Source organism: Asterias rubens, chromosome 13, assembly GCF_902459465.1.
Source record: "Asterias rubens chromosome 13, eAstRub1.3, whole genome shotgun sequence".
NCBI classification, from domain to species: Eukaryota; Metazoa; Echinodermata; class Asteroidea; order Forcipulatida; family Asteriidae; genus Asterias; species Asterias rubens.
In genome coordinates this window covers 13,542,015-13,679,177 of record NC_047074.1, presented here as the reverse complement: position 1 = coordinate 13,679,177, position 137,163 = coordinate 13,542,015, and the positions used below count along the sequence as shown (strand labels likewise).

At 37.9% G+C, this 137,163-nt stretch overlaps 8 protein-coding genes across 14 annotated transcripts; 4 read left to right on the top strand and 4 right to left on the bottom strand.

Moving 5' to 3' along the window:
- Window positions 1–16,385: 16,385 nt before the first annotated feature.
- Window positions 16,386–39,349, bottom strand: LOC117298660 (cytoplasmic protein NCK2-like). Of its 3 annotated transcripts, none has more exons than XM_033781978.1 (3): window positions 39,318–39,349; window positions 21,240–22,192; window positions 16,386–17,154 (listed from the first exon to the last, which is right to left on the bottom strand). In XM_033781978.1, the coding sequence occupies exons 2-3, from the start codon at window positions 22,188–22,190 to the stop codon at window positions 16,921–16,923; spliced, it is 1,185 nt and encodes a 394-aa protein (XP_033637869.1). In that variant the 5' UTR covers window positions 22,191–22,192; window positions 39,318–39,349; the 3' UTR covers window positions 16,386–16,920. The 3 variants fall into 3 exon arrangements, with proteins under 3 accessions (XP_033637869.1, XP_033637868.1, XP_033637867.1); XM_033781977.1 differs by lacking the exon at window positions 39,318–39,349 and adding an exon at window positions 37,214–37,357; XM_033781976.1 differs by lacking the exon at window positions 39,318–39,349 and adding an exon at window positions 22,647–22,851.
- Window positions 39,350–42,860: 3,511 nt separating this feature from the next.
- LOC117298371 (glycerophosphodiester phosphodiesterase domain-containing protein 5-like) lies at window positions 42,861–63,965 on the bottom strand. 2 transcript variants are annotated; one of them, XM_033781597.1, is made up of 15 exons: window positions 63,719–63,963; window positions 57,947–58,487; window positions 56,427–56,530; window positions 55,797–55,890; window positions 54,246–54,404; window positions 53,570–53,663; window positions 53,174–53,319; window positions 51,664–51,746; window positions 51,119–51,269; window positions 50,516–50,740; window positions 50,193–50,350; window positions 49,192–49,339; window positions 48,332–48,414; window positions 47,427–47,592; window positions 42,861–44,659 (listed from the first exon to the last, which is right to left on the bottom strand). In XM_033781597.1, the coding sequence occupies exons 2-15, from the start codon at window positions 58,070–58,072 to the stop codon at window positions 44,552–44,554; spliced, it is 1,845 nt and encodes a 614-aa protein (XP_033637488.1). In that variant the 5' UTR covers window positions 58,073–58,487; window positions 63,719–63,963; the 3' UTR covers window positions 42,861–44,551. The 2 variants fall into 2 exon arrangements, with proteins under 2 accessions (XP_033637488.1, XP_033637489.1); XM_033781598.1 differs by lacking the exon at window positions 42,861–44,659 and adding an exon at window positions 45,340–46,284 and having other exon boundaries at window positions 63,719–63,965.
- Window positions 63,966–64,080: 115 nt separating this feature from the next.
- On the top strand, window positions 64,081–77,907 carry LOC117298370 (microtubule-associated protein 11-like). The gene is made up of 10 exons (XM_033781595.1): window positions 64,081–64,576; window positions 70,467–70,683; window positions 71,077–71,163; window positions 71,332–71,461; window positions 71,748–71,892; window positions 73,013–73,173; window positions 74,677–74,771; window positions 75,550–75,683; window positions 76,242–76,588; window positions 77,204–77,907. Exons 1-10 carry the CDS (start codon window positions 64,163–64,165, stop codon window positions 77,325–77,327), a joined length of 1,854 nt encoding a protein of 617 aa, XP_033637486.1. The 5' UTR covers window positions 64,081–64,162; the 3' UTR covers window positions 77,328–77,907.
- Window positions 77,908–80,650: 2,743 nt separating this feature from the next.
- LOC117298622 (ragulator complex protein LAMTOR4-like) lies at window positions 80,651–83,340 on the bottom strand. The gene is made up of 4 exons (XM_033781942.1): window positions 83,187–83,340; window positions 82,500–82,583; window positions 82,267–82,384; window positions 80,651–81,529 (listed from the first exon to the last, which is right to left on the bottom strand). The coding sequence occupies exons 1-4, from the start codon at window positions 83,187–83,189 to the stop codon at window positions 81,432–81,434; spliced, it is 303 nt and encodes a 100-aa protein (XP_033637833.1). The 5' UTR covers window positions 83,190–83,340; the 3' UTR covers window positions 80,651–81,431.
- Window positions 83,341–83,686: 346 nt separating this feature from the next.
- LOC117298965 (metabotropic glutamate receptor 3-like) lies at window positions 83,687–101,878 on the top strand. 2 transcript variants are annotated; one of them, XM_033782358.1, is made up of 17 exons: window positions 83,687–84,248; window positions 84,700–84,817; window positions 85,233–85,558; window positions 86,399–86,595; window positions 87,160–87,383; window positions 91,254–91,396; window positions 92,816–93,008; window positions 93,472–93,670; window positions 93,968–94,226; window positions 94,682–94,844; window positions 95,576–95,696; window positions 96,204–96,447; window positions 97,263–97,495; window positions 97,633–97,795; window positions 98,153–98,259; window positions 98,886–98,948; window positions 100,809–100,888. In XM_033782358.1, exons 1-16 carry the CDS (start codon window positions 83,727–83,729, stop codon window positions 98,920–98,922), a joined length of 3,249 nt encoding a protein of 1,082 aa, XP_033638249.1. In that variant the 5' UTR covers window positions 83,687–83,726; the 3' UTR covers window positions 98,923–98,948; window positions 100,809–100,888. The 2 variants fall into 2 exon arrangements, with proteins under 2 accessions (XP_033638249.1, XP_033638248.1); XM_033782357.1 differs by lacking the exon at window positions 98,886–98,948 and having other exon boundaries at window positions 100,809–101,878.
- Window positions 101,879–102,017: 139 nt separating this feature from the next.
- Window positions 102,018–116,997, top strand: LOC117298962. Of its 3 annotated transcripts, none has more exons than XM_033782354.1 (2): window positions 102,018–105,576; window positions 112,816–116,997. In XM_033782354.1, the coding sequence occupies exon 2, from the start codon at window positions 112,827–112,829 to the stop codon at window positions 114,414–114,416; it is 1,590 nt and encodes a 529-aa protein (XP_033638245.1). In that variant the 5' UTR covers window positions 102,018–105,576; window positions 112,816–112,826; the 3' UTR covers window positions 114,417–116,997. The 3 variants fall into 3 exon arrangements, with proteins under 3 accessions (XP_033638245.1, XP_033638246.1, XP_033638244.1); XM_033782355.1 differs by lacking the exon at window positions 102,018–105,576 and adding an exon at window positions 107,220–107,429; XM_033782353.1 differs by lacking the exon at window positions 102,018–105,576 and adding an exon at window positions 107,220–107,730.
- On the bottom strand, window positions 114,750–125,025 carry LOC117298964. The gene is made up of 11 exons (XM_033782356.1): window positions 124,961–125,025; window positions 123,645–123,909; window positions 122,307–122,462; window positions 121,103–121,194; window positions 120,638–120,685; window positions 120,054–120,194; window positions 119,508–119,656; window positions 118,810–118,923; window positions 117,919–118,066; window positions 117,244–117,469; window positions 114,750–116,982 (listed from the first exon to the last, which is right to left on the bottom strand). The coding sequence occupies exons 2-11, from the start codon at window positions 123,852–123,854 to the stop codon at window positions 116,968–116,970; spliced, it is 1,299 nt and encodes a 432-aa protein (XP_033638247.1). The 5' UTR covers window positions 123,855–123,909; window positions 124,961–125,025; the 3' UTR covers window positions 114,750–116,967.
- Window positions 125,026–125,148: 123 nt separating this feature from the next.
- Window positions 125,149–136,882, top strand: LOC117298439 (dnaJ homolog subfamily C member 3-like). Its single transcript, XM_033781701.1, has 11 exons — window positions 125,149–125,389; window positions 126,393–126,497; window positions 127,399–127,598; window positions 127,993–128,136; window positions 129,044–129,225; window positions 130,084–130,203; window positions 130,953–131,058; window positions 132,627–132,747; window positions 133,326–133,455; window positions 134,313–134,461; window positions 134,882–136,882. The coding sequence occupies exons 1-11, from the start codon at window positions 125,320–125,322 to the stop codon at window positions 135,022–135,024; spliced, it is 1,470 nt and encodes a 489-aa protein (XP_033637592.1). The 5' UTR covers window positions 125,149–125,319; the 3' UTR covers window positions 135,025–136,882.
- Window positions 136,883–137,163: the final 281 nt, after the last annotated feature.

Genomic DNA, 137,163 nt, shown 5'->3' with positions numbered 1-137,163 from the left:
CTGAAAAGAACTGTTCTGCTCTTAAACTCAGTTCTGAAAAGAACTGCAGTTCTGCTTTATATATCTAACTCGGTAGACTACTCAGCTCTGAAAAGAACCGTTCTGCTCTTAAACTCAGTTCTGAAAAGAACTGGCGTTCTGCTTTTAAACTAATTCGGTACCTACTCAGCTCTGAAAAGAACCGTTTTGCTCTTAAACTCAGTTCTGAAAAGAACTGCAGTTCTGCTTTATATCTAACTCCGTAGACTACTCAGCTCTGAAAAGAACCGTTCTGCTCCTAAACTCAGTTCTGAAAAGAACTGCAGTTCTACTTTATATCTAACTCGGTAGGCTACTCAGCTCTGAAAAGAACCGTTCTGCTCTTAAACTCAGTTCTGAAAAGAACTGCTGTTCTGCTCTTTAACTAATTCGGGAGACTACTCAGCTCTGAAAAGAACTGTTCTGCTCTTTTAACTCAGTTCTGAAAAGAACTGGGTGCTGCTTAGTATCTAACTCGGGAGACTACTCAGCTCTGAAAAGAACTATTCTGCTCTTAAACTCAGTTCTGAAAAGAACTGCAGTTCTACTTTATATCTAACTCGGTAGGCTACTCAGCTCTGAAAAGATCTGTTCTGCTCTTAAATTCAGTTCTGAAAAGAACTGCAGTTCTACTTTATATCTAACTCGGTAGGCTACTCAGCTCTGAAAAGAACTATTCTGCTCTTAAACTCAGTTCTACTTTATATCTAACTCGGTAGGCTACTCAGCTCTGAAAAGAACTGTTCTACTCTTAAACTCAGTTCTGAAAAGAACTGCAGTTCTGCTTTTTAACTAATTCGGGAGACTACTCGGCTCTGAAAAGAACTGTGCTCTTAAACTCAGTTCTGAATAGAACTGTCCTGCTTTTCAACTAATTTTGTAGACTACTAAGTTCTGAAAAGAACAACCTGCTTTTTAACTAATCCAGGAGACCTCTAAGTTATGAAAAGAACTGTCCTGCTTTGTAAATACTTGGGTGGAAGGTAAAACAATAGGCCGGGATGAAACTTTAGCCTAAGTGGATCAAAGGGACTTCGAATGGGAAACCGTGAGAGGGACATTTTAAAGTGGAGGTCGGATGTTGCCAAGTTTTCCTTACCTGAATCCGGCGATGACTCCGGCGAGGACTCCGGCGAGGACTCCTATGTTACGTCCACAAACCACATATCCATAGATCATGATGTCCGTCCACAAACCACATCCATAGATCTTCAACTCCCATCCCATATTGCAGCGATGAGGCTTGATAGATGATTCAATTTAAGTTCGGGCCTAAAAAGTTAGAAAATTCAAATTGTTAAAAATAATCTGTATAAAAAAAATTAAAAAATAATAATAATGTTTAGGCCTAAACCCCCGAAAACCGGCTGAAAACACCAAATATGTAATGGTCACACTGCATTGAACGCTAACACGTGAACAAAAACATAAAACAAGTGACATTTTGTTCTGTTGACAAAACAAAAGCACCGAAAATTACCTGGCAAAAAAAACGAATTAAGTTATAGCACACCCCCCCCCCCCCCCGATTAATACAAAATAACACCGGAGGAAGGTAACATCCATGCTTCTTGGAAAGACACCAGAATTTAACACCAACACGTCACCAATAATGAAAAAAATCCAACAACAAGTAAACATTTTGTTGACAATTTTTTTTTTTAAATCACCAGTTAAATGTTGACCCCCCGATTAACAACTATCACATGAGCGAGGTATTACCAATGGCTCTTGGAATGACATCAATTTTGGTATTAAACGAAGGCAAACCAATGACTTGCTTGATAACAAGTTACCACTTGAATTTAAATTCCTCAGACTATGGAGACAGTTAACTAGTTGCTTTGTCCCATGATTCTGGCCAAGATTTTGCGTAGTTACGTAAGAGATGACAAACGAATGCACAACTCTGAATAAATGTTTCCAAGACACAATGGTACAATGGTTTGCCAATCTGGAGGTTGCTATACAAAAGCTTGACCCGAACCATTTGCCCTAGTAACTCTCTCCATTGTCCGAGATGAGGGGTTCAACTCTTAATCGGTAACTTGTGCCACGCAAGTCATTGTATCAGATTCTATAAAATTCTAACGTGCAAATGATTATTTGAACAACAGTTTAGCTAACAATTCCACCGTGCAAAATGCTTTTGAATGTGGTGTGTGAAGCTTTGCATGGTGTGGAGAATAAGTTTTTTCTCTTGCCTTTGAATCATTTCTAAATGGCAGTTTTGTCCATGGTCTACTTTCTCTTTTGTCCAATTACGTAAGGGGAAATAACTGTTGCCATAATAGAATCCATTAAGCATTGAGGCCCCTGGTATTGGTGGTAACAATGGCATTGTCATCAAAAAGCCAGGGCCCACTTTCACTGAGCTTCTTAAGCACAAAAAAATAGCTAAGCACTACAAAATTATGCTAACCAGAACATGTTTAGGCCCTACCAACTAAACTTGTCACATGTACTGTGAGTGGCAGGTATCCTCCTCACTTCTGTTTAGCAGACATTTTGTTAAGCACCATTTTCTGTTTAAGCAGCTCTGTGAAATTTAATAAGTTTTTAACTTTGTTGGTTATACTGTAGCGATACAAAAGTATGCTACCACAAACGCGAAATTTGGGGATTTTTGCCCAAAGAAATGTTTTTCAAAGGATTGCTAAACCGAGTTAGAAAAAGACCTCAAAAAATCACAGCTGACCTCCGATAACAACAAATAGTTTTGAATACATGACCCTAGATACAAAAAATTGGGAAATCATTCACAAAATTTGACGACGATTGGATACAGCTTACAGGTAAAGATTTTCAAAACTTACTACTAAAGAGTAATTCTATCCATTATTTTGTCACACATGCGTAACGTCCCCATAAATTCCGGTTTTTATGTACAAAATGCAATACATCTTTGCAAACTTATTTATCTTGAAATAATCAATAATCGATTATTTGGTCAAGGGCTGATCGATGATTCTATAAAATTTCATGGCATGAAAAATTGGAAATTATCATGTTAAAAATACTTATAAATAAAGAATTAAGTTTTAACCTCTAAATGCGGGCTGAAAACACAAAATCTAAGATGGTCGCCGGGTATGGCGGTTATTTTGAACTCCCACAATGCACTTAACACCAACACGTGTGACACATGATTACTGTGAGAAGAAAATCCGAAAACAATTAGCGTATGATTTGGTTGGAAAAGACATTTTTTAAATATTATTATTAAACGTTAAAATCATCTGACCAAGGGTAACCATTAAAAGCCGATACAAGATACTAACTACTAATTTTAAAATAATTATTCATAATCAGATACAATGGTATTGGGAAAGTCTGACAATTTTGTGTTGTGGTCGGATATTTTATAATCATAAAATCGTAAAAGGGGCGCAGTTTTATGCCCAACTCCGGTCGTGACAGGGTTGAATCGAGTCCCCAACATGGGTAAGGTTAAGTCATAAGAGTGGTTAAACAATTATCCCACGTGGTTTATTATTTGACAAAACAATTCTTGGTATAATTATCTCGGTTTTTACCCAAACGCCGATGTGTGTTAGCACTGTATACTCAGTATACTTGCCCGAGTTCTGCGGGGGAAAAAAATCACAGGCATATTACTCGGGTCGGATTCGAATCCACGACATTTGCAATTCTAGAACAGTGTCATCAACAAAAACACCGGCCGGTAGAATTGCAAATGTCGTGGGTTCGAAACCCACCAGAGTAATATGCCCGTGATTTTTTTTCCACCGCAGGACTCGGGAAAGTGCTAACACACATCGGTGTATATGGGTAAAAACCAAAATTAATATTTGTTATCCCTGATGCAAATTTAACATCTATATATTTAAATGACTGTTCCCAAGTCTTACCTTATGCTATTGAAGAGATGTCTTCGGCTTTGGTCGTAAAGTTTTACACTCCAACTTTGTAGGCCTAGTTCAAATTGTTGGCAAAATATTTGGTTCTAAAGGTTCAACAGTTACCATCGAATTGTCTATGAATGCACATCATTATATAAAAATAATGGCAATTTTTGGCAAATAATACCACTAATATAGTTCATCAGAAAAAAGTTCATCCGAAAACGCAACTTCGAGATCCCACGTTGGGAGCGGAGCGGTCGGCCATGCTGCCATCCCAGTCGACGACGAGGTCCAGAATGAAAGGCAGGCTGGTTATTGGCTCGTTATGGTCACGAACTGGTATTCCAGAAACAGGTGCAAAATTCCTTGTTTGCATAACAACGAGCGCCTTCATTGGAAGAAAAAGGATGATGCAACGAGGCAACATTCCACAGTAAACCCCAATCACAGGAATGTACAGAAGAATGACTTTAAGACTCAATCACAGACGGCTTAATAATAACTTATTCCATGGTGAGGATAAAATGGCGGGAATAAGTATTGAAAAAGAGAAATATTTCCTGAAAGAATCAAAGTGTTCTTTTGGGTTCTAGACAGGGTTCATTTAGTCACTTTCCCATTGTTGTTATTGATTTTTTTTTTTAGTGTTTGTTGCTAATTGTTCCTGTTTTTGTAGTTGCTGTAAGTTTAGATGATCTTCCCAGCAAGGGGAACTCGGCAAACTCCCACAAGGGGATATAAACACCAAGCTGGCAACAATATTTCTCATACAAACATTGGTTTAACGTATTTGATTATGAATCGCACAAATCAAGAAATTGTGATTCAGTAACTAGACGACAATATTTATTTTAGTCATTGTGAAATCAGCGGTTAGCTGGGGGTTCGAACCCACAGCCTTGTTTTGTTCATCTACTGCTGATGTTGCGCACAATACTAAATAGGGAGAAAACAGAGAGCGTCGACCTCATAAATATTGTGTATTTCCCTCAAAATATTATAGACAGATTTGATCCAAAGACAATGGATATTATTATGCGTAAACATTGTTTACATTTTGTCCAGGTGGGGGTTGTTGACTTCCAGCTTGGAGTGCACAGGCCCTGAAATAAACGGTCCTATAGACCTTTCTTTTGCAACGTCACAGCCCGAGTTTTTGCCAACCCAGATTGGAAAACTATGGAAAGCCATATGTGCAAATCAAAATAAGATCGATATTTTTTTGTAACAATGAACCAAATTTGTTCATTTTGTTTAAAACAAAACAACTAATTATGAGAGGTATTTTATTTAATTGAAAGTTTGAAGAAAAAGTTGAATTTCGTTAAAACATCTGTTTTTACGATTTAATGATTAATTACTAACATTCGGCCGACCATGCCAACCAAGGCGGTTTGTTTATCAACAAAAGAAAGGTCTATTGGCCGAGAAGTGTAGTAGAGACTACTTTCAAGATGCTCGGCCATTAAAGAAAATTACACCGGTGGATGGGATGTTTCTACTTCTAGGGAGAATATCCTCAACAGGCACTGGGACTCCTCATATTTAATTGAGCAGAGAATGATTGCTACTATACTGTATAAAGCTTAAAGCTGCGAGACTTCCAAGTAGTTTTCGTAATGGAACTTTATTTAATGGGTGCGTTCGTTTAGCTTCCCTGGGTCGACCCGGTCCTGCCCCCGGTGCGTTCGATAAAACATTGTTCAATAACTATTTTCTAAGCAGAAATAGGCAGGATACAAGTCAGAGGTTGTAAATAACATAGTTTGGGTGGTAACCTTTTTCTGTTAAGCATAATTTTGTTGTGCTTATTATAGCTATCTTTTTGTACTTGTTTGGCCAAGTAGGCCCCTTAAGCCATAGTCACTTACTCTGTTTTTGTCAAAATATCTAGCTCTGCCGTCAAAAATGCTCAGTGATATTTGAATGTTGAAAAAATAGCAGGCCTACTGATAAGTAAATGTGATAAAAATGTAAACTATTAAAATAAAGGAAAAACAGTTGTGTCTATGCCTCGGTGGACAGCGCTTAACTTCAGAAGTCTGATGTGTGCTACCTGCCGGATGAGGGCGCTGTTTGGTTATCACAAGCCAGTATTTGTATTTTGGGGGGTGTACGTTTAGGCTAGGCCTTTACAAATTAGTAAACATACTGTTTAGAAAACCACGCCTTACTTTAAATTTGATCTTGATTGTTTCTACTATTTATCCATCAAAAGCCAAGATTTAAAGATTTTGAGAGTGAAACATTTTCCCTGTGCTACTTCAAAAGTTGAATGTCCTAGGGCCCATAAGGTTTATCGCGAGTCAGAAACGCAATGCATTGTGGGAATGAATATCTCGCGCGCGCAACGCCTATACCTTTGTGTGTGTTCAACAGCGCTCTCTCTTGATATTTTGCTAATCGCGATAAACCTTATGGCTTATACATGAGGCGCCAAAAAGCAGAGACAGAAAAAATAAAAAGGCCGACGAAAATCATACCCTTGTATTTCAACCTGCATGTAAACATACTTTTAGCAGATCAGGGGGTCAGGGGTCACAACAGTAGACCAGGTATACGCGAAACCCCACATGTTTTTAAGACCTCAGAAATTGCCGGAAACACAAAGGAACTAATTTATGTATCTCCTGAGCATTTCCTGAGTACCCCACCCAGACCTCTATGGTTGAGTCATGCCCTGGTCCAATTTCATAGAGCTGCTTATGCATACAAAATAGCTGAGTACAATAAAAATTATGCTTACCAAAAGAATACCATAGACTAAGGTATGGCCCAATTTCATAAACGGCTAAGCACAAAATACTGCTGAGTAAATTTCAAATAGTGGGACACCAGATGTAGCAATGTAAAGTTAATTGAATTTTGGCTGGTAATCTGTTTATACTTTTCTGTGCTTAGAAATTGTTTGTGCTTACAGGCTTAATGAAACTGGGTCTATGCCAAGTGCAATTTGTGACTGGTATCCTTCTCATTTTTCGCTTAGCAGCAAATTGTTTAAGCAAGCTGCTTTATCAAATTGTCCACTGACCCTAACATTGTTTGTTTCGTCTGCACTCCGTCCGTACATTTGATTTCCTCCCCTCCACACCCTCCCCTCCCAAAGGGACAACAAACACAGCTGTTTTGCTGAATTTATTCCCCCTTTATGTCCCCAATCGATGACGTCCCCACGAGTGGCCGAAACTTTCTCATGTGTGTTAGCGCGGCTGTCAGTACTCCAGTGATTCATTCAAAGGGGACGTTTCCTGGCCTTGACAACAGAATATGTCACCATGGCAACAGTGTCATTGTAACGATGCGTGTTTTCCGCCAAGTCAGTGGACTGTAATCAAGAGCGTGACTGGCATATGTCTTTCCTTTATAGTTTACCCTCAGGGCTTTAGAAAGTGATTCACAACATTTTTGTAATTGAAAATCAAAAAGAAGTCTTACCATGTCTATCATGACGCTCAGCGATTTGATGACGTGCACATTCGTATTTATTTTGTTATTTTATATTTTCGAGTCCATCATCTACTCTTCAAATGTTTGTGCCCAGGATTAAACACATCTCACTACCCTATCGTTTGCTGCCATCGGGTCTTCTTCAAGACAGCACTGCTCCACAAGGGCTGGGCATCGTAGAAGGTGGCATAGATTGGGGTGATGTGCCACAATCGCATTTGGTGTCATCATGGTCATCATGGTAAACCCCCATTTCTTCAGCACCAATCACATTCTCAAAAACGCATCCTGGTGGAGCAATCTTTTAATATTTCCTTTGTATACCCACACTTGACAATTTCACCGAGAATTTGTCTTAAATTTCCCCTATAGTCCTTTTGTTTTCCTTTTTTGTGTCATTGGTCCCTGTCAAAAATGGTACACACTTTTGTTCGTGTATATTTTATGAACAACAGTATGCAAATCATTGATGAAGCAGTTATCTCAGTTTTATTTATATATCAATATTAACACTCGCTGAGATGTCAACCACCGGCTCTTTTCGAAACCAGCATAGGCTATACTACTAGTAGGTTATAACTCATCAAACGAGATTTGCACCGATGGTGCTACCGCAAAAGAGATTTGCACCGATAAAACAAAATCGCTGAGTCAATGATGAATAAAAGGTCTTTGAGTTTGTCGAGTACAAGATCCGCAAAGGGTTAGTCAATAATTATCACGTGTTCATATTGGTGTCTTGTAATTTATAACACCTTTTTGTCTTATGTGGCGGTCCTATTAAGCCATTTTGAGGTACGGAGGACACTTTTTTTTTTTTTGGGGGGGGGCGGTTTCGGGGTAGAATATAGGTAAACGTTCATTATGATATTCAGCTCTGGAGTAAGCAAATCCACTTAGCTAAACTGGTAAAAGCTGAAACTTGTCATGCATTCTCAGAAAATTGAAAGATTACGAAATGCAGGTTTCCCCCGACCAATAATGGGTTGGCACATTCGCTTAGCACATCCGCATTTCTTCAAAACACCCCCAAAACAAAGCCAATTGTGTCAAACAACTTTTATTTCAAACATCGACTTTTTGAAATTAAACAACTTCTACTAATATTGTCCAGCAAATATATAATAATTTGAGAAACGATTACCTTCAAGGGAATTTGTTTGTTATCCCTTGCATGATGTCACAACCCCAAAACAGCGCCCCAAGGAATTCCTGAAGTCAACGAAGACCCATCATTGGCTGAGAGTGGTGCGCCGTTGTCGCATGCAATTATGTCCTCTATGCAATACTATCCGGAGGACATGATTGCATATGCAATCATGTGCACCGGACGGTTTTGCAAATGCAATCGTGTCCGCCCGGATGCTGCTGCATAATGCAATTGTGTCCGCCCGTCCTTACAGTAAATTAAACGCTCTTGGTCGACCGAACACGTTCGCCATGTTTTACAAGCTTAGAGTGCACTTCATGAATGACATGGGAAATGTTTGGCCGTTGGTTATTCGCTGCAATCATAAAATACGTGAACATTCATGCTGCAAATGTACGTAGGTTCAGTGCATGCATGCGTACAGTCATGTACATGTCCACGGACGTTTTTTTTGTGTAGCCCCGGACACGATTGCATATGCAAAAGTGTCCGGAGCGGACAGTATTTAATGGCGGACACAATTGCATCTGACACCGTGTGTACTCGCTTGCACTTTCCATTGTTTGACCCAAAAAACACTGCCAAATACTTGATCGTTTTTTAACTATGCTTGAAAACACTTGTCCCTGCTGTAGTAAGCATATATATTTGCTTACCCAATCTGTGCCCAAATTTCATAAAGCTGTTAAGCAGAAAATACTGCTCGACAAATTTCTTTGCTAAGCAAATGATGAGTGGGGCACCAGCCACAACAATGCAAACTTAATGTAATTTTGGCAGGTAACTGTTTCTTAAGCAATGATATTCTGTGCTTAGCAGACTTTATGAAATTGAGCCCATATCTTTCTGAAAGATGCAGTCTACAATGAAATATGCCCTTCAAGCCTCGATTTGGATATCTTCCAGCCTCGATTTAAACATCACCATTTGAAACGGGAATTCCTGTTTTCGCAATTCAGGAACAATGATATATTTATCACAAGCATTTCCTCAAACACAGAATTCCCTTTTGATTTCCTAATATCCAAGAACCCTAAAATGAAAGTAAAACAAACAAGTTGCTCGGGATCAAGAACAACAACATGATCAATTTATTGTGTGATTTTTTTATAGTTTTATTCATTTACAAACAATGCAGTTTTAAAATTTGAACATTGATTGCATGTCTAATATTTATAGCTTATTCATGATATTAACATTTTAAATAATGAGCAATAATAGGAGACTTTCCAACGCTAGGTGGCAGCAGACATACCGGGTAAATTTCCATTGTTTACGTAGTTCTGAACATGCGCATAATTCTGAGAACAATGGATTTACCCGGTAAGTCTGCTGCCCTCTATCGTCCCAGAAAGTCTCCCATTGTGAATAAAGAAAGAAAACAAAATACACTTAGGCGTTCACTTGTTCTCTAATTCACAAGGGGTGGACACATTTAATGCAGGCAATATATAAAGGTCACACTGGCCACTTTTATGTCCAATATTATATACGTCAAATGTCTTGTCTTCCTGGGTTGGTAAAAATATGGATTTTTGTTTCTATAAATGTGAGTTTACTAACAAAATGTCTACACGTTATATCACAATGACATAAACATGAGTATAATTGTGGTCTTACCATTGCACACATGTGTGTATAGCACTGTTTACTCAGTACTACTAACCCCAAGCAGCTCTGTGAACAAATCACAGGCATATTTCTCAGGTGGGATTCGAACCCATGACCTTTGCCATTCTAGAGCAGTGTCTTACCAACAAGACCAAATGTCTAGTTGGTATTAAAGACTGATTTTTTTCAAAGAACTCGGGAAAGTACCGAGTATACAGTGCTTACCCATGTCTTTGTATATGGGTTAAACCAAAATTAATATTATTTATCCCCGATGCAAATTCAATCTATGACATGAGTCACTCATAATTAAAATATTTCATTCAGATTCGAGATCATTTTTGTATTAATAATTGTTAAGTTTATCACATGTACACCACACACATTTTAAGAACATGTGGCAGAAATTAACATCAACTCAAGCATCAGTTTTATGTTCACCAGACATGATGCTTGGCCCTTGGAAAAAAAGTACGACTTCTTATCAAGTAATAGGGTTTGCCTACATGCACCTAATAGTGTACACAATAGACTTTTCAGGCTGTCCGATAACAATTTTGCCAACATGTGATGTCACAGCTCACATGGTCTATTACAAAGTTTCTTATAAATACTCAGGGTTTCGGTGTCTATAAACAAACGAAAAATGCGCTTCAAATGTTCAAAGGGAAACTAGCATGAAAATGAAATGTATTCATTTAAGAAACATAGTTACAACAGGAAACCATTTTTCATAATTGGACAAAACAAAATGTCAGTATTTGAGGGGAAATCTTTGACATTTTAAAGACAATCTCCACTCTATGTTTCATGCATCTAATGTGTATATATTTACCTCACTTAAAACATTTGTAAAAGACCCTTCACTAAGGGAAATGCACGTCGTTGATGATTGGGGAAAATAAAATCATTCCGATTCTCTACTTGCCAAGAAACTCATAAAGGGATGGTACAACATTGGTTTTCAGGAGGAAAATACATAATTTTAAGTCTTCAAGAATATTACCGTAACCTGAGAAAGTGTCATCACAATGAGAGAGAACGTTTATGAGAGACGATAAAAATAAAAAACATCTGGAATTACCGACTTATTAAATCATATTTCTCAGTGCATCTTTAAATGTAGACTTGTGGACAAGGCGTTAATGGTCCCACGCGTTGCGATAGTCGAGTTGTGGCGGTGCTCTCGCGAGACCACTGCTGTCGTGCGAACTGCTGGTTGTCCGACTTCTACTCCCTATTAACGGAACCGTAGTCTTGAGAGCAGAAGCCTTGGGGGCGTGAACATTGCGGTAATCGCGGGGAGAGTCGGAACACTTTCACCGCGACAGACATTTAACGACTTGTCCCTAAGTCTACCTTAACAGTGGTCCGCTGGCCAAATGCCACTTAAAACACCAGAGGACCATTCAAAAATCACTCCAGTAGTCCTGCTGGCTAGTTCCGTGTTGAAAAGCATCCCTAGTTCTTGAAATATCGACCAGTGAAAAAGAAAAAGCAGCTGGACCAGTGACAAGACAAGCCAACTGGTCCTGCTGACTAGTCACTGGAAAAGTTAAAGGGCATACCCTGCTTAAAGGCTGTGGACACTATTCATTGGTAAAAATTCAAAATAATTATCAGCATAAAACCTTGCTGTGGTAATGAGTTATTGGGAGAGGTTGGTAGTATAAAATATTTTGAGAAACGGCTCCCTCTGAAGTGGAGTAGTTTTCGAGAAAGAAGTAATTTTCAACGAATTTGATTTCGAGACCTCAGATTTAGAATTTGAGGTCTCGAAATCAAGCATCTGAAAGTACACAACTGCGTGTGACAAGAGAGTTTTTTCTTTCATAGTTATCTTAACTTCGACAACCAATTTAGCTCAAATTTTCACAGGTTTGTTATTTTATGCAAATGTTGAGATACAGCAAGTGAGAAGACTGGTCTTTGACAATTACCAATAGTGTCCAGTGTCTTTAATTCTCATACATCAACATGTATGCACTAAAAACTTTCTGATAAATACTTGCATCAACTTTACACTTCTTGAAAACCAATTTCTAGCATTAGAAGAAAAAAAAGTGTGTCTTCCAATGTTGTACCATATCTTTAAGGAAACTTCAAAGTGGAAACTGGACATCAGTGTTTTCTTAATACTGCCTTCGAATAAGGGGGATCCATCTTAATATATGTTACATGATAACCAAGTATCAATATACACAGAAACTGCGCCTGGTGTGCACACCAAATGTCCAACAGCTTTTTAAAACACAAATTAATTATAATGTGTAGATACACAAAAGCCATTGCAATACATGATCTTTATTGTAACAAGTTGTTTACTATTTTGGAAAGGGTGGGGTGTACCATGGGTCTACTAACCTAATCTGGTTAAGTTAACAAAGCTGCTAAGCAGTTTCACCAACTTGCTAACCACGAAGCAACAGGGTACCAGTTATAAATACTACATGTATTACTGACACAGCATCTTAACTGTAGTGTAAGTAGTAAACTGTCTCCACTATTTAGCACCTTCAAAAATTTGCTAAAGTGCCAAGCAAGAGGTAACCAGTTAGAAGTACTACATAATTACATAGCATCTTAGCTGTAGTAGTAAACTGTCTCTGCTAAGCAGTTTCAACAATCTGCTAAGCACAATGCAACAGGGTACTAAGAAGAATAACTATTCACTACACAGAATCTTGGCTGATAGCAGTAAACTATCGCTGCTTACATGTAGTTTAAAAGCTCTTTTTGTTTCCTACTGTGCAAATGTTACTTGCATTGTTCTATCCACTGGGTTTGTGTTACATACAAAAAACACTTTCTATATGAAAAAAAAAACTGTTTCTTTCCTTCCTAAGGAACAGTTTTATCATTGCATTGATGAATCTGGAAATGGTCAGAGTTGCGCATATTAAACAGGGAAAAACAATTCAAGGAGCTCAGGAACAAGACTAACAGCCCATTATGAAAAAAAAAATCTAGACCACGGTGAGCTTTCACATCATGCTTTAGCGCACCATTATGTTTCATGAAATTGGTTTTCTTTTGTTTTTTACTTCATGCTTTGGTGGGACTCTTTAAATTTCACACACTCTTCTAAATTATTGGTAACTTTACAAAATTATTAATAAAAGGTAGATTTCAGGGCAGGGAATTATGTTTTACTCTATGACGGATATAGGTGGACACAGTTTAAAGGTACTGTACACGATTGGTAATTACTCAAAATAATTATTAGCATAAAAACTTACTTGGTAAGGAGCAATGGAGAGCTGTTGGTGGTGCAAAATATTGTGAGAAATATTGTGTACTTAATAGAAGTAATTTAACCACAACTTTGTGTGACAAGGATGTCTTTTCTTTCATTATTGTCTCACAACTTCGACAACCAATTGAGCTCAAGGTTTGTTATTTTATGCATGTGTTTAGATACACCAAGTGAGAAGACTGGTCTTTGACAATTACCAAAAGGGTCCAGTGTCTTTAAAGGTAGGGTCACAGATTGGTAAGCACCCCAAAATAAAAGAGCATAATGATTTCCCCTATAAAACAGCTTTACTGTATATTAACAAAGTCACCACCCTTTAAATTTCACACTCTTGCAATTTGAAATAGACCATGACGTCACTCGTACATGACATGTTTAGTTTATCCTCCACATGTACATGTACATGTAATAATAAGTATGAGTAATGGTGGGATGTACATGTATTAAAAGTGAAAGTGTTTTTTTTGTTTTTTCTTAGCAGTTTGGGATTTCCGAACAAAACCCGAGGTCCAACAAAACTTCACGAATAACTTGATATTTTCCACATTAATCCTTTAAAAATTTCACACACATTTTACACATCCAGTCCCCAGAAATTAAAGTATTTTGCCATGGGAATCATTTAGTTAAGCCACTTAAAACACTTGCATTACACCGTTGATAGATTAAGGAGTTTTGGAAACTTCACCAGTAAAACCCATTTCTCACAATCGACTTGAGATAAGTAGAAAACCATCAACACGTAGGCAATCTTATGTCTATTTCCTCATGCAAAAATACCTTCGGGAATTACACAACACAAAAACACGAACTTGGGAATCCCATTGTTCGGTTGTATCGTTTGCATTCAGCATTCACCATTAAAGACACCTGATACTATTGGTAATTGTCAAAGACCAGTCTTACTTGGTGTATCCAAAACATGCATAAAATAACAAACCTGTTAAAATTTGAACTCAATCAGTCGTCGAAGTTGCGAGATAATAATGAAAGAAAAAAACACCCTTTCACACAAAGTTGTGTGCGTTTAGATGGCTGATTTCGAGACCGCAAACTCTAAATCTGAGGTCTCTGAATCAACTTCGTGGAAAATTACTTGTTTCTCACTTCAGAGGGTGCCGTTTCTCACAATGTTTTATACCATCAACCTCTCCCCATTCCTCGTCACCAAGTAAGGTTTTATGCTAATAATTATTTTGAGTAATTACCAATAGTGTCCACTGCCTTTAACAGTAGTCTGCCGGTTAAACGCTAGTTAAAAGCACCCAAGAGAACCAGTCGAGATTCTCTGCAGCTGGTCAAGCTGGCTAGTTCAGTGTTAAAGACTTGTAAAACATCCTCATTCAAAGGTATTATACAGGAGTGGTAGAGCTGACTAAATAGTCACAGACAGTGTTCATGTTTTGTTTGATGGGTCCTGGCTCTATGGTTTGATCAACCAAATACATGAAATAACAAAACTGTGAAAATTTTGGCTTAGTTCGTCGTGTGAGTCAGGAGAAACTGGTGAAAAACTATACACAATTTTCAGCATGTAAACACAGTGTCCTTAATTTTGGTTGTAATAGCCGAAATTGGCTGAGTTTTTAAAGGTTTTCAGATACGTTTTTTCCCAAATAAGACTTCGTTTGAGAAGGGAAATGTGTCGACGGAAAAAAAAGAAGCTTTAAGAACCTTATAATCAGTAAGCTTTCATAATTTTTTTTTTACATTTTTTAAATTGTCTTCTTCCTCACCAATTCTATATAATACCTTTAGTGTGAAATATGGACTAATGAAAAGCCTGGGGAACTATTGAAACAAGCTAACTGGTCCCTTCGGCCCCGGTTTCTGAACAGAAACCCCAACACCCCTTGAGAAATGGGTTTCGTAGACTGGTCAATATCTGATAAAGTGTTTCTTAGCCTTAAGAAAAGGAGCTTTGCATTCAGAGAAAATGAAAATGCATTAACGCTTTCCCTGCAAAATACAACAAAATGCGACAAAATGGTAAAAGTTGTTGTATTCTGATGCATTTAGCAGCATAAATCAAATCAAGGCCTGATACTTAGTGGAGTCAATGAAGGCGATTGCCTCCATGCCCCCTGGTATTGCCTTGGTACCCTTGAAATGCTCCACTTGAAATTTCCTGATAGAAATTTCCACATAGGGTGCTCTTTACCAAGGAGAAAAGGCCTTGGTGCCCTAACCCTTTCAAAAACAAATCATACAGGCCTGCAAATCCAATACTCTGTTGCACTGTGTTCCATTTAGCCAAGTTTCTACATGAACTGGAATTGCATTGTGAAGTATTCTGAGTTTGGGGGTAATTATCAAGATAAACAAATCAGAACCAAGGAAAAGAACAATAGGACTATGAAATCAGCGATTAACTATCTACAAGCGTACTTACTGAAGCAACGATTTATAAACGTCATAAATACCAGACCTTTCTATTTTTAGTTGATACGATTTTGTCTTCGGGAAGAAAATAAAAAACCGATCATAATGTGAATTTTGAAATAGTAACACAATTTCAAGTAATAATAAAAAATTTGAATAAATAAAAATATTAGATGTTGCAAACTGCTTGCCAGCATAAATGACCTGTGGTAGAAGTTATAAAAGTGGTAATGGCCTCTTTATCCCATTTGATATGGAAAAGTATTGCTGCAATTTCTCTATAAACCCTCACCCCTTCCAGAACTGCTAGTACTAAAAGCCAGTCACTTTATGCATGATGTCACAACGTTGCCAAATGTAGTAAATGACGCTCAGATAAGAATTAAATTCACTAAGTGCGCACAATTTGACAACTTTTATTTAAAGATGCCTGGTATAATTGGAATGTACCAGACACAAATTGTACACTTGACATGGTACATGTAGCTTGGCTGGTAACCTTATTCTGGTAAGCAAACTTTTGTTGCGCTGAGCAACTTCTTCTGCTTTACGCAGCTCTATAAAGTTAGGCCCAGTTAGTTCACAACCAATATTTTGTAAGTGGACATCTGTATGTAATTTATCCATAGGGATTCGTGCCTAATGGTTTTATGTGTGAGTAATAATGAGTACTCCCTTTAATTATATTGACCTTTCATGCCACCAGCTTGGTCATGCCCATTGTATCCAATACCAGCAATGAACAATAATATCCATTGCACAAAAAGGAGCCAGACTATTTCTCCTTCCAGCCTCAGTTTGATTACATTGATTTGAATTGGAGAATATCAAGAAGGCTGCCCCACAATAAAGGTATAATTATATTACACTGTGGAGGCTGTGTGAACCAAAAATAGACTGATCCACCTATGTTTACCAGCACCATTATCATACTGTTAACACAGGGCACTAAACAAAGATGGCCGTGTGATTAAAGTTCATTAAACTCTCTGGCACATGTTTGTTGTATAACCAACAATGACATCGGAAAAAGTTCAGGGGGAGGTGGTTCCAATATTGTATACACCTATTTCACTTTTCCACTACACTGTCTGTCAGTTGTGCGTCCTATAAATAAAAAACGGAAAAAATACCAGCAAGATTTGTACAAGGGTGAGACCGTCTCGCAACGGCTCGGTGTGATGTGACTCTTAAGGTGGGTAGTGAGCGCCTCCGTTATTGCAGACCTCCCTGAAAGGTTTGCTGAGGTACAGCTTAAAGTTACTGGTGGTACTGCTGAAGATTGGCGCCTTCTTGTAGTGTTCTATCAGGTCGTCTAAGCTGTCAAACTTCTTGGTGCCGATGCAATATTTTTTGTCTTCCCTCTGGACCTTGAAGTGCTTGATCTTGTCCGGGGCTTTGACTGAAACCGAGTAACCACCGGGCTGAAGGAAATTAAATGAAAGAGAGTTAGGAGACCGATAAGTATTTATCAACTGGTTTTTTTTATTAGTGAATAGAGATGAAGGAAAACAGGACAGACAAAAATAAAAGAGGAGTTAGAAACAAGGTTAAATCAAAACTCGAAGGGCCTTAAAGCCGACTAGCTTTTTGCAGTGAAAATTTAATTGTTTAATAATTAAATCACAATCCTAACTACCCCCTCATCTTACAACTCTGCCCCTTTGTTTTTCTGGGTTCAACCCTTGCCAAGTTTAACAATTATATAATATTTAGTGGAACTTTTGATGACGCACATAGAGTAAACCGTGTACATGTACTGTACGCTAGCCTGCAATATGTATGTATCACTTGCACTGGCCGCAATTGCCGAGTTCAAACACGAGAAACATGCAAACAGAATTAGTCCTCTCTATTTTACGTGTGTACGTCATACATGTCATGTACTGCAGGCATCTAAGCCCCAGGGCCCCCGAACGAACAAATCAATGAAAACTGATGGGGCTACCCTGGTTTAATAAAAAAATACATAAATAAACAAAGAGGCTGTTGAAATTTGATGGATGCTCATAGCTTTAGTTTCTGCAACTACCCTCGAGAATTTAATGTAACGTCATGGTAACCATGAAGCAGTCACCATAGAAATAAAATAATTATAACGTGACATTTAATGGATAGTTTATGAGCCACAGAATGCCTTATGTTCTGCAGTTACTGGTTATAAGCATGTGAACATATTTCCAACCCAATTTGTGACTTCAAGTTTATTTATCTCCGTGATCGCCGTATTATCCACAGACGTGTTGAAATTAGTTTCCGCGCCTTTGGAATGACAAGCTTGATATTTTGCAGTTTGCGTAAAAATAAATGATTACCAGATGGGCTCGACTGATGTTATGATGCATGTACTAGACTCGAATTTTGTAGGTAAATCTTTAAGACCACAGGACTTACAGCTCAAAATGTTTACTGTACCAGAATGTATTTTCCAAGACGCAGGCCTGATATTTCACCGAGAAAGTTGTAAATTTCTACTGGGGCGTTTCAAGAGCACCATTGCCTTGTGCCCTTGGCGCACTTGAAACCAGAACGCCCCAGCAGAAATTTACAACAATGTACGTAAGATGTAGGGTGCCCTTTACTAAGAAGAAACTGCCTTGGTGCCCTTGCTCCTTTAAAAACGAAACATACAGGCCTGACCTAAAAGCCAAAATCAAAATGATAATTTGTTTTACTTTCGGACATACATGTATGCAGCATGTAAAATAGTATTTTTTTTACAGATTGTATGACATGATTTATCTGATTAAGTTTACTTCATTCAACCGAACTGAAAGATATTTTAGCAGACTCAAAGTCAACATTTGAACCAATCATTTGTTCCTGTATCATACAGTTTTATTACACAGTGAGGTATTATTTTATTATTCACTTGCAAAACCACAAGACTGTTGGACTTTCGTCTAGTCATTGGCCTAACACTAAAATTTGATTCTGGGCTAGCCCTATATAGGACTCTTTCTCTGTACACAGGAACAGAGTCCTAACTAGTGAGGCCCGTTTCTGGGGCGGAAAAATTTCACAGCTTCATAACTTAAATCTAACCTGCAACAAGCCACTAATTTCAACAGATTCACATTCCATGGCGCCACACATTTTTCTGCGGTGGGTTTTAGTCCTCATATTTTCCTCACAAATCCGTCATTTTCGTGAAATAATGCAGCTTCCAACATAAAAAAATTCAGGTTTCGATCGTTTTCTCACAGTGTTGTCTGTTGTCGTGCGTACGCGTATACATTCGCATGCAAGACGCATGATGCAAGCTTAGACGCATGAATTATTGGTCACCGTATCTTGACTGCACAGCGTTACCAACACAATTCAAAATTTGCGCGTCGTGCGACTTGCGTACACACGGCAGACTGTGAGAGTACGAACAAAAATGGGAATTCCTTAACGTTGGGAGCTGCATTATTTCATGAAAATGACGGATTTGTGAAGAATATATGACGATCAAAACCCACCGCAGAAAAACATATGCTGCCATGGAATGTGAATCTGTTGAAATTGGTGCTTTCTTGCAGGTAATATTTGAGTTATGAAGCTGTGTAAATTTTCCGCCCCAGAAATGTACCCTGATGTCCAGGACGCCACTGTAGTACAAAACGAAAGTGTAAGGCCGCCAGGGCTAGTTCTGGGCCTGATCAGAGGCTGAACCCTGGTGTATGGGAAAAGAGTCAGGTAGTCCAAATTGTGATGAAGAATGAACGATTTGACCTACTCACTACTACAAACATAACAGCATGAGCTACATTGTAAAGATAATAATGTTTGTGTTTGGTACGTGCCTTATCTTTATTATTATACAATTCACCTTTTTAACCTTGACCATTTCCTTTATTTACAGTATTTATTAGCGGTTATAAAAAAGATGTAGTTGAATATATTTTAAGGACATTTTTTAGTGTTACAGGCCTGTATGCTTCGTTTTTGAAAGGGCAAGGGCACCAAGGCATTTTCTCCTTGGTAAAGGGCACCCTATGAGGAAACTGTTAACATCTACTGGAGCATTTCAAGGGCACCAAATCAATGACCAGAGGGCGTGGAGGCAATCACCTTCGTTACCTCCGTGAAGTATCAGGCCTGGCTCAGCTTGTGCAGAGAGAGAACTCTGAATTTGGTTCCAGCTACCGTGCATGTCATGAATTTCTCAATCTTAGCACCAACAATGAAGCAACAGAAGGTCTCCTATCGCTTCATTATCCAGTAGACCCTTAATTAGATCTTACAACGACGAAAGCGATAGTCTCAGTGCAGGAAATTTAGCTTTTAATAATTAATATGTATGTCTTAAGAATAGGCTGGCTGTGAGTTATTAAAGGCACTGGACACATTTGGTAGTTGTCAAAGACTGGTTCTCACTTGGTGTACGGTATCCCAACATTATATACATAAAGAAACATATCTGTGAACATTTTGACTCAGTTGGTCATTGAAGTTGCAAGAGAACAATGAAAGAAAAAACACCATTGTTGTACAAATTTGTGCGCTTTCAGATGCCTAATAAAAGGCTTCAGGTCTGAAGTGTTTAAATTTGAATGCGAAATTACCTCTTTATCAAAAACTATGTTACCTCTTTATAAAAAAACTATGTTACTTTGGAGGGAGCTGTTTCTCACAATGTGCAATTCTATCAACAGCTCTCCATGTTCTTCGCTACCAAGTAAGTTTTTATGAGCACTAACAATTATTTTGAGTAATTACCAAGCGCGTCCAGTGCCTTTAAGAATAGGCTGGCTGTGAGTTTTACACCTTGTATCGTGGAGGACACGTACCATGCAGGGCGGATTGATGGGTTGAATATTTACATTATGAGCTGTGCAGTGTATTAACCTATGTATACATCATCACAGCATTAGTCATTATCGTGTCCCAGTTAATAATGTGCTTTTTATCAGACGTCATCTTGTCTCGGCTTTTACAGCGGCCAAAGAAACTAAACCTCATTCATGACGGATGGCTCATACCTAATTGAGCTAGTGATTTATAAAACATTTTCCACAACATTATTGCCATGAAAACCTGGCGTGCTGCATAGTTAAGAATCTTTTGCAAGGAGCTGCATGGATGTTGATGCGACTGCTTTTTAATGTATGTCTTAAACCGACCTACATTCTAAAGTGATTTCCCTCCAAACAGAACTGGATTAAAATACCCTACATGTACAAGTAATTTGGAATGATGCAATCCATGTGGACAGTTTAATTTTAAGTTTCTTATACTCTGCTTTTAAAGTTAAAAGATACAAGAGATAGAAAATACATTAATTAAATGGAAACACGACATGCATTCTCAAAAAAGGGTTAAAAAAAAAGACCGCCACTACCCCCAAAAAATGTGAAAATAAAAAAATATAAAAAATAAAATTGAAGACATGGAGAACTTTAAAACAAACTAGTGTACTGGAAATAAAAAATGCATTCTCTCCAAAAAGGAATAAAGAACAAGCAAGTATAGGAGTAACAAATTAGTCAATATTTTTATTTTTTCAAAATTGAAAACAACTTACCATAGTTTCACTGTCTCGTATGAGGAAAGTCCCATCTTCGTAATTAAACTCCTTCAAAGTACTTTCTGATTCTTCCCTTTTCAACGTTCCACAGTACCAAACTTTATTCTTCAAAGAGTTATCGCTAAGCCCTCGCTCGGCCACCGGCTCCTGAATGCCGCTCGGTATATCAATCTTGGCAGCTGGGGGCGGGGGCGCCGAGGTTTCCTCAACCTGTACATAGTTCTTGGGCACCAGACCAACCTCACCGTTGGCATTTCTGGCCTTCCACCATTCTGGATCGTCCTCGGGTCTCTGCAGTATATCCAAACGCTCACCCTGCTCAAAGTTTAGTTCCTCGTCGTTACGTCCCTCAAATTTATAGAGCGCCACCACGCTGTGAATATAATCTTCCCCGAGGATGTTCTCGTCCCCCTTCGAGCTGACGCTAGATTTTTGGCTCGCTGGCGTACTGTCCACTTCTTCATTGACATAATTTGACGGGAACCAACCAGTTTCTCCGTTACACTCCCCTCTCCACCATCCGTCACCAGATTTTTCCAAAACAGTTAGCTTCTCTGATTTCTTAAGCGACAGCTCGTCCGGCCGTTGCGATTGGTAGTTATACATAACAGTTGCTGGAACACATATTTGATCAAACTCGGCCGATTCGGCCATATCCCTTGACCCGTGTCCAGATAGACCGTGCATCGGTGCTATTCCTGGTTGTTTAGGATCCCGTGACGACGGCACAATCTTGTCCCGCAACTTGTTCATAAAACTCTTTTTTTCCTTTTTGACAAAGTTTGATGGAACATAGCCGGCGTCTCCGGACGCTTTGCGTACTTTCCACCAGGATTTGGTGTCGTCAATGAGGGTGAGACGCTCATTCTTCCTGATGTTCAGCTCCTCTTGCTGATTAGCCGTATAGTCCCACTTGGCTATGACGTACACTATCTCCTCGTCACTCATGACTGTCAATAATAATCAAAAACAAATATTAATCAAGTGAGCATGGATCATGTTGATCTCTGTACATGTCTTAAGTAGCCAGTTCAGACCTGCAATGGTAGAGAGTCAGATAGGCCACGTAATGTACACCAAGTAGGCATCCATCTTGGCCTAGATGCTTTTTCACACTTAATTCCTATGTACATGTAGGCCTTCAATAACAAGGCGGCCAAGGAAGCCATTGCCTCTTGGTCTTGGCATTGGTGCCTCAACAAAACTTTCCCAAACTCTCCTATTTGCTATTTGCTTAGCAGTTAAGATTGACCAATAGTTAGAAACATCCTCCTTACCTCTTTGTAAAACCAGCCCTGGGGCTTTTATTACTCCTAATGAGGTAAGACACCTAATAACCAATCAGCAAAACAAAATCTTCTTACAAAACCACGCCATAGTGTTGTATATTTCATACAAACCTACCTTTCACCTGCATCTTGAAAAAACTTTGCATTGTATCGGCAACAACCAACACAAGACACAAGACAAGGAATAGTTACAAGATTCCAGACTTGTCTCTTACAATCCTTACATCAGGATCCTATCATTACAGTTTAGTATGTGAACATTCTACGTTCCATTTATTAATCAGTATCCTACATCACAGTGAAGACAAGTCAAGCTTGAATCTAAGTCGTCAACATGAATGAGGCTTTGGTTGATGCAATTCACTCACTGAAGCATACAAAAACAATACCAAGGAAATCAACTGTACAGTAGGTGTTGATTTTGGTCCTTAGATCTGTGCTGTAGTTCAACAAACGTTTCGACACATCCTGTGAATTCAGGGTTATTTTAACCAGGAATACATTTATGTCAAGTCCCAATAAATCAACATTGTATGATAGGGTGAACACAATGAAACATATACAGACATGTACACTATGAAATTTCAATCCACATGTAGGCAGTTCTTCCTCCATGGTCAGACCAAGTCATCATGTACTCTAATGCAGACCAACCACGTATATTGTAACTACAGTTCTGCTAATACATTGGCTTAAAAGAACTCCTACAAAGTAACACACACCTACATGAACATGGACAGGTGCCCAATTTTATCACAGTGCATCATAAACAACAAGGATCAGACTCATTTTTCGTTTTAATCACAGTAATACCAAAGACCTAAAGGTACCTAATCTAAACCAAGGTACATAATAGCACATACGCAAGAATTTCACTAGCTGTGAGTATATGAATACACCTGTACATGAGGGTGCCTCTTAAAAACACTTTGTATGTTCATGAGAACACCTGCTATTGCCCTGGTTAACTCCCACCCAAGGCCCTCAACACAGAGTCCATGGTGCATGAGAGAGTCGCAATCTGCATAAAGCGTTAGTTATTATTAGTAATCTACGACGACATACAACACTTCTCAGCAAGATCCTTGTTATTCCTGGAAGTAGATTGAGCTGATTAAATATATCACTGACATGAATCACGCGCTGAGTCTTAAAGTTCAACTAAAGTACAGTGCTATCATACAAATGGTAATATTAAAGACGTGTTTTCATTATAAACACTGGTGGTTTATTCTTCCTATTTACCTAGTATATGGAAACCCTTAGTGTTGTTACGTATATCAATGATGTGGTGTGTGGTTATTACTTTCTTTTTTATATCAGGCCTTGAACTTCAATCTTGAAGGGTAAGGGCTATTTTCCTGTAGTAAGGGCAGGGCTCAACTTTTGGGGGAGAATAACAAGATTAAATGACTTGTAGCTCAAATTGTTCACTAGACCAGAAATTATTGCCCTTGTGAACGAAACAGGTCTGCAAGTGCATGTTTAAAGGCAGTGGACACTATTGGTAATTGTCAAAGACTGGCCTTCACAGTTTGTGTATCTCAACATATGCATAAAATAACAAACCTGTGAAAATTTTAGCTCAATCGGTCATCGAACTTGCGAGATAATAATGAAAGAAAACAAAACACCATTGTCACACGAAGTTGCGTGCGTTTAGATGGCTGATTTCGAGACCTCAAGTTCTAAATCTGAGGTCTCGAAGTCAAATTCATGGAAAATTACTTCTTTCTCAAACACTATGGCACTTCAGAGGGAGCCATTTCTCACAATGTTTTATACTATCAACCTCTCCCCATTACTCGTTACCAAGTGAGGTTTTATGCTAAAAATTATTTTGAGTAATTACCAATGGTGTCCACTGCCTTTAAGACTAAGACTATACAATAAAGCCATAGTGTGACCATGGAGGTGCAGTATCAGGTGTGACCATACATGTATTGTAGTGTGACTGATGACCTTTATATCAAAATAGCTAAGTTATGACATCATCTGTTGCCAGTTCAAATACAACTCACTGTTGTCTCTACCCATTTTTGATGCATTGTGTAGTTTTTTCCCTAATTTGATTAGAATTTTATGGACAAAATGTAGGGCCTACATATTATACAATACAGTTTCCTTTATACAAAAGCAAACAGACTTTCAAAACATACACCATGTACTATCTGTTATTGTTAACCATGGCTTGAATTTGGGGGAAGACCACATGACTTGTACCGTAGTAGGTGTAGTTAAATTGTTTTACTAGAATACTGGGACTACATTTTTGACCACAAGACTAGAATCAGTATAAGAAGGGCACTTTGTACAAATATATCAGTACATGTTCGGTTATTACAAATGGATCAATTTGATTAAGCACACAAATGATGTACACCCCGTACAGTATGGGTACATTTCACGTACACTAAGACTGACTTGTACATATACATGGCACACTAGTGGCATTAGTTAGACTGTTCATACACAATAATTTGTCCGAAATATTCTTAAATTTGAAGTGGGGGTTTGACCGCAACCCACGACTGACATCATTTACAAAACCTATCTGCTACTAGATTACACAAGGCAATGTAGCTACCCATTCTTTAGTGTCATGTGTGCAACTTTTCCTTCCTTGATTTGATCACATGATGTATGTACATTGTAAATGTACATCATGAACAATACACTGTGACCATGCACTAAAATGTAAAATTATGGAGGAATATGCAGTTTGTATACAAAAACAAACCCTGTCTCTTGATTCAATCCTTTCCTCATTGTAATACGAATTAGAAAACCAGAATTTATACATTTTTTTTTTCATTTGAGGTTGAACAAAGAAACATAAATCTTTCTTAGTTCAATCCCCCAAATTTACCCAGTCTGTTTCCCTCATGGTTTATTACTTGATATTCCTAGCTCCATGATATTACGTATTTTTAAAGGGGTGCTTGGTTTATGACTATGACCACAGCAATGCACCTTGTAAAATTCCAAGCCTCTCACACTACAGTCATACCATATACAAATCAAAAATACATGTGTTCACGTTATGTACATCTAGGTACACACGTCTGTATCAGTACATGTGTACACATTTGTAATGTGCATGTTTTGTAAGTTCATGTGTACACACCCACTGGTGCACACATGAACTGCACGCAGCTTGAACCCAAGTACCTCGGTGAATGTAGACGGTGAATGTAGACGAATGTGTACATTTACAAAGACAATGACTTGCGTCAATAGAAGCTCAAGATTTCATATCCTGATAAGGTTTGTACTCAGCAGGCAGGTGTTTGGGTCTGCACGCACCGACTTCTGACGACGACAGCTAACGATGATGATGGCATGGTACAGCCAAAAACAACAAAAACATGTTTAGCGTCCCGTTTTGAGTTTTTTTTTTTTAGGAAAGAGGGTCCCTTTTTCCCCCCTTTTTTTTTAAAACGGCTGCCAACAGTTTTTTATAGTAAACTGTCTGGGCTTTTAAACTTGTTTTCGTCTGAGATTCTTCTAAAAAACAAAACAAAATAAATAAATAGGCTGCCTCTAACAGGGAAGAGACGCTAAACATGTTTTTATTTCTATTTAGCCTAATGATGTAATTACATACCATGGATGCCTCTCTACCACATGTAGATAGCTGTGCATAGAGCATGTGGGACTACAGCATTACATCATTATTATAAGGATCTTATGAAATCATCACCTCTAATAGGACTGGTGGATCCCTAAAAAAACAAGCTACACAGCAGGGAGGCAAGTGATTTCAGAGGCCAGTGATTTCAGAGACCTGTGATTTCAGAGGCCAGTGATTTCAGAGGCCTGTGATTTCAGCGGCCAGTGATTTCAGAGGCCAGTGGTTTCAGAGGCCAGTGGTTTCAGAGGCCAGTGATTTCAGAGGCCAGTGGTTTCAGAGGCCAGTCATTTCAGAGGCCAGTGATTTCAGAGGCCAGTGATTTCAGAGACCAGTGATTTCAGAGACCAGTGATTTCAGCGGCCAGTGGTTTCAGAGGCCAGTGGTTTCAGAGGCCAGTGGTTTCAGAGGCCAGTGATTTCAGAGGCCAGTGGTTTCAGAGGCCAGTCATTTCAGAGGCCAGTGATTTCAGAGGCCAGTGATTTCAGAGACCAGTGATTTCAGAGACCAGTGATTTCAGCGGCCAGTGGTTTCAGAGGCCAGTGATTTCAGAGGCCTGTGATTTCAGAGGCCAGTGATTTCAGAGGCCAGTGATTTCAGCGGCCAGTGGTTTCAGAGGCCTGTGATTTCAGAGGTCAGTGATTTCAGTGGCCAGTGGTTTCAGAGGCCAGTGGTTTCAGAGGCCTGTGATTTCAGAGGCCAGTGGTTTCAGAGGCCTGTGATTTCAGAGGCCAGTGATTTCAGAGGCCAGTGATTTCAGAGGCCAGTGATTTCGGTGTCGACGCAGTATACTCAAGCCATGATCAGTGGTGGTCATAAGTTTTTTTCAATCCAACCTCTTGTTTTAAAGAATTATGTTAATGTCAGCCATTCCATTGTGACTCGCGTGACAATCTCACTGGTTTTTCAACTTTTGAAAGATCTATACTCCAAAATATAACACATGGCTCTCATGTAACTCAATTTATATAAACTTAGTGAAGAGCCCTATAACAAAAAATAAAAAAGGAAAACAAATTGTGTAGGTATCATGTTTTTATAGGAATTCCAAAAATGTGACTCGCGTGACTGCCAAAAAATGAAAGGTGTTGCATCCCTGTATGCCATTGCCCAGTCGTGAGAACTCAGAGGAACTTTTTAGTTCCGGATCACTTTTTTTTTAAGTACAAGAGAAGCACTATATTATACAATAAAAAGTACAAAATAAAAAGTTTTACAAAAATTGAAAATTTGTTAAATGCAACGTGACTCGCGTGACAGAAGTTTGTGACTCGCGTGACAAGTGAGAAAATATACAATAACTAAACAGGATACTGCATAACAAGAACATTTTATTTCATTCAGAACACTCAGAACTTGAAATTGAATCTTTTCATCAAAGGAAGAAACACCTGAAGCAACATTTAAAGGAAAAATAATCTGAACAGGCTTTGACTTATGTCTGGTCGAAACGTTGAGTTGTTAAACCACCGGTTCGTTTCAGAACCACTCAAACCCATAGAGAGAACCCTTACTAGAAATTATTATATTGTTTTGTGATTGGGGAAAAGACTTTTTTCTCACTACGCTTGGCAGAGTAGGTTGATTAAGAAACCACAAATTTTGGTGTCAAGTTCTATGGCATTAGACTGTGTTAGGCTGAGTACATGTAAATCTGATAAGTAATTTCTTGATTGATACCCCCCTCCAAATCTAACTTAAGAATACTGTCTTAAAATACCCAGTTTCATCAAATATTTTTGTTTGTTTTTGTTTTAAGTTTATCATTCCTTGTATTATTTAAATAATGCAGGTAAATTATGCAGATGTGAGCACATTGTACAGTGCAGTATGCAGTGTACATATAGTTCAACATGATTTGCTGACAGTGTGCCAAGTTATAACTGTACACTGTAATAATTCCTTGGTCGAACAAAAATTTATTAATTTAGGGGCATAGTAGTATGTTCCAGTGGGCTGGGGGTGCTTTTGTAACATTCCATAGACATCATCCCCAGAATACTTTGGTAGCTTTCGCTAACCATGTGCATTAAGTGCATTTGCCGTGACTCGCGTGACAAATTCGAGGGTGTTTTTTTTTTTGAAGTAGAAGGCCTAGGTAAAAAAAACTAATTACTTCTTGAAAGACCCTTTAACAAGACCACTATTATGAGAGAGAAGAAAAAATATGTTGAGGGTCTATAATAGAAAAAATACTATAATCATTTTTTTTGTGACTCACGTGACAGTAAAACGAGGGTAAAAATTAAGTTAATAGTTCAAAAAGGCATATTTAATTTTGGCTGTCCTTACTAATGACTCTTTGTTGTTTATACACAATGATTAAATCTGAACACCTACTGCTTCATGATTTTTTTTTCAAAACCTGAATTTCAAGGATTTTTCAGACTTTTGTGTACACTTTTTACCCTTTACTCCCAAGGCTGTCGCAAAAACAATAAAGAATATTTTTATAAAGTCTTTTTAGGAGAAGAAGCACTAGGTGTTCTTGTTTCAAAATATATGTAAAAACTTCAACGATAACCATTTTAAATTTTTTACTATGAAGCGCAAATACCACGGAATGGCTGATGTGTTGATTTTGAGTGTCACAAGCCATCCATAAAACAGTTTATGAATCTTGTCTAGAAGTGTTTTGCTGAAAAGAAACAGTTTAGTTTAGATGATAAAACCAAGCTTTCATTTTGATTCAAGTCTCATTCATTTTTATTCTGGTCTTTTACATAAAATTCTGTTCCCGTAAAGATTCTGCGCTTCAAGTACTGCTGAAGTGTGGATTTTTGCCCAAGTTTCCAGCCCTGCATACAGTAGGAACTCTATTCATTTAACATGTAGGGGCAATTTCGTCAGCAGGATACCAGTGTTTCTCCGTAGGATTGTTATAAACACTTTGGGGCATTCTGGACCAAAACTTTGAAAAAAAAGCTCCTTAGAATATTTTTTACTGTTTTTTTTTCTCTTGAAACTGTGTAATCTGTAGGATTCTAAAATACTTTAATTGTGAAATTGAGCTTACAAGTGCACGGATGGGAAGACTCTATACTGTTTAAGAAAGTAAAACATAGTTAATGTGTAGGCCTAATACTTCAGTTACAAATAATTTCACCCAATATTTTTACCTTCAACTCTGACTCTCAGGGCTGACAATCACAGAAACTCACGTCCTCGCAAATTAAACTTCCACTGAGCAAGAAATGACATTGCAAACCAAACCATTCTTGGAAGATTAACCCTGGTGACATAACATGCATCGTTTAACACTCATACTGCATGCATACCTCAAAACATAACTCAGGTAATAAAAACATGTTTGTGAATGTAAATAATGCAACGTTGGCAAAGTTCCCCTGCCTTGGCTTTTCAAAGGTAGATCCTGGTAAACATAAAACAGTTTTTGAACAAAAGTGCTTTTAAGCACTTTTTGTTAAAAGCACACCCCTGGTTATTCAAGTCATAAAAACTCACAGTGCCTAACCAGTGAACTCGAATTATACCTAATCAATACGTTTAACCTTATAGGCCCTACCTGTGCAATGACCCTATATGCTGTATGATGATGCAGTGCACTACAGACGTTTTCAGCTTAAAAAAAAAAAAAAAAACCTACCAGAACAGAGCAACAAATCATCCAACTCACCTTGCTCGAAAACAAGTTTTCTAAAAGGAAACTCACCAAGTGCTAAATACACTATTAAAATACTGTATTATTGTACGTACATATCTGACTGACTTCCATGTCAGCCTCTTGGTCACTGAGATCCGCCATGACTTCCTGTCCGCGGTGGACTTCTCTTCTTTATCGACGATGGTTTTAGAAGGTTACCAGTAGTGGTACATATAAATGGTGGCTAGAATACAATTAGTTATCACACAACCAGCTGGTGCAGTGACCAGGTGTATTGTTAACGAAGGGATTCAGTGGGTACTGATGTGACACAGGTAGTGCTGAACCCAAAGACCACATTCATCACAGACACTGAGCATTGTATTATGAACACTCTCTTATGCGCTAAATCTTCCCTCGTATTCAAAGATGAGCAACACGACTCCAAAATGTGGAGCATAAATTGTTGCCAGAATTTTCTTGATTCTCTTGTTCACTAGACTTCCTCCCTAGCCTGCTTAATGTGCTTGGCCAAATGTTTTGTTGGGGCAGCCATTCGGAGGTCATACGACATAATGACTTTCAAGGTATTACAGTGCATAAATCCAGGTGAATTGTTATAGTTAGTAGTGATAACTTTTGTACACCAAAAGCACAGGCAGTGTACAGTTACTTCCTTATTTTGATCACCTCATGTTTCCCACCCACCTGATGTGTCGAGGGTACCTGTAGTGGTTGAATGAGTTTATTTAGAGCCTTATGTCATGAACCTGTACAGTACAGAGCTGCCAACATTTGCATCTTGCAAATGGGCGATTGCGGTTGATGCACAAGCAAAATCTTTTTTATTGGGGGAGGGGAGGGGGAGGGGGGAGGGAGTTTCAGATCAAATTCACCAAACAAAACTAAGATTTAAACCATACTAGAATGTCCCTTAATACACAGAAATCAAAGATAAATAGGCCCAACCAAGTTAAAAACATTCTGCGACATGTGCTGCAAAATTTCCACAATTTGGGCCCAGAATGCCCCCAGTTTTGGTTTAAAAAAACCTGTAGAGCTCTGTACACTTTAGGGGCGGGTGGTAGAACAAAAAGAAGGCAATACAGAGTGGCAATCCACCACGAACGCTCTGCTTTAAATTTAAGTAACTTCCTTGTGCTTCTACAAACTTTAAAGAATATAAATCAACATTTATTATACAATGGTAGACATGTTTCCTTGAAAAAAAAACACCCAGTAGCATCATGTTAAATGTCAACCAGATTTAATCAGGTTTTGTGTATAGCAGCCTGGTGATAAGTTTTACACCATTACAATTACGAGCTTGGAATTTCATCTTTGAGAAGACAATTTTTTTTAGTCCAAATAGTAAACTCTTAAAGAGGCACCACATCTTCATTCACATTGATTAGGGATTCATGCCATGGCCAAAAACATGATCTACAAAAGGTATCAAACCCCTTTAAGGGTTTTTATATATATAACGGGGCTGGAGGAAATTCTCAGAGTATTATAGATCTCCTAATCCGATGTATTACTTGAATAGGAAATTGATGACCAGATGAGGAAACGATTGGTGGAGAGTTATAGAGAGGGAGACAGATAGTGATACAGCATTAAAGGGAAGGATCGATCAGAGAGAGCCTCTCTATTGAAGAACTGCACCTGCGGATTAAACTAGCTTTTTCACCCTGATTATGGGCAGACGGTTTTGTTTTAGGGATGGGTGTACATTGTAGGTTGACTTCTGAATTTGTACAATGCACTCTGCCAAGTGTGAACCGGCCATTGGATCTCAAAGGTGGTGGGTGATTTGGAGGAGTTTGCTTGTGTCTAAGGTAGCTACATTTAAAGGGATCCATTTGATTGTATAAATCCTATGTATAAACTAATCTATGAATATTAATTTTTTTTAAAGGTGGTAGCTTTTTGTGATTAATCGCAAAAAATGGAGCGTTACATTGTTTGTGTATGCAATCTATTTTATTTAAAATATTGACTAGTGGGAAAGGTGTCTGACTGGTGAAATGGCCAGCTAAATGGTCACTGAATTTTGTTTTAGGGCAAACCCTTTAAAGGCTAGAATAATGTGTGCAATTTTTAACCAATAATGATAAAAGTGTCATTTTATATATATTTTTGTGAAATGTTGTGTTGACGACAAAAGCACATCTTGGAACGCACTATCAACAATTTAGAAATACTTTTTCTTTTTTAGTGGACATTAAATTAAAATTTGGTGTCAGAGATAACCTTGGCGCTAGCTTTGTGGGAAGTTAAGAAACAATATTAATTGAAATTGTTTGTTTATTAGATTTTTACTTTCACTTTCGGTACAAGGTGAATAAGCGAGGCAAGACATACCACTCGCACAATAAAACTGAGGTTTACATGACTGCCTTACTGACATCATAGAGCTAGGACCCAGCTCTAAGCTGACATTGACGCCATATTTCCAGGTAAATAGTTCAGAAACCTGTCACCTATTTAATTTCAACCACAATACTCTCCTGCAGAGAGGCAGACCAACACTTGTTTACAGTTTTAAGCTTGGTTGTCAATACCATAAATGTAGCAGATGACACTTGTTTACAGTTTTATATGTCAAAACCATAGCAGACATAGGCTAAATTGTAACAGTTTTATCTTGTTGATCAAAACAGCACTTGCTTACAGCTTGTTTATCAAAACAATATATTGCCAACAATATTGCTGCAACTTTTTGAGATGGCTAATATTTTCAGTAAAATCTCATGTCTTTTCAAAGTGTATGTTAAAAATATACAGACTTTAATATCCTTGCTCTAAAGGAACCAATAAAAACACTCATTGCCAAGGATGTGCAATAGGCATAATGGACAGTGTAATTTTGTCATTAATATAGTCCAGTTGCCCTAAGCCAAAAGAGAAAACTTGTCACAAAGCCATTTTCTCTGACTTATAATTATCCGATCACCAAGCTACAGTGTATGCAGTCCACATCATTAGTACATGTGCTTAGCAGCATGCAGCATAAGAGTCCAGCTTTCTCCCGAAGACAATCAGAGCATACTGGTCGAAATTTCAAGTCAAAACCAACGCTTCTTTTCAGAACCACCTCAACTCAATAACAAAATATTTATCATTACCTGGCATTACCACAAACCTTACTGTATCGTAATTCCACCATGTTAAGTTTCAAATCCTACATAAATATCAGCAAAGTTACTAGCAGAACTGTTTTCCTTACCCAAATCTTTGATATTCACCATCCACAAAGTGGTGTCACTATCCTCTAGATTCTCTTGCCCCACACAGGTGTACTTGCTAGTTGGATAATACTCCAATTATCCTACTGTTGGCAGATTCTTCACGGAATGACCAAGTCAAAAACTTTTTAATCCTTTTTCTATTTTCCAGTAGTCGTGGTTTACAAAACACACCCCACACCCAAGCACAAACTCAAAAATTTTGCTGTGATTTGTTTTGCCGAGTGACTCACTCTGCCAAACAAGGGACAAAAGTTAAGTGGGATTTCCTTTTGCTGATGCTGCAATGTGAGTCAGCACATGAATTTGACATTATTCACAGCGTACTGAACCTATTGTATGGGGGTCTGACTCCGGACTGTCCAGCCAAAGGACAATGGCCTTGGACAAGAAGAGCACCAGACCAAACTGACCATGGCCATTCTTGTACACCCCAGCCTACCATACAGAAGACAGTCAACCCTTCTACTGTCTGACCATTTAATATCTTCCAGACATCCAATTGTGGTTTTAATCAAAGATAAACTTTGCTATTCTGCATTATGATATAATGTGATGAACACAGTCCACACATGCTGTTGTAAACTTCTTTACCAACCCAAAGGGACCTACATGTACATGTAGGGTATAAGGTAAAAGAATGGTTAATGGCATGACGTTTCAACCCTAGCAGAGTCTTTCTCCAAGGCCAAAAACTCTCTTTAAGTCACAGGGTTCAGCTGTCGATTTCATCAAACTCTTCCTAACTTAGGATAAATCTTAGGACGGACTTAGGACAAGTTAAGTTTCAACTAAAGACGTACATGTAGGATGCATTGAACCCATCCTAAGTAAGGACGGGTTACTCGCGTTACTTGAGATCGCGTTTCGTGAAATCGGCTGCCGTTTCTGTAAAATTTGTTAATGATTGTCCTTGTCCGTGCTGATCTAAACACCCGATTACAACTTCATGGTGTTGTAACTTCACATGATTAATTATTTATTGAGTGGTTGTGGATGGTTTTTTTGAAACTCGACAAACTTTGGGATTTCCCTCAGCTTTAATCATGTAAAGGTAAAAGTAGTTTTTCTTAAAATCAATTCTGGTCGGTATCCCGAAATTTTTTATATGCCTATGAGCGATATTATTTTTGGAAACCATTTGGAGGTTCTGGAGTAATGATTTTCCTTTAAAAATGGTTTAGGTGTATCTCAACTAGTAACGAGGGCCATAAAACTTCTACTTGAACATCTCAAGGGACACCAAGGCAGCAATGAGGCCGGGTATGGAGACATTTGTTTCCAAGGGTAACATGTAGGGGCATGGGGACATTTTTCCCCAAGAGTAATACATACATCATGGGGACATTTGTTTCCGGGAGTAATGTAATATTCCCAAAACGTGTCCACGACATGTTTCAATTTTAATTGCCTTGTTTTGTCCATTTGAAGCGATTCTAGTCGAGTGGTTTTTTTTCCCCCGTTCATTCATGGGAACCATGGAGCTATGCAGTCAGTGCATAGAGTAAGGACCCTTACTCTATGGTCAGTGTAAGCTCCATGATGGAACCATTAGTGGTACAAGATTATAGCATTTCCTACCTACCCACACTAGCCCGACCATGGAAGGCTTAAAGTGTGCCCACACCAAACCCCATGAGTTTATTTGAGATCTGTTTCAACCTTCACCTCATTAAGGGTGGATGAACCATACAGACAATCTTGATTAGTAGTACAGGTCAGTAACCTTAACCCCCAGACACTCCCTAGGCTATGGAAGCAGCCCTGAGTGGAGTTTACAAAGAGTTACACACAAAACTAGTCTTATCTCAAGTAACTCGTCCTAACTTAGGCATCAGCCTCAAGTTTTTAACAAGCCCTAAAGAGTCACATGGTCCTACATTTGAGTAGGACTATCTTTGTTGAAACGACCATGGATCCTCCTAACAAACCAGTTTGGGTTTATGTAGGGTGCCTAATGCCTAAATCCTCCAAAACCCACCAGTATGGGTTTATCTGTAGAGTCCATAATGGCCTAATTACAATGGCCTAATTACAATGTACCTCAAAATCAACCAATATGAGCTCAATTTCTCAAAAATTAACCGAAGTGATCAGTGAAGGCAGACGTTATATCTACATGTATGTAGTTTTAGGTCATTAAACATCCTATTAAACATGATGTTGGTGAGTATCAGTTAATTTCCTTCCTCCATAGTTTCTCCTAACCCAGACCAGTGCTAGACACAACAACAATGACCACCGACATTTGGACCAAAAAAATCACCACAGCCAATTGGCATGGGGAATCGTTTGCTTTTGCAGTGGCTTATTGACATGACTGAAGACTTGCCCTTTCTCAAGTTCCACTACTATATTGTCCTTCTTAGATCAGAAGAGCCCCTGCACAGAGCAAATTCTAATTTCTCACTTAAAGGTAGGTACACCACCAAAACACAATCAGCCAAACCACAATTACCTACAAGGTATGATACGTACAATGTACTCAGCCATTTGTAAATAGTGAACAATACTCAAGCAGGATGTGACTGATTGGGAGTTATTCCCACACGGAGAAAAAAGAACAACAATGATTTGGTATTTTTACATCCTGTGGTACTGTCACCATGGTTGCAGATAGTAACAAGTTATTTCCAGCAATGTGTGTCACTAAACATACTGTGGTCAGTGGTGAGTTGAGAAACTATTCCTTTATGGTTTGGACGGGCCTGGCTACTCATGAGTTTACGTGGCTGTAACCAATAACTGTTTCGGTCAATTGCCAGTGATCAACCAATGGCAAGTTCAACCGAATCAACAGTTATTTGGTAACGACCGCAAAAAAATGCAGCCTTTGTTAACAGCTAGCTACATGTAATATCAGAACCTCAAATTTCAGCAGATGGGTCATAAAGTTGAAGGTCTCTTGAATTGTAATTCTTATGTCACCAAAACACTGAACTTACCTAGTGTTTTGCTAGATCGACTAGTCTACTCTCTTAATCATCCTATGGACCTCATGCACCGACGTCATCACGCCCCCATCTTAGAGGTAATATGATGATGACACAATGGAAACACGTCTCTGGTATGCACTAAGCTCAGTATGCACAGAGCACAGGATGAGCCAATGAATGACCTTCTTTTGACGTCAAGTTGAGGGTGCCTTACTAAAATAAGGTCTGTTTGTCTATTAATATGTAACTGTTGTGTAAATGTGACCTAGATGTACAAACCTCATTCCATCAACCATGATTTTTTCTCTCTAGGTAATCAAGGGGCAATTTCACACTTAATTAATTTGAACTGAAGCAAAAATTCACTTGTGGTAAAACCACGAACCATAGTGTCAGTCCAATTCTATTGTTTGGAGAATCAGGAATTATGAAACAACTTGTTTATCTGACTGTGTATTCTCGTCGCGGTACTTGTCTGGACAATTCTGAAAAGGATATCGAATTCAACTGCAACTGCAACTTTCACTTTCAAAAAATATTATATTAAAATCAAAGTCATGACTGAAAATGAGGCAGTCTTATTTTGCATCTTTTAACGCAATTTTTATTCAGACAAAATGTTCTGCGCTCCAGTGACCTTCAATCCTCACCAACATTGGAACTCGTAGAAGATGATCAATCCAAAAGTAATTTGCACAAAATGTACGCAGACTTTTAGTAATATTTCATCTGTCTGTCAGTATGGCTTCCTTGGCAGCTCTTTCTCAGTATAATTACTAAGAAACTAAGAGCTCAAAACAACAATTAACTATGGAGGTAGAATCAATTTTTTGTCCTTGGCATCATGATCATGGACATGATTGATTTGAAGAATAAAATTATCTTTCTGAAATTCTTAAGTGATTGTTTGTTCATTTGTTATTTTAAAATTGGAAAATTTAACTACGTTTTGAAAAGGAAGGTTACACTCATCATTGTTTTTTAAGCCTGGTTAACTTTACACCGAAATGCATAAATATGTGGTATTTGCTAATGAATTGGAACCCTCATTCTCAACAATGATAAGCGATATTTTCCATGCCCCATGCATACCGTACCGTCATGCATGTCAGTACATTGATGCTGTAGGGAGGTGTACGTGCTATGGGTAGCAGCAGTACACAATACGGGATTCCCATCGAAAAACCACAAAGAAAGAACAATTTTAAAACAATGTTTCAAAAACAATGACAGAATACACATTGAATTCCGGATACATACCATATCAATACTGTTCTCGACTACAGAAAATACACCCAGGCGGCAACACTTCGTTGTAAAAGGAAAATTGAAAGTAATGAAATCGTGTTTTCAGTCAAATTTGGACGATAATCTCCGTCTGTGTTCATCACTTGCAGACCTACAGTCATGCGCGTTTAGTAAAATGCACACGTAAAAATCTAGAACAAAATGGCAGACATGGACAATGTACACTCGTTCGACACAATATCAGTCCGCAAAATACAATAAAATAGCTTTAAAATCAATGAAAAAGCAACACATTTCCATTTGTACAAATCATTTAATATAATAAACCTGTAATAAATGGTTAAAAACATTAATGGTGTGTTTTAAAGCAATTGTTTTTGGCACTAGTTTTTGTATGAGGACTTAGCGAGGTGGGTGAGCTTCCGAGGTGGCCGGCTAAGATGACGTCATCGTTTCCGGTACAATGTTGTTCGGGAGGTCAGGGAAGCCTTTTTTGTGGACCGCGCGCGCCGTTGAACACGCAATGAAGCATGTACATGAAGAACCATTGCATTCCAGCAGCACTTGTCGCTCTCTCTATGGTCACACCAAAACAAGCAGCTAAAATGTCAGTTATTTATTAAATAAATAAACAATTATTTATATGAAAACTATAATAAATTATTATCTATGAAGGCAATCCCACGCACGCACTGCCTAAACTTAAAAAAAAAAACATTTTGTCATCACCGTACGAGCCGAACATGAAGTGGAAGTTTTTACAAGGGAATTTCCCTATTTTGTAAGCTTCAAGTTTGTTTAATGATTATACATGATTGGTAGATCGCTGACAAAATGAGTTGCAAATTCTGTTCATGTTTTGCGATCAACATTGGGATGAAAATCTGTGAAATTGTTGGCTTAATTGTTGTACTACATTGTGTGAGTAAGGAGAAACCAGTGGAATTTGCTTGCACTCAACCGATTTTTTAGTTGTTGCGTTATTGCTCAGGTTTTCAGATACAGTTTTATTAATAATTTTATGACTTTATTTCAGAGAAAGGGTAATAATTTTACCAGAACAACCCGTGAGCTTTTTTTTCTCAGTGTACACCAGTTAAATCAAGTTTTTTTTCTTTTTCTTTTTTTATCTGGCATTGTGCCTATTTAGACAAGTGCGGGAGCCGAGCTCCACTAGCCCCACCGTCTGTGAGGATCGACTGGGTCTGGGGTACAGTTAACGGAAACAAAAACATATGTGCTAATGGCTGAGTGTCCATGTTCTTTCTAATCATTGCAGTAAAGTGTCAAATAAGTGCTAAAACACGTAATCCAAACGAGGTGCAAACAGAACGGGGTATGTCATGACCACCAAACGGAGCACTGTGGTCACAATGCAACATCATTTTGCACTAAGCCGTCCAGCACTTTCCTGAAGACGATCAGAGCATACTGATCGAAACGTTGAGTTGTCAACCACCGATCATTTAAAAAAAAAAAACAAGCACTAGAGTGATTTATAATGATAATATCGTGCTACCGCAAACCTCACCTTATTTTAAATCTACGCCCATGGGAGATACAAATGCCCCGCCCACATCTCCACCATGTGTGTACTTGTAGAACTCTTTAGGTCGAGTTATCGCAAAGTACACTGACCTTGTAGATTAAGGCAACAAAAGAAATATCTTCCGCATTCACACAAAAACTCGGTCATTAAGGATGAGCTGAGTGTGAAATTCACATTATTATGTTTAGAAACTGAGTATTCTAGCTGTTAATACCCTTCTGAGAACCACGTGTGTTGGACCATGTTAATTCTACCTCCATGGTTGGCCAATTATTGGGGGACCCTTATCCCCGAACAAATACATGAACAAAATCGCAGAGTGTGTGTAAACAATGTGTGAAAGATCATAACGCGGAAAAGTCCATACAAGAATAGCTTCCTTGTCCACACTTCAATGCATGGGATTGTTTTACTGAACGATGTTCCTTTTGTCTTAAACCTTGACACAGTATCTCAATTCAATTTACAAAGATTTAGGCACAACTCTCTGAAAGAAACTGTCTCTTGTACACCTGACCAAAGACGCAGTTAGGAAAGAGTTCAAAGAAAGCAAAATAGTTCCCTTACCCTTTTCGGTCACCGCATATCTCCGATGTGTATTCCCCATGATTGTTTCATGAACAAATGAAATGAAAATGCGGAAACACTTCTCAATAAATAATAATCGAATTATAGTTTTAAAACAAAAGTATGACTCAAGTAAAACGCTGAGGGCGGAGTATGTGTAAAGTCTGATTAATGAAGTAATTAACGGGGAAATCCCAACAACAAATGAATAATGTTGTGTCTCTTTGTGGAAGTGGTTCAGCCACGTGGGAATGTGTGGCCATGAGGCCTAAAAAGAAAATTGATTTGCAAAAAAAAGTTTTATTTTACAGGAAGAGTGTTTTCTTGTTTGTTGGCCATGGGCCGTTTGCTTCCGCCAGTGAGTGACGGGATGTTTAGCCAACAATAGTCGCAAAGAGTGGCTGGTCTCAAACCAACAAAAAGGGTGAAAAAACGGAAGTTCCTAAGGAAGTGCAATAGAAAAATATAACTACCTGCTCATGGTTGAATTTGCCAGGCAAAGTTAAAGGGACTTACCGGGTTATATCTCCCCCCCCCCCCCAGTAGTTGTGAAAAAGGTAAACCCCCTATGAAGTTTGTTATTTGTTTCATGATATAATGACATGTCATCTTGCATTGGTTGCCACCTGGGCCCAATTTTATAAAGATGCTAAGCAAAAGAATTGCTTAGCGATTCTTCCTACATAAAAACAGGATACCGACCGAGTTTCCATTTGTTGCATATTGCTTGTTACTGGTATTCAGCTGTTGTTTGCTTATTCTGAAAATCACGTGGAAATTTGGTACTTGGTAATCCTGTTTTTATCAAGGAAGAAACTTCATGCTGAGCAAATTTGTTGCGCAAAGCAGGTTCTTGCCTATAGTTGCCATCACTGATGGCAAACACTAGATACGTACACTGACGCGGGCATGCTGGGAACTCTCAGCCAATGATAGGAGGGGAGTGTCTTGGGCTGTGACGTCATGCAATCATTTAACACTGATTTTCAATCCCGCGCAAACAGGTAGGCATACCTTTTTAATACGATGACGTGGGATTTTCGATTTCCAAAGGCGTTCAGTGCCTTTAAGCATGATGTGGAAGTTCACCATGGTCCAATTTTGTTCCAATTGTCAGTCTTTCTCCTCAGCCTTCTCTCAAGATCAACAACTTTAAAAATCTTTACAAATCATCTCCCGAAAGAGACTGTTTTATTATCATCACCGGATTACACCCAGATTAACACAATTCCCAAAGATTCACAATCTACACATCTGCGTTATTCCATTATCAATCTGTAATAAATTATAATTAAATTTACACAAAACCTAATATTATTTGGTTTTAAAGTATAATACATATTTATTTTGTGATGGAGAAAATATTAAGCACAATTAGTTTTGAAAATAAACTTTTCCCCAAAATCTAATTTAAAAAAAAATGAAGTGAAACTTTTCTTTTGTACATTAAGTGAAATAATTAATAGTTATTATTTTTTTTATCATAAAACGAGAATGGGTAACATCAAGCACCAAGGGTTCATACAATGAAAGTATGCAAATCAAACCTAGAAATATAATAGAGAACTGTGTCAACAGTACTAGAAAGGAAACAAATGACCCGACGTTTCGAACCTACATCAGAGTCTGTCTCGAAGACTAAATGCAACAATACAACATGTTGTAATATAGCATTCAAGGAAGACACTGTCAAGGTCGAAACGTCAGGCCATTAAAGGCCGTGGACACTATTGGTAAATACTCAAAATAATAATAACATAAAACATTTCTTGGGGAAAGATTGATAGTATAAAACATTGCAAAAAATATTTAACGGCCTGACGTTTAGACCCTATCTATTTTCACAATATAAAACATTGTGAGAAACAGCTCCCTCTAATTTTCCACGAATTAATTTGATTTCGAGACCCCAGATTTAGAATTTGAGGATCCGAAATCAAGCATCATCAGAAGTGCCATGGTTTTCGAGAAAGAAGTAATTTTCCACGAATTTGATTTCGAGACCTCAGATTTAGAACTTGAGGTCTCGAAATCAACCACCTAAATGCACACAATTTCGTGCGACAAGGGTGTTTTTTTCTTTCATTTTAATCTCGCAACTTCGACGACCGATTGAGCTCAAATTTTCACAGGTTTGTTATTTTATGCATATGTTGAGATACACCAAATGTGAAGACTAGTCTTTGACAATTACCAATAATGTTCAGTGTGTTTAATTAACAATCTTGCATTACCATAGGTTGTTTTAATTGGAAAGCAGTTTGCAACATCTAATTCTGTAAAGTTAATACATACATATACTAGAAAACTGAAATATAGGTATACGAACATGATCTCATATTTGTTGATACTAATTGAATAAATCACATGATTCAATATTGCATATATGATGTTGATTTGAAAAAGATGTGAAAGACACCATTTAAGATACCCTGTTTAATACTTCCAACATTGCATGGTGGAAAAACAAAATACCCATCCAATTGTTGCATCACTTGTGAAGTAATCAGCGATAACAGAGTGGAATGTTGTCACAACAAAATCATTTACCAATTCCATAAAGCTGTTAAGCAGAAAATTCTGCTTGGCAAATTTCTTTGCTTAGCAAAAACTTAACATTGTTGTGACTGGTGCTTCACTCAATTTTCGCTTAGCGAAGAAATTGTCAAGCAGTATTTTCTGCTTAACAGCTTTTTTAAACCAGCTGGGTCGGGTGTGAGGGTAGGAGTAGTGGGGTATGGGTGGGGTACGGTTGGGGTTAGCCAGAGGACCCGAGGAAGGTTATGGTTGCATATATTTTTGTGTCTCACGTTCAGTGTATAAACTCTCCTCCGCGACTATTATTCATTATTTTTTTCTTCAGCCAATAACTTTCCAAAAGTACAAACTATTTTACTCTCGAATTTGATGTTGGGTTTTTCTCTATTGTTTTGAAACAAACTTAAGAAATCCACTGCATAATATTTTGTTGTTTTGCTATAGATTCTGTGTTACACACGAAGCCTTTCTCATGCATCTGAAAGCACACAATTTTATACAACAAGTGTTTTTTTTTCTTTCATGAATTTTTTTGCAACTTCGATGACCAATTAAGCCCCAATTTTCACAGGTTTGTTATTTATGCTTGGGACACATCGAGTGATGGTAGTGGTCTTTGATAAATACCATACTAAGTATACTCAGCCTTTAAAACTAGTGTTGAATTCACAATAACGAGTGAAGTCAGTGACTACTATACACAGTTTGATTTTAAATGAACATTGTCAGGTTAATTCTAACATACTATAATGAAACTACTTTCCAATCAGTGGCCTTATTACACACAGCTACATATACACAAATGCAGCCAAGGAAAACAACATATTAAGGGAACCAGCCAACCAGCCTCCACAAATTTGAATTCGAGACCTCAGATTTAGAATTTGAGGTCCCGAAATCAAGCATCTGAAATCACACAACTTCGTGTGACAAGGTGTATTTTTTCTTTCATTTTTATCTCGCGACGACCAATTGAGCTCAACTTTTTACAGGTTTGTTATTTTATGCATATGTTGAGATACACCAAGTTAGAAGACTGGTCTTTGACAATTACCAATAGTTTCCAGTGTCTTTAAATTAATCAGATTTAGTGTACGAGAGTCCAGATACCCATCCCAAAAGAGATTGCCACGTATGACCCCGCAACAACTATAAATAATTGACTATCTTCTAATTAGAAGTACTTAAGTACTAAAATACATCACTACATTCTTGCCACAACAAAAAAGATAATGGAGAAAAGTAGAGACAAAAAATCTATGTTTAAAGTGTAAACAAAATAAAATGGAATCAGTGGTTGTAGAACAATTTGAAAAGCACTGGGAAGAAGTAAGACTACAATTATTAAGATTTATGTTGACGATGATTTGTTGAAAACAGGAGGAAATTTTGTGCAGTAATCAGCTATGTTGATAGTGCTTTGACTTTTTAAACAATTAATATTTTCTTTATTCACAATAATGTATCATTATTAGACTGTTAAAAAAAAAATGCAAGTTTTTAACTTTGTTAGTAGAATAAGTAATTTTATAAATTGAGTTTGTTAACATGGTTACAATGATTTAAGTGTTGCAATGGTTCTTAGACAAACATATATTCATCTTATTTAATAAACAATAAACTTGCCATACAAAACATGGGAAAACTGCATAACTTTTAGTCATTTTGCAAGTATGATCCGTTTTTGTTGAATTCGAGCCTGTAACCTTTGCATAAAAACGAAACTGGTTCATTCAATTTGTCCCAGGTTCACATCTAGAGAAGTAATTCAGTCTCCTTATTTGTCAATAACTATTGATTTAAAATCAATACTTGATACATTACATAGCGTTCAATGGAATACGTATTGCTGTGTATTAATCAAAAGTAGGGTCATACTCAAAGACTATCTTTTGACAATGTAATACTGGTTTATAAGCAATATTAAAAAGAAAGATACAAGAAAAGTCACATGTGAAAGTTTCAGGTGAATACAGTGTTTTACTTGCCGCGAAAACAGCAAGAAAACTGTAACAATATTTTTTGAAGGACCATCGAATCCATCATATTTAGCGAGGTCACAGCCGGTACCAACCGCATCTCTGGCCACATTGTTCATCCAAACAATATATTAATTTCGTAAAAATAATTTCTCCAAATATCTCAAACTATCAAAGTGCCTCTTACCAATTTAGTCTGGTAATAAACTTTTGGGGTATTTCCCATTCTATGACCCGAAATGAATCTTCAGAATAGAATGATTTATTATTTGACATCTAAGATCAAGATTACATGTGCATGATTTAAGTATATTTACTTTTACCAAAGAAGTAAAATCGTTGCATTAAAAAGCGTTGCAACCTCTTAGCTAGGTCAAGTGTGCATGTGCACAAGCCAAAAATAGACAACAAAGTCTAAGAATACAATAAGATTTCTCGACATTCTTCATCAATTTAAATAAGTACAGAGCAAAGTCTTGACAGCTGATACCCATGAAATACCTCTTCTCCGAGGTACAAAACCAAGAACTTCCACATCTTTAAGGAAATGGTTTTCAATATGAAGTCTGTATTGGTCAAGAAATGTATTTTTTGTAAACTGTATACCTTAATAAAGCACGTACTTCCTCAGACCAGACATACCACAAATGACGCTGTACACTGACCTCCAACCACAGTTGGAGTAAGACTCCTGACTGGAAGAGCTCATCTGGCCCTTCATTCTAACTGCATTTTGACCTCTTGATGAAGATTGGCTACTCCACTTGTTGAACTCACTCCCATTGCATCAAGATCGTCTTGATAAACAGGTGGTTCTTCTTCCATCTTTGATGAGGGGAAAACATTTGATGCCAAATATGGAGATGGCGTTAAAAGTCAGCAATACAAATACAACAGTTTTAGTGATTATTTAACCACAGCAATTTTTTAAGAGGTGGACATGTGAGTTCCCTGAAGAAATTTTTTAAAGTTTAAATTCCCTGCAAATGTTTTTAAAAATGTTGTAATATGCAGCACTTTTTTTTCATTAAAATCATAGTTCTCAACACTTTGATACTTTTGGACCAGGTTCACAAAATAAATATTTGTGCGATCGCACAAAAAATCTTTAGTGATAAACAAATCCTGACTTCTGTTCCAAAATGGAGGTCTCACATGCCCAGAGACTACATTATTTTTGTAACATTAAAGCCATTGGACACTTTCGGTGCAGAAAGAAAAAGTTCACAGATTTATAAAATAACTTACAGGGTTTACAGAAGGTAATGGTGAAAGACTTCTCTTGAAATATTATGCCATGAAATACTTTACTTTTTGAGAAAACATTAAAACAATTATCAATTCTCGATATCGAGAATAACGGATTTATTTTAAACACATGTCATGACACGCGAAACGTGCGGAAACAAGGGTGGGTTTTCCCGTTATTTTCTCCTGACTCCGATGACCCTAAATTTTCACAGGTTGGTTATTTTATGTATAAGTTGTGATACACGAACTGTGGGCCTTGGACAATACTGTTTACCGAAAGTGTCCAATGGCTTTAACAGGAAAATATAAATAGGAAAATTGATAAACTTTGGATCAACTAATACAAAATTTCATACAAATGCACCATGAAGTTTTGGCGGGATTTTTTAGAGACACAAAATGCACATTCATTGCAACCAGCTTGCATAGGTTAATATAAATATGAAATATAATGAAAAGAAATTTGAAATAGGAAAAATAAACTGGGATTACAAGAGAAAATGGTTTTAGATAGAAAAGTTGGTGAAATAAACTCGTAAATAATATCATAACATAAGACAAGTTTGTAAAACAGAAAAGGAAATTATTTGTGAGCAGAAATAGGAATAAAATCATACAACGGAAAATTAGTAAGCTATGCAAGCTTCCCGGTTATGTAAAACAGCTATAAGGTTATAAAGAATATATCTTTTAAGTTTATGTAGAACTGCTTTGAGAGTATGAAGAGCTGCAAAAAGTAGCTGCAAGTAAGAGCAAAGAATTGGTAGGAAGAATTCATCCATCGTCCCAAACTTTAATTTGGAACCTTTCCAGGTCTCAGACCATGGATTAATTATATTTGTGTGATGCAATTTTGCCTCTCCATAAACAAAAAATATATAAGAGAAAATATTCCTCTTTTTCTATAACTATAACTATAATGGAAGATTTATTGTTGTTATTTTGGTGTTAATAAATGACAAAACAAGTCGGTGTACCCAAGTGTTTTGCATTAATCTTGTCTCTGCATAAACAAAAAAATATATGAGAGAAAATATTCCTCTCGTTTATCATGTATAATGCCATATTTATTCTTGTTATTTGGTGTTAATAAAATGAATTAAATATGTCTAGTGTACCCAAGTATTTGTTTAGATTTTGCAGGGTGCGTTTCCAGCTTTCAGTAAGTCATCCATCTCGACGGCATGCAAAACCTTTACCTTTACAAGAAAAAAAAAAGCAGACACAGTTTCAGAGAGAGAGTTACACAGAGAGTGAAGGCAGGCAGGGGATGGGATGGTCTTGGTTCAAGATGCTCCCGTTGTTTATTATTTTACTACTCCTGCCAATAGAAGGCACTATCAAATACTTGGTACGCGAGTGTAGGCATGGAGTGATGTGCATGCTGGTCTATGGTGACAGCACGCCCTCTTGTGGCGATATATCATGGGTAGATAATTGTAACAGGAAAACCTTGAACCAAAACTAGGGATGGGACTGTGGTGGAGGGGAGGGGGGGGGGGTGTAATAGCCCATAGAAGCAGCTGGCGACCGACACTGTAAAGGCCTGGGATGTGATTTGTGTGGGGTTACAATGCTGTTACTTTGAAAAAGAGAAAAAATTACATGAAAACAAAATTATTGTCTCAATTTTTGCCACCCCCCTCCCCAAGAAAAAAAAATATATTAGTATTATATAAATAATAAATAAAGAACACAAAGATTCAAGTGCTATTTATAATTGCTGAGGTGCAGGCAAAGGAAAGCGCAGTGGAAATAAAAGAAGAAAAATATGAGGCAAGCAAACTTAAAAAACCAAAAAAACAATGATGGAAAATAATATATACTGTATTTATCTGCAAGAAATCCACATTGTCAATCAGATATAACATCTTTGATTCTAACAAACTGGTTCGCAAAAAACCATTTCCGATACTCAACAGTGTTAATTGAAATTATCCCCAAGTAAATTTATCTTGGAGTTTTTGCCTCGTCAGGTTTGTCTGAAGATGGTCCAACTATAACTAAACCTAGGCTGTCCACAAATTGATATCAAATTGAGCCTAGGGCCCAATTTTAGGGCTCTGCTTACCGTAAAGAAACTGCACTTGCGGAAGTAGAGAATTATATGCTTACGTCAAGCTTAATTCAGGGGTTAGCGGGGAATATTGGCCCGTACGTGCGTACCCCATGTTACTAGGTATTCATCGCTTACACAGCTAGCGCAGATATTCGGCGCTTGCCATGCACAGGGAGAAAGGTGATCATTGTGCAGAATTTGGCGGTAAGCAGAGCCATGAAATTGGTCCATGATGTCACAGAGACTCGACTCTTCTGCTGCCGGTCATTGACCTCAACTTACCTGGACATCTTTACCCGGTGTATGCGCAGGATTAAACATCGTGTCTTCATTTGTACGATAGAGTAATTCGCGGTCGCTTTTCTTGGTGGTGCTTCCTCCTGTGAAATGCCGCGGAGAATGCAGGGATATGGATTCTGGATTGTCGTCTCTTACGGGATTACGACATCTGAGGATTATAAACAGATTGGATTTATATCATTCACTCGAAGTGAAACAAGGCTTTATTTTATGGCTTTGCGTATGTGGCTTTCAGTCAACATTCTCCACTCATTAAAAGGTTAGTGGCAAGTTCTTTTTCTTTTTAAAAATATTTTGTTTGCGAGATATCACCTAATATCACAAGTCTGGAGGACTACTTCAAGGCGAGGGCTGCACTTAAATGATTTGGGCTGTCAAATCAAACGTCACCAGGGGGCACAGTTCCACCTTACTCCTGAGGCTGAAATAGGGTCACCCCCTTCGCAGTCCGTAAGGATGTAGGCATGGGTATCATCCACTAGGAGCGTGGCTGGTAGAGCAGAATGCACTACCTTCCCAACTTTTTATGAAGCAGTTATGGTTAAGTGCCTTGCTCAAGGGAACAAGTGTCCTGACCAGGATTCAAACCCACACTCTGCTGCCGACAATGCAGAGCTTTGGTCTGGTGAACCCGACAGCTCAGCCACGACAGGCCATTAACAGAATTCTCTGTTGTTTGGTTTCTATACTTCTACTTCTACGCGATTTTTATTAAAATCCTGTTCAGCATGAGCGCATTGAATGCCGGAAACAGTGGGTGAATATAAAGCTTCACAGCGGGTGAATCTGTTTTATCCCAAGGACAAAGTGCAAACTTTACGCAAACAGAAAGTAGAGACATCTCATCTCTGCTGTCATATTTTTCACTAACTCCTTTAGGACCTTACCTTTGAATGACACAAATGACGACAATGCACACAGCTGAAGCTATTCCAAGTACGGTACTCACTATCAGAAACGCAGTCGGTGTCTGTGAATCGGCAACCCCAAAAGAAAAGAAAGAACAACAAATCAGGGAAAAGAAAAGTTGATCAAGTTCTACTGTGTTCAGCTTATGAAAGTTTTAAAAGTTCATAGTGTCTTGTTTAACATTTTACAGTTCAATTTTATAAAGCATTGTACACAAACGCACATACAGCTGTGTAAAGGCTGTTGATAAAGAGCCATGTGGTGGAACTAGCCAGATGTTGTCACCTAAACCCCTAACAAACCCTCTTTAGATCATTTTTTTTATTTAATTATTTTTAAGTGCAAGTTTGCCGCAAACAAGGCTTAAAGCAACGCTTGGTAAGGGGGTACGAGAACAAAACAAATTATTTAAAATGAAAATAACTCAGAGGGAGCTGAAAGTAGGAATTGATATTCCTCTTAAAACAGTCTATTTTATAGCACCAGGCAAAGAGTTGTAAAGAGAGGCAGTATACATGTAAGGAATAAAGCGAAGAATCATAACTCAAAGAGGTCTGCAGTAAATTTCTTTTTAGAGTTCATTCTGAAAAGAACCAGTTTTGATTTTGAAATAAACCCCCGCTTCTTTTCAGAACCAACTCTACTCACAAAGAGATTTTCCATGGAGTTACCGCAAACCTCTCTTAGTTATGCTTTCATCATGCAAAGTTTCAAATCCTACTGAATATTATATAAATCTTGGCAAGCACTGGTCGTGACAATATATGCTCAAACACACAAATAAAAGGCTTTGGAAATGGTTTTTGAGAAGTCAGAAAAAACATGAGGTTGAACTCACCATATGCCAGACCGGTGCTTGAATATGAGATAAATCTTGGCAAGCACTGGTTGTTACGGTATGTGCTCCAACACACCAATAAATGGAATACAATCCCGGCGTATTGATTACGTAAATATTGGTCGTTATCAAATTATCTGCATATTCTCTGTAAAAAAAATCCAGATAATTGTTCTCAAATTAGAGGCAGAAAATATCAAGAATATTTATTTGAAAAACTATGCAGTCTCTTACCTCACATTAAACAGTGTGAGGCGGTCATTTAGAATAGTCAATGTTTTATTATTCTTTTTTATTCTGGAAATTGTGGGTGGTTCAAAAGAAATATCTGAAAATTCAAAATAATTTGTTTTTGTTTAATATATTTATGTAAAGGTAGTTGGCCTTAGCTTTCGATCCAATATTCTAAAAAAAAAAGAATAAAAGGAAAAATACCCAGCTGGCCAAGATCGTCTGCTTTATTCAAGATTAAACTACAAAGTTGTTTGTTTTGGCCAGAAAAAAATGCCATAGATGAAAGACAACTAAAAGACACAAAAGAACAAAACCAAACAAAAAAACCAATAAAAACCCACCCGAGTAGCCACAAAGGTATAGTGTAGGTGAACAAAACACTGAAATCCACAACACCATGATCTGAACATCCAAGAAGGAAATAACTAATAGTCACAGAAAAAGTGCACAAAGTAGTAAATGGCCTGACGTTTCGTCCCTTTCTCGAAGCCTTCCTTCGAGAAAGACTCTGCTAGGGTCGAAACGCCAGGCCATGTACTATTTTTCGACCCTAGCAGCATCTTTCTCGAAGCCTTCTACAAAGACTCTGCTAGGGTCGAAACGCCAGGCCATTAACTATTTTTTGCATTTATACCATCGGTCCATTTGGTTGGTAAGTTGTTTGCACCAGCTAATTTTATTTTCTCACAGAAAAAGTGATGGGCAAATCCTGTTGGTGAAGAATAGAAGACGGACAACAAAAGATATATACAAATTCTTGAGCTCACCTTATGTCATCATGGTTGACCTCGGTATACTCAGCATTGACATTATGTATATCCTCATCAAGTAATGTCCCTACACTGTATCTGCCTTCTGCTGTGAAGATAAACCCAGGAGCTTTCTCTTTCACCCACTTTCGCTGTATATTCGACAGCCACCAGACCTGGAGAAATAAACAAACTACATGATGGCGCTAAACTTTTTGCAGGGTAAATATTTGAAGGTCGGTATTACATGATGGCACTCAATGTTGGTGGGGAATATGTTTACCTAATGGAAAACTAATATCATCAGTAACTTCTTGAACAAAGACTACAACCACACCAACCTGTTCCTGTCTGATTCCGGACTGCAACGTGATGTTAGCCACAAGTTCCACAACATCCCCAACATAGTATGGGTGTCCCGCTGGTGGTTGAGCTAGATCGAACACAATCGTCTTGTTGTACGTCACAGCTAACTCAAGAAACTCTTTATAACTTGGGATTTTCTGCCCGATGAATTTCTTCCTCGTTTCTTCGGGAACGTATTTTAATTTGTTGTGCGGGTCACTCTGAGAAGGGATAGGAAAATTCAAAATGTTAAGTGGATTCTATAGGGAGCTTCAAATAAAGAAGTATAGCAATTGTGACAGGAGAACAAAACACTAAAGAGCAACGGTATTTTCAAAGGAAAACAAACCTCCAGATGCTCCAAAACGTTACAAAAAATAACACTGCAGTTGGAAAAGCACCTCTCTCCAAAAGGAAACAGAAATACAGGGGAAAACATAACAAAATTCAGTGAAAACAAACTAGTTTAATATGACTTGTAAAAGCTTTCCCTCAAACGTATTTATTTACAATGTGAATTTTTCTCTGGAAAATGCAGCCTTTTTTCTTCTTGAAGGCTTCAAAAATAGATTTTTGTAAAAACCAGAGGCATTTAATACCTTAAGAAACCAAGAGCCGGCGTCAAGCTTCTGAAGTTCTGTCCACGTGAAGCTCTCTGCTCTATGTTTAGTTCTGTTTGGGAATACTTCATGCACATTGGTAGTCCTGGTTAGCGTGCTGTCATGCATTAAGAACAGCACACCATCCGAGCTGAAACAGAGAGAGATAGAGAGAGAGAGAAAGCTAAGTTTTATACATGGCTATAAAGGAACATACAAAAAGCTTCATTTTTTAATAATCTTACACACTTGTGTTGCTTTTGGTTTTCTTTTTGAAAAAATGGTAATCTGAGAATGACCTGTACTAGAGAAAAGCCTGTTCCATTACAAGACATCAAGTATTGAACAGAAAAATGTAAAGTAGACTAAAGCAGGAAGAATACACCTCACTTAATATTTAAGCATGACGACATAATTCTTACCCAAAACGAGGCTATGGGCGCATGTCCGCCACCACTTGCAGTGGCTGCGCCCATCGCCTCGTTTTGGGTTAGCATTGTGGCGTACCTGGATGAAAAATGAAATTACAAACCTAAAGATCTCACCTGATTCTAACATCCGATTCAAAGCCATAGACTGAATAGTTAGCAGCTGTTTGGAAAGAAATCTTTGTGTTTTCTGGAGCAATCTGGACATAAACAAATCACAGACACAAGTGAAAGTTAATCAAACCCTTAGGAAAACTTTGACAGCCTTAAGAGAGTGGGACAAATTTAACAAAGAGCTATGATTCATACTAAAGAGAGACTTTCGTCTTCTTCCGAGAGAATCTTTTGTCTCCTTTCGTCTTTCGTCTTCTCTGTTTGTTTGTTTGTTTGCAACACAACAGGAAACAGCTGAGCTTAGGACGCTGATGCTGGACCGGGATGCGTGGAAGATGACCATCAGAGTTTCCCGAGAAGGCGTCGGCTAAAGACATTCTCGCGCTCAACTGTTGTTTGTTTGTCTGTTTAAAGACAGTTGTCTACAAGGCTCTGCTTATTATTATTATTATTATTATTAAAAAGATTTATATAGCGCATTTCCAAAATAGACCTATGCGCCTTACAATAAAAATTGAAATTAAATACAATAGAAAACAAATTTATGCACACACATAAAAAGCACAAGAAACAGCACATTAGAAGAATATTAAAAATTTGCAACATATAAAAACCTACAGGAAAAGCTTTGCAAAGAAAAAATAAAACAAACCAGCAACATTAAAATTCCTTTGGAAAGAGGAAAGTTTTTAAAAACTTACTTTATGAGTCTCATTCTCTCACTCCTTTATTGTACATAGTTAATTCCTAGTTCTATTCTATTTATTTTTTGGCTTTAACTTTATATTAATTATTTGGTATACTTTTATGCGCTTTTGATTTTGATACATTTCTATGAACTAATTAATTCTCTTAATTGTTCTGTTTTCCAACAAGAGTCATGAGAGTATGGAATAAACGTACTATTGAATTGAATCAAAGTATAACTACTAAAAAAAATCAATGACCCTAAAACCGTTGGTATGAAGCACTGCAGCTATTGATACTGAATAACACTTTGAGAAACAATTCCCTTAAAAGGAATCGGGATTAAGAAACATTTCAATGTGAGAAACATTTCTGCATGAAATTGGGCATCGAAGGAGCAGTGGACACTATTGGTAATTACTCAAAATAATTATTAGCATAAAAACTTTCTTGGTAACGAGTAATGGGGAGCTGTTGATAGTATAAAATATTGGGAGAAACGGCTCCCTCTGAAGTAACGTAGTTCGCGAGAAAGAAGTTATTTTCCAAGAATTTAATTTCAAGACCCCAAATTAGAATATGAGGTCACGAAATCAAGCATCTGAAAGCACACAACTTCGTATGACAAGGGTGTTTTTTTCTTTCATTATTATCTCGCAATTTCGACGACCAATTGAGCTCAAATTTTCACAGGTTTGTTATTTTAAGCATATGTTGACATACAACAAGTGAGAAGACTAGTCTTTGACAATTACCAATAGTGTCCAGGGTCTTTAAAGCAAGCAAGTAAGGACAAATCTTGCTTCTTCATCACTTCTTAACTGACCTGTTCTGCTCCTTTATGAGCTATGATTGGAGGTTTGACTGGAAGGTCTGCTGTCTGCAGAACACACGGCGCTTCCATTAATAGTGGACTCAGATACACAAATAATAGAAGGATGACGAACAACGAAAGGGACACACATCGGTGAACTGAAATGAAGAAATAAAAAAACAACAACCTGGTCATCAACTCTGTGTTTCTTAGATTTCTGAGAGTTGACTTTCAAAATTGAAACGCTTTGGATGATTTTTCACACAAAAACATTTCAATCTGAGAAATGATTCATGCATGAATCAACTCTTTGATTGATGAGGGTTGGTGTCCTCTATTTTCCTAATCGTCAGATGTTTCAAAGGAAATAAAACCACAGAATGGAAAGGAAAGATGGAATGAACAAACCTATATTATGATCCCTCCACCACAGGCTAGCAAGAGGCCACGCTATGATTGTCAGAATCACTATGGCAACAATTTGAATTATGGGTGCCGTAACCTGCAAAAAAAAGAAAACAAACAAAGTAAATTACACTCTTTCTAAATCCACATTCTCAAAATGTTAAATACATTATTCATTTCATTCATTGATCATTGGTTTATCATTTACCGGAGGTCGAATTACAGGAAAATATACAGAGATTAAAAATTAGAAAAAATCACACTATTAAACATTAATTTACGAAATAATTGATTAAGGAGAGACAAATATTTATAATGTATAAAACAATTTGTTTTAAAAGTTACGAAAAAATAACCTTGATAAAAACATATTATAAACAGTTGCATTGCTCTTTAGTAAGTCAGTTTTTTATTGTCATTAATGTTTCGAGTAATTACCAAAGGAACCCTCATTAATTTTGGGTTGTAACCACTGAAATCTGCTCTGTTGCTATTTTTAGCTTTTTAGATACAGCTTTCTCAAGTATGACATCATTTTAGAGTGAATTATTTTTTTTATTTTTTTTATTTATTTAATTTATTTTTTTTGAAGGGGGGGGGATTTTTTTGTAAAACAAACCCCCCAAAAATCACATCCCTGAATCCTTTAAAATATCTTTTATATTCTTTGGATCCTCACCTGCAACGTTAGGGCAACTAGGATCCATTCCGACTTCCAGAGTTCAGCAAGTAGAATGACAGCAACGATGCACATAATAAGTACTAATACGACTGGTATCTTATGGATCCAGTGAAGATACAGCTGGCGCCCCGTCACACAGTGAGCTATCACTAACGCCTACAAACAAGAACACAAAGACACAATGAGTAATTTGGGGTTGACCAAAGAAAGGGGACTTGAAGTTGTGACCAGATGAACATGCCAGCTCTACCAACTGAGCCTTCTAGCCCTATGTTGGTGGTCTCCCGTATCTTTGTTCTTTGATCTCACCCAAGTTTACGATACAACCTGGGAAGCAGCAGCAAGGGATCCTTTTAACATGTTTAAGGAGATATGACTTTAATTTCTGTAGAATTATTAAATGTGTTGTCATATAGCCTTCGAGACAGACTCTGCTATAGGGTAAAACATCAGGCAACTAGCTATTCTTTTGCATTGATACATAATGGGTTTTTTAATTGGTAAGCAGTTTGCAACAGTTAACTCTATTATTTCATTTATAAAATCTAAGAAGTGTATTTACACAACACGACATTTTGCCTGCCAGGAAAACCCCTGGACTGGCGAAGGTCGTTCCGTTTCTTGTAATCAAGGTTGTAAACATACTTCCCAGTGGTAGAGATTTCTACAAACTTTTCCCTTATGTTGAACGTTCTCTTCAAATCTGTCTTGAATTGTCACAGCTTGGGCAAATTATCAGCAAGGTCAAGTTTAAGATCAGCTAGAATCGTATGATTATGTTGGGTATGAACTAGCCTACAGGTATGGAAGATTTTATTATAAACGTTGATCAATAAAACAACTAGTTTGTGAACATGGATATTGACCAATAAATAAGCTGGGATATTGGAACGGCAGGGAAAATCAGTCAGGCCCCTCATTTGATACTAAATTGGAACTGATGGTTTGAGGTCAGGGAATGTGACCACCTGTCATAAAACCTTCAATATGCACTGTCAATGTCAGAAGAGTTATTTTGTGTAATACCAAAAGGGTAACTGACTGGGTAAATTTCAAATGATTTTCAATGGTTCAAGGATTTGGGTACTTTTTGTAACACAAAACACAATGTCCATAGATTTACATTAAACTTTACAAAGTTTGAAGATAATGATAGTAGAAAGCTTCCGTTAAAGAATAACTGGCTGAGGTGCTGTAGTTGTTTGAGAAATGAGTAAAACAATGTCACAAAAAATACATTGTACATGCTCAAATAATTTGTGTCTCCGTAGACAAAAATTATTGTTGTGACTTGTTTCACTCATTTTTAAAAAACTACAGCACCACGGCAAGTAATATTTAAAGGGAAGCTTTTGACTATCTTCAAACTGTGCGAGTTTAATGTAAATCTGCAGACATTGTGTATTGCATCCTGCAAAAAGTACCAAGACCCTTCAATAGTCTGTTTCAAAATGTTTGGTGAGTGAATGGGTCAAACTAAATTTGAAATAACATCAATTTTTGTTAAACACTGATTATTCTGTTTTGCCCCCAAAACGGTGAACTTACCAAAAGTATTCCTAAGTAGATGAGTGTCAAAATTGTCAAAACGTAGAAAAGCATAAACCAATCGAACCACGTTCCAATGTAATAATAGAGATACCTGTAGGTTAAAAGTAAATGAACAAAGTTAATCAACAAATATCCCAAGCTGGCAACAGAATTGTGATTCAGTAACTAGACGACAATACTTATTCAAGTCTTTGTGAAATCAGCGGTTAGCTTGGTAGGATTCAAACCCACAACCTCGTGATTGCAAGCCCTTTAGTCCAACCACTTGACCAGGGTAACAGGCCTGATACTTCATGGAGGCATTGAAGGCAATTGCCTCCATGCCCCCTGGTCATTGCATCGGTGCCCTTAAAATGCTCAAGTAGAAATTTATAATTTCCTCATACGGTGCCCTTTAACAAGGAGAAAATGCCCTGGTGCCCTTGCCCTTTCAAAAACGAAGCATACAGGCCTGCTCTAACCATGGGACAATGAGAGCATCACAAAGCTCATTCAGACATTGGGGAATCTCTTGAATATTTGACCCTCTTATATCACACACTCTCAACTATCGGTCAGTCCTTCAAGGAAGGTACTTATTACCTTCAACACTTTTAACGAGTCCTACATGAGGAAGTGTAGACTTACCCGTTGAAATAAGCGATGTCATTCTGTGCCATGACCCAGTAGTATAGAAAGATTACAATTAAGGCAAATGACAAGGCCAGCATTAACACCCATGCCTTCTCGAACTGAAAGAGAAAGAGAAATATGACTGAAAAAATAGGATACTAATTGAGTAAAATCAACAAAGTAGTATGGATCTGTCCACACTATAACGGGTCCTTAATTTTGGATCCAAAAGATAACTTTTTGGTCTGTGATTAGGACGGTACAAAAAGGGAATATTTTCCCCTTAATTTAGTTTTGTTAAATTCTCAGCTGATACTAAGTGTGCCAACAAAACAGTATTAAAAAATTTCCTATTATTAAAGAAGTTGTGCGGTCGTCTTTAAGACATAGTTTGTAACAAGGAAAGAAATTTTGTTTTGGGACTGGAAATAATTTATGAATTGACTTACTCATACGTTAATTTAGCTAAAAACCTATTTAACCAAACCAGGCAAAAGCTAGAGGCCTTCACGGCGAGGACAACTGTGAGAAAATTGTACAAGGTCTTGTGGTTCAAGCTGGCAATGAATTGTTGAAGCTTTTATCTCTTTTTGGCACAGGATGCGTAGGTGGAAATACTTCAAGTTGAAGGTAAATTCAAAACAAATCACATATCCAGAAATTGTTGAAATGTGATCAACAGCTAAAAAATACTGAGTCGCTAACCATCGGTTCTTTTCAGAACCGACACTACTCAAAAGAGATTTTCACATGGTGTTACCGCTTAGGGACATGTTTGATTTCTATGAGTTATGCGCTATATAAGAATGGTTAATTATTATTTATTATTAACCTCTCTTGGTTATACTTCCAGTTATTCCACCATGCAAAGTTTTAAACTCTACTTTGTGTGCCATTGCCAAGCAAAATTGCTAAAATATAACTGTTTAGAAAATGCAGGAACACAATGTTAAAACTGGCATAAAAAATGGCCGTTAGAATTTTTGGGGAAACAATTATGTGTTGAGTAAAAGGGCTGACAAACATGGTTGAGGATTTTCAGGCTATGTACATGTATAGGGCAACAAATAAAATCAGACTAACGTAAGAAAAACTTTATGCCTGCTTTTAAAAACAGGCCAAACAATAGATGTATTTGTTATTATTTTGACCATTGAACAATCTTGTTTTTCTACCGGACTTGTCCCAGCCGTTGATTTCACCAAACTCTTCCTAACTTAGGAATCATCTTAGGACTTAGGACGGGTTCAGTTCTGTATCCAAATACGTAGGACGAATTGAACCCATCCTAAGTTAGGACGGGTTGCTAGTCCAAACTCGAGTTAGGCGTTTCGTGAAATCGGTCGCAGGTTATATAGGCCTACTGGCCTGATGCTTAAACCACTGGCCTCGGACATTCTCTCCAGTGTAAATTCTGAGCAGTACAGTTTGTTGATTATAGAGTGTAACAACTCCCTCAAGTGTGTGATGGCCTTCACATGTGAAAGAATAATTGCGAGAAACTCTTTTTGAAAGTTCAAGAAAAATCCTCCTACCTTTGTAGTCGGTTCTGTCGACCGTTGATACCTCTTCCATCGGCAGCCGTAAAACCCAGTCATAAATGACAGGCATATCTGCTGCTTATAGTTCTGAGTATTCTCCAAGCGTATGTGAGAGACCATCTTTAAAGTTTAATTAATAATTCTCCTCTCGTTAGGTCTCCCCCCTAAAACAAAACCCCCAAAATCGTTGACAGCCTCTCCAGGAGTTACTTCCAAAACATAGGTCAGAGGTCAGCTGATGGTTAATGACGCTGCTACCGCTACGCACATTTTTGTTGTTGTTATAGCCTATCACTAGGGACACCTGTAAACACACATTACTATGTGTAGCTCGCAATCCAGGGCTTAGGGTTTCGATGATGATCGAGGGCTCCCCACTTTTCGAGCCGTGACGTCAAACACCTCGTTTCCTGTAGTCTGAGCTCGTTGTCCGAACGTACACTCTGAGGGATACAGTCATCCAGCGGCTGCGGATGTTGTGTATCCTGTAATGTTGATGATCGAGAGAGATGTCCTTCTAGTCATGGACTTGTTACTGTAAATAAAGAATAAACACAAAGAAAGACGGATTCTTTAGAAGCAACCTCTTGAGATGAGAATACAAACGTTGGTGATTTATACAGACCGGATGTTGTGAACAATTGATGTGGTCCTGAGGAAACCTTGCATGTGATTAACAAATGTAACCGGACCCTTCTCACTTAAAGCGAACCACCCATCCCCACCTACCCACGATATTTCTTGACAAGTTGTAAACAAACAAACAGCGTTGTCTTGTAACAGTGGTCCACTTGCCAATTGCCAATTAAAGGCAGTGGACACTATTGGTAATTACTCAAAATAATTGTTAGCATAAAACCTTTCTTGGTGACGAGTAATGGGGAGAGGTTGATGGTATAAAACTATGTGAGAAACGGCTCCCTCTGAAGTGCCATGGTTTTCGAGAAAGAAGTAATTTTCCACGAATTTGATTTCGAGACCTCAGATTTAGAACTTGAGGTCTCGAAATCAACCACCTAAATGCACACAATTTCGTGTGACAAGGGTGTTTTTTTCTTTCATTATTATCTCGCAAGTTCGATGACCAATTGAGCTCAAATTTTCACAGGTTTGTTATTTTATGCATATGTTGTGATACACCAAGTGAGAAGACTGGTCTTTGACAATTACCAATAGTGTCCGTGGTCTTTAAAACACCTGAGGACCAGTAAAATTTTACTATAAATAGCCTGGCTGGCTAGTTCAATGCTGAATACATGTACTTGTGTACAGTGTACATGTAGCATCCCTATACAATATGAAGTGTGGACTAGAGAAAAACAAATCTGGACAGGTGAAATGACAAGCTAACTGGTCACTGAAAAAGTCTGAGGGCAAACCAAAGCCCTTTTTACAGTACAGAGCCGATTAAAGGAAACAAAACCCCAGTGAAGTGGCAAAGACCTCGATCCCATTTTAAACCCAGCAGAGGTCTCAAAGGTACTTTATTGAGGAAAAAATCTACAACAATGTAGGCTCAAAACGTGATGCAACTGCCAGTTTTTGTTAAAGAAAATCAACAAGGAATCATCACCAATGTTTTATCCTCGCAAGAAATTATTAAGCTTGCTAGAATAATGTGAAAACCGACCCACAAGTTCACATACTGCGCTGATGCACAGAAGCACTTGCCACATTGTACAACTCAGGGCTCAAACTTACTACATAGACCCTTCCCATGAAATATGTAAATTGCACATAGTGCGTGCGCACTAACGTTTTGGTTGGCAAAATGAGGGAAAATCGCGCTGTTTTGTACACGGCTAATGGGTGCGTGACGCACACGCGATTGCGTGTCTGCTTAGTGCACAACTCTATGGTGTTTTGCCAACCAACAGGGTCTGTACGCATGCGTGAATGTAATTAGCATATTTCATGGGAAGGGTCCATTATGTACACTTGACCCCGCCACAAGGCCAGAAGCTTTGGTGTCGGACTAGTTAACAATACAAAAAGATAAGTCTTGTGTTTTTTAGAATTGCTTATAAATATTGATTAATTGTTTTAAATTGATAATTAACAAGGGGGACCTATCCAGCACAGCTGATCATTTGGGAGCCCTCATACTTTACAATGATAAAACAAAACAAAATATTTTAAAAATAATAAAAAGTGACAAGACTTGGCATTAATTGAATATTAAGAAGAACACCTCGATTCTTTAAAAGGGGTAGAAAAAAAACCATGATAAAATATTCAAATGTTGACTTTGAGTCTAATAGAAGTAATGAAATAATGAAGTATTTTACACTTATCAATATCCACACAGACAATTTAAATAATTTTTCTCTTACAGTCTAAGTACTTGTTCAATTCAAGTAAAAACAGAACTTTAAAGGGAAGGTTCACGTTTGGTAACTGTCAAAGACCAGTCTTCTCACTTGGTGTATCCCATCATAACCATAAAATAACAAGCCTGTGAAAATTTGGGCTCAATTGGTCATCAAAGTTGCAAGAAAATGATGAAAGAAAAAACACCCTTGTTGAACGAAATTGTGTGCTTTCAGATAAGAATAAAAGACTGCTAGCTAGAAGTCTTTTGTTATTTTAGTATGAAACTACCTCTTTCTCAAAACTACGTTACTTCAGAGGGAGTCATTTCCCACAATGTTTTATACTATCAACAGCTCTCCAATGCTTGTTACCAAGTCAGTTTTAAGTTAAAGGCAATTACTCAAAATAATTATTAGCATAAAATCTTACTTGGTGAGGAGTAATGGGGATAGGTTGATGGTATAAAACATTGTGAGAAACGGCTCCCTCTGAAGTGCCATAGTTTTTGAGAAAGAAGTAATTTTCCACAAATTTGATTTCGAGACCTCAGATTTAGAACTTGAGGTCTCGAAATCAACCATCTAAACGCACACAACTTCGTGTGACAAGGGTGTTTTTTTCTTTCGTCATTATCTTGCAAGTTCGATGACAGATTGAGCTCAAATTTTCACAGGTTTGTTATTTTATGCATATGTTAAGATACACCAACTGTGAAGGCTAGTCTTTGACAATTACCAATAGTGTCCACCGCCTTTAATATTTGTAGTGAGTAATTACCAAAAGTGTACCATCCCTTTAAATGTATACTTTGTATAAAACTGGGTCAGGAAAATTTTCTTATTTTGATTCCGGTCTCGTAAAAAAATAATTCTGGTTAAGCATTTTGAGTCTACGGTTCAGTGTTAATTTTAGGCCCTGATACAATGTTTGTATATGAGTATAGGGAATGAATGTTAGATTACATATCCACATCTCTATACATTAAGCGGAAATCGTGCGCAGCATTAGTAATGAGGTCAATGGTGGCAGCTAGCCTAAACTGGTACATCGTCTGTTGTGAGCCAGTGTGTAGTATCTAGTGCTAGACGGTCATAATTATGAGCAATCAACTATCGGCACACGAGACATCTTTAAGTGATGAGTCACTAGTCTCGAAGGCAAAAGATGACAATGTTGAATGCATGAACATGTGTGTGTATAGTATTAATGCTTTCACATTGGAAAATATACCTACTATATGTTCGATTCATTCAATCATCATAATTGAAAAAGACTTTAACTTGACGTTGCTAGGCCATAGAAGTTTGTGTACTAAAACTATTTAACTAAATCCAACAACATCAACAAATTGAAAAAATAAGACTTGTATAGGCTGGAACATAATGTAATACTAACGTTTTTTCCCTTAATAACACCTACATGTAGAACTCATACAAATTAGTATAAAACAATTTTAATCCAAAAATAAAATCGTACAAGTTTCTAGTTTCATTGAAAACATAAATCAAGTACTAGGCCTAAAGCCTAAGGGTTGAACAGAGAAAGATTTACTCAAGCGGGACTTTAACCTACATGCACATTATACCATAAAATAAGTTCATCAGGCTGGTCAAATATCAACTTAATAATTGAATTTTGTGTGAAATTTTCTACATTATAACATGCCAGCAATCTACCAACTTCAAGTTACTAGCCTATGAATGTGGTCTCCCTACTTTGTCAGTATCTTTTTTCGGGAGTGCCAGTCATCCTGTAACGTAAAATTATTAAATTTTCTATAAATTTCAATTTGATCGCATTACTTGAAAATACAACAAATCTGTACAAACCACATGCGACTTAATGAATTTAAAGTGAATTTTTACTCTGACCACACAGCCATGTGTACACAGCGGACACAGTGCAAACAGCAGGGAATTTTTTTTTAATTTGCAAACCTGGGCGACCTTGACTTGATTTTTAGCAACCTCGGCTCGCAGACGATGGATTGCGTTATAATTTCATTACTGACCACTAGATTCATTGAAAGGTGTTGTTGTATTTTAATTGAAAAATCTTAATGTAATTATTATAAAAGTTATTTATTCGCTGTCTGCAAACAATTTATTGCATTAAATCCTACTTGGTTTAGTCTATTGTAAAGTCAGTAATTGATGAAAGAATAATAATTAATTTTCTCCTGAAGACATCAGAGTGCTGCTCCGTCCCTCTCAACTTTAGGGCCTTGTCACAAAAGGCACTTATACATGTAACTGTAGCACCCAAGTTGAGACTGGTCATCCCAAGTTGGGATGATTCTACAGTTGAGACGAGATGGAATGGAACATACTGTTTGGAACATTCTTCCCTTAAAGCAATCGCACAACATCGGTAAACAGTATTGTCCAAAGGCTCACACTTCGTGTATCAAAACTATATGTGTAGCCAGCTAGCAGTTGTCTTCAATTTATTCAAAACAAAAGGTTAACAAAAACAAACAATTAAAACATTAAATAATTAAAACAGGATACAGCTCTATTATTAGAAGATTTACTTTTATTTACTTTATTACCCAGAACTCGATCATGTATGGTACAACAATGAAAATGCAGCGGGTCGTGGTAAAAAAGATTATTATAAAAAAACAAAAATCAGTTGCCCGGATATTAAACCCACCCACCATACCCCCTCCCCCGGGGAAGGCCCTTGCATCATTGCCAAGGCGCTAGTCAGTACATCCCCACCCAGGCCGCTATTTACCCCTCCCGCCCCGCGATGAGCCCCGGCGTCAAGGCCATCCGTCGACTTGTCTTGATCCCAAGTCGCGTCGTCTGACGGTTGAATAAATAAATCATCCGTCGAGTTTTCCGAACAGTCGAGCTGTCTGAACAGTCGAGTTGTACGAACGGACGAGTTGTCCCACGGACGAGTTATCTGGTCTCCCCAGAACTACATTATAGCGGGGATAACTTTCCGTATGGCGCCACCACTTTTTCACTCATTTTTACAAAAAGGGATATATCAATCAGGTAAATTAGATACTATATTATTTTATTTCGAATGAAAAAGTGGTGGCGCCATACGGAAACTTTTCCTATAGCGGAACGTAGCCCACCTTGTTGAGCTGATAACGGCTCTTTAACATCGGTCTCATCACTGTTGACAACAGTGATGTTAAAAGAGAGCCATTTAACAGCTCAACATAAGGTGGGAAAGGCATCCTTGGGCATGCACAGTTGGAGGCGTGTGTTGACCTCTATTTTTAGTATTATTATAAACATCATATAATATAATATTGTTTTAAACAGCTAGCGCTTTAGATTAATAATAATAATTTAAATATCTATTATGGAGCCAATGAAGGATACGAAGTGGATTGGCCTTATTTAACTTAAATTTTAAGGCGCAACATTATTATCAAATTCCATGTTCAAGCATGGAGGAATAAATTAAGCAAGTAGATTGTAGACTCACCTTCAGTTCACAGCTTTTTACAGTGGGGATCTAACCATACCATGGGGGAGATCTTGCAAGTCAGGCCGTGAAACCACTAAATGAGCATTCAAAATGTTGTTAAAATGTTGCGAAGATACGTTTGTTGACTCCTATACGTACCAACCACTGGCACTTCTAGTTCACATACAGTTCTTGGAACCAAGATACTTCCGGATATCTCTGGGCTGCGCTCGGCACCTGTCTGTAATTCCACCGCTTGGAGATCACTCAATTAACTCTCACACGTTATCTTTCTTTTGTGTTCCCCTTTTCCGGTTTAGGCGAACAAAGACACACGTTCCGATTCGATGGGTTTCGATGATTCTAAGTCAATAAGCCAATCAAATTACTCGTAAGAAAAAACCCATTTGGATCACCGCCCATCAGTCCAACTACCCATGCGCGGAATTGTACATTGTAAACATGGCGGACGATTTGGACGTGTTGCAGAAAGAGTGCAAATTTGAGCTGGTTTTCCCGTCGAAAGAGCCAACAGACTGGGTTCAAATTAAAGAGATACCGCCAAGATGTAAAATTTACTCCGGTGAGCGGATAAACTTCGCTCTGGTAGTGCAATATGTGGGTGAAAATGGCTGCAAAGAGAGACTGCAGGATTGGCAGTCGGCTGTACGATCCGTGCACTGCAAAGCGAATGTCGGCTGCTCGTCTGCAACAGAAAACAATGCACTTACCTGTATTACGAAATCTCCAGCACGATCGAAATCTGGGGGGCGTGTACATAGCTCCAGACCCTCTAATTCGATAAATAGATCAACGAGGATTTGCAAATCATTTGCAACATTCAACATTGGTAAAAGTGCGACCAGCAGCAAAGAGGTGAGAATAATTTAATTAATTAAATTCGTGCAATGTTTTTTATTAGGTAGGGGGTCTATACTAACAAAAATAATAATAATATTAAATTTCACTGCAACTGCAGTCACATTCACAGTGCAATGCAAATGTTATTGTTAGTTAAGTTAGATCTCAGTCACTGACATTATTTTATATTTTATTATAACAAATAATACAAGTTTTGTCTTCATTTTAATGTGTTAGTTTGTTTGTTCGTTTTTTTTTTGCTTTGTAAAATATATTGATATTTGATTTTGAATTGGTGAAAATCAGATAAATAAGTTATGAATACTTCTATAATAAGGCTCCCCCTTGAGCCTTATTTAGTTTCTAGAATAGAAGAACATTAATTTATGAATAGCCTTTTCCTGCGGGTTAAATGACCAAAACAAATTGCATTATTTTGTTTTTGTTTCTGGAAACTTACTTTAATTTTTAAAATTTATACAAAGGAATTTGTTGTAAAATATCCGGCAAGATGAAAGCGAAAATGTCGTGGTTGGATAGCTCATTTTACTCATTGATTTACTCAGAAAGAAGATACTTTGAGCCAGGAGTTTTAAGACATTCTTAAACCCTGGTCTTGTATTTTGTAATTTGTACATACTAGAACCACAGAGTTCCACAGGTGTACGTGTACATACCTTCAAATTTGTTCTACAACTAGCGTTGGTACATGGGTTTCTCCTGTATATATGTACAGCCCCTGGTATTATCAGTAAACCCCATGGCTTGTGGATGTAAAAGTCTTCACAGTCTCCCGTGTAATTCTGTGGAAAGGAATGAGCCAGTTGGGCAGAGAGTGCAACCGCTACTATCTGGGTCCGAATGCATTTCTTGCAAGACTGGCGTTGGTTGTAGGTTTTAGTTTTTTTTTTTTTTTTCCAGTATGTACATCTGCAGAAAACCCCATGGCTTGTGGACGTAAATATATTCACAATCTCCTGTGTAATTCTGTGGAAAGAAAAGAGCCACTTGCACAGAGTGCACCCGCTACTATCGGGGTTCGAATGCATTTCTTGCAAGACTGGCGTTGGTTGGGGAACTTGTAGGTTTCTTCTGTATGTACAGCTGGTATTTTCAGAAAATGCCATGGCTTGTGGACTTAAAAGTCTCCACAGTCGTCTGTGTAATTTTGTTGAAAGAAAAGGGCCAGTTCGGCAGAGTGCACTCCTACCTTGGGGTTTGAATGCATTTGATTTAGTCAGGCTCAGTCGATCAATGTCCAGATCTTACTCTTGACATTTACCAAGCGCTGAATCTGTATTGTGTTTTTTCCCCCCTCCCCATTGAGTGCACAAATCACCGCTTCTGTGCACAGTCACTGCACATTTTCTGCCTGGTACTCACAAGCTTGCCTCTGTCAATTATCCTGTACGACGGTCATGCTTTTCTTAATTACGACAAACCTGCACACCCTTAAACATTTTTTATTCCACCAACCCTTGAAAACAGATCAATATCGTAGGCTTTTCGACTACATACGTCTGTCCGTTTCTGTGTTCTCATTAACAAATTAAACCATCAAGAACCTTAGTTACTGTTGCTATGAATATTGGATCAATAATATGATTTTTTTTCCTACCTGGTAATGGATCTGTCGAGAACCAACTCGGTTAAGACTGAAGTGTAAGTGTCTACGTTTTTTTTCTCGGAAGCAACCTTTGGTGCTCCGTGATCATATCAATTTAATCCATAAAGGCCTCTTAATTTTTTAACTTGAGTATCCAGGGATTTTCTTATTTTTACTCATCCAAAATCAACCAGTTTTTTTTTAAGGTTACAGTAAAGCTTGCTCATCTTCCTGATGATGAAACACTGAAATACAGAAAATACCATTTCTAGAAAGTTACATGTGTAAATAACAAACTATGGTCTTTTGACTCTCTTTTCCAAATGACAATATTTGACTTTTTACTCACTGATGGTAATTTTTTTTTTTTAAGACAAAGGGGGCATGTGTGAGAATTTTGTGCACATTTCGGCCGGTACGCAAAAAATACAAAAAATAATCATTATTTATTTATTTACTAATTATTATTTGTTTACAAAAAACATAAGAGAAACCATAAAATTGCTCCAGATTGCACAATAAGGGCTTTTTAAACTAGAACAAAAACACCAGAATTCTGAAGACGTTGTTTCAATTCAGCGTGCTTCAGCCAAACTTAAAACAATTTGAGTCCAGAATGCCCCACAGTTTTGAACAAAACTGGGGACAACACCTGGGTTGTCTTATTGCCTGGAATTTCATTCTGGAGAGGGCAAGGTCATTTTCGTTTTGGAGAGGGCAAGGCCATTTTAGTTTTGGAGAGGGCAAGGCCATTTTAGTTTTGGAGAGGGCAAGGCCATTTTCGTTTTTAAAAGGTCACTTCTATTGGAAAAAGTCTATGGGAAAGTTTTGAAGGGCCACCAAGGCCAAGACAAGGGGCAACAGAAGCCATGACCTCCATATAATTCCAGGCCTTAAACTGCCACATTAGTATTTCCAAGAAGTGTCTGATTTTGGCACAGATCGTCACATTTGTTAAAATGTCTAAACACAGCGTTCATCGAAATCCAATTAGCCTTGACCAAGTCGGGTTCAAGCAACACTGAGCAGTAGATTCAGGTTGTCAAATTATACAGTGTGGACATTGGGTTCTCAACATCATGTTTAATATCCAGCTGACCTTGACCCTTGCGATAAGCGTATTTCACAGGTTGGCTAGAAAGTGAGGCGGACAGTTTGCGCATTTACCATGGCAAGAATTTAGAGGATGTTCTTTTTCATACAGTTGGGAAAATCAAAATGATGTCTTGGGAAACAGAGTCCTTGGGAGGAAGGAGACTAATGATGTGCAGCTGATAGTGTATTTTTTGCATAAAGTACTCAAAATTAGCATAAAAACTTAAGGAGCAACAAAGCTGGTATAAAACATTGTGAGAAACGACTCCTCTTGAAAAAAACAAGAGGAGAAAGTGGTAATTTCTTACTAAAATATTTAAGAAAGACTTCAGGCCTGAAGCCTTTCTCAGGCATCTAAAAACATAGAAGTTTGTGCAAACAAGGGGTTTCTTTCATTATTTTCTTGCAACTTCGATGACCAATTAACCCCAAATCTTCACAGATTTCTTATTTTAGGCATACGTTGTATCTTGAGGTACACCAAGTGAGAATACTGGTCTTTGACAATTACCAAAGGTGTCCAGTGCCTTTAAATCAGCAATGGCGTACTGCATCCAAATTGCCATACAATTGGATTTGCACTCAGTGTTGGTGAGTAGTTTACCCGATTGAATTAGCTTTGGGACGACAGTTAGAGCTTTTACAGATGACTGTCATAAATATTTGCAAACTAATTTCCACCCTGACATAAAGAGTTGTTATTTGCCTGCAACTCATTTAATTATTAATGCCATGATGTCAATACGTACACATTGGGGCTTCACTGCTTAACGCAGGGTTCTCTGTAGGTTTTTCAAAAACTGTATGGCATTCTAGACCCAAATGTTTGGATGTTTGGCCGAAACAAGCTGCAATTGAACTGAGGTCTTCGGAATGTTTTCAACTTGGTATTTATCTTGGTTTTAAAAGCTATAGGCCTACATGTACTGTGCAATGTTGAGCATTCTTACATGCACATTTATGGTTTTCTCTGTAAGTTTTTTGTGAATAAAAAAAATGGAAATAAATAAATTTGTTTTTGCATTATATACTGACTTAAATTTGCACATATCGTCACGCAAATTGCTCGCGTAGGCCTGATATACTAGCTCGTACATGGGGAGAATCCTTTAGGGTGATTTGACAGTGTTACCATCAAGAAAAATATTTTTAACAGCTTGTATTTGGTTCTTTTTTTTCTCTCTAAATATTGTACAGACATGTAATTGAATAAAAAAAACAATTGTTTGTAATTAGTACAACTTTGTTACTTCAGTTTCTGTGAGACCACATTTACATAATGTATTGATTATTAGCCAATTAGCCTAACTGTCCTGACTTGAGAACTCTCAACGACTTCCCTCATATTCTCCCATGAACACTTTAAAAGGCAAAACAAAACGGTACAAAACCACAACAAAAACATTCCACACTTTGCCCGACCATGGTGTGAAATATCATGCAGTGCAAGATTCTTCAGTGACATTCCTCCTAAGTATTGATAATCAGTAAGCCTCAATACACCTGTCCATTCTCTGACTCATCAGATACAGCATCCTCAATATCTACCGTCTTGCTCCAGAAATAATCACCAAAGGCCTAGAAAGGTCAGTCAGGCATGGAGCAGTGGAAACTACACCCCCCCCCCCTCCCTGAATGCTGTAAGGCTACCCGAGGCCTCCTACATAAACTTGAGGAAACTGCGTTCAGTCGTTCAGTTGCAGTTTTATACACTACATCCTTAAAATTTTAATTTCCGGTCAGGATTTAGGGCGATGCTTATATTTATGAAAGGTGTGCAAACTACAAACGTAAAAGGAATACAGTTACTTATTGGATACTTGTGTGGGTGTCTAGATTGGTTATAAATTTATATAATGCAGGCCTGATCTATTGAGAGGGCAATGCCATTTTTAATTTTGCAAAGGGCACTTCCATGGGAAAATCTTGAAGTCTATGGGAAACTTCTCATGGGGCACCACGGCCAAGACCTTGGGCAAGGGAGGCCATGGCATGCCTGGCCTTTGTATAATTCCAGGCTTGTAATGATAAGGTAGTTAAATATTACAATGACTCGAATTGTGCATGTTTATGTACCCACAAAATATATTTGTTTGAGTGTAGTACGTGGAGACACGCTAAACTTGGCCTACATAGTAGTCGTATTATTAAAAACAAAAACAGGAGTTTTGTGGCCAGTCAACTTTGTTTTAATGGTTTGGGATTGTTGTGTTTGTCGTGGAGAGAGGCGGAGAGGCTTAGAACCCACATTGGCAGAAGGACAACATTGTATGTTCATTAATCCCTATGAGAGTTCAATGTATGAGTAACTTCTTTGAGCTGACAGATTGAAACCATGCCAACATGGACACATTTGGGAAGGTTCCACATAGCCTATAAGAGTTCTCACGTATGGCAAACTAGAATTGTTCAAACATCTACTCATGAAATGGTAGTTTTATTGATTGTATTCCTCATCCAGTCGATGTGTGTTTTTACATATTTTGTTTAATCCTTCTTGTAATGTTCTTAGTTGTTTGTACTATTTATTGCCAATAACTGATTTTCAATCACATCCAATTTGACATGTGGGCCACAAAGTTTGGGGTTAATAAAATTAAACGAACAAAAAATCAAAAGTTGTTGACAATGGTTAATGTATACATTTGATTCCAATTTGAAAGTAGATTATTTCCCCGTAGTTTTATAATTAACCTAAAAACTCTTAAAGGCAGTGGACACTAATTGTAATTACTCAAAATATTTATTAGCATAAAACCTTACTTGGTAACGCCTAACGGGAAGAGGTTGGTAGTATACAACATTCTGAGAAACGGCTCCCTCTGAAGTGTAGTAGTTTTCAAGAAAGAAGTAACTTTCCACAAGTTTGAATTCGAGACCTCAGATTTAGAATTTGGTCTCGAAATCAAGCATCTGACAGCACACAACTTTGTGTGACAAGGTGTAGATTTTCTTTCATTATCATCTCGCAACTTCGATGACCAATTGAGCTCAAGTTTTCACAGGTTTGTTATTTTATGCATGTATGTTGAAATACACCAAGTGAGAAGACTGGTCTTTGACAATTACCAATTGAGTCCAGTCTCTGTAATGATTGACTGGGGTTAAGGAGAAGGGATTCAGTCTTTAGGAACCAATACACAGTGAGTTGAATTCCTTGTCAATAACATCTTTTTATTTCTTCTAATTCCATCTCCCCCTCAGAGCGAACCCATTGTACACGAAGACCTTGTCATATTTCCTCTATCAGCATCCCTGACTACCTTGCCAAGTGCACTACGCACCCTTATTGTATCTGTTCACATCACGAGCCAAGCCACGTCACGGAGATACACACGAGACAACAACTACCTTGATCTACTTACGCAGATGCCAATGGAGGACGTATTTCAGTTACAGCGCCCTCTGTTGAGATGTACAGGTAAACTGCTGGGCTCAATTTGTAAGCAGGCAAAAACTGCTTAACAGATTTCTGCTAAGCAAAAATGAGTAGGAAACCAGTTACAAAAGGTACATGGCAAACATTTAGTGTTTTGGCTAGTAACAGGAAAAGACTTTGTCATAAAAAAAAATAAACGAAAAAATAAAATTGCTTCCTAACCAAAATGATCGATTGAATACAATCCAATGGTTAATGTCCTTTTATAAATGTTTGTATCCTGTGGGAGTCTTTCTCAAGGAAGAAATCATTTAAGCTATGAGAAAAACTTTGCTAGGGTCGAAACCTGAGGCCATAACAAAAAAAGAAACCAACTTTCCGTTTACTGAATTCATTTAACGCAAAGATAAATTGGCGTTTGATACTTATTAACAGTTAAAGCTGAGCTGTCGATTCTACCACCTCCTGAAATACGATGTCAACATGTAGCAGTGGCAGGCAAACATTTTCTAATCATCAAGGGTATGTACATGTTGACTTTTCTCTGACAACAAGAAGCCCCCGTTTCTTAGATTCAAATGTTTTTCATTGATTTCTTACCAACAGCGCATTTCAGAGGAATTAATTTTGAAGAATGCTTACTACCATTACCACCATTATAGTAATAATAATTATTATTATTTTTCACAGTAAACAATGACTATGCAGAGAAGTTGATCCTAGACCATGTTCAAGTCCTATGGAATAAGAACCATAGTCTACAGCATTCATCCCATCCAGCAGCGTGGCTACATAGAGCGGATCAGGTGGCACTCAATGAGTATGTATAGAAACATTGATCACACGTTAACGACACCTGTTAACGACACCCGTTAGTATAGCTCGTTATGAAGCATCAGTAATTAGATTCTATAGGGTGAGGAGGAGAGGATGTTTCAGGCCTGTGTCAGGTACTCAAGTATTATGGGTACCCATCTGCCAACTTCGAAACCTATGATAATAGGTTGGGTTACACCAAGTGAGAATACTGGTCTTTGACAATTACCAAAGGTGTCCAGTGCCTTTAACATTGTTTTCATGGTCTTATTGTCTTTCTCAATCCCCAGTATCTTAGATGAGATGGATAGCACCTTCATTGAGATGGTCACCAGTTCTTCGTACAATCTACCGTTATCGTTACAACCGTTAGAACAACATGCTTTTGTCTTCCAGCTCCACTTCAGTCAATTCTGGAGAAACAAACCCGCCAAGGTGAACTCATATTTTAAATAAGATATTGACAACTTCTTCCCGGTTTACTAACAAGCAAAAGTTGAAGGTAATATACAGAATTGGTAAGGATATTAAACATTGTTATACTTAAGTCTTAAAGCTTACAAAGTTCTACCAATCCTGTATATCACCTTTTTAATGGTATGAGGGATGTAAAGCAAATTAAGAATACATGAATAGTTTTAGAAATAAGCATGTTAACCCATTGCTGACGTTTTCAGGACTAACATAGAATCAGAAGTATGACGGTTATGATGGTTCACTAAACTCAAACCTTGGCCAAATTTCATAGAACTGCTTTAAGCAACAAAAGTAGCTACACGTTAAAGACATTGGACACTATTGGTAATTGTCAAAGACCAGTCTTCTCACTTGGTGTATCTCAACTTATGCATAAAATAACAAACCTGTGAGAATTTGAGCTTGATTGGTCGTCGGAGTTGCGAGATAACTATGAAAGGAAAAAACACATTTTGAGTAATTACCAATAGTGTCCAATGCCGTTAAACATAAACATGTACATTGCAAGCCATTACAGATGAAGCCATCCATGTACTGTATTGTAGCTAGACTTCCATTTATAGTAACTCATTTTTCACCTGCCAAAAACAACACAGACCAGTAAACATTGACAGCAACAAGTCCTTTGGTCATGCAGCCTCAGCCATAGATTTCATTGTAGAATTAATGATTAGTAACTCATTCTTCACCCGCCTTAAACCAAACACAGGGCACTAAGTTGCCACTATTACTAAGTTTAACCTGTTTTGTGCCATCCATGGTGGGTTTAATAGACGTAAAGTTTGCTGGCCTGATGATAAAATCATTGGCCTCTTGCATACAGTCCTGTGTAAATTGCAAGCCCTAGTACTCCGTACAGACAAAGCCATAGATTTTGTTGTAGATATACTCATTAAGTAACTCATTTATCACCTGCGTTAACCAACACACAGGGCACCGAGTTGCCACTATTACTGAATCTGACATGGTTTGCGCCGTCCATGGATAATATTGTGTGCACCATATCTCGGAATGGCTAATAGATTTCATTGAAGGCTTCTTTATTTAATAACCCATTCTTGCGTTAACCAACACACAGGGCACTGAGTTGCCACTATTACTGAGTCTGACATGGTTTGTGCCGTCCATGGTGGGCTGTCAGACTGTATGCACTCACTACTCACTACCCAGCTTGCGGTTAGACTTCCCATCTTTCATCATGTCTGCACAGTGTGAATCACCCGTACAGGTTGGCGACAGGTGGGTGGATTCTTCTAACCCAGACCCTAACTTTTATCATCTCGTTGTGCCGTTTTTTGTGTCTCTGCTACACTCCCGTGAAAACTTTCTTGGAGTTGACTTTTGAGGCCTGCAGCCAATTTCGTGAAACACTAGGATTAATCTTCTCTGGGGTTAGGACAAGTAACTAACTAATTCTAAATAATTGTAAATATTTCCCTGATTGTTGTACAAAAGTTCCCTGATTACAACATGCAAATGTTTGCAGCTCTGTATTGGTTATAGGAAGCTTTTATAAAAAGCTTGTCAGCATAAACAAGGAGTCAATTATAAAACGTGTGTCTCTCGCCTCAAAAGTCAATTGTAAGAAATTTCATCTGTCTACATGTTTTCACCCTGCTTTTATCAACTACTCCCTCCTTTTTTAACCACACCCCCCATTTCCAGCATCCCTACTTCATCCCTTTCCTCCTACAAAATACATGTGTCACTCTGAATTCCGAAAAGTGAAAATTATTCATATGAAAAGAATCCGCAAATCAATCATCATGTGTGCAAAGTTATGAGATGGCAGGTTGTAATATTGGGAATGACATCTTAAGTTTGCACAATCCGTCAAGCTCAGCCTATTTGGGATTGGAGTTGATGTACAAGTGACACATGACAGGTGGATGGCGTCTGTGGCTCCGACCACACAGTCTCTATTCGGCACTTGTTACAAATTTTAGAGATGGTCTGGGGTCATGATTGCAGCAGGCCTGTAGCTGCAATGGAATTATGAGCTCTCTCACCCAGTTACTGCACTTGTGTGCACCCTCAATGGATTGTGTGTTGTAACAACTGGCTCACCATTCCTTGTCCAGCCATGACACCAATCCCCTTCAATATTACAATTAATTTAATAATATAATTAGCTGCTGCAAACTGCTTACCAACCAAAAGGACCTATGGTATAAATGCAAAAAAATAGTTAATGGCCTGATGTTTCGACCCTAGCAGAGTCTTTCTCAAAGGCTGAATGACCACAACACCCATGAACATTAATTAGCCTTTTGAGAATAACTCTGCTGCTAGGGTCGAAACGTCAGGCCAATGCCTTAAGCTGCTCAAGAGGAACCAACTAAACTAACGTACTACTTTAGTTTTAGTTTTTTTTTTAAGGAGTACCCCATGAAAAACAAGCATAATATCCCTTATGGATAGCTAAGTGCTCATTCCATCAGACAATCCTACGATAAAAATCAAGAAGAAAAGAAAGGAAATAAGGGTTATAGGACTATGCCTCACCCACTAGAAAGTGATGAGAGACACAACAACTAACATCAACTGTATAGCTCCAAAGTTAGGAAATCTATAACCCAAAGATGACTGCAGTGCAGTGGTACACAATTTGTTTTTATTTGTTTTATTACTGGTTGCTTCTGAATCAGTAAACAAAAATAAGAAACGAATAATGATTTTTTCTCTCCAAAAGCACCGCTTCCTAAACTAACCCACATTGCCATCACTTTCTTCATGCTGCAGTTTTAACGTAAACTACACGTTACTAAACAATCTTCAAGACTTCTTGGGAATAACGTTACTCTGGATGCCTGGGAACCGCTCTATGACTGATACAGGTAGCTAGCACGGCTCAATTTCATAAAGCCTGTAAGCACAAAAACCTGCTAAAGCACAGGAAAATCTTGCTTAGCAAAACTAGGTTACCAGCCAACATTCCATAAAGTTAACACTGTTGCGACTGGTGCCCCAATCATTTTGTGCTTGGCAAAGAAATTTGTTGAGCATTTGTTTCAGTTAAACAGATTTATGAAATTGGGTTCTGTACACATAGAGAATGGCTGTGCTATAACGAACGGCTTATGGCTGTGGCTAAATGGCTGCATTGCTTATAGCCATAGCCAGAGCTAAGGATGCTGGTTAGCAGCTATCGCATAGTTAGACTAACATTTTCCTTGCACAAGTAGCTGATTCTAACAACACCCACTCATGTGACCAATTTCTTAACCACTTCAAGCCGGTATTTAGAAAAAAATGCCATTGACTACCTGCATTATTAATTTTAGGAACATTTTGGAGCTTTTTCAGTAATAGTTTTCCTTTGAAAAAATGATTTCCACAATGAAACCCTGACTCTGCAAAGGAAAGACAACAACGGTTCTCGTGATTAGCCTCGGGATATGATGTTGTCATCTTAGAAAATATAAGTGGGCACTCGCTGTGATTGGCAGCCAGTAATAAAATCTGCCATTATGCTGAAAATTTGCTCCGGGCATCAAAAAACAAGATTCTTTGCGTGCATTTGTAATGTAAGAAGTTTCCTCCTTGTTGTATTTCTTATACCCGTTTCATTTTCTTACATTTATAATATTTTGTCTGATCTCAATTGAATCTCAGATGAGACGTCGTCTAGGTTCATCGAGGAATCGATAGTTTGTCAACAACCTAAGATTGACCTAGGGATGTGTATCAAAGGATCGACAACTGACGTCTCAGTCACATTTCAAGCTGTTCGCTCAGGAGTTCACGAGGTAGGCGTCTTTGTCCTGTTTTTGTTGTTTCACAAATTTTCATCGAAACCCTAGAGCAATTTCTTTGAAATTAGTTCTCTGTCTAATACTAGTGAATATCCAAATGATAACTTGATGGCCTTATGTTGGTGGGCACTAGGTTTACGTGTAAACGCCACGTTGTCTAAAATGTGCACTCCACTGAAATTATTAATGCACAGTGACATTGCCCACCAGTATGGCGCAGTCAAGATTACTCTGATGATGACGTCAGGTGAATTGGGTCAATACAAAGTTTTGTTGATTGTGGGTTTTGTTGATTTTATGTTTTATTGATTGTGTGTAGTTTATTTGTAGTAAAATTATTTACACTTTACCCAGTCTGCTCTACCAGCCAGGCTCCCAGTGGATGATACATATAGACTTTGAAGGGGGTAACCCTGTTTCAGCCTCAGTAGTAGGTGGCAATGTGCCCTTGGTGACAGTTAAGTGTAGTCCTCACCTAAAAGTGACCGTCCCTTGCCATGTAATGCTTGACCATATCTCATGAAAAATAATTGCTTTCTTTTTCTTCTTTAGATTGGTAAATTCATGAAGCTGAAACTGCAGTATGCAACTCCTCCCAATCACCAACCTCAACCGTCAACAGCACCCTCATCGCCATCAATCATACCTCCAGTCACCACGGCAACCACATCATCGGACACATCGCAGACGAACACGTTCCCTCGTAGGGACCGCCGACGTTTCAAACGCCCAACGCTGCCCCGGCAGCATTCCTTCTCGTCGCTGTATCAGCGGTTCCAGATATCGGGGAACCGTTCTCGGTCTAATTCCTTCACGAGTGACGATGACACTCACTCGCTGCCGGGAGATCTTGCAGATAGGGGTGAATCGGCATCGGCTTCGTGTAACTCACTCAACGGGTGAGTAAGGGGAATAATCATAGTGTTAGCCAGAGAGGTGTCTGGGGGTCTTTTGGTCACCCTGTTTTTTTTAATTTGGATACCTTGTTTTATCTGCCACTAATATTTGTTACGAATTGACAATAATAAAAACAATAGCTGTGTTAGCAGTGGTTAGTCTGATAGACAAGGATGGTAGTAGTAGTAGTACTTAACAAAATTATTAATATAATAATAATAATTTGGGGGGCTAATCATCCTTACTCGCAGCTAAGAGCTGAATTGCAAAGGACGCGACTATAACGTGTTTTAGAAGCAGGCATGCAAGGGCGCCTTTGGCTGCCAGCCTCATCAACCCATTATAATGACGAAGGAGCACAGCCAAGACCGAAAGTGTTTGACTTTTCCCGAGGGAGGAAAACCGGATGGTCTGGAAAACCCTTATGGCACAGCAGAGAACCAACGCACAACTCAACTCGCATATTGTGGCCCTGGCCAGGAATTGAACCGGGTCACCTTGGTGATGCCACCATATAAATTAACTAGTCTTTACATGTAAGTGCTACTTCTACTTTCCTCAATGTGAAAAAAAGCCATTAAATTCCATAATCTGAATTTTGCTTGTTACTGTGGCAGGTCAAGTAGCGTTACCAACAGTCCAGTCAAGACTCAACAAGTGACCACAACCATCCAGCCACCTAAACCATCGGTCAGCATCGACAAGATTGCCAAGAGGAGATGTAAAGTCTACATCTTATGAACGCTTACTCAAGGTCAAAGGTCACAGTTACACATAGGTCACGATGGTTCCACTTAATTTTGATAAGTTTTAAGAGAGCGTAAAAAGGCACTGGACACTATTGGTAATTACTCAAAATAATGTCAGCATAAAACTCACTTGGTAACGAGCAATGGAGAGCTGTTGATAGTATAAAACATTGTTGGAAACGACTCTGTCTGAAGTAACGACTCTGTAGTAGGGACTGAAAACCCAATCCACTTAGTGCCCCCAGTGGGATACGAACCAGGTCCCAAAGGTGGAAGGCGAGGCAAGACACCCTTTCACCAACCTGACTGCCCTTTTTGAGCAAGCTCGTCTAAGAGAAAATTAATCTTGTTCTTGTCTTATGGTCTACTTCAATACTCGACATAATTGAAAGATTTTGTATTTCTCGGTTTCAATTAGAAATAACCAGAGAGGTATTGTTATTCAAAATTACCAGACTGCCGGACTTGTTTATTCAAAAGTTGACTGGCCATGGCCAAATCTAATAAAGCTGTTTAGCAGAAAATATGTCTGGACAATCTTCTTTGCTAAGCAAAAATTAAAAGGGGCACCAGTCACAACAATGCAAACTTGATGTAATTTTGGCTGGCTACCTGTTTCTGTTAAGCACTAGTTTTCTTTGCTTAGCAAGTGTTTGTGCTTTACAGGCTTTATGAAATAGACCGATCCATTAGGCTCTGCCCACGGCGCACATGTGAGCAAGAAAACAGGCGTCTCAAATATGCCATTCTGCACAACTCTGCTGCGAGCGCCAAGCATACGCACACGTATGTCGGACCTTAATTTGTCGGACTTTTGGTTGCGCAATGGGTTGTGATCGGTCAATACGTAATGGGGTGGGGCTTAATGGGTTAGTCTTTAGGACCCCAATCACTGCTGAAATCACTGTACTCAAGCCTGCAGTATAGTGTAAATTTCCAGCACTGACCAACAGGGTAAAGTATGTTTTTGCACAGACTTTGAGTATCAATGGCCCCAACGAAGGGACTTTCTGGGTTTTATGAAAGTATTCAGTCTTTTATGTCATATGTGTATTTATATGAGAAGCTATTTAACCTTTTTATTTTTGGACTAGAAATGTGCAATAAGTTATATGCAATGTTTTGAGCTGTCTGAAGATGTGCTTGCATTTCATCGGGTTCATATTTATACTGAAATGACTTGTTTTCATTATTTTAACTTTCAGTTTATGTTTAGGGAGTCATTCAAATGCAAAAATGTTACCAATTGGTCAACGGTAGGAAATAGAAGGCGGAGAAAATGTCAAAAAGTGATTTATTTCATATGCTTGGATGTGTGATATTCGTAATTGATAATTATAGATCTTGTGATTATTTTGATTTTGTTTTATGCCTCGATGGGACTGGGCCCAATTTCATAAAGCTGCTGAAGCACAAAAACTGGCTAAGCATACTCTAATTGTGCTTATCAGAATATGGTTACCAGCCAATAGGCCTTTTCTCATATACAATCTATGACTGGTATTCTGGTAACTTCTGCTCAGCAGAAATTTTGTAAGCATTATTTTGTGCTCAATGTAATCGGGCCTTGATCTTAAATAACCAAAGAGGCCATGGCCTGTGTTTGCCACTGATCTTTGTCTTGGTATCCTTCCAAATGTTGGCCAATAACTTTATGATTGTCCAATGGGTTTTTTTTTTGTGCAAAAAGCAAGTTTTCTTACCCGTTCAAAGATGGCTTTCCAGATACCAGATTGTCCCTCTTTTGCAATAACTTGAATTTAAAGCGGCATAATTTATGAAAAGATTTAGTCTGTAAAAAAAATATACTTGCCACGCATTAAAGGGGGAAAAAAAGAGTTGCTGTTTATTTTTTAGAGTTTAAAATGCTGTTGGAATGCCTGAAGCTTTCAAGTGGGTATATAACTTAAAGGCAGTGGACACTATTACTCAAAATAATTATTTGCATAAAACCTTACTTGGTGACGAGTAATAAGGAGCTGTTGATAGTTTAAAACATTGTGAGAAACTGCTCCCTCTGAAAGGACGTATTTAAATGTAAAAACAAACCAGTGAATTTGTGGGCTTTTGAGTCGGGAGAAAATAGTGGGGAAAAAACATGCACAATTTTCAGCATTTTTAAAACAAGTTGTCCTGCACTTCGGTTGTAACAACTCAAATCAGAGGTTGTTTTTATTTGTTCAGCCGTTCATTTCACCAAACTCTTCCTAACTTAGGATTTATCTTAGGACTTAGTACGAGTTAAGTTCCGTATCCAAAGACGTTATGACGCATTGAACCCATCATAAGTTAGGTCGAGGTGCTCTTCCTAACTCTAGATAAGATTAATCCTAGCGTTTTGTTAAATCGGCTGCAGGTTTTCAGTTAAACTTTTCTTGAGAGTGAGGGAAACAAATTTCACTCAAAAATGATCTTAGTATGAAACTCATGATAAGTCTAATCCTGTATATTTTTGTTTTTAAAAAGTACCTCTTAACTTTTCAATGTTTTTGGTATAAAGTTAACCACAAAGCCACTGAATAAAATCATAACTTGCCCAAAACTCTGCCATTTATTTATTAATATTTGTTTAGTCAGAAAAGCTTATTTTTTTCTGTCCGTTCTAGTTAAATTGTTTAAATATTTGATACAATCTTGCCGGGTCTAAATAAATGCATTTTTGCATTTTGTAATAGAGGTAAAATATAATAATTGTAAATTAGTAACTTAGGCTGCAAAAGATAATGTCAATGCACTCAATGTTCTATTACTTTTCACAGTGATACAAACTGGTGTGCACTTGTATATATTCAAAAAGTAATATATTTCAGAATTACACCATTATCTTTTTAATAAAGTCATTTGGCAACAAATGTTGTTTTATCTGACATTGCTTCCGTTTAATTGTTAGTTTCTACAGCGTCGAGTGATTTCTTAATTAGCCTCTAGTTCATCCGCACTAACGTCTCAATGCACTTTACATTAGTGCCCTGGTCATTGCGCCAATAACATTCCTTTAATCTTTCTCAGCTCCCTGGGGAGTATACAGCCCGATGGTGCCGTGGGGCTAGTGGCTTTTTCAAACACAATATCAACCTCTACCCTCACAGGCACCCATTCATACCCCTAGGGGAAAACAAGGAACTATAGTAAAGCATCTTGATTATCAAGGACACAAGTGCCATGACCGGGATTCGGACCCACACCCTGATGACTTAAACCCAGTTTGCAAAAGCTCATTATAGTTTCCGTAAATAAGTTGTAAATAGCGGAACATCTGAAAAGTTGCAGGCCTGTGTGTCAAGTCAATACAGAAAAACAAACGACAAAAACTAATTTATTTGTACACAAATGTATGTAAGCATTTTATTTACAAATCTTATTTTGGGGCCAGCTATTTATTTCTGTTACAATAATTCCGAATAAAAATAACCAAAATGTTCTGGAATTAATTTTAACAAAAAGGAAGGAATAGCAGTGGTCGTACCAACCAAAATAGTAATATCTTCTAAAAGTTGTCGTTGATGTCACAATAGATCAGGCAATCTGGGAAGGTTACATTATCATTAAATTTTTAAGGGAAAGTTTTGGTTCTTCCTGCCTCACTCTCATCCAATTTCATAGGGCTGTTTTTAAAGCATAACTGCTTAACAATCCCTTTAAGTAGACAACAGTGCCTACAAATTTTCTACTCAGAAAAAATGAGCATGGAACCAGTCACAAATTATAGAATAATAATAATAATAATTGATTTTTATACAGCGCTTTACACACGTTTCAAAGCGCTCCAACATCATTAACCCTGGTCACTAGGCCATATTCTTTATTAATTAAACCATCTTGCTCCCTGGGGAGTTTACAGCCTGTGCAACAAATATGCCCCAACAACATACGGAGCGCGCTTGAACTTGCTCCATTTTGGAAACGCCGCAGCGAAGCATCGCTGCAAAGTGCCCCAAGTGTCCTATATTCATCAATATAGGACTCGTAACACAAATTTCTGGGTGTCGCGTTTCATGGGAGTAACTAAATGGCAAAATAAAGCACCTAGCGTGAGGTGTTTTCCACCAATCAAATGACAATGATCTATGTAAGCAGATTATATAAGGAAATATTACTAAGCAAGAACAGGCTCATGTGGTGAACTATGTCTTCTGCTGACGTAAATCTTTCCGTTTGATATTGTTATCAGATACATGAAGTCATCAAAGACAACTGAAACAAAAAAAGAGAGAAAATATTGTCAACTTGGTTATTATCATCATCAAGTCTGCTTAATATTTGGTAAATTTGCATCAAGGATAACAAATATTAGTTTTCGTGGTACCCTTAGGACGATGTGTTTTAGCACTCGGTACTTTCCCCAAGTTCTGTGAAAACAAAATCACAGGCAAATTATTCGGGCGGGATTCGAACCCACGACCTTTGCGATTCTAGAGCAGTGTCTTACCAACTAAACCACCCAGATTGCCCGGTAGCTACAAGCAGTTTGAGTCCTATATTGTTGGTTTGAATCCCCCAAATGAGTTGCCTGAGGATTTTCTTCACAGAACTAAGGAAAGCACTGAGTGTACAGCAAAGATTATAGAGCGCCGAAGGCGCAAGATTCAGAACTCGGGCTGAAATGTGAAATCCCACCCGAAGCCATTTTGGCAAGTAACTCTTTTGATACAACAATGGATCAGTGCAGATCAGTACAGACAATTGATCATTCCTATCAATGGGAAACAAAACATTCACTTGCTGAAATGGCGGCCATGCGTGTTTCTTGTTCCAATAATGGATAAAGCTTCAGTTCCACATCTTGCGCCTTTGGCGCTCTATAATCTTTGGTATACAGTGCTTAATCAAGGGTAAAACAAATTAATGTTTGTTTGTTTTTTAGATTCAGAAGGTTTCTTGCCCGCCTTCTGAAGAAAACACCAGCAATAATTTTGAGAAGAGACTTTTACCTGATAACCTTTTGAACGTTTCAGGTTTATCTGCGTTGATCTTGACGCGGCTTGCAAGACGTACCATGTTCATCAGAATACCTGCCGTCCTTTCATCATTCTCTAGCGCACCAGACGACTGCAAACAAATCACAAAGATGTGTCGTTGAAAAACAAATCGTTGAAATATTTGGCAAAAAAAGTTGCACTACTCAAGGACACTCTTAGGTGAAGCTACAAGAACATCAACTTACCGCCATCACAGCACCATCTGAATTGATAATGAGGTAACCATCTTGTCCTGGTACCCTGTCTAGATTGTGAGGTCCTGGTCCGCTCTGTGAGAAAAAAAAACATGGAACAACAAATAACATTTCTGTTTGGTAACCGAAGAAAACATAATCAATTTATAAAAATCTCTAAAATAAAAATAAGGCCATGTGTGTGAATGAACGGCTTCGGATGTAGACTACATACATGACATATTGTGCAAAACTTTTGTTGCCAACCAAAGTCGCTTGATTTTGCCAGAGAATACACTATACACTTGAACAATAATGGGCCACTTGACTTATCCTGCTTTATAGTTCAAGAATCAAGGAGTAGCTTTTTACCCACACCCTGCTCCTACCTACTCCTATCCTAGAACTACGCGGTTTTGCTACGGGAGACGGTAGCGGACAAAACCGAAATAATTCTACCTCCTACCTAGAACTACCTATGACTACAATGAACCTCATTGTTCTATTGTTGGTAAGACTCAAGAGTACCCACACGTACACCCCCACTTTGATAATATAACTCTAGTTTTTAATTAATATGCCTAGTTTGTGCAATAGAAATAGAACAGAATCCCATCATCACACAAATGAATTAAAACAAATAATTTCCAAAGTTCTGGTACACACTCCGCTACAACTAAGGATAAAAGAAAAGCTTACCATGTTCTTAGTTTCTCTGCTTACAAAAGTTGAATTTGGACGGTTTAATTACAATAGACAAGTGGCAAATGCAGACTGAGCTGAGTGCAGGATCATGAAGAATGCAGACTTTACACACTGCTGTGGTTTTACTACTTGGTCATATGACCTGTCACCTGACCTGACCGCCGACCAATGATCCGTTTCACATGTATGGAACGCCCCCCAAAAATAGGAACAAAATAATTTCTTCATTTCATAGTTTATTGCATACGCAGTTTTGAAAATAAATTTTCACGTGTACATTTTTTAAAACATCAGAGTAAAAATTATAGCCTGAATAAATGTTTTCCTTTCGTTAAAGTGCATTATTCAAAAGTACTGTTATTCAAACTTTGTGTGACAGTGTTTAATCGCGGGTCGATTAAGAATTTGTGTACATTGTGTACTCCATACCAATATTGTCAACAAAAATTGCATTGGCATAAAAACGAAAGGACGATCAGAACAGGGGAATTTTTTCTTGTCACATTTTCGCATGCGGATGTCAAAGTTTCAGTCATGAATTCCATTCTTCTGAGAGTGATTTCCGTTTGGTGTGCTATTTATTCATCTTGCCAGGCATACAGTTCACACGGGAGCGACTTTGTACACATAAACCCCTCCGTTATTTTGACATTCTCGGAGAATCTAACACATAATTCTCAAGACAACATCGAGGCGTTTGGTTTTCCGAGAACACCGAGGACAACCGATGACCGACCCAAGACTCGCCACCGTCGAAACGCCGCCAATCTACCCACGGGGTTGGCCGGCGAGGAAGAGGGCGGCACGGTGAATGCACCGAGTCAAATCTTCGCCTACAAGAAGGGGGATTTCAACATTGGAGGGATGTTTGCTGTTCGATTTCCTGATCCGAAATATACCGATCCTTGTTCGAGAGTTCTAACGTTGACGGGGTTGCGGATTGAGAGCATGTTGTACGCCATTGACTTTATAAACAACAGCACAGATATCTTGCCCGGTGTGGAGTTAGGATTTGAAATTCGGGATGACTGCTCAAATAAAAACAGAGCGCTGAGGGTAATTACGGGGAAAATATGCCAAGACAAACCTGACTACCTTTTTCACTTTAACCCATTTGGTAAAAATGACTTGTGACTTTTTTATTTTTTTATTTTTTTTTTATTACAATTCAATGGGTAGTTATGTGATTGTGACTGTGAGTGAGTAATGTTTGTCAAATTCTAGACCCAGTTACCGGAGCGCTGTACTCCTTTTTTCTAAAAATTTTCAGGATAGTACGACCTTACTCCTAAAAATATGAGTTTCGATCCGCTATCATCTCCAGGCGATAGCGGAACAAACCTCATAGTTCTGGGATTAGTACGACCGATAATGTCAAATTTCGAAAAATAGGAGTACAGCACTCCAGTATAAGCATGATAAGTTACTGGGTCTTGTCAAATGGAACACTTTTCTGAGATGTGGAAAGGTAAACATTAGTTTTTGGTTTGCATTTTTCCTTGTGCAGGAAGCCCTGAGTTTTGTTTCAACGACAGGAGGAGGAGCGTGCCCAGATGAAGCCCAGACGGTCGGTGTAGTTGGTACAGGATCAAGCTCTACTTCGGGACCAGTAGCCAATTTATTGGGTAAAAACACGGTACTTCTAGAAACTTTAAAAACACGGACACTATACCAAATTTGACCAAATTCGTGTTGGTTTTAATAAAGAGTACAACAGATCTAGAATTTCATCTTTGAGAGGGCAGGGCCATTTCCATTTTGCACAGGGCACTTTCTTCCATTGGATCATCTTTATTAAAAGTCTATGGGAAACTTCAGAAGGGCAACGGTGGCCACGGCCGCTGTTTAAACTCAAGGCCTGGAACTTGGAAGTGCCAAGTTGGAATTTGCATCATTTCCAGCATAAATGGTGAAGAGTAGGCTAAAGGCCTGAACATCTATTAACTTTTTTGCTGTACTCGCTTGTTGTGCTAATTTAACTTTGGTACAGTGAAGTTCTCCAATTGAATATTCTAACAATTTTTTTAAAATTTTCATCAGGTCTGTTTAAAGTTCCTCAAGTGAGTTACTCGGCAACCAGTTCGTTGCTAAGCAACAAGAAACTCTACCCATACTTTATGCGTACCGTCGCCTCGGACGTCAACCAGGCTGCCGTAATGGCAGACTTAGCAGAGGATATGAACTGGAACTATGTCATGATTATTCATACCGACGATGCATACGGCACGCCAGGCATGGAGCACCTGAGCACCCTTCTAGAGGCAAGGAATGTCTGCATCGCTCACACCTTCAGCTTGAGATCGGAGAGTCGTGGCATCGTCGCTGATAACATCGTTCAAACGCTGTTGGACGAGCCGGAAATATCAGTAAGGAAAAGTTTCATTGAATGAACAAGAAGATCAAATAACTTGGCTTTTAAAAATAGCTACTTTAGCAAAAATGTGTAATGGGAGTGTTAGGCTATTTAAACTTGTTTATATTGTGTTTGTTTATAATTTATTTTGATGTTGTGCTTTTCTGATAGTTTTGCAATTATAATAAAAAAGTTAGACCCAAATCTCAAACTTTTGAAAAACTAGGAAAAGTTCTGCTGTTGATGGCATGCGTCAAAATGACAATACTTTTACATCGTTTGTGGGATGTTGCTTCGTAACTTCGTTATTCTCTATGCTGTAACAAAGTTGGTACAAAAATTGGAGCTGCCACATAATATGACAATGGAAGTAGTTTTACCTCCATGATTAGACGTAACATAAATTATACAAATTTGTCTTCAAAAGCACCAGAGAAGAGTATTAAAAATAAAAATCTGTTTAATCTCAAGTGAACTCACAAATTACAGCAAAACAAACTTGTTCCCTTTTTTTTATTTTCTTTTTTTGAATATTTGTTTGAAACATTTATAGCAGAGATGTGACATCCTCTTATAACAATTAAAATCAAAGGCATGCAGTGGCACTTTTGGTAATTACTAGCATTTTTTGGTAATTATTAGCATCTTAGTAACGAGTAATGGGGAGAGTTTTTGCTAGGTTTTTGAGAAAGAAGTAATTTTCCGCGAATTTGATTTCGAGACCTCGGATTTAGAATTTGAGGTCCCGAAATCAAGCTCCTAAAGGGCACACAAATTCTTGTGACAAGGGTCTTTAATGTAACAATTAAAACAAAAATAAAAATTGAAATGTTTATTCATTTTTTTTTCTCAGGTGATTTTCACATTCTGTCAAAAAACGGACATATTGCGTGTCTTGAACGAGGCCTTCAATCGGGGTCTATTGGACAGAACGTGGATTGCTAGCGATTCTTGGGGCCAATCATCGCAGACCGTTCAAGACGTGGAGCCAGTGGTCAGAGGAATGCTGGGTATTATACCCAAATCTTCGCCATATGAGAAGTTTCAAAGGTGCGTGCTAGATTACTCATTGAATACATGTTTTGGAATAAAACAAAGAAAGCTTCATCCAGAACATCAATAAAAAAAAATCAGTTTTGCCTACTATTGGTAATTAGTTCAAATAATTGTTAGCATAAAAACTTACTTGGTAACAAGCAATGGAGAACTGAGTTGATAGTATAAAATATTGTGAGAAATATGGCTCCCTCTGAAGTAACTTAGTTTTTTAGAAAGAATTATTTTCCCACTCAATTAGACTTCAGCTGAAGCCTTTTATAATATGGAAGCATACAAATTTTTACAAGCTGACAAGTGTGTTTTTCTAAACATCTTTTGTCAATGTAAATCTAATTTTCTCATTAGAATTAATTTGTATTCAAAAAATAAATAATAATTGTGGTTGTTTGGTTTTACATTATTTGTGCATTTCATAAGTTATAAATGTTGTTGCCCCCCCCCCCTATTTGCTATTGTTTTTATCTGTGGAGTCCACTGGAGTACCTTAAGGCCCTGGCATAAGACGCTCTGTCACGTCTATAAATGTTTTAATATCGTTATTTTTTTATTCTGCAGTTATTTAGCCGAACTGGACCCATATACCAATCAGCGTAATCCATGGTATCAACTCACACTAGGAGAGCAGTTTAATTGTACATTTGATCCGTCGAGCCTTTTGCGTAAACCATGTACGGGAACGGAGACGTTTGCCCAGGTGGAAGACACTCATGCGCGATTTGTGATTGATGCAGTGTTAGCGCTGGCTTATGGACTAAACAACATGATATCAGAATGTCAAGGTGAGTCAATTAGGCCAAATAATACAAAAATACCAGTTGATCCTCCAGATTTTTAAAAAAAGAGGAGGATGAGGGACTTGTTATTTATTATATACCTCACATATAGAATCCTCTAATCTGATTGGTTAAAAGGGAGTCGTGGAAATAGCTATGCCCGCTTTTTCTTTCAAGATGACGTCATATTGACTATGCCCAGGGCAACCACAAACTTATTTATACCTATTAGTTGCATGAGGACCTGTGTTAACACTAACACTAACAGGGTCAGATAACACTAACAAGATTTGCTGGTAGACATTCACTAATATTGTTTAATGAAACAGATGGTTACAAGTGTTCGAGAGCATCACGTTAGATTCGGGAAAAGTTTCTAGGCCAGTCCTTTTGAAAAGATCGGATTAAAAAACATAATAATAATAATAAATAGTAAAAAAAAGGATGCGGCACCCCAAAAAGGATGCGGGTGGGGACGATCAACTGGTATTTCTTTTAATTTGGCCTTATAACATCTATCAAATAATTGTCATTTAAAGGCACTGGACATTATTGGTAATTAGTCCAAATAATTGTTAGCATAAAAACTTAGTTGGTAACGAGCAATGGAGAATTGAGTTGATAGTATAACATATTGTGAGAAATGGCTCCCTCTGAAGTAGCATACAGTTTATTAGAAGGAGGTATTTTCTCACTCAAATAATAAAATACTTCAGCTGAAGTCTTTAATTTGCATCTGGAAGCACATAAATTTGTACAAGGGTGTTTTTCTAACCGTCTTTTGTCGTCATGCATTTCATTTTCTCATAAGAATTCACTTGTGTTAAAAATTAAAAATAATTTTTTGGTTGGCTTTACATTATTTGTGCATTTAATGAGTTTTAAACTATATATTTTTGACTAATTTACACGATGAGATTTATGTGTTTTTCCCCTTTTATGATTTCATATGATGTACATGTACTTTTTTTGTTTATTTTATTCAGGCATGCAACTCTTCCGCGGTTCTGCGGAATTCCGCGTTTTTTCTCTCTCGTATTTTACGAAATATATGCCTGGCATTAACAGTGTACAACTACAATCATGTAAAATAAGCCTAGTACATGCTTAAAATGCACCTAAGCATAAAACCTCAACATTTTCTAGGGTACCATTGTGGGTATCATGTCCCGTGGCGTTTCGGCTGCCTCGCTCCGCACTTGCGTTGTGCCCTTGAAAATGTTCCTCATTTTTTTTCAACGGGCAGTTGCATGCCTGTTTATTCATTTATTGCTCATTTTTAGTTACCCACCAAGTCAAACTACAGCGCTTGACTGCACTGACAATGCTCAGGCATTTCAGAGGGTCTTTTGTCATCAAAAACCTGTCTTTAAACTCTGTCTCTCGTGGCCTTACACTTTACAGTCTTTCTTGCTCAGTACAAAGAAATCGGATGTGAATTCATAATTATCAGAAGTAACGCGCTTCATGGCGAACAAACATGTTTTTCAGCAAAGATGCTTTTAACTTTTTTGTTTTGTTCCAAGCACAAGATCCGGCTCGTTGCAGAAATTAATTATTTCTTGGATTTGATTATCATTTTAATTGAATCTTTTGAATTTTGTTTCCTGCTGGTTTGTTTGATGATTTAATTATTGCTGTTTCCCTGAATGTATGTGCCTTGCACGCCTTTTAACTATAGTCAAAACCATGACTATGCCCTCAGCTTCGCTTCGGGCATAGTCATGGTTTTGACATCACCTTGGGCCTATAATTTCAACTGTCCCCTCATAGCAGTCAATATTTCCATACTATTTACTTCTTTTTTTTTTCACGATGGCCGATTAGTATTTCAAATCAAACAGGCCACCAATTCTTCAGTTTGAATCAACCACAAACATATTTATAACTATTAGTTGCATGAGGACCTATGTTAACACTAACACTAACAGGGTCAGATAACACTAACAAGATTTGCTGGTAGACATTCACTAATATTGTTTAATGAAACAGATGGTTACAAGTGTTCGAGAGCATCACGTTAGATTCGGGAAAAGTTTCTAGGCCAGTCCTTTTGAAAAGATCGGATTAAAAAAAATAATAATAATAATAAATAGTAAAAAAAAGGATGCGGCCCCCAAAAAGGATGCGGGTGGGGACGATCAACTGGTATTTCTTTTAATTTGGCCTTATAACATCTATCAAATAATTGTCATTTAAAGGCACTGGACATTATTGGTAATTAGTCCAAATAATTGTTAGCACAAAAACTTAGTTGGTAACGAGCAATGGAGAATTGAGTTGATAGTATAACATATTGTGAGAAACGGCTCCCTCTGAAGTAGCATACAGTTTTTTAGAAGGAGGTATTTTCTCACTCAAATAACAAAATACTTCAGCTGAAGTCTTTAATTATGCATCTGGAAGCACATAAATTTGTACAAGGGTGTTTTTCTAACCGTCTTTTGTCGTCATGCATTTCATTTTCTCATAAGAATTCACTTGTGTTAAAAATTAAGAATAATTTTTTGGTTGGCTTTACATTATTTGTGCATTTAATGAGTTTTAAACTATATATTTTTGACTAATTTACACGATGAGATTTATGTGTTTTTCCCCTTTTATGATTTCATATGATGTACATGTACTTCTTTTGTTTATTTTATTCATTTATTGCTCATTTTTGTTAGTTACCCACCAAGTCAAACTACAGCGCTTGACTGCACTGACAATGCTCAGGCATTTCAGAGGGTCTTTTGTCATCAAAAACCTTTCTTTAAACTCTGTCTCTTGTGGCTTTACACTTTACAGTCTTTCTTGCTCAGTACAAAGAAATCGGATGTGAATTCATAATTATCAGTAGTAACGCGCTTCATGGCGAACAAACATGTTTTTCAGCAAAGATGCTTTTAACTTTTTTGTTTTGTTCCAAGCACAAGATCCGGCTCGTTGCAGAAATTAATTATTTCTTGAATTTGATTATCATTTTAATTGAATCTTTTGAATTTTTTTTTCCTGCTGGTTTGTTTGATGATTTAATTATTGCTGTTTCGCCGGATGTATGTGCCTTGCACGCCTTTTAACTTCAGCAATTGCCTATTCTCATTGTCATTAGACCAAGTACCAATGCTGTCATTGCTGTCATGTCCCTGGTCATTGTCCCTCTGCCCCTGCAGCGGATTTCACAAAAGGCTAGGATGAATCCTATCTCGAGTCGAGTTAGGACGAGTAACCCTTCCTAACTTGGGATGGGTTCAATGCAGCCTTTGGATGTCCTAAGTCCTAAGATTAATCCTAGTTTAGGAAGAGTTTAGTGAAATCGACGGCTGGTCATATTAATGCCTCCATGTCCCTGGGTCATTACATGTTACTTAATGCCCTTGGTCATTGCCTCAATGCCCCTGGCCATAGACTTCATGCTTGGTCATTATGCCTACAATTATGCCCCTGGCAGGCCTGGAATTACACGCATGGATGACCTCCAATGCCCCTGGTGTTGGCCTTTTTTTTTTTTTTTTTTTTTTTTAATAAGATTTTCCAATGGAAGTGCCCATTGCAAAATGAAAATGGACTTGCCCTTTTAAAGATGAAATTTCAGGCTTGCCCTAGCCGCTCATTGCCTTTTAAATGCCCCTTGTCAGACTATGCATGCATTAATATATACATCAACTGTTTCTCATATTTAAAATCTTTTGGGGCGAAAAAATTATCTGAACCATTTTTATTCCAAAGGGAATCCTTTATCAGACTAGTTTATACTATCAGCTGCTGCAGTGCTTGAACTCAATAAGTACATTGTAAGTTTTATGGCCGTTACTTTTGGAGTTGTTATCCCATCTATGACCCTTACTATGCATGTATACCCACTCTAATTTTGTTTTGTTTTTTTCTCTCCAGATTGCCATGGTAACGTTCAAATTGATGGAGAAGCATACCTTGATTACGTAAGGAATGTGAACTTCACTGGAGTGACGAACCCTAACTTCAAGTTCGATGAAGACGGAGATCCGCTGGCCCAGTATGAAATACACAACTTACAGGTGGGTCCTGTCACATTCTTAGTAATGAGCAATGGAGAACTGTTGACAGTGTAAAACAATGTGAGAAATGGCTCCCTCTGAAATGCCCATACATGTACATTGCTAATCTTAGAGTTTTTTTGGCTTTGTTATACTATTATATTTCAGGAAAATTTATATGAAACAGAAATATGTGGCTTTGTTTTAGAATTGTGGATTTATGTATGGTGACATGCCTTGGAAAACTGACAAATGTCAATCCTGTGATCCTGTGTTTCTGCAATCGATGTTTTCAACGACACCCAGCAAACCATAATGTTGTTACAATGAACAATATCCAGTTAATAAACACAAGCCAGCCGGACTTGTTAGGTAAAAAACCTTGTTAGACTAACGATAAAATTCATTAGCCTCAGGCCCTGCGGCCCTGTGTAAACATTGAACTCTGCTTGCCATAGAGTATCGATTGCCTTTATGCACTGTCGAGCGTAAACTGACAAATGAACCAATTTGGCTAATTTTGTGTTATCAATGGTTACCGAGCAACACAAGAATGGAACTTTCACTTATGATTAATCTTGGCTAGTTGTAAAAAGAAACCTTTGTAAATAATTAACGACGCCACTCGGCAAACAGTGCCTTACACTATAAAGTTTGATACACATTCTTTGCTCTCGTAGTGATGAAATTTAACAAATAACCATGGCCAAAATGTGAGCATCTTTCGTACAGAATATTTGACTTACCGGTTTCATGCAGTGATTAATAAAAAATGATTATTATTATCACTGATAGTCGTTAGGGAGATGGGGTGGGGGTGGGGGGGGGGTTGGAAATTTGCATTCTGCCTGATAAGAAAGATTATTTATAATAATTATACTTTACTGTATATCCAACTCAGGCTTCAGCCTCGTTGGGTATTGGGACGCAGAAGCCATACTTGCCCGTATTCCACTCGCGATTGTGTGTTAACTTATTTTTGTGTGCCATTCCCTCACTGTTTTGTGACTGTGGAGACTGGCTAAAGTGTTCTCTTTTTTAACCCAAAACAAACAAATATTAGCAAAAAAAACTGACTTTGTAACGAGCATTTGAGAGTCTGAGACAGTATTGAAGGAAACGACTCCCTCTGAAGTAATTTATGCAACAAGGGCATTTTTTTCTTTCATTATTTTCTCGCAACTAACTTCGGCGAACAATTGAGCCAAATTTTTTGCAGGGTTTGTTGTTTTATGCATGTGTTGAGATACACCAATTGAGAAGACTGGTCTTTGACAATTACCAAACATGTCCAGTGCCTTTAACCAGAAACCACATTTTTAATATAGTTTTGCTATTTTTAGGAAAACAAACTCAAAGAGGCACACCCCCTATGACATGCCCAAATCAAAGATTTTTTTTTTGGATTTCATTCTACAAATGTACTTCATTTTAATTTAGGAACATGGGAGGGAGTTTTCATTTGTGAGAGTCGCCGACTGGGATCCAGTGAAGAAGTTTACCGAGTGGAAAGACGTCGTTTGGCAGGCAGGAACGACGCCCCCATTGTCAAGATGTTCACCGGATTGTCCGGCTGGAAATTTCATCACTCTGCAAACTCACAAATGCTGCTGGAAATGCTACCCATGCGAAGGTATGCTGATTGTCAAACTAAAAAATAGAATTTGCTGTTGCGAACTGCTTACTCACCAAAATAACCTATGGTCCTTATAACAAAAATAGCCATTGGCCTTTTGTACACATGAAGTAAGAACAGCAGTTCAAAATCTGTACCTGTGGTTGTTACAAAAAGATTTCTTTCTTGTTCTTTTTTCTCCTGAAAACGAGCAGAGGATATAGGGCGGACACTAATAGGTTTGGGTAAATTTGTCTGTTTACACCTAAATCACAGGGTGTACTCGTATAGTGTCCACCATACCTCAAAAGGCTAATATTGTTCGAAACGTTGAGACCAAACTGGCTCTTTTCAGAGCCAACACTCCCTCAAAAGAGATTGAATGCATGGTTGTATCCGCAAGTTTACTGTTATTTAAAATTTATTTTTATCCTTTACACCATGCAAAGCTTCAAACATCACTTTCTTGTTGGCCTTGCAGGTATTAGCATCAGTACATCTCAGAATTCCATGCAATGTACAAGTTGTAAAGATGGAGAGAGAGTTAACGCTAATAGGACAGTCTGTCTGGTCAACCCAGTCATCTATCTCCAATGGAAGGACCCAGTGGCCATTGTCTTCAGCTTTCTTACCTCCATCGGACTCATAGTCACAGGTTTTTCTCTCCTAGTTTACATCCAGTAAGTAGCTTTTTTTTATGAATACAATAATGAAGGATTGCTGATGACCCGTAGTTCAAGATGTCATACATCCTTTGTGCAAAACGAGGTTCACACTTTTGTGGAATCAAAGGTTGTTTTCACTCTGTACATTTCCTGAAGGCAATCAGAGCCTACTGATCGAAATGTTGAGTTGTCAACCACCGGTTCTTCACAGAACCAACACTACTCAAAAGAGATTAACACATGGTGTTACAATACTGCAAAACCTTACCTGATTAATTTATTTTTTCTTTCTAAATTTTGATTTATCTCCAGACATAGAAACTCTGCAACCATAAAAGCGACCAGCACAGAACTCAGTTATCTTCTTCTACTCGGCATCGCAATGAATTATTGTTGTACTTTTCTCTTCATCGCCACGCCAACAGACATCATTTGCAGCGCCAAGATCCTCGTGATGGGCGCGAGTTTCTCGGTTTACGTCGGTGCGTTGCTCACCAAGACAAATCGCATCTCAAGAATCTTCAATCGGAAACTGTCTGATGGAGCGCCATCTATGTTCCTTAATATCCAGGTAGGGTGATAATTTAACTCTCCTCTTCTTTTTCCTTTTTCTTGATTCTTTGAAGAGATTTTGAACTGTGATTTTTGTCTTTATTTATCACAGTTCTTTATTAAATATCTATGTAAAACATTTTTTCATTTTCAAGTAGTAAACCACAATGGAAACTGACTATAAAAAACAAAACAATTGTGGAACAAGAAAATTTTAGCTGGGACCTTATGTTGGCGATTTCTCTATTTTTTCAATTTCTCACGTGGCACCTCTAAACTAAGTAATTTACAAAATGGGGAGACCACCCGCACAAGGGGTAGAGTTTGTAAAGCGCCAGCATTTTAATCCGGAGGTCACAGGTTCAAATCCCGCTCTAGTCAGATTTTCAACCCCAACATTTTTTGTTCAAAGTTTTAAATTTTGCATGATTACAATTTCATCTCGTTAGGTCTCATCCGCTTTTTCTATTTTAGTACCAGCTGATGTTTGCGTTTGGGATCGTAGCCATCCAGATCGCTCTTCAAGTGATTTGGTTTCAGGTTGAGCCAGGTGTCGCCGCGCTGGATTACTCTGATCCTGAGTTCACTTTATTACAGTGTCAATACTCGTCATATCTCGGACCCTCCGTTGCTATCGGTGAGTTCGGAATCCGTAAGCAATGTCTGAATTTATTTCTGTTTAGGCAGAGGCGTGTTAATCCTTTACAGACCTTTAATTTCGGTATAATTATAACCATATGCCTAGACATGGTTTTACTGATGATTTTTTAAACATCTATTTCTTGTTAAAGTGCTAAAAACAATAAATTGGTTTGGTTTGTCTACTTGCCAGGTAGACTATGTTCTTTGAGAACTGTCTTGCTCTGAAAACATTCTTTTTCAATCAGTAAATGTCGCCTTGCTTGGCCACCAGTTCTAGACTTTCTAGTCAAAGGGAGACCGGCTTTTCACGGGACTTTCTCAGCTAAATGCCGCAGGCTTTGCCTAGTTGTGGTTTTCCTCTTGGTTTTTTATTGCATTCCCTTTGTTGTTGTTTCCTGTCATTCTCTGAGCGCTTTGTAACCCCAGGAAAAGGCGCTATATAAATGGTATTATTATTATTATTATTATTATTATTTATACTTTACTACCGCAGAGTAGATTTTTCGGAATTTAGGAGACTTCTCACATCTGAAAAGAACTGTCCTGCTTTTTAACTACTACCTTGGCGGAAGGTAGAAAATCTACAGAGACTACTACTGTAGCTTTAGTGGATCAAGGGGATTTCTTGTTATAGCTATGTTGCCCAGACACATTTTGGAAATAAGACACTCAACTCTTGATGAACGAGTATCCAATTTTCGATTTTGATTTTTGTTTCCCCATTAGGTTACAATGCTATACTAGCAATGCTGTGTTTGTACAAAGCCTTCAGGACTCGTAAACTACCGGGGCAGTTCAATGACTCTCGCGGGATTTGCTTTGCTATGCTCACGTGTTGCTTGATATGGTAGGAAATTAAACACTTGCAGGGTTCGCCCATAACTTTCTTATTTAATAGGACTCTTTTAACGAGAGGTAATATTTATGTTGCAACTTGGAATATCAGTTACGAGAAACAAGACAAAAAACGCAAATAGGGGTTGAAATTTTCACAAATATTTTTGTTGTAAATTTAAGTTCCAAAATATGTTTTGTTTTATATTTGCAACTTCCTTCCTGACAAATAACATCAAAAAGGGGTTAAAATAAGCATTGAAAAATGTGCCGATGTATGTATCACAGGGATGAATAAAAGTCGCATGTGAAAGTTCCATAAATGCAAAGCAGAAAAACAGATAGCCACAGTTTGTAATGAATACACAAATATTCAACTTTAGTGTTGAATTTTTTGGAAATAAAGCAACAAATTAGCAAGGAACTCTATATATATGTTTACAATAAAAAGTTCTTTTTATTATTATGCTCAAGATCTTGCCAAGACCAATGATGTACCATCTTTTCCCTGTCCTTCCAGGTTCATCTTTTTCGCTTCGTACTTCACGACAACCGGTATCGCGAACTCCATCATCTGCAGCACTGCCTTCCTATCCTGCGGTACGTCCGGCTTGATCTGTATGTTTCTACCTAAGCTTTGGATCGTTCTCATGAGACCCGAGCGCAACGTGCGACAATCCACGCTGAAAATGAAGAGCTCATTGGGGAGTCATGTGACGATAAACACGGTCAGCGGAGCAGTGACAAACAACAAAGCGAAAAAGGTGGGGTTGTATTTCCCTCCTAAGCTTCTGCATATTTTAAAGAAATCCTGAAGTGTAACATAATTTATTATTGCAGGAGTTTCCTTTCCAGTGACTTCCCTTGATTTGAAAAAATTGCTATAGTTAACTTTAAAGGGTGTCCAGGCCAAATGGTTATAGAGCACCGATTTCAAGTTCTGCTGGTTAAGTCATCGGCGTGTGGGTTTGGGTCCCGGTCGTGACACTTGTGTCCTTGAGCAAGATACTTTATTATTATTTGCTTTTCTTCACCCAGGGGTATAAATGGGAACTTGGGAGGGCAGAGGTTGATATTGTGTATGAAAAAGCCTTCGGAGCGCTATGGTTTCCGAGGTTGTACACTCCCCAGGGAGCTGGGAAAGATTAAAGGGATGTTACTGGCTCAATGACCAGCCGTCGATTTCACCAAACTCATCCTAACTTAGGATTAATCCTAGGACTTAGGACGAGTAAAGTTCCCTATCCTTATACGTTAGGACACAATGAACCCATCCTAAGTTAGGACGGACTACTAGTACTCGAGATAGGATTAATCCTAGCATTTCGTGAAATTGGCTGCAAGACACTAATGTAAAGTCCATTTAGACATTAATGTAAAACGTTGAGGGGGTTACCCTGTTTGTTACAGCCCATGTGTTGGTGGCAACGTGCCCCTGGTGGCATTTGATTTGGATCCATTTCCCAAATCCATGAAGTGAAGCTCTCACCTTGAAGTGGCCTTGTGACGATGGGGGATCTCTCATAAAACAAACAATAAACAAAGTAATTATTACAATTCTTTGTTCATAATTCCTTAGAATGATGGGTTATCTCTGAAGCCGGACCCTTCTGACATGAAAGCTTCATCGAGTCACAGCTCAGAGGGAGACGGGGACAATCTTTCACAGATCAGCAACGAGAACGACGACCAGAAGTTCCTGGAAGAGATTAAGATTCTGGAGCAAGACTTACAGGAGGCGGAGATGGAACGCGACGATGCGGTTGCCATGGCGAATGAGAAGTATCAGCAGATGATTGAGCTACAGAAAAGGTTAGTGAAACCTCTTAGCCTCCTCCAGAAACCTTACTAGATCGTATTTCCACCATGCAAAGTTTCAAATCCTCAAAGAACATTAATATAATTCCTTGAAATTGTGACACTTTTACATTCTTGATTTGTTGTTTTAGCCAAGAGGATGAGCTGCTTGAAATCGACAAAGAAATCCAGCTAGAAAAGACGAGTTTAAGGGAGCTTCTTAAGAACGAAGGAATGCTGGATGACGAAATTGATGGAATAGTTGCCATGGAAATAAACAGCAACAATGAGGAGGGGAACGACTGGAATGAAAAGGTAAACAATAACAACAAAACAACAAATCTTTAGCATCAACAAACAAAGCTCAATGTTTATTTGGTTTTTGGGTAACACCATGTGTATAGCTACTTGCTGGGTAGATTATGTTCCTTTGAGAACTTGATTTGCTATGATTTTGGAAGACTTGTCAGTTCTAAAAAGAACTGTTTTGCTTATTTCAGAAGGTAGGAAATCGGCTTAAACTACTACTTTCGCTGAGTGGATCAAGGGGACCTCTCGGTATTAACTTCATTGCCGATGAGCTAGAGGTGGCTTGTAGCAGTTTGCATTATTACAAGTCAATTAGTGATGGTTTTTTTTTAAAACCTTTTTATGTCCGACTTTCTTTTAAAGATAAAAGAATTAGTCTTCAAGCTAGATGCCGTTTCCAGTGAGCGAGATACACTCGACAAACAGGTTCAGGAATTAAAACTGGAATGTCAACACTGGAAACAGATTATGTGAGTATTTTTTCCCTCTATCTATTGGAAAATGAGTTGATCACAAAATTTAATTTGACCTTGAAGCCCCTCTTTGTCCCAAGGTCAAATCCCACTTCAAACCTTCAGGCTTTTAAGTGCCGAAGTTTCTCATAAGTTTTTATTTTATTTTTCGTCTGACATGTTTAATAATTATAATAGTAATACTATTAATAATAACTAGTTCTTATATAGCGCATTTCAAAATAACGTCTCAATGTGCTTTACATTAGTGCCCTGGTCATTGGGCCAATAACATTCAATTAATCTTTCTCAGCTCACTGGGGAGTATACAGCCCTGCAGCCGATTTCATGAAACTTTACGCAACTACGTAAGTCCACTTGCGCAACATTTATGGCGTAGGTTGTGCCATAAACGTTGCGCAAGTGGACTGACGCAGTTGCTTAAGTTTCGTGAAATCGGGGGCTGGGCTGCTGTATGGCGCTAGTGGCTTTTTCATACACAATATCAACCTCTACCCTCGCAGGTACCCATTTATACCACTGGGTGAAGGGAAGTAATTATAGCAAAGCATCTTGCATAAGGACACACCTGCCATGACCTTGATTCGAACCCACAATCCGATATTACTGTATTCTCTTTACAGGCTTACATACATCGAGTTTAACGAGCGCCATTGCTGACTGTTCATTGGTTTCAGTATCAGAAAGTAATATTTTTTCCCCCTAATTGATATTTTTTGCCTGATCTATGATCGTTGCTTGTCTATTAAATGTATTATACAGGAATGGTAAGGGATACAAAGCACTGTTTAAGTTCAGTCTGAAAGCGTACTGATTATAAAGTTCATACTAGAACCATTTGATTGGGGGAAATATTTCCCTCTCCCGAAATGAATTCATGTTTAAAAACAGCTGATTTGAGTTGTTACGGCCAAAATTTAAGACATTGTGTGTAGATGCGGAAAATTGTCCCATTGTCTGTCACTATTTACTCCTGACTCCCACAATGGATCAAGCCTAAATTTTCTCAGGTTTTTGTTTCGTGTTTACTTTTGATCATACAAAGCATAAACACTGTCTGCAACTATTTTGTCAGCTCTACTAATCCTGTATAATACATGTAAGCTTGTAAGCATTTAGGAAATCTACTACTAACATCTACTAACTGTAAACTTGTTATTCCTTTATTACCTATTTTCTTTTATCTCATTTCATTTGTTTCATTAGAAACTGGTAAAATCATTTATTGAGAACTTTGGCTCATGATATTTGTATTTTATCTGTTTCATTTATTCTACTTTCATTTTTCCCGGTAGTGTAATGTGAGAATGAATTTATTCTATTAAAGATATGTAATATTAAATTGCACTGAGAAATTAAGTTGATCTGTTTGCAAATCCTGTAACCAGAGAAGGTTAAGGAGAAGCAATTACAGTAAATTTTCTTGGCCAAGAACTCAAGTATCACGACCAGGATTCGAACCCACACTCAGCAATCAAAAGTTGAGTCGATGCTCTTGACCCATTCGCCATGACACTCTATAAATGTTTGAAAAATAATATGAAGCAACATTTTGTTTATATGATTTGAGGGCATTGCATGGTGAGGTGTCAATATATATTTGGCTTGCAGTAACACCATGTGTGTATCTACTTGCCAGGTAGAGTTTGTTCTTAGAGAACTGTATTCTCTATTGTACTACCGTAGAGTAGAAATTTGTTTTTTAATATTAGAGACGTAGACTCTATGTCAACATGGAAAATGTAAATTCAGAACCTTTTCTTTGCCCTTTTTAGTTGAGTGGAAGTAGGTCAAATCTCGCAGCCATTTTGTGGATGCTATCGGCCATTTGGTACCAGCCACTTGCAGCCAATATGGCTTCTGAAGGCATTTGTTGTATTTTGCTATAAATTATAATCATTTCTTTTTTTATTTCAGCAATTTTATTTTATCATGAGAATGGAAAATATATTGCATTTGTTGCATACTGCTACATTTTTAAAATCAGTTTATTCTTTTCTTCTTTAATTTTTTTTAAATTTTATAATCAGGAACAAAACTATGAATTAGTTGAAGAATTTTCGGCAATGAAATATCAAAATGGCTGGTTGATTTCATACATCGCATCTTAATTTTATCATCAATTTAATTCATTGATGCTTTCGACACCCTTATTTTCCGACAACCCCTCATGATTTGCGTGCTAGGGCTTGGGACTACGGTTAGGAGAATACATGTAAGGATGCCGGAACATAGTAATAATAATAATAATAATAATAATAAGACTTGTAATGCGCACATATCCACCCTGCTGGGTGTTCAATGCGCAGTAAAACTAAAAACCAAAACGAAAACGAAACAAAGAAAAACAGACACAACAAAATTAGTCCTTGAAAACCTGTGACATAAGATAAGTTTTGAGAAGAGATTTGAATTTTGTGGTACAAAGACGAGATCTAAGATTAAGTGGTAGAGAGTTCCAGATGCGTGGCATAGCTGAAGAAAAAGTAACCATTTTATAATTTGTTATCAGAATTCATTTATTGATGTTTTTGTTTTGACACTAGGTCTCAAAGTGTTCAGGAAACATCTCATAATGACACCGAAGTGGAGGGTCTGGCTGAAGACATTTCAACGACAAAAGATGACGTGAAACTCACCGTGTGAAGTTTCTCTAATCATTCTTTTATTTTATGAAAAGGTGTCCTCGGTTCAATGATGTTATGACTGAGTAACAGATCCCACTGTCCCTCATACATGTCGATATTTCTCTACATAAGTCAGGTTACCTCGACCTCTTTGGACTCCACCTTGCTTATTGTGCTCCCAGAGGACAAGCTTGCTGGCTGGAAGCTCAGGTAGGCAATAAGCACTAAGCTTGGGGAACCCGAGTTAGAGATTTGAGTTAAAGACACTTGACACTATTTGTAATTGTCAAAGACCAGTCTTCTCACTTGGTGTATCTCAACATATGCATAAAATAATTGGGCCCATGCCAGGCGTCATCAGCATTGCAAAAAATACTGAGAAAAAAGGGGTATTTTTTGACAGGCAGTGGTGGCTGCAAAATGTAAAAATAGGGTCTGTTTGTTTATTGGCTTTTTAAGAGTTTTTCCTTTAACTAATATACTGCTGCAGCAGTATATTTTGTTTCAGAACCTAAATTTTCCCAATTTTCGTTTTGGAAAGTACTTTCTGTCCAACCAAAATGATGTGTGTGCTCATAAATAATGCATGATGTGTTTACTCACGAATAATGAATGTATAATTTTGTTGCTTAGTGCTGTTGTTATTACTATAATTATTTTGTTAAAGTTTACTTTGTGGAAACAGAACCCATGGAATGCTGTAGCTATCCTTGCAGATCTGGGCCCAATTTTATAGAGCTACTTAAGCACAAAAAAAGTAGCTAAGCACAACAACATTTTAAGGTTACCACTCAAAGTGTACAATCTGTGACTGGTATCCTGCTCTTTTCTGCTTAGCAGCAAATTATTAAGCAATAATGTCTGCAGTAGAGTAGCTTCATGAAACTGGGCCCTGCTGAGGCCATTCATATTGGCTGCTTTTTTACCTGTATTGGTTGATCTGGGCCCAATTTCATTAAGCTGATAAGCCCAAAATTTGCTTAGCATGAAATTTCTTCCTTGATAAAAACAGGATTACCAACCATTTGTTGCATATTGCTTGTTCACAGCTGTTGCTTGCTTATCCTGAAAATCACATGAACATTTGGTGGGTATTCCTATTTTTATCAATGAAGAATCTTCATGCTAAGCAAATTTTTGTGCTTAGCAGCTCTATGAAATTTGGCCGATTAATTTTGTTAAACAGACGGGTCACATGGTATTGATACTCTATGTTCATAGTTGACATAGAGGGCGTGTGCAAAGCAGTCACAGATGAAATTGAGCTCAGCATTCTCTGTTCTCTAATTCTTTCAACTAAATGTACTTGTAGTTATTGAAATGTTGAAATATTTTTGAATTATCGTATAAAGTTGAATTTACACTACTGTATATACAAAAGTTGTTTCTGTGTCACAAAATGTGTTTTTCAAAATAACCATCTTGTTTGCCTTTTGTGCACTTACTAGTGGTTTTTTTTCTTTTATGGGGCGAGCGTGCATTACAAAATGTCAATAGAATGTAGATACGTGGGACTGTCCTATATTGACAAATGACAAATATTCTGACATGTATATTCCGATAAAGTACTTGTGGTGTGGTCAGGAAACTGCTGTTGCGGTTGGATATTATTTTAAGTTTATTCGCCACATTTGTTATAAAAATAAAAGTTTTTGTATATCTAGTATAGTCAACTACTCACTTCCCTATCATCGCAGTCGAAACCATTTAGCTAGAAAATGCAGATGAGAACAATTTTAACAAGAACAAATGAGAGCTGACAAGAGTGGTTGGTAGAAGTCATGCTCAAATTCAAACGTCAGGCCATTAACTTTTTTGCATTTATACCGAGTCCTTTTGGTTGGTAAGCATTCTGCATAAGCTTATTCTAGTTTCTCAAGAAGAACAAAATATGAAATAAAATGAAACTGAATTACATTTTGCTTTTGAGAAAATAATCATTTTTGTTAAATTCCATGAAATATTTTATATGTAATGACACTTGTTAATAGGGGGTATAAACAGACAAGAAGGCTAACTCATTTCTTGTTTTCTTAAATTAACATCCAAAATTGTTACAATAGTGTTGATATCTCATTTGGTTTTACCCTTACACAGTTGTGTAGCACTGAATATAGCACTGTATATATATATACTCTCTGAATATATTCTTCAATCCTGATCCAAACTTTAATTTCTTAAATAATGTTGAAATCGTTGTTTTGAAAAATTACCACCTTAAATCCATTTTTAATTATACTAGTAAATAGTTTGAAGAATTATGACAAATATTGTTTACCCATGAAGGAGCCTCAAACTGGTAACCAAATTCCTAGAAACAAAAGTGTTGAAATAATATTTAATATTATGTATTTTTGTATTTGTACATTTTTATCAACAAATATATTTAAATTATCTTACTACCTGTAGCTTTTCATTTCCATAGTAAGTTTACATTTTATATTTTGAAAATTATTTATTTATTTAACTAAACAACTAATTTAATTTGAGAAGCTACGACTTCAGACAGATTATGAGCTACGCTATTAGTTCTACTGAAACTTAATTTAAAGATTGAAATATTTGTACTTTGAGAATTCATGTTGTCCTTCGTAAGGGATGTAAAGGCGTTGGTCCTGTGTGTTGTGTAGTGCACGTAAATAACAGTGCACTTATCGGCTAGAGAAGGGGTTTGGCGGTGTGTTTACCAGTGGCTGCTGAATGCACCACATCACCTTGTAAACCCTTACAAGGTGTTTCATGAATGGGTCTCAGAATTCAAACACTTCAAGAACCTGTCTAGAAATAAATGATGATAAGTGTTTTGCGACGCTTATATAAAGCGCTATATTAGAACTTATTATTTATTTTTTATTGTCATGCACCTTCGTACAGAATGAATGCATTATTTGTTATGTGTTTGAACTCAGCAATGTCTATGTAGATGAATAACAGTTTGTACATCGCTTAAATGTTGTGTTAATGGCTCAATTGAAATACAAATATTGTTTGTTTGTTTATTTATTTATTTGTTTATTTAGGCCTATTTTTTATTGATTTTTTAATCTGCGGACAATAAAAACATCTTGACCAGGTGTCGTCCACAGAGTGCAAATACTAAAAAAGAGAACTGTCCTAAAATTCTGAAAACTTCATTATTAAATTTTCTAAAACCAACACCCCAACGAACAACACAACACAACACCAGTCAGCCAACAGCAACACACACAACAACAGAACAAAAACACAACAATCAAATGCGCCCAAGAAAAAGACATGTAGACAAATAAAAAAAAAACAATCAAACAAACACCCCGGCCACACAACAACAAAACAAACAAACAAACAAACAAACAGAACAGAACAGCAAGGACAGACGAGCATACGTCATAAAATCAGACTGACAGTCATAATAAGATTTGTAACTTGGGCCCCATTTCACAAAGCTCCTCAAGGACAAAAAGTAGCTAAGCACAACAGATATGTGCTTACCAGCCAAACTACCATGCCACGTGTACAATTTCTGATCGGTATCCTGCTCATTTGTGCTAAGTAGAATTTGTCTACTTAAGTAGCTCTATGAAATTGAGCCATGTATTTGATCTTCACAGCACTGTTATCAACAAATGACCTATAAATTGAAAGGTTGAACTCAACTGAAGTTCATGCTCAACTTGGTTTCGGAGGTGTCACGTTTCACGCTGTGAAGCAAATGTTGATTTTGAATTAGTTATGCTTTGCTTGGTAGTTATTTCCACAATTTACAATCCGGTTCTGTAAAATTATTTACAAACTAAATTCTACTATGCAGCTAATAATTTGATAACAAAAATTTGTAAGATTTTTTTTTGTTTGGATCCTGCTTTAGACCGTTACACTGACGGTCATTAATACATTTTAGCTTGTGGCAGCCATCTTGTGTTTTTCACATTTGAATCAGTGTAACCAAAGTGAGGCTATGGGGCAAGTAGTCTGGTCCATGTTTGGTCTAGATTTGAATCAGCATGCATTATTAATAATGGTGACAGTGGTGTCAGATGATATTAATGTACTGTTTATCTGGTTCAATAATGTGCATGCAGGGATGCGAAATTCTGAACTTTTATCAGAATTCAGACTTTTTAAAGTCTGCCTGGTATATAATTTGTTTTGGTGGTATTACTTAGTGTTTTCAAAATAAAATAAGTTGTGCTCTTTCATCTACTCCTCAGGGTTCTGGGTTCGTATGAAATATCTATTTATAAACCATTGAGACAATTGCATTTCTCTCGACATCTTGGCAATGATATAATCTCAAAAGGAAACAGTTCACCAATTGTGTAAAGTATTACAAATGCCCTGCAACCTCCTTTGAACTGCCCAAACATTTCCACTTCCAATTGAAAGCCATCCAGGTGGAAAATTCCTTTATTCACATTTATAATTTGACGTGACAACCAAAAACAGGAACATTCCAGAGTGAAATTACGCATGGTTGAATGGCAACAAGAGTTAAGCAGGTCAAGTAGATAAAAAGAAAAGGTTAGCAAAGGACAAAATGGTGAACCCATGTCTGCGATTCCAACAGTTGCCTTTAACTTTTCATTGTGGTTTGTTTGGTCGTGAACTTTTAGACCGAGTCGCATTTATTTTTAGAGCGACTAGCTGCCATTTTTGTTTTCATTCAAACACGCGACCAGAAGGATATACCTTGCTGATGCTTTCGAAGGTAAAATGTTAAGTCTGATTTTTTATCTTTAAATTAACATTTATGATTTGAAAGTCCGGATATTAAATTAAGAAGTTGAATTGGTTTGTATCTATAGAAGCGAGCAACGAGTTTATTTGGACTTTGTCAAAAGGCGAACAGGCGTAAAGTGAGTTTCTTTTCTTAACAGAAAGTTTGTTTAATCTTTTTCATATGCGATCGAGGACAAAACGTATAGAAAGAAATTTAAATTAAATTTGGCAATGTCTTCAATTTAAACAAACCATGCAACCACCCTTTTGATCTCAATTATGTGTCAAAACTTATTCCCATGTTTTCTAGTGATCCCTGGTGGCCAACGGCAGTTTTACTAGTTGCTGATTGGCACTGAAGCCGGACAAAGATAGTGACAAAAGAGGGACCGCCAACATAGCTCAGTAGGATAGAGCCCCGGCACGTTAATTTGGAGTTCGGTTCAAGTCCCACACCAGTCAAATTTGTTCAACCCAAGATTATTAAAGTTTTACCCTGTCAGTTTTCCTTTGATATTATATATTAACCGAGATTTGTATTTGAGATTTAGTTGCTATAGCTGCAAATTAAAATTAAAATTTTGTATTCAGGACGGATGTGTAAAAGCATTTCATGGTCAGTCGCTAAAAAACCCTCTTTCAAGTAGACATGTATGGGCTTTCATAAAAGGCTTTACACGGCCATGACTTAGATATATTAAATTATATTTAATTTCCTTCTAGGTGCGTCATTGGTTTTTGAAATATTATAGACCGTGACCGCTCTGGATTCTCGGCGATATCTAAAAAAAAAAAAAAATGCTGCAACATTTTGAAATGAAATGTTCACCTGTTAGTTTTATTGTATTATATAATATCTACATTAAAAACAATCGAATGGTTTACAAAACAAAAAGTTTTCTTTTCCTTAACATCTCTACTAATACTATGGAAACAGAAGCACACTTAGCACGTCGTTATCGACGTAAACGCGTGACCTTGATAGACCTACATGATTAAGTTTGAAAAGAAAAGTTGAAAACTGAGCTATATTTTGCTTTCTGCGTGTGAGCCTCCACCCCGAATGGTTGGGATATTATAATAATGAGAGATTAAACCCACGTACACAAACGCAGGTTTAAAGTGCGAAAAAAAACACCAAAAAAACACGTGTTCGTTTGAAGTATAATAATCATTTTTGGTTGGCGCGACATTACGTCATTCTCCAGATTCTCGCGTGCAATATTTCCATAATAATTTTTGTTCAACATACTGCATTAATCATAAACCGCCATTGGCCCGGGGGCAATCCCCTCAAGAGGAAATGTGGCTCGTCGTCGAAAAGCCACCCTACAATTTATTTGAAAATTTCTTTCATTTTATCCATTCTAAATATATAGGCCTATACATTTTGCAGTTTATCCATGGTTTAATATTGTTTTAATTACGTTTTGGATGAATGCGCGTTGACCAACCAAATGAAATGACAGCATCGCTTACTTAGTCCATTGCACAAAATGTACATGACAGCAATGTAACTTCATTACAAGACACAGTATGGCATTCTATGGATGTACATGTACACACACATCCTGCATAATGTATGCATCATCACAAACTGCGCATCTCATTATAAACAGCACCCTTTACAAGGCCGCGCGATCACCATAGACAATATCAACGTGTGAACAGCACCATCCGGTCAACTGCTCATTTCGTTTTTCTCACCATCTCTTCCAATTGACCGCGCAATTTCACGATTATCCTATCGAGGATGAGACAGCTGTTTGGCCAAGTCAAGGATGCCGTGTTTTTCAACCTGCAGCCCGGTGACCGTTTCTCCCAAAGACCAGTTCAATCCCGGTAATTATGGAAGATGTTTTTTACATGCGCGGTGACCCTCGCTAGACTGCAGTATGTCAGATTCAGTTATCCACCGCACCTTTGCGTTTTATGCTCCGCATTTGAGGACTTATCAGTGAGAAAAACAGCTCAATTTTCTAGGATTTTATGACATCAGGACCATAATGGAATATAGGAATTAAAATATGTTTTCGCATCATGCAAAACAGTCATGCTGTTTAAAAGTGTCATGGATTTCTTTTTGAGAGGAATTCTGTACCGTCGAGAATGAAATCTGCTTCCATCCAACAGGTTTAACTTGGTAAGTAGGTCTCTGGGTTCACATTAAATAACTGATGAGCACCAGCACAAATATTGATGTCGACAGTGAATGATTAAATGTGAAAACATGGAGTGGTATAAATAACCAATATGCTGTGGGAAGATTGTACAAACAATGTGCAAATGAAATGATTTTGTTCACAGCTAGAAAAATCTCCCATACCTTCACAGGGAGGGGCGAAGTTGCAGTTCTGAATCCAAGCACACTGGTCGCATGTCGTGTCCGTGTAAAATGTGTTTTCTTAATGGAATATTCACAGAAAAGTATTTTTGCATTTGGAATTAAGATTTTTGTTTTACTCTTTCAAAACTAACATCTCACATCGTTGCAGTCTGCATCAGGCTATAGCCATCGGGCAAATTTGGTAGTCTGGTGTAATACATGGCTCTTGCAATGCAAAGTTTGTGGGTTTGAATCCTTCTCTTAGAGAGATTTCTGTGCTTTTTCTTCTCATGTTTTTCTGTTTTCCATGTCCCAAATGCGACCGCAAAAGGATGTTAAATAATGAATAAGAACGTCTGTCTATAATGAACATACCAATTGTTAAAATTGTTAATTAGTATGATTTGATGGAAGACCTTGAATTAAAACCAATATTTACTCTTAAGTTTATCATGCACTATAAAGGAAAATAATTAGTTTTGCATGTATAATTAGCATGTGCAGGATTCAATGGGGAAGATGCCGGTCTTTTACAAGTCACTTGTATGTTACGAGCTTATTATGCTCGTTAATTAACAAGGGGGCTTTGGTATCGATGAGTTTGTACATTGAAGTGGTCCCATACAAAAAAGCAATCAGCGCAAAGATTATGCAGCGTAATTCAATTGATTTTATATATGTCGAAAAACAAATTGTCCTCACTGCACTGTTTTCGTCAATTCTTTGTTCAACCCCCAAAATCATTGCAAAATTTACCCAGTCAGTTTCACTTGTGGTTTATATTGATATCTGAAACAAAATGTCGCATCCCCTTAAGGTGATCCCCTGGCTGCTGCTTCCCAGGTTGTATCGTAATTTGGGTGTGATCCCTGGCTACACGGCAGTTAACGGTTGTATGGCTTCTGACGGGCACCCCGAACAAAGATATTGACAAAATAGGGACACCGCCAATATAGGGCTATAGATAGCTCAGTTGGTAGAGCGCCGGCACGTTTCCGGAGGTCGTTGGTTCGAATCCCACTCTAGTCAATTCTTTGCTCAACCCCAAAAATCATTGCAAAATTTACCCAGTCAGTTTCCCTTGTGGTTTACATTGATAACTGCACTGTTTTCGCCAGAATGCCTGCACTGACATTGGCAATATAACTCATCTTCTCATAAAAGTATACTGGTACCAGCCTATACTCTTTAGTTATATCATAAAAGTCGCGACGTTTTAAGCAGTATTCTTAGTTCGTTTTCAGGAGAGCGCATCAAGACATATCTAACCTATGTTTTGGTCTAAGAACTATATTACTCCTTCAAGAAGAGATTTTTACATGTCGTCTCCTGGAACTGTAAATGTTGAAATCTTATCAGCAGATTTTTCAGTTCTGCACCTAGAACGACACAAGTCTATGAAAAAAAAATGCGTAGAACCAATTTTACAAAAATACACAAGATGAATTGAATTTCTTTGCATAATTTAGGGTGTGTTTTCTGTTAGTCAGATTTGGAGATGCACCCTGCCCTTGTTTTTCTTCTGAATGTGTATCTGGACCTCTTCCTTGGTAGACGGTTTTGAGCCACGCCCCCTTTCAACCCACAATCGTCTTCTCGCAGAATCCCCGTGACCGTGTGTACAAAGCTTTAGAGATTTACTGAATTTGTATTGCGCTGTACATGGACAACCTCTGCCCCTAATGAAAATGAGATGCTGTTGTGCGTTTGAAGCTTTGATATGAGTGTTGAACCCAAAGATTGATCTTTCAAAACATTCATTGCGCAAAATTATTAATACTCATCAACACTCAACTGACAGCTGCAGATTAGTAACGCACCTTTATACAGATGGATAATTTCAATCACTTTGCACTTAAAAATAAAAGTGTGATTCATGTTTACAGTTCACGGCATTTTGACACCTTTCCGCGGATACGATCAAAAGACCCAGCCGGTAATTTGGTGCCTATGCACCGCCCAGGGACAAGCCCTGTGGAGCCTCGGATAAGCCGATCGATTAGTATAATACTGTATTCAAAATTACAGAGGTTAACTTGATATTTTTATTTGTGGTGAAAATTATTGATTGGATATTGTGTTTTGTCTGCTGGTGCATCGGATGTTTAAATCGATTATTTGACATTATTAATTTGAGTGATAACTCATGGCCAAATTATTTCTAAAGTAAGGTGTAAAGTTGTGGTGGATGCACTTTATGTTCGCAACTCATGTCAGCCGAAGAATCACAGAAAAAGGCGGGAAAATGGCTGCTCACATTATGTCTGCAATAATTTCATGAAAATAATTGATAATAAATTTAAAAATTCATGTTTAAATGATAACGGTCAAAAAAATTCCCAAATAATTATAAGTTTGGGGTAAAGCACAAGTAGGTGGTGGATGTAGGTCTACTTTTTTGACAACTTGTGTCAGTTAGGAGTAAACACAAAAAGGCGGGAAACATTTCTTTCACGTCTAAAATAATATCAATTCCCAGGCTCGTTTAAAATGCTCTTCACTGATTTAAATGCATTAGAAGAGCATCAGTAGTGACATTAGTCTGCAAATTGATGTCGGCCTGAGGTAGGGCATTTTTCTTCCCTGGAGAAGGAATATGTTAAGTATCTGTTCTGACGACCATCTTAAGCATTCCGCTCAATCAGGATTCAGAAGTAATATAGTTTCCCGTACTGTGTGGTGATCTTTGCTCTGACTTGTACAGCTGAAGCAGCTATGTCTGGTCGTAAAGACTGTCTGACGAGTCATCAGTCCTGTCTGATTTGCAGACTCTACAAATCCCTGGACTATAGACAATGCTAATTGGACTGATATCCTCAGGGGATCACAGACCCCCAGATTGTACTCGAATATCATCTACAAGTCTTCACCGAAGACTCGGTCGACCAGTTTATTCCCACTTCAGTTAACTTTCATCATTTTGCTTGCCCGAAAAGGGTAACTTCTTATTAATAATCAAAAACGGTTCTTGTGATTGATTTAGCTTGATGTGCTATAATTTGGCAGCAAGGGGATAGGAACTGAAGGGAATTCAATAGCCAAGTGATAGCCAAGTGATCAGGGGTAAAATAACCGAGTGGCTAGGCTACAGCTACGGCTAGACTTTTGTGTCATTGTGAGAGTGACAAGACGTCTTTAGTCTTGGTGCAATACGTTGTTGCTCATTTGTAACTACCGCAATTCCACGCTCCGCGCTGCACGGCACTGGTTTCACTAGACTCAACAAGAACGTCTTGCACCAAGACTAACTATTGCTCGCACAACACGAGCGTCAAAATTGGCGGGTTCTGCCCCGTGTTATTTTTTTTTCAAAAGGCTCGTGAATTTTAGGGTCAGAGAAAATTGCCATTCTTCGTTTCGTTCAACAATTGGCAATGGGTGAGAAATATTCACCGACACACGGGTATCGGGGCTTTAGAATTTGAACAGGTGCCAAAGAGAAAGGAAATTAAAGAACCGAAGCTCGCGGTTTTAGAATGTACCGGAAAATGTTAATTTCCAGAAATTCAGAAATTACACCATGTGTTGTGATGTGAGTTGTCAACCACCGGTCCTTTTCAGAACCACTGTCATAATTAAAAGAGATAATTTATTGTGCTACCGAAAACCTCACCTATAATTGAAAACCTGTCAGAACAACAACATGTTTTTATTTCATTTTTTGACAAGTTAATATGACACTATAATAATTCTTTAGGTTCTCGATGTGGCATTGATGTAAACCCCTTTACTTGGTTCTAAGTAAGAGTCTCGGGAAATCTTTCGAGGATTTCAAAGGGGGTATATATACTTCGGTACTAGAGGAAAAGAGTGTTTTAAAGTATGGGAAACAACTTTGTGGGGGGGGGGGGGGGGGGGACACAGACACACCAACATATCATATCGGTCAAGTTATTTTAACAATTGATTGTTTTTGGTCGACTGTGTGAAGTTTGTATTCCGATGTTCAAAGTATTTACTGATAAAGGAATGAAAATATTGAACACGTGGAGATACGAAATAAACATCGTCAGAAGATGGTGAGTCACCGAGTGTGAACTGTACGTACACCTATAGGTTGAATTCCAGCAACGGTTCACTATTTAATGGAGCAGACACTCACAGTCATGAACGTGAAGGTATTTTGTGCATTTTTCGTGGAACCATATTATGCGTTTTTTCGACCTTCGAGTTCGTTTCCAACAACTCAAGATTCAAATGTCCAGAACAGTGTTTGTAATCGACCGAAAAGTAGGTTGTTTTTTCCTTCATGGTTGATCCAGCAATTTTTCATGGAAGCATGATTATGTTCTCGACCTTCGACTTCGTTTCCAAAACTACCTCGAGATTCGATTGTCAAGAACGGTTTTTGCATAATGTTTGTAACCGACCAAAAGTCAATTGGGGGTGGCCACCATTCCAGAGTGACATTTACAATTCCTTCTTATGAAGGCTGTTAACACACAGTCTTTATTCATACTAAGGTCAGGATAAATATAGATTTTTTTCTCGTAAGATTTTAGAAGGCAATAAGTGTTGGATTATTCCTTTGGGAGCGAATGCGAATGGTGAGTAAATTAACATGTTTGTGCCGAGCAAGTGTTTGATAAGCAAGCCACATTTTGATATTCTACTGAAGGCAATTGGAGCATTCAAATCGAAACATTGACCGTTTTATAACAAGAGATTTACCAGCAAGGTAAAAGATTTTTAAAAATTCCCTTTTTGAATCGACTTGGAAGAAGTCAAATTCCCTTTTGAAAAGCACTACAAAAGTGGAAATTTCGTAGTGCAGAAAAAAACATTGCATCCCGATTCGTTATCTCTGATTACCGCATTGACTCTTTTTCTGTCGCCAAGTGTTCAGAATACTCTTGTTAGTTTCAAATCTTATAATGTGTGAATTCTCTTTTGCTTCTGTAGGTAGTTAAACCATGACGGATCCACCACTAAGAAGCCTCGGGAAGCTAGGAGCATCGGAGGCTCCAGCCGCAGTGAAGAGCAGGACCTCCCCATCACGTCGGCCTCGCCCTGCATCTTACCACCAAGAACTAAGCTCATCGTCAACCTCCTCCGGTAGCCCTAAATCCTCAGGCGCCACTCGCAAGTCACCACTCAAGAGCCCTCAACGAGGATGTGAGGCAACAGCGTCTCTGGCACTGAAGATCCCACCGAGGGTTGACCGCACATTTAGACGGTCAGGATCCCCGGGGGCCAGGTCAAGCGCGTCTGGTAGCTCGAACGGGAGCTCAGACTCGCTGCCTTCGAGAAAAGCTACGGCTATCCTAGCGAAGCTTGCGCGTATGAGAGAGGAGAAGAAACTCCTCGATATAGCTCTTATTTTCTATGGAGGAGAGATACAGTGTCATAGGATTATCTTAGCTGCGAGCAGTCCTTATTTCCGTGACATGCTGGGCGTGAGAAGCCACCTGACTAAGCACGAGAGCATTGAGATGCGAGGAGTTGATATGGTTGTCGTGCGAGCTTTAGTCGACTATGCGTACACATCAACTTTGACGATTGGGAATGATCGTATTAAGACAATGTTAGAAGCTGCTAATATGTTTCAGTTCCAGGGTGTTATCGATGCATGTGTGAATCAGATGAAACGGTCCAGACGGCACACCAGGCAGCGGTCGGTCAGTGGGCAGCGGACTGAGAATGGTCGTGGCGGTCGGAGCCCCTCCAGTTGGGGAAGTCCTCGATCAGGTAGCCCTAGGAGTACCCCAGTTCAAAGCCCTCGCTCAAGCAGTCCTGTCACTTCCTCACCTCTGCTCTTCAGTCCAAAAGACCCTGTCAATGGATCATCAAAGACACCTGACGCCAAGGCAAGAGATGTTTATAAGATTCTGCAGGATTCGCCACAAGGAGGAAGGATTGTTGATTCTCTCCAAGAATTGAAAAGTAACGGTCTTCAGACAGGTCCAGATGGAGCTCAGCGAAGGTACACCCGAAGTCACAGCACGGGATCCGAAGGGTATCGAAGTTCCGCAGGAAGCGACTCCTCCTTCGACATATCATCTCAGTTTGTGTGGACCGATTCAAGACATCCAGCTCGAGCCGTCCGAGAAATGGTCAGGCTCCGCCAAGATGCCCGCATCATCGATGTTGTCTTGAGGACTAAAATCAAAGACTTTCCCTGTCACAGGGTCCTCCTTGAGGCATCAAGTAACTATCTCTCTCGCGTGATCTCAAGAGATATTGACGGCACGAGCGTCATGGATGTCCATCTCAAGAAAGTCTCTGCAGATGTCTTGCAGAAACTGATCCAATATATGTACACAGGAAGGATAGCCGTTTCGGAGCGTGATGCGGGTCAGGTTTATAAGATCGCAAAGCGGTTCGGTCTGGATGAAGTATGTTTAGCATGTGTTACTACTGACCCTAGCTTGGAGGCAGCTAGACCCGACGATTCTGCACTAACTGACAGCTTCCTGTCCACTGCTACAAACTCGGGAAGTGTGGAGGACTTGCTGAATCCAAAAGTCTGTGACCAAAGTGTCTCTCTTAATACCACTATTTAATTCAGCTAAAACATCCTGAACGTCAGGGGCCAATTTCACAGAGCTGCTTAGGCACATAAAAAAAAAGTTTACCAAAATTTTACTTACCAGAAAAGAGTTACCAGCAAAAATACCATCTCTCATGTTGCATCTGTGACTGGTGTCTTGCTGAGTGTTGCTTAGCAGAAATTTGTTTGCAAAATGTTCTGCTTTGAAAGCAGCTTCATGAAACTGGGCACAGATCAACTGTTAATGTGACATCGTTAATGTATCTTTCATTAAAGGTGAAAACACTAAGCATGCTGTCTGGCTTCTAGATTTTAAAAATAAAGACACAATTATCTTGTTGATTTATAGAAAAAAATGCTTCTCATTTAATGGACAGTTTTTATCAAATACATTCGTATCTCAATGAGGAAAACAAAAAGTAAAAGTGGCACAATCTCCTATTTTCAAAAACTAGAATCTGATACAACTCATCTCTTTTTGGCTTTCTCACAATTTTTCATCCTAACAATTACAATTAGTTAATGAATTTAAACTGCATAATTATTTACTCATTTACAAAAATATATACAAATTATTCCTGTATTTGCTCTAGGAATAAAAAATAAGTTAGCTATATTTCACAAAATTTATAGTTCTCTAGTTTGGTATCGAAATATTGTACAAAAGTGTAAGTAACTAAAATTATCGGTAACTGTACAAACAATCGTTGTATCATCTTGTAAAAAAGTTTGGCTGTAAGAAAGGTGTAAAGTGAATAATTAGCAATTAATAATGAATAAATAATTAATAATGACACATCTCTGCTCTGCCTAAGAGATCCATCAATTATTAAAACTTGCTTGAGCAATAGCAGATCTTATACAAAGTTGTGTGGTTGAATCCCACCCAAGTAGTTAATCTGTGTTTTTTTCTTCACAGGACTCGGAAAAGAGCGAGTATACAGGGCTTAACACACTTTGGTGTAAAAGGATAAAACCAAATAACATTTGTTTGGAAGAAAGTTCTGGTAAGCAGAGAAAATACATGCTTAGCAGAGACAAGAAACCAGCAAAAATGCTATGTAACGTAATTCTGGTAGGTTTCCTATTGCTTTTTGATTAGCTTTTAGCGGTTCTGCTGGACAGGTCTTTGAAGCAAACCTAGATTTGTGAACAAGCCGTAAAATGTTTGTCGTTGTGGTAGCCCTATCACAAGACTACCTTGAGCGCAGTACAATTGCGTGAGAGCACGCATCGCAGCAAACATTTGACGACTTGGAGACCCTGTGGAAAGGCTTCTTCCAGTAACATAACTATCGCAAAGATTTGCCGCTGACCATGGAAACTTTGAGCCTGGATTGTTGCAGTAAACTCAAGTTGGGCCCTAATTGGACAGTAAAGAGTTTTGTAAAGGACCTGTTAGATTGTATTTAAGTCGTTTTATTGATGTTATGGTGATAACTTCATGAAAGAGGAGAGTATTGCAAAAAATACTTGCTTGATTTAAAGTCTAGTGGTCTGTTATCACAGATTACAGTTATACTATGCAAATGTCATGAAAGTGTTGAGCGATATTTTATCAATGACTATAACATGTCATCTTGAACGTTTTTTGGTGGTAAAAATTGACACATATATTAAAAATACATAATTTTATCATCTAAAATGATTTCAGGAAAATATGATTTGTGCCAAATAGTGTTTTATGGCACAAGAAAAGTATTATCAAATATTTTTATTTATTTAAAGTGTTCGACAAGGAAAACATGGGGTTTCACAGTATGGCAAAATTTGAGAAAACTAAACTGGTAAACTTGAAAGCAATAGCTGCTAAGCAAAAATAGACGGTAAGTCAAATGCCACTATCTGTATATTCAAAATGTTGTGCTACGGAAAATAAATCGTTGGTATTCAAAAGAGTAAATTCATTTCCATCCTCTTAACAGTGGTAACTTTTTGCGGGAAAAACAAAAGAAGAAAACAAAGGCTATTTGGAGGGATTTTGTGCATGTTCATAATGGGCTTGCTGTTTTCTTGACTTTATGAGTATTTTAAACCTAATGTTTTTTCTTTGTAGTAATGTTTAGGCTTAACAATCCGTCAGCTTTCAGGTAAAACCTTAATAACGACCAATGTTGGCTGTTGTCTTTAACAGCTTCACAAAATACAACTCGAATGCTGCTTCATTCATCAATAAAATCCCATGTAATCTAGGTGAAGAAAACTAAAAACAATTTTTCCCTGGAGAAAACGAAATGCCAAGCTTCACATGTTACTACTGAATAATGACCAAAAGTTTAGTTTAAATTTTTTGTTTTAATATGTTCAAGTCTTGTTGAATGGAGTTACTTTTCTTGTCTTACAATTTTACCTTGTGGTATTCAGTGTTTAAAAAATGATTAGGCACTTGAAATTCCATCTGAAACTGCGTCCAGTGAAGCAGCATTAGAATTATTTGCTATTATTTTCAAATGTAAGCATTTGTTTTTGGAGGTTGCTAGACTATCCTTTCTTGGGCTGTAAGGAATTGAAACAAGCATCTTCATACCTTGGGATTCACTCAGCAGGTTTCTGTTAGGTCGACTTTATTTCTTCTTTTTCTGTTGAGAGTAAAATTATTTGTTATGGTACATGCATCTCTTTGTCAACCAAGAATAAAAAGTGCTTATGTTTGTCGGATATAAAGATCTGTGAAGAGTTATTCATGCTTTGAAGACTTAAATGGAAACAAAAACTTTCAGGAAAATACTGAATGTTGCAGCGCCTTAAGCATGAGTGCTATAAGAAGTCACTATTATTGTTATTTTGTTTTATATGAAATCTAGAAATCTCGAACCCTTAATCTTAAGATGCCATCCTACCTTCTTCTTCCCTTTCTTCTTTCCCTTCTTCTTAAGTCCAGCGCCAAGTTTCATGATCGACGCAAACGTTTCGGAGTTCATCCGATGGGTCACGCTCATTTTCATGGAGGGGTGTCCGGCTTCTTTCCTTTGATTCAAAGCTTCCATGATTTCTCTACCTCCCAGGTCCCCGATGAGATTGTCGTCAATGTCTAGCTCTTGTAAACAACTGGAATGCTGAATCAATCTATGAGAAGTACGGCAACAAAAATGTAACTTATAAAACTTTACTTCATGTTTGTACATGTACAGGGTATCTGCAAAAGTTAAGTTTAAAGCCTGGTTTATACTTCCTGCGAATGCAAATGCAAAGTTTGACGTCACACGGCTGTTTTTCGTAGCGAATGTTTAACAGGAGCTGAACATTTCAACTGTTGAGAGTTATTTTCTGCGAACTTGTGATGTCAAAATTTGTAACGCATTTGTATTCGCAGGAAGTATGACCAGGCTCAAGACTTTTTAAGACCCTCTTAATTCTACGAAACTTAAGACCAAAAAGAAGTGAATAAAACGTGCGCAGTGAATAAAACGTGTGCAAGAATGCCAGCATCTCAAAAGTCTCCCCTTTGTAGTTGAAGTAATGTGCATTCAAATTGAACCACGCCCATAAATACCACACCCTTAAGAAACACTCACTGTCTGAAAAGTCTTGTTATAATAACAGGTGCATAAGTTGAGCCACGCCCGTAGCTATCGATGCCATTGTCTGCAAGATGTAGTTTGTGTATCCAGGGACCAACGGGTGGCGGCTCGGGCGGGGCTTTTGACTTCTTTTTCCTTTTACCTAGATTGGGAAAGAATGATACGAGTGAAACTCAAGTTGCAGTTGATTTAATTTAGTAAAGGTTTAGTCATTTTGTGAAGGCTGCAAAAGTTTGGAGTCTTTGTCCAAATTAGTTTAAAGCTGTTTATATTTTGCTGAGCAACTAACGGCGGGCACCAGTCAAAGTGTGTAAATAACATGGCTGTCTGTTAAGCATGATTTTTTTCTGTGGTAATACACACATTTTTTGTTGTGCTTCACCAAGGCCAAATTTCATAGAGCTGCTTAAGCAGAAAGAATTGCTTACAAAAGTTCTGCCAAGCAGAAATAAGCATAGATTGGTTGTGCTTAGCACCTATTTGTGCTTAAGCAGCTTGATAAAATTGAGCCCAGATCTTTAAAGTTGAAGGCCTTGATTAAGATGCTAAGCAACACAACTGTAACTAAAAGTAGAACCTGATGACTTGGCAATCGTCACTAGAGTCCAAACCATAATAAACTCAATCTTAACTTGCAAAAGATAGTTAATGGCCTGACGTTTCGACCCTAGCAGAGTCTTTTTCGAAGGCTAAATGACAACACAACAAACATGAACAGGTAACATAAGCAGTGAAGTGGAAATATATGAATAGAGACAGAGAGTCCGAAAGCTAGCAGAAGAAAAGCAAGGCGTAAACAATAAATAGGGAGACAAAAGGGGGCGGGGGTTCTAACTTGATTCCATTTTTAGCTTGATTGATTTGTATTGATCTACAGATACTGACCTTTCTTTTTCTTCTTCTTGCCGAGTCCTCCTGCTTTGCTGCTCTTAGCTGAGTCTGGCTTCGGCACCGGTTCTGAGCTCGACATCGCCGTCGGCAGTCTCCCTCGTTCCTTCTCTGCCAAACAAAGATAAAGAAAACATTAGTATGACCCACAATATGGGATTTTTCCCCCATTATTAATGAAACCAAGGATGCCTCATAAGTGAACTTAATCACAGCTGATAAGAGTGACAGTGAAACTGGTGAGTATTATTCAGAAATTTTTGGCTAATGGAAAATTCCCATAAGGATCGTTTTTCATCACAGATGGTAGTCAATGACGTCAGGGGCAATCCATCTTTTGCCAATAGCACCGTCCCACAGCATCCTTGGTCTCGTTTGTCAGCAGAAGACAAGACTTAAAGGCACTGGACACCTTTGCTAGTTGTCAAAGACCATTATTCTCACTTTGTGTATGAATAAAATAACAAATCTGTGAACATTTTGAAAAACACCTTTGATGCACAAGTTTGAGCCTGAATTCTTTAAATATTTGAGTGAGAAATACCTCTTTCTCAAAACCTACGCTACTTCAGAGGTAGCCGGTTCACACAATGTTTTATACTATCAACAGCTCTCCATTGCTTGTTACCAAGTAAGTTTTTAAGCTGACAATTATTTTGAGTAATTATCAATAGTGTCCAGTGTCTTTAACGAACCCATGAGTAACGCCTGAGCTTCTTCCTCTGCTTTCAATCTGGCTGTCTCCGCTCGCTCATAACTCTCCATCTCTGCATGGTCAGCGGCGAGTTTGACCAATTCGATTGTCCCTTCAGCTTCTAGATTGTTCCCGTTGAGATAAATCTCCCTGGAATAAATGAGATGCATATTTTAAAAACCGAGTTTCATTTAGGATCAGAATAGAACAAGATTCAAAATTACGGGAAATCTCCATGAAAGAAGGACAGAATAATACATCCTTTTCAACTTTACCAACTCACATCTGTAATCACCGAATTCATTCTCCAAAAAGTAGACACTAATCCTTTTGAATTTGATCACGAGGAAGCCAGTTGCTGAATACCCCAAGCGGATTAACTGGACATCTATTAAGTTTGAAGACCCAAGTAAAGACAATGTACACTCACTCACTGAAAAAGATGTTCCAAATTTTTGTGGCTTAACTCAGAAATTCTTTAATGGAGTTTTCCTGTTATGAACTTAAACTCAGTGAGTATTCATTGAGTCACAAACTACTCACTTACCTAAGTGCCGTCGTTGAGACGATATCACCAAGCAGTGAGCCTGACTCAACCCCCAGGTCACAGTAACAGAGACTCAAACTCAGCAGAAGACGATTATTTTTCAAACCTTTACAGATTCCTCTCACTCCCTCGTCTCCAAATCTGCCGGAAAAAAAACCCAGGAAAAACAATTTCTCATGAAATACTTTCAGTTCACACAAGATGAATTTTTTTTTTCACCAGAAAATGTATATCCTTTAATGTATTGAGATTTTTTGAAAAACAAATCTCAGCTTCACTCCAGAGGGCCACTCAGGGTGAGGGCTACAAGGAAGTAAAACCTCATACTTCATCATTCATACGCAAATTGCAAAAGAGAAGCGGTTTTCCCTGCTTCTTTATTTGAGAACAGCGCCTAAAAGATTGTTTGAGACAGGAGAGACTCTTCTAGCTGTAACACAATACTCAAATACGACTATACTCCTCTGGTAAAACACACATCCCCAAGAAAATAATGTTGGAGATTGCCTGGAGCTGGTTGCCTGTAAAACACTGCGCCGTGTGTCACGACTGGCCTTTGTGGATCAAGATACATTTGTACTTACTCGTTATAATCAAAAGACAATATGCTTATTATCGTCATTGGAATACATCTGCAATAAGAAGAAATAAAAAAAGGTTGCTTACAGTAAATTAAATTCCACTTATAACCAAATAGGGGTTTGAAAACAACTACAAGTTTTGACGCAATTAAATTTTCTGATTGGGATGTCCTTTTTGTATTTTGTATTATGAAATAATAAATAAACCGTATGATAAAGGCCATCGCCTTCGGCTCGGGCCTTTATAACACGGCCACGACTCTGCCGGTTTTAAACGGTCGTTTATGTACTTGTCGCTACCCTTTTATTCCCTTAACAAACCATTTAGCTATTCATATGAATTGAATAATTTTTTATTAAAAATACCCCCTTTATTCCAACCCCTTTTTTAACAATAAACTGTTTTTGTTACAATCAACCAACTCAGAAACTAAACATTGAATATTATAAAATACAAAGGTTGTTTACTTCATGAGTCGTTCCACAGCATAAGCTCCAATATCACAATCAATCAACTCCAGTCTTGTGATTGGGTACACTCCTTTGTCTAACATCAATGCCTGCCGAAAAAGCAAAACAACTTCAGATATATTTCAGTTATAATATGAGGATTAAAGACACTGGACACTATCGGTAATTGTCAAAGACCAGTCTTTTCACTTGGTGTATCTCAACATATGCATATAATAACAAACCTGTGAAATTTGAGCTCAATTGGTCTTCTAAGTTGCGAGATAATAATGAAAGAAAAAACACCCTTGTCTTAGAAGTTGTGTGCTTTCAGATGCTTGATTTCGAGACCTCAATATCTAATTCTGAGGTCTCGAAATCAATTTCGTGGAAAATTTATTCTTTCTCGAAAACTACATCACTTTAGAGGGAGCCGTTTCTCACAATGTTTTATACTATCAACCTCTCCCATTACTCATTACCAAGTAAGGATTTATGCTAATAATTATTTGAGTAATTACCAATAGTGTCCACTGCCTTTACACAGAAAAGCAGATAAAACAGGGATGAAAGTCAAGTCAATGCTGATAAAACGTTTCACAACTAGGATCCCTGTCCCAAAATTCATAGAGCTGCTTAAATGCAGAAAAATTCTGGTTAAAATGTTCTGCTAGGTGGAAATGAGCAGGATGCCAATCACAAATTGTATTTTTTTGTGTGGTAGTTTGGCTGGTAACCTTATTCAAGTAAGCACAATTTTGTTATGCTCAGCTATTATCTGTGCTTAAAGGAAAGGTATAAATTGGTAATCATTCATAAAACTAATGGCAACAAAAGCTATCGGTAAGAAGCCTACAGCAGCTTTCGATAGTAACAAAAACCCATTTAGAATGTCGTTTTACTTTATAGTAATGCGGTTGTGGGAAGATGTCTCTTTGGAGACAAACTGAAACGAGACACTGGATTAACCAGCGCTGAGGAACTACGCTCCTGCATGCTGATCGGAACATCTGGAGAAAAAAATCACTGAGCAGGCTCGAGCTTCTAGATGGCGCCCGACTTGATTGATTGGGAAAATATATCAGATTTTATCCCCCCCAAATTGAATCTGTTCTCATATTGTGTATTCCAATTACAAATTTATTCTTCCTGCTTGGACCTCATCTCTCCAGATTTTCAGCAATATCTAAAAAATGAGAAATTTTGTAATAAAAAAGCTTACCAAAGTAGCAACGTCTTCATGTTTAAGAGGTATATCCCAAATATGAAGCTCCTTTATATATTTGTAGCGTTCTTGTCTTAATGACATCACGAGAGGTTCAAGACGGACGTTGCTTAAGACAGGATCCTGAAAATCAGCCACCGGCTCCAAGATAAACTGCAACCAAACATAAATTTTCAATGTGATTCAAAATAATATTCTTGTTTTACTTTTGTTCTAAGGGTTTCTTGTCACAGGGTGGGAAGAGGAATGCCCTGTAAACTTTTAAAATAAGAATCTTCAAGTGCAATGAATTTTGTTTTACTTGGACTATAGACGATGTGACCTCTGGTGTCACACGAAAACCATAACATAATTCGCGCGCATAATAATAATAATAATAATAATAATAATAATACCATTTATAAAGCGCCTTTTCCAAAGGTTACAAAGCGCTCAGAGAATGACAGGAAAAAACAAAAAAGGAATGCAAACAAAAACCAAGAGGAAAACCACGACTAGGCAAAGCTAGCAGCATTTAGCCAAGAAAGACCCGCACAAAGCCTGTCTCTTTTAGACTAGAACAGCAGGCCAAGCAAAGCGAAATTTACTGATTGAAAATGAATGTTTTCAGAGACCTTTTGAACATGGTAACAGAGCTAGAACTTTTGGTTGAGTTTGGAAGGGAATTCCACATCCTAGGGCCTGCAACTGAAAATGCTCTGTCTCCTGATTTTCTGGCATACCGCCGGGCAAAACCTTTGTGTTTTGGCAGCCAGCTAGAAAGTGTATGCAATCTTACAATGACTATGTGTCTTTTTGCCCGGCAAAACATGACGTATACAGTGTTTTTTCAACAGAGGGCGGTTTGAATGTAAACATATGTCACATCGTCTATTCAGACATGAATTGTTTACTGGAACATTTGATTGTACTGTCAATGGTTTAGTATGTAATGGACTCTTCAGATAATTCAATCACTTTTCTGATTTTTCCAAGTGGCAAAAAAATCAGATATCAGACTCGATGTACTTTTTGGGGCCAAACTGGGATGGTGGGAAAGTGACGTCAACAGCCAGGTGGAGGTGCCAAAAGAAAAAGATTAAAGGTGCACTTTTTACAGGTGCAAGAAAAAAAGGAAAGAATGTACTCCACTTTAAAGTTTTGTCTTGGACAATTGTAGTCAAGTACGACTGTCCAAGTCAAAATTTAGAAAAGAAGAATATAGCGCCCAGTAACAGGGTCACTAATTAATTTTATGACCACAACAAATCTAGGAAATAAACTTACTATTTTGCAGAATTTTAAGTTAAAAAAGTAGCGACCAAATTTTGGCATCTTTGTTAGCTTGAACCTCACCTTAACAATAAGTTTGTTGTCCTCTAAACAATTCTTCATGAAGGTTTTTAGACTCTGGCAGAACATCGTACTCTTGACGTCACAGTTGTTGAGATAAATACGATACAGTCTCTTGACGATGTCTCCAGGCGTCTCTCCCATCCCATTCAACTTCTTCTTCTTCTTTCCTTTACCCTTCCCCTTTCCTTTCTTCTTGCCTTTAGCCGGCATCTTGTTGTCGGCTCGTCACCTTCTCAGGTTTAGGTCCAGGTACATGGAGAATTATCTGTTTGGTATTTTGGTAAAAAAAAAAACATAACTAAGATTATAATGTTTGGTTTGTGGCAACATCGTGTGTGCGTATTTACTTGCTACATCACTAGGTACATCACCATGCAATCCCTCAAATCACAAAGTACAGAGTTTGGGATAGTTTTATAAATTGAATAATATGCTCACTAAATCTTACCTTTATGTTACACTTTCAAATTAATGAAAGAAATTGTTTAGGCTTCTGCCCTTTTAAGACCCTGTATCTCATCATATTTTTATGACCTTAATGTCTTAGATATTTTAGCCATCGTTTAGCAATCAATCAATCAAATTCAAGCTCTTCTAAAAATGTGGCAACTGTGACTCGTGAGTGTGACCGTCGCTCAGTGAATTTCCTGCTAAGTCACAGTGTCTTATTCTTAGCATATGATTTACTATCAACTGTTTTCAGTTTCCACTCCAGTCATTGACACAGAGATAAGACCCAGTAACTGGGGCACCGGCGCTGTACTCCTTTTTCTGATTTTTTTTCATTATAGGTCATCGGTCATACGATCGATAATGACAAATTTCGAACAAGGAGTACAGCACCCCAGCCCAGTTACTGGGTCTAGTCAGTGATGACCATCTGAGAGATGAAGTTACATTATCTATGGATAACTTTCCGTATGGCGCCACCACTTTTTCACTCATTTTTACAAAAAGGGATATATCAATCAGGTAAATTAGATACTATATTATTTTATTTCTAATGAAAAAGTGGTGGCGCCATACGGAAACTTTTCCTTATCTACATCCAAATTCAGCAAATTTAATTTTTAGAGTTGGTTGTACAGCTTAAAACATAAATTAATCATTTCACAACAAAATAACAATAACAAACATAAAAGCATAAACCAAAAAATGGAATTCCTAAATAATTAAAAGTAAAAGAATGAAAACTTAAATTGAAGTTGAATATCGAATCGTCTCACTAATTTTTTTTAAGAAACCAAACGTTTGATTAGTCATAAACAATCATCGTATCATTTTGTCTTTCAATAAAATAGTACAAAAATACTCACATAGTTTTTCACGAAAAAAGTTGGAGATGCAAAACTCAGTCCTGCGTGGTTGTTGTCATTGCAACTAACTCCCAAAAGGTTACCTCTAGAGGTCGCTGTTCAGTTTGTCAACCTTTGACCTGGGGAAAGATTTCGACCAATCAGACAGCAACACATCCGTAATAAAGCGGAAGTCAGTAATGCTGTCGTGTGCTTTTGCCGCAACCTCTCAAAAAGTAATACCTCCACGAATAAACGAGTAGAAAATCGTTATTACTTTACAAATCATGCACAGAAAAGTCGTCTGTGAATGAAAGTATTTGCAGTTTACCACCAGAACTTTATGATTCTTCATGGTTTGCTTTAAAAAGTGACTCAAAATGATTAATTTCAACCGATTTTTCTCGTCGCTGCCTCTACTTTTGGCAACACTCGCCGTGCAATACGATGGTAAGTCACTAAGTAGCTAAGCTGGGCGGGCGAAATGCCGCAGTGTGTGTGTATATTGCTGGATGGGGATGATGGTATGGGGGGCTGTGTATGTTTGGTCGAGCATGGGGAATCGGATAAAGGGGGAAGGTATGGGCTCCAATGCAAAGGACGGACAATTGAGGAAACATTTGTAATATTTTGATAAATCTGCATTAATTAAGTGAGTAAGTAGGCATATTTTTTGTTATTGTTAAAATTGCCAGTTGTTGTTATTCTTTAATTTGTTAAAAAAATTAAGCTTTTTATAAACCTAAAACTTTGGTCAAATAATATTATATTATAATATTGTAAAAAAAAAAAAAATAACATGTTTTTATTTTTTTATTTTAAAAGTAAATAGGAAACATGGGATGAAAAAAAGAAAATGAATTTAATTTTTTAAGAGGCCGTTCAAAATTATCAACATTTTCACAAGCGTACAAAGTACTAACCGTTCGATGGGAGGGAGGGGGTTAATGCTCGCTGTTCGCTTCAAATAGTTTTCTGACAAAATGTTGAATGCGGATAAGACTTTCTTTTTTTACCTTTTGAAAGTCAGATAAGCCGCGTCTTTTACCCAGGATTCTCCGGCATTATATTTGTATTTAACACATGTGTATGTTCTTTTTGCGATAGTACCGATAATTTTCATTCGTAAATTTTAAAGTTAGCCTGGTAATTAATTGAATTGACCATATTGACTAGGTAGTGGGGCATTTTATTCTCTGAAATGTTTTTTTTTTATACAAATTTGTTGTTTATTTTAAAATTAAACTCAAATATTAATTTAAAAATGTTAAATTTGTTGTGCAAATTGACTTTCAGTCTGTTAGTGTTAAATATCATAAAACTCTGTTGAGTTATGAATATAAGAACACAAAAGATAAGTCGGCAAATTAGATAATGTTTGTTCATAAAAACGAGAACAAAAATTTGCATTTCGAATGTATTAAAATGTTCTCACTTTTTTGTTACGTTTCAGAGGGAAAAACAGAATCCAACGCGGAGAGACTTCTAAAGTTTGGAAATTCTCTCTTGGCCCAGGGTCAGCTGGCAGAAGCCCTCACACAGTTCAACTCCGCTGTTGGTAAGATCTCACAAGAATCCGAATGATTACCTGACCGACCTCAAAAGATCGCGTTCTCGTAGAAGACAAACTGTTTGAAATGTCATGACTTAATCTCCGAACCACCAACCTTCTTTCAAGAGAAGATTAATACTTTGTTATTATTAGTGTCTAATTTGGGTAATGAAACCATAGATTTCTCATAAGTGAACTTAATCACTGTAGCTCACAAGCCTAGGAGGAGACCTGGGCCCAATTTCATGGCTCTGCTTGCCGTAAGCACAGAATCGGCGCTTACGAAAGCAGGGAATTCTGTGCTTAAGGCAAGCGTGTTTCACAGGCTAGCGGCAAATTTTGGCTTCTGCGTGTGCGTACTCCACTTTATTAGGCATTCTACGCTTACAAGGCTAGCGCAGAAATTCGGCGCTTGCACGTAAGCGGGGAATCGTGATCGTAAGCGCAGAGTTCGGCGGTAAGCAGAGCCATGAAATTGGACCCTGTAAACAAGGGGTGAAATGTAATATGAACCAAACAGCTGAATGTTCCATCAAAGGTCAAAGAAAATGATGGCAAAGTATCTTTCATAAAGACACAACTGCGCCGACCGGTACTTGAACCACCTCGATCACTGCTTTAAAAAAAAGAATAAAAAGGCAAGACGGTCACTTCAAGTTAAGGGCTACACCAAATCAACTGCCACTAGGGCCTCGATGCCACCTACTCCTAGGGCTGAAACAGGGTTACCCCCTTTCCATTAGGATACTATAGGTATCATCTACTAGGAGCCTGGCTGATCGAGCAGAATGCCCTACCTTCCCAACTGTTTCCTGATCAGAAATACCAGAGCTTGTCTCTGGTAAACTTATTTACTCCAGTATTAATTTCAAATTTCAACTAAATACATTATTTTTAAACCTCACAGACAATGATCCAAAGAATTACATGGCGTACTACAAGAGGGCGACGGTGTACCTAGCATTGGGGAAGTCAAAGGCAGCTTTACCGGATCTCAAGATGACGATGAAGCTCAAACCCGACTTTACATCAGCATTTATTCACCATGGTAACATCCTCCTTAAAATCGGCAAGATGGATGAGGCGGCCAAGGACTACCAAGAAGCTGTGAGTAGCTGACTTTTTGCGGGCGTCGGGGCAGGCCTTAAATTAACCTAGGGCACCCACAGCAATTGCCCTGGGCTTTTGTTGCAGTGCCCTTTGCAAAGTAACACTATAAATCAAGACTTTTTTCATAGAGTTGCCACTTCCCATAGCAAAATTATTGCCCCCCCCCGTTGCCCCTGGTCCTGGTCCCCCTTCAGAAATTTCCCGTTGGCTTGAAGGGCACTTGGAAGTGCCCTTCTCAAAATGAAAATGGCCTTGCCCTCTCAAAGGTGAAATTTCAGGCCTGCCTAATTATTATTATTATTTTTTCTTTGCAAAATTATATTTGTATACTAGAATTTTCTTTTAAGTTTTTTGTGTGAACAGGTTTATCGTTGATTGTTTCCTTGTGCAGCTGAGACAAGACCCCAATAACCAGGAAGCCAAGACAAACTTTGAGAGCATTCCAGCGCTAAAGGAACATATTATAGATGCTGGACAGTTTGTCAAGGAGAATCGACTCACAGAAGCTATTGATTATTACTCTAGAGTTGTCATGGTGAGCGGCTCTCATATCAGAATCAGAATATTTACTTTAAAAATGCTCAGTGGAATTTGTGTAAAATATTCAACTGGCCTTGTGCTTGTTAAGTAGCCCAACAGAACCCAATTTCATGACTCTCCTTACTTTAAATAATGAATCCTCGCTTACAGAAGCAGGGAATTCCGCAGCATCAAAATATTATCAGGAGACTGCCAACATAGGGAGGGTGCTGGTAGAGTGCTGTCATGTTAATCTATAGTTTGCAGGTTGAAGTCCCACTGTAGTTTGATTTCTCAACCCAATATGAAAATAAATTGATTGATGGATCGATTAATTAGTGGGGTGTCATGGCCTAGCGGTTCAGATAATCAGACTCGAGCTCTGGTGTTTCTGATTAGTAGAGTGTGGGTTCGAGTCCTAGTCGTGACGCCTGTGTTCTTAAGCAAGACACTTAACCATGATACTTCGTCCTTCGGATTGGACGTAGAGCCGTTGGTCCCTTGTGTAATGCACAGAACCCAGGGCACTTATCATTACAGAAGGGGTTCTACCCAGTGTTCCTGGTTTAATTGACTGCATATTGCGCCACAGCACCTTGTAAAACCATTACATGGTGCTGTAAAGGAATAGGTCTCATACTTCAAAATCTAGCTCCATATTTCTTCCAGGAAAAATACTGAGCATTTTGATCAGCCTCTAGGGATGTGATAAAGAGCTATATAAGAATCCAGATTTATTATTATTATTATTAGTATTATTATTATTATTATTATTATTATTATTATTATTATTATTATTATTATTATTATTATTATTATTATTATTGTTATTATTATTATTATTATTAGTATTATTATTATTATTATTATTATTATTATTATTATTATTATTATTATTATTATTATATATATTTTTTTTACAGTACATGCCATGGAATGTTACATTCAGAGCTCTGAGGGCTGAGGTATACATGAAGGAAGGCTCGTACTACAAAGCAATCGATGACTACAAGTCCATCACTAAACTCAAACCCGATAGTATGGCAGAGTATCTACAAATGAGCAAACTACATTATGCACTAGGGGATTTAGAAGACGCTCTAAGGTAAGAAAGAAAAAGTAGTTTTTATATTTATACTATTTAACTACAACAGTTGGAAATAGATAATAGGGACTTTTCGTTTTCGACGACGGATGGTTCTGCGACGGTAAAGATGACATTTGGCGTCATCTGCGCATGCGTCGGCTTTGAGGACGGTCGTCCCTCAATTTCTACGACAGTACTTGGGATGAATCTTCGTTGTGCTGAAAACGACAACGTTTAGCTGAACAACCGTCGCAGAACCATCCGTCGCCGAAAACGAAAAGTCCCTAACGCTTGAATGTTGACAACGAGCAGTGTATACTGTTTGAAACATCAAGACCACACTGGCTCTATTCAGAGCCAACAATTCTCCCAATAGATACATGGTTATACCCGTAAGTTTACTAGTTAGAAATTGCAATTAAATTAAGCTACAGTTAAGTTACAGATATTTCTTCAAATCACGATTGAAGATAGTTGCACTTCCAGACACACCGAGGCCAACCCCCTTTTTTGAGCGATAAGTGTGTACTGGGGTCTTTTGTGCCATCGATAGTTTTTTTATAACAATACACGGGACCAACGACTATTAATACCAATCCGAAGGATGGGGCAGTAATGGTTAAGAGCCTTGCTGAAGGACATTAGTGTCAAGACCGGGACTCAAACAGACACTGCTAATCAGAAACACCAGAGCTTGAGTTAAATGCTCTTAAGCGCTTGACCACGACACACCCATCGGTAGGGCTAAAGGAAAGATTGCTGTACATCAAACTGAGACTGTTTTGTTCAAATTGCATACAGTCAAACTGTAGAACGTTTTTTTTTGGAATCTGAACAGCTCGATTTTACAATGCTATGTTTTGTTGTTTCTTTTAGCGATGTTCGAGAGTGTCTTAAGCTAGACCAGGACCACAAGCAATGCCTCCCTCATTACAAGAAGCTAAAGAAACTGGACAAACAATACTCGCAAGCTCAGGAATTTATAAACGGAGGAAGGTAAATAAGTCAATCAATCATTACTTGAGAAAATAGAATTAGTTGTTGCCAAACTACTTACCAAACAAAGGGACTTATGGTATACATGCTGAAAGTAGTTAAAGGCAGTGGACACTATTGGTAATTACTCAAAATAATTATTAGCATGATCAACTTGGTAACAAGTAATAGAGAGCTGTTGATAGTATAAAACATTGTGAGAAACGGCTCCCTCTTAAGTAACGTAGTTTTCAAGAAAGAAGTTAGTTTTCCACGAATTTGATTTCGAGACCTCAGATTTAGAATTTGAGGTCTCGAAATCAAGCATCAGAAACACCAGAGTTTGAATTCGGTGCTCTTAACCGCTCGGCCACGATACTCCTTCTTGGATGTTCAGACCATGGGGTTGAATGGTCTGAAGGTGCCTTATCCACAGTTTCTCCCTTCTCAGACGAAACAGTCTCTCTGAATAATTAATAATAAAGACTGGAAAGTCCAGGTGGAAACTAACATCATCCTTCCGACTCTCAGCAAGGAAAATTCAAAGTTGTTCCTGGTCATTAAAAAACGTCTGTCGTAAGTCTGTCCTAAACAAATTTGCAGCTTTGGTATCAATCAGCGTTAAGTGTTTAATGAACCAGAACAATTTCTTTATTGGATTTATATTGCGTTCTCTCCAGGACCAGCCTGTCTAAGGGTGCGCAACAGAAGTAGTAATTACCAGAAGTATTAATAATTAATCTTTGTCACCTTTTTTCCTCATTATACAGATATGAAGAGGCAATTCAGAAGTACACAAAAACATTAGACACAGAACCAGACGTTCCGCTGTACAAAATGAGAAGTAAAGCTAAAATATGTCACTGCTACAGAAAGGTTGGTCCGATTTGTTTCTCATTTCGCAGTTTGTGTACCCTTAGTCCCTTAGAGCACATACTTCAACTTTGTTCACTTAGATTCATAAACATGTGATTTGTCAGAATAGTTTTACAGACCACTGTTAAAAATTTTCCTAAAGGATGGGAATAAACCTTTGGTAATTACACCAAAGAATATTGACCTTAAAGGCAGTGAACACTATTGGTAATTGTCAAAGACTAGCCTTCACAGTTGGTGTATCTCAACATATGCATAAAATAACAAACCTGTAAACATTTGAGCTCAATCGGTCATAGAACTTGCGAGATAATAATGAAAGAAAAAAACACCCTTGTCACACGAAGTTGTGTGCGTTAAGAAGGTTGATTTCGAGACCTCAAGTTCTAAATCTGAGGTCTCGAAATCAAATTCGTGGAAAGTTACTTCTTTCTCGAAAACTATGGCACTTAAGAATGTTTTATACTACCAACCTCTCCCCATTCCTCGTCACCAAGTAAGGTTTCGTGCTAATAATTATTTTGAATAATTACCAATAGTGTCCACTGCCTTTTAATCAGATTTACTTGGTAAGAAATATTGCAGCTGTTGATAATTTAAAGCATTTTGAGAAATGATTCCCTTCAAAGGAATGTCTTTAAAGAGAAATGGATTCAAAGCATTTTGAGAAATGATTCCCTTCAAAGGAATGTCTTTAAAGAGAAATGGATTCAAAGCGTTATTGTAAATTCATGACTTTAGGGTTTAGGATTATTGCAGTAAAACTCTAAGGTGCCTCAACTTTTTTTTCTAGAGTTGGAAATCGGCCGATGATTATATCCGCTGCTGTTCACATTCTGTACTGGTAGGCATACCTTATGCATACCTTATGCCTACCATGTAGATTCACACTGTCGAACGAGGCCGATACTTTGATTACATTATTTGTTTACTGAAGAGGTCAACAAACAGCAGGCACAAAGGCTATAGGAGAATATAGTTTAGATAGACTGGGTAGAAAAAGCAATGATGGTTTCGGGAGGTGTGCTGATCGAAAACACCTGGGGTGCGTTCCACTCGCGCAAACGTTGCCAACAGTTGCGCACGTTCGCCAACAATTTCAAGTGGAACGAGTTGTTCGCCGCCACCGTTGGCGAACGTTGGCAACTTTAGGCGAACATACTTCTGAGGTGTTGGCAAGTGGTTTTTAAAATGGCGGACAAGCATACGGTATTATTTCTTTGTCACAAACATGATTACATTGTATTTTTGGTGGATGATAATGCAGATTTGGAATAACAAAGTTAATTAGTTGATGTAATGATGTCAAAAAGAGGACTATTGCAGAAAAAAACGAAGTTTAAAAAAAAACCTATGTATGGTGCGCGCCATCTTCATTTCAGGGCGCCGCCATATTGACATCGCGTATACGCACCAATCGTTCAAACGATAAAAAAACGTTTGCGCGAACAGTTGCGAGTCGTTTGCGCGAGTGGAACGCACCCCAGACCTTGAGTCCAGTGTTCTTATCCACTTGGCCACAACACGCCTCTTGAAGTGACTCCTAACATCTTTTCTTTGTTTGACAGTTACACAAGACAGTAGAGGCATTTAAAATTTGCAATGAGGTCCTCGAGCACGACGAGGAAAATGTTGACGTTTTACTCGATCGAGGTGAAACATTTCTTATAGATGAAATGTACGATAAAGGTAAGATAATTTTTGATAATAATAAAATTAATTAAATATTAAAGGTATTATACAGGATTGGTAGAGCCGATAAAATAGTCACAGACAGTGTTCATGTTTTGTGTCAGCAACCATACGTGAGATAAAAAACCTGTAAAAAGTTGGGCTTAATCTGTTTTGAGAGTCTGGGGAAATTGGTGAAATTGTCACATTGTCTTTATTTTGGTTCAGTGGACATCAGCTGTTGCCTTTTGTTAGGTTTTCAGATATCGTTTTCTCAAATATGACTTAATTTCAGATATTTTTTTATTTCACATTAACAAATTGGAATTCTGCATCACAACATTCACTAATCAGTAACTAGTAAACTTGTGTAACTAGTAAACTTGTGTAACTAGTAAACTTGTGTAACTAGTAAACTTGTGTAACTAGTAAACTTGTGTAACTAGTAAACTTGTGTAACTAGTAAACTTGTGTAACTAGTAACTTGCGAATACAACACGTTATGTTTACTTGTTATAGTTACTTCTTGTTTTCCACACCATGCCAAGCTTCAAACACCACTAATCATTTTTAAAAAAATCCGTTTAATATTTCAGCAATTGAGGATTTTAGGAAAGCAGATGAAATTGAGAACACTCAGCGAACTGAAGAGGCGCTGAACCGAGCCCAGAAACTTCATAAACAGTCACTCAAGCGAGACTACTACAAGATTTTGGGTGTTAAAAGGTATGTCTCAACACACTAGTGCTCTGTTTTCTGATATAATTGACACTTATTTAGGTGTGTGTGTCAGTGTTGTAGCCCAGTGATAGGCAGGCCTGCCTAGGACTCACAATTTTTGCCCATACATTTTGCCACCCGGCGCAGATTTCCCCTAGAATCAATCAAAGAATTTTGTCCGCTGTGCATTGATCTGAGACCGGGCTAATGAAAAGGAGGAGCAAATCTCACAGAAAAAGAACTCAGTCGAAATGACATTCAACTAATTGCATGGCCCCTTAACATGAACAGGTTGGGAATCTGGCATCATGCCTGAGGCTTGCACTTTAGCATTAACAATGATTAATGGCCCCATAATTGAACTGGAATATATATTGGATTTATAGTCCACCACCAAAATTGGTCTAGCTAAAACTCTGGTTTGTGTGGTATAGAAGAAATATTCAATGTGGTGTCGTGGCTGAACGGATAAGAGCACTGAACTCAAGCTCTGGTGTTTCTGTTCAGCAGAGTGTGGGTTCGAATCCCGCTCGTGACACTTGGTCCCTGAGCAAGACTTGCTTCTCTCCACCCAGGGGTAAATGGGTACCTGTGAGGGCAAAGATGGTTCTTGTGGTTGGTTTAGTTTAGTGCGCTACATATGTTGCGACTCAGGCTGTATACTCCCCAGAAAGCTGAGATGGGTTAAGGAATGAAATGGCCCAGTGATCAGGGTAATAATGTTGGAAGCGCCTTGAGACATGGTGTATAAAGCGCTATATAAAAACATAATATTATTATTATTAATGCATTTTGTTTTTGTATCGTTGTGATGACAAAAACCAATCTATGACCATTCCTTTTAATTTGTTTTCTTCTCCCAGGAATGCCAGGAAGAAGGAGATTCTAAAAGCTTACAGGAAGCTAGCTCAGCAATGGCATCCAGACAAACATGAAGAGGGTCCCGCTAAAGAGAAAGCTAGTAAAATGTTTATGGATATCGCAGCTGCTAAAGAAGTCTTATCAGATCCAGGTAAATGTCCAGGCAGATGCGACGAAACTGTTAATGTTATGCTATATTTCGGTGATGGAACCAAAGGTGCCTCATTTGTGAACTTGATGTAGCGGACAATATTGGTTCGTCCTTCAGATGAAACGTAAAGTTGTGTAGGTCCTGTGTTCCTAGTTTGATTTGCAGCACATTGCGCCACAGCACCTTGTAAACCTGGTGCCATGTAAAAGGAGTGGATCTCATAACTAAAACCTAGTCACACCCATACCTTACAGGAAAATACTGTATGTATTCAAGACGTAGCTCCTCATACTTTGTAAGAAAAATACCTAGAGCTTTGAGATGTCCTTCAGCTGTTGTGAAGCACTATATAAAACCCTCAGTATTTATATTATTTAAAATCCAAGTTTGACACCATTGTTTTGTTTTGTTTTTCCGCAGATAAACGTCAGATGTTTGACCAAGGTGAAGACCCTCTGGATCCCGAAGAACAACAGAAGAGACAACAGTGGGGGCAGCCATTTGGGGGTGGGTTCAATCCCTTCGGAAGTGGGGGCGGCGGCTTCAAGTTCCACTTCCCATGATCCAGATTATTATTATTCATATTTTAAGTTTTAATGGACGGACATTTTGGTAACGATTGTTGCTGTGGTGATAGTACTCCAACCAATGAGAGACGGTTGCTTCCCAGGATGCATTGCGGTGATCCGTAAGCGGTTTCTCCAACCATGGGTACCGGTGAAGTTTAAACCAGAATTTTTATGCATAAATCAGGTACCAGTTTTTTTCAAAGTTGTCAGCTATTGACAATTTTTTACCCTTTTCTGTTCTCTCGATATTTTCTCTCGAAAGAATGGAATTGTGAAGTTTGAACAGAGAAATCATTTACATTTTTTATCTGGAATAACAATACGGTTCGATTGTCGCATTCGTCTAGAGAATTAAAACCTGTAAGGCTGTAGTCTCATAGAAGTGTAGACCAATCCGACGAAACAAAATTGGTAGAGCCCTCTATTGAAAATTACCTGCGGTTTCTTTTTGCGCACAAACTAGGCATTGAAGACACTGCAGCAAATGGCGCCCGGTGCACAACACTTGCGCGCCCGGTGCGCAACACTTGCGCGCCCGGTGCCCGTATTGGTCTATAGACCAGATTATAACTTCTCTTGTGCAAGTCGAGAGAAACACTAACAATTCTCTGATTTTTTTTAAAGCTTCATATTGCCTTCAAATATCTCAATATTGTGTTATTTGGAATCACTCCTTATCATTTTGATTAAGCAGCTCTATAAAACTGGGCTCTGGATATACCATGGGACTTAAACACAGGAAGCAAAGTGCCTTTTATGATTTCACAAACCTGTTTTTAAAAGTAACGGATGAATAGATAATCATGATAACCTTGACCCGCAAAACACCATTCCTTCACCAGAAAACCCCATTCCTTCACAAAAAAAAACACCATTCCTCCACCACAAAACCCTCATTTCTTCACCAGAAAACCCCCATAATTCGGCGTATAAGTGATAAACTTTAAAGGATGTGGGAACCCATGGGCCCCATTGCCCTGGTCTTGGCCTTGGTGCCCCTTCAATGGAAGTGCCCTTTGCAAATTGAAAATGGCCATACCCTCTCAAAGATGAGAATCCAGGTTTGTTAAGATATTGAAATCTGTGACATGTATTTTAAGGATTCTTTCCCAAATAAAGACTTGTAATGCGCACAAATCCACCATGCTGGGTGTTCAAGGCTCTCTTTAAGGACAGCATTTTAATATATCGTTCTTGAGGTCAATATTTATATCCCATAGACCTTAGTCCTCAATCACAAAGGACAGTCTGAGTTTTTTTTTTTACTTATGCAACTTGTTCGTCTATTTATCAACTTTTGCAACTTCTGTATTTTTTCTGTTGTGGTACAATTTGCCAAAACCCAGATGCAGTTGTCAATATGAAACAATGATAATGTTGCTGAGAGGTTTCTTTGATTTGTGTAATTTTGACAAAGGGTGAACAATTAACATATAGATTTGTTGCTACACAAGGATTTATCAAACAACTTCACTGTACACTTAATAGTGCTCTCAAAAACTTGCGGGCAAATAATCCAGCCCCCCCCCCTCCTCCTCTCGTGAGACTGTCTGTTAACTTATTTTGAAACTATTCCAGTCTGATCTTTCCTTACAGTTAAAGGTTTTTTAGTATATGGGATTCTTAATTGTTAAACATTTAGTCTAAGCTACTGATAGATGTTCTGTGAAATATTTTCCTCTGAAATGAAGTCATATCTGAGAAAACTGTATCAGCACAACTACATTGCAACAGATGATTTCGGTTGTTACAACCGAAATTAATGACTGTTTTAATCTGTTTTAAAGACAGTGGACACTATTGGTAATTGTCAAAGACTAGTCTTCTCACTTGGTGTATCTCAAGCATAAAATGCATAAAATAACAAACCTGTGTGAATTTGAGCTTGATTGATCGTCAGAATTGCGAGATAACTATGAAAGAAAAAAAACAATCTTGTAGGACACAAAGTTGTGTACTTTCAGATGCTTGATTTCGAAACCTTGAATTCTAAATCTGAGGTCTCGAAATCAAATTCATGGAAAATTACTTCTTTCTCGAAAACTATGTCACTTCAGAGGGAGCCGTTTCGCACAATGTTTGATACTATCAACCTCTCCCCATTACTCGTTACCAAGTGAGGTTTTATGCTGA

What these genes read in the sequence shown, in the direction of transcription:
- LOC117298660 (XM_033781976.1), bottom strand. Translation starts at nt 22,677, where the DNA reads ATGCAAAGTTTTTTCAAGATGCAGGTGAAAG. An exon ending in TTTCAAGATGCAGGTGAAAG is followed by an intron (nt 22,193 to 22,646) that starts GTAGGTTTGTAT and finishes TATTATTGACAG; the next exon opens with TCATGAGTGACGAGGAGATA. An exon ending in TACGAGACAGTGAAACTATG is followed by an intron (nt 17,155 to 21,239) that starts GTAAGTTGTTTT and finishes AATTTCCTTCAG; the next exon opens with CCCGGTGGTTACTCGGTTTC.
- LOC117298371 (XM_033781597.1), bottom strand. Translation starts at nt 58,072, where the DNA reads ATGGTCTCTCACATACGCTTGGAGAATACTCAGAACTATAAGCAGCAG. An exon ending in AAGCACCGGTCTGGCATATG is followed by an intron (nt 48,415 to 49,191) that starts GTGAGTTCAACC and finishes GCCGATTCACAG; the next exon opens with ACACCGACTGCGTTTCTGAT. An exon ending in CACCGGGTAAAGATGTCCAG is followed by an intron (nt 44,660 to 47,426) that starts GTAAGTTGAGGT and finishes CCCTCATCAAAG; the next exon opens with ATGGAAGAAGAACCACCTGT.
- LOC117298370 (XM_033781595.1), top strand. Translation starts at nt 64,163, where the DNA reads ATGGCGGACGATTTGGACGTGTTGCAGAAAGAGTGCAAATTTGAGCTG. An exon ending in GATCAGGTGGCACTCAATGA is followed by an intron (nt 71,462 to 71,747) that starts GTATGTATAGAA and finishes CTCAATCCCCAG; the next exon opens with TATCTTAGATGAGATGGATA. An exon ending in TCGTGTAACTCACTCAACGG is followed by an intron (nt 76,589 to 77,203) that starts GTGAGTAAGGGG and finishes TTACTGTGGCAG; the next exon opens with GTCAAGTAGCGTTACCAACA.
- LOC117298622 (XM_033781942.1), bottom strand. An exon ending in CAGATGGTGCTGTGATGGCG is followed by an intron (nt 82,385 to 82,499) that starts GTAAGTTGATGT and finishes ATTTGTTTGCAG; the next exon opens with TCGTCTGGTGCGCTAGAGAA. An exon ending in AACGTTCAAAAGGTTATCAG is followed by an intron (nt 81,530 to 82,266) that starts GTAAAAGTCTCT and finishes TTTTTGTTTCAG; the next exon opens with TTGTCTTTGATGACTTCATG.
- LOC117298965 (XM_033782357.1), top strand. Translation starts at nt 83,727, where the DNA reads ATGAATTCCATTCTTCTGAGAGTGATTTCCGTTTGGTGTGCTATTTAT. An exon ending in CAAACAACAAAGCGAAAAAG is followed by an intron (nt 96,448 to 97,262) that starts GTGGGGTTGTAT and finishes ATAATTCCTTAG; the next exon opens with AATGATGGGTTATCTCTGAA. An exon ending in CAACACTGGAAACAGATTAT is followed by an intron (nt 98,260 to 100,808) that starts GTGAGTATTTTT and finishes TTTTGACACTAG; the next exon opens with GTCTCAAAGTGTTCAGGAAA.
- LOC117298962 (XM_033782354.1), top strand. Translation starts at nt 112,827, where the DNA reads ATGACGGATCCACCACTAAGAAGCCTCGGGAAGCTAGGAGCATCGGAG.
- LOC117298964 (XM_033782356.1), bottom strand. Translation starts at nt 123,854, where the DNA reads ATGCCGGCTAAAGGCAAGAAGAAAGGAAAGGGGAAGGGTAAAGGAAAG. An exon ending in ACAACAAACTTATTGTTAAG is followed by an intron (nt 122,463 to 123,644) that starts GTGAGGTTCAAG and finishes GTTTGGTTGCAG; the next exon opens with TTTATCTTGGAGCCGGTGGC. An exon ending in AGCTCAGGCGTTACTCATGG is followed by an intron (nt 118,924 to 119,507) that starts GTTCGTTAAAGA and finishes TTTGTTTGGCAG; the next exon opens with AGAAGGAACGAGGGAGACTG.
- LOC117298439 (XM_033781701.1), top strand. Translation starts at nt 125,320, where the DNA reads ATGATTAATTTCAACCGATTTTTCTCGTCGCTGCCTCTACTTTTGGCA. An exon ending in ACAGTTCAACTCCGCTGTTG is followed by an intron (nt 126,498 to 127,398) that starts GTAAGATCTCAC and finishes TAAACCTCACAG; the next exon opens with ACAATGATCCAAAGAATTAC. An exon ending in GAATTTATAAACGGAGGAAG is followed by an intron (nt 130,204 to 130,952) that starts GTAAATAAGTCA and finishes CTCATTATACAG; the next exon opens with ATATGAAGAGGCAATTCAGA.